Source organism: Pseudophryne corroboree, chromosome 3 (genome assembly GCF_028390025.1).
Source record: "Pseudophryne corroboree isolate aPseCor3 chromosome 3, aPseCor3.hap2, whole genome shotgun sequence".
In the NCBI taxonomy this organism is placed as follows: Eukaryota; Metazoa; Chordata; class Amphibia; order Anura; family Myobatrachidae; genus Pseudophryne; species Pseudophryne corroboree.
The window spans coordinates 195907077-196051255 of record NC_086446.1 but is presented as its reverse complement, the minus strand read 5'-3'; the positions used below and the strand labels follow the sequence as shown (position 1 = coordinate 196051255).

The following is a 144179-nucleotide window of genomic DNA, read 5'->3' as shown; positions in this document are numbered from 1 at the left end:
AATTCTAGGCCCAAAGTCACTCCCGACTGTAGGAAGTGAAGGAAACGGCCCAGCTGGACTTCCTCTGTAGAGGCATTCCTGGCCTCACACCCAGCAACATATTTTTGCCGTATACGGTGATAATGTTTAGCCGTCACGTCCTTCCTAGCCTTTATCAGCGTAAGAATAACCTCATCCGGAATCCCTTTTTTCTACTAGGATCCGGCGTCCAACCGCCATGCCCTCAAACGCAGCTGCGGTAAGTCTTGGAACATACAAGGTCCCTGCTGCAACAGATCCTGCCCTAGAGGCAGAGGTCATGGGTCCTCTGTGAGCATTTCTTGCAGCTCTGGATACCAAGTCCTTCTTGGCCAATCCGGAACAATGAGTATTGTTCTCACTCCTCTTTTCCTTATAAGAGAGGAAGAGGAGGAAACACATAAACCGTGTGGAACATCCGCGGTGTCACCAGTGCGTCTACAGCTATCGCCTGAGAGTCTCTTGACCTGGCGCAATACCTCTGTAGCTGTTTGTTGAGGCGGGATGCCATCATGTCCACCTGTGGCAGTTCCCACCGACCTACAATCTGCGCGAAGACTTCTTGATGAAGTCCCCACTCTCCCGGGTGGAGGTCGTGCCTGCTGAGGAAGTCTGCTTCCCAGTTGTCCACTCCCGGAATGAACACTGCTGACAGTGCGCTTACATGATTCTCCGCCCAGCGAAGAATTCTGGTGGCTTCTACCATCGCCACCCTGCTCCTTGTGCCGCCTTGGCGGTTTACATGAGCCACTGCGGTGATATTGTCTGATTGAATCAGAACCGGTTGGTCGCGAAGCAGGGTCTCTGCTTGACTTAGGGCGTTGTATATGGCCCTTAGTTCCAGGATATTGATGTGAAGGCAAGTCTCCTGCCTTGACCACAGCCCTTGGAAATTTCTTCCCTGTGTGACTGCCCCCCACCCTCGGAGGCTTGCATCCGTGGTCACCAGGACCCAGTCCTGAATGCCGAATCTGCGACCTTCGAGAAGGTGAGCACTCTGCAGCCACCACAGGAGAGACACCCTGGCTCTGGGGGATAGGGTGATTAACCGATGCATCCGAAGATGTGATCCGGACCACTTGTCCAGTAAGTCCCATTGGAAGGTCCTCGTATGGAACCTGCCGAAGGGAATGGCCTCATATGATGCCACCCTCCTTCCCAGGACTCGAGTGCAGTGATGCACTGACACCTGTTTTGGTTTTAAGAGATTCCTGACCAGTGTCACGAGCTCCTGAGCTCTCTCTATCGGGAGATAAACCCTTTTCTGGTCTGTGTCTAGGATCATGCCTAGGAGAGGCAGATGAGCTGTAAGAACCAACTGCGACTTTGGAATATATAGAATCCAGCCGTGTTGCCGTTACACTTCCAGAGAAAGTGATATGCTGTTCAGCAACTGCTCTCTTGATCTCGCTTTTATGAGGAGATCGTCCAAGTATGTGATAATAGTGACACCTTGCTTCCGCAGGAGCACCATCATTTCCGCCATTACCCTGGTGAATATTCTCAAGGCCGTGGAGAGACCAAACGGCAACGTCTGAAATTGGTAATGACAATCCCGTACTGCAATACTGAGGTACGCCTGATGAGGTGGATAAATGGGGACATGAAGGTATGCATCCTTTATGTCCCGAGTCACCATAAAATCTCCCCCTTTCAGGCTTGCAATAACCGCTCTTAGCGATTCCATCTTGAACTTGAACCTTTTCAGGTATATGTTCAGGGATTTTAAATTCAATATGGGTCCGACCGAACCGTCTGGTTTCGGGACTACAACATGGTCGAATAATAACCCCCTCCTTGTTGAAGGAGGGGAACCTTGACCACCACCTGTTGAAGATACAATTTGTGAATTGCAGTTAACACTGTTTCTCTCTCATGGGGGGAAGCCGGCAGGGCCGTCGGTGAGGGGGCATCTTCTCAAAGTCCAGCTTGTATCCCTGAGACACAATATCTATTGCCCAGGGATCTAACAGGGAGTGAACCCACTTGTGGCTGAACTTACGAAGGCGTGCCCCCACCGGGCCTAGCTCCGCCTGTGGAGCCCCAGCGACATGCGGTGGATTTTTGTAGAGGCCGGGGAGGACTTCTGTTCCTGGGAACTAGCTGTGTTGTGCAGCTTCTTTCCTCTGCCCCCGCCTCTGGCAAGAAAGGACGCACCTCGGCAAAATATCAGAATTACCAGCTATAGCTGTGGAGACCAGGTCCGAGAACCCTTCTCCACACAATCCTCAGCCTTCCATATGCCTCTTAAGTCGGCATCATCTGTCCATTGCATAATCTACAGGACACGTCAAGCAGAAATCGACATAGCTTTGACTCTAGGACTCAGTATACTCATGTCTCTTTGGGCATGTTTTATATATATATATATATATATATATCTATCTCTTAAGACAGCATCTTTAATATATATATATCTCTATATATACATATATATATATCTATATGCATACTAGGGTCTGAATCTCTGCTGATAAGGTACCTGTCCACGCTGCCACAGCGCTATAAACCCATGCCGACACAATCGCCGGTCTGAGTAGTGTACTAGAATGTGCACGCTATCTGCAGGATCCCTGAGAATAGCTAGTGCTACCTTCTGGATAATGTGACACCCTAGGGGAAGATTCCCATCACATCCTGGCCCTAGTGGGGAAAGGACACTGCCTGAGAATTTTTTTGTGGGAAGCTGCAGTCTCTTGTCTGGAGATTCCCGCTCTTTTTCCTCATGAGAGGAAGGAAATTTACCTCAGCTTTCTTCCCCTTAACATGTGTACCCTTGTGTCAGGGACAAATGAGTCATCAGTGATATGCAAATCATCTTTTATTACAATAATCATATATTGAATACCTTTCAGCCATTTTGGCTGTAACTTTGCATTATCGTAGTCGACACTGGAGTCAAACTCCGTGTCGATATCAGTGTTTATTATTTCGGATAGTGAGCATTGTGAGACTCTGAAGGTCTCTGTGACATAAGGACAGACATGGGTAGATTTCCTGTCTGTTCTCTAATCTTTTGTGCAATAAATTCACCTTAGCACTTACACATATCCAAACAGGTGTCGGCGTTGTCGACGGAGACACCCTCTCACACACATATTTGCTCTATCTCCTCCTTAGGGGGGCCTTTTACCTCAGACATGTCGACACACACGTACCGACACACCACACACACAGGGGATGCTCTATTTGAAGACAGTTCCCCCACAAGGCCCTTTGGAGAGACAGAGAGAGAGTATGCCAGCACACACCCCAGCGCTATATGACCCAGGAATCACACAGTAACTTAGTGTTAACCCAGTAGCTGCTGTATATATTGTTTTTACGCCAAATGTATGTGCCCCCCCTCTCTTTTTCTGCAGGGGAGAGCCTGGGGAGCTTCCTCTCAGCAGAGCTGTGGAGAGAAAATGGCGCTGGTGAGTGCTGAGGAAGAAGGCCCCGCCCCCTTAGCGGCGGGCTTCTCCCACGATTTTGTGTAAAATTAATGGCGGGGACTCATGCATATAACAGTGTCCAACTGTAAATATGCTGCTTTTGCCAGGAGGTACTTAATTGCTGCCCAGGGCGCCCCCCCCCCCCCCCCCTGTGCCCTGCACCCTACAGTGACCAGGGTGTGTGGGTTAGTGTGGGCGCAATGGCGCACAGCTGCAGTGCTGTGCGCTACCTCATATGAAGACAGGAGTCTTCTGCCGCCGATTTTGACGTCTTCTTGCTTCAACCCGCCGGCTTCTGTCTTCTGGCTCTGCGAGGGGGACGGCGGCGCGGCTCCGGGAACGGACGACCAAGGTTAGGTTCCTGTGTTCGATCCCTCTGGAGCTAATGGTGTCCAGTAGCCTAAGAAGCGCAACCTAGCCGCAGTTAGTAGGTTTGCTTCTCTCCCCTCAGTCCCACGTAGCAGAGAGTCTGTTGCCAGCAGAAGCTCTCTGAAAATAAAAAACCTAACTAAAATACTTTCTTATTAGCAAGCTCAGGAGAGCTCACTAAAATGCACCCATCTCTGTCCGGGCACAGATTCTAACTGAGGTCTGGAGGAGGGGCATAGAGGGAGGAGCCAGTGCACACCAGTAGTACTAAATCTTTCTTAGAGTGCCCAGTCTCCTGCGGAGCCCGTCTATTCCCCATGGTCCTTACGGAGTCCCCAGCATCCACTAGGACGTTAGAGAAAAATATATGGAATAAGAGGAACATATCCATTATTTTAGATTATTGAGTGTTAGATTCCACCAATTGGCGGCTTTTGCTGATGGTGTAAACAGTTTGGATCTTAATAACTTAAAGGCACAAATTCACTAGTGTTGTACACACTATCTATCGATCTATCGATCTATCTATCTATCTATCTATCTATCTATCTATCTATCTATCTATCTATCTATCTATAGTTCAGAAGCATTTTAAAAGCACCTGGTATGTAATAGACTTGCTTTGTATTCCCATTATTTATTCATTGATACACTGCAAGTGGGACACCCTAAATACGATCTTTGTACGCTTTTGGTCTATTGGAGTGAACGAATGAATACACCAGACATATGTGCTTTTATCATTTAATTCAATAAAATGTATATATTTCACTAACCCATTGGTTGGTCTTTTCAATGCATCAATTTCTCATTATCATATGAGCAGGGCCGGTTCTAGGGTGTTGGCGCTCTCCTGCAATCTATAAATTTGCGCCCCGCCATATTTCACAAAGAGAGGCAGGTTGACCCAAGCGGCATGGAGGGGGAAGGGGGAGGCACCTGTACCCACACTGATCATCAGTGACCAGCAGCAGACTGGCAGTGGGAGACCTTAACACGCCATAGAAACAGAAGTGCCTGCAGCAGCTGCTGGTCTACTGGATCTGGTAAACAGAGCAGATTTCTGGGAAGTTGCATTCAACAGGCTGCAGGGTCAGAGCTAGACATTTTGGTGCCCTGTGCCAGAAATAGAATTGGTGCCCCCCTCCCCCTCATATTTAAAACAGGGACAGTGTGTTCCGCAAGTGCGTGCAAAAATATATGGACATGGCTTCAAGGGGAAGGGGCATGGTCACAAAATAATACCAATTCATATTACACCACACAGTAGTCTCCATTATTAAAATTACGCTACATTGTAGTACCATTTATAAACATTACATTAGGTAGAGTCCCCTTTTCCACATTACGCCAGGTAGTCCCCTTTTATGCATTACTCCAGGTAGAGTCACTTTTACATATTACATATAATGCCAGGTAAAGACCCCTTTTACACATTACACCAGGTAGAGTCACCTTTTACACATTACACCAGGTAGAGTCACCTTTTACACATTACGCAAGGTAGAGACAATTTTACACATTACCCCAGGTAGAGACCCCTTTTACACATTATGGCAGGTAGAGTCCCATTTTACTCAGTACTTCAGGTAGAGTCTCTTTTACACACTACGCCAGGTAGAGACCCCTTTACACATTACGGCAGGTAGAGACTCATTTTACTCATTACTTCAGGTAGAGTCTCTTTTACGCATTACTCCAGGTAGAGTCTCTTTTACACATTACATATTATGCCAGGTAGAGACCCCTTTTACACATTACATATTACACCAGGTAGAGACCCCTTTTACACAATATGCCAGGTAGAGACCCCTTTTACTCATTATTTATTTATTTATTAACAGTTTCTTATATAGCGCAGCATATTCCGTTGCGCTTTACAATTAGAACAACAGTAATAGAACAAAACTGGGTAAAAACAGACAGACATAGAGGTAGGAAGGCCCTGCTCGCAAGCTTACAATCTATAGGGAAATAGGCATAGATACACAAGGATAGATGCTACCTATTGCATAATGGTCCACCAGATTGCTAGGTTCTTAATGGGTTGTATGATGATACCCCACAAAGTTATCCAAGTGTCAGGAGGGTGTGAGACTAAAGAAAGACAAGATATGTGATGTTATGAATATTCTACAGAGGATGTAATTGGATAGGGAAGCACTGAAGGTTATGTGGGTGGGTCTGGAATTTGATAGGCTTGTCTGAAGAGGTGAGTTTTCAGGGAACATTTAAAGGTTTGGAGACTAGAGGCGAGTCTTACTGTGCGTGGGAGGGCATTCCTCAGAGTGGGTGAAGCCCGGATAGAGTCCTGTAATTTTGAGTGTGAACAAGTAATGCGTGTGGATGAGAGACGTAGATCTTGTGCAGAGCGGAGAGGTCGGGTAGGGAGATATTTTGAGATGAGTGAAGAGATGTATGTTGGTGCAGTTAGGTTAATAGCCTTGTATGTGAGTAAAAGTATTTTATATTTAATACGGTAGAATACCGGTAACCAATGGAGGGACTGACAGAGCGGATCTGCAGACAATGAACGTCTAGTGAGGAAGATTAGCCTCGCAGCTGCATTCAAAATGGATTGTAGTGGTGAGAGCCTATGTTTGGGAAGACCGGTCAGGAGACTATTACAATAATCAATGCGGGAGATAATGAGAGCATGGATTACACCAGGTAGAGACCCCTTTTTACACATTACTCCAGGTAGAGACCCCTTTTACACATTACGCCAGGTAGAGACCCCTTTTAAACATTATGGCTGGCAGGAGTGGACCATAATGAAGGACGGGAATCTGCAGCATTGTCTGACTACTTATGTCACAAGAAGCTCGGCGCTGCAGCTACAGTACCATGCGGTGGACAGACAGACATAGGCTGTGAGGCTGCTACCAGCAGATCTGCTTCCACAGTGAATATGCACTGTGTGCCAGGCACCACTGGCACAGTGCTGGTTACAGCCCTGTGCAGGGTATCCAGGGGAAAAGGCAAGGTGTCTGGGAGAGAATGCGGGGAGTGGGGTTGACACAGTAACTGGGTGACACAGTGGCTGGGACAGAACACAGGGGGGGTAACACAGTGACTGGGATAGAATAGAGAGGGTGTGTTTGATGCACTGGGATAGAACACAGGGGTGTGTGACACAGTAATAGAACACGGGGGGTGACACAGTGACAGAACATGGGGGGAGTGTGACACAGTGACAGAACATGAGGGGGGTGAGACACAGCAACAGAACACAGAGCGGGTTGTGACACAGCGACAGAACACAGGGGGTCATTCCGAGTTGATCGCTCGCTAGCTGTTTTAAGCAGCCGTGCAAACGCTATGCCACCTCCCACTGGGAGTGTATTTTAGCTTAGTAGAAGTGCCAACAAAAGGATTGCAGAGCGGCTACAAAAAAAAATTGTGCAGTTTCAGAGTGGCTCCAGACCTACTCAGCGCTTGCGATCACTTCAGACTGTTCAGTTCCGGATTTGACGTCACAAACACGCCCTGCGTTCTCCTAGCCACGCCTGCATTTTTCCTGGCACGCCTGCGTTTTTCGGAACACTCCCTGAAAACGGTCAGTTGACACCCAAAAACGCCCACTTCATGTCAATCACTCTGTGGCGGACAATGCGAATGAAAAGCAACGCTAGATCTTGTGTAAAACTACTTTGGCTGTTGTGAAAGTACGCATATGCATGCACAGAAGTGCCGCTTTTTCACTTAATCGCTGCGCTGCGAACATTTTTATCTAGCGATCAACTCGGAATGACCCCCACAGAGCGGGGTGTGACACAGCAACAGAACACAGAAGGGGGTGTGACACAGCGACAGAACATAGGAGGGGGTGTGACACAGTGACAGAAGACAGGAGGGGGTGTAACACAGTGACAGAATAACGGAGGGGTGTGTGACACAGCGACAGAACACGGGAGGGGTGTGTGACACAGCAACAGAACACGTGGGGAGTGTGACACAGCGACAGAACACAGCAGGGTATGACACAGCGACAGAACACAGAGCGGGGTGTGACACAGCGACAGAACACAGTGTGGGGTGTGACACAGCAACAGAACATAGAGCGGGGTGTGACAGCGACAGAACACAGAGCGTGGTGTGACACAGCGACAGAACACAAAGCGGGGTGTGACACAGTGACAGAACATAGAGGGGGGTGTGACACAGCAACAGTACATAGGGTGGTGTGATACAGCGACAGAACACGGGGAGTGGTGTGACACAGCGACAGAACACAGAGCGGGGTGTGACACAGCAACAGAACATGGAGGGGGGTGTGACACAGCGACAGAACACGGGAGGGGGGTGTGACACAGCGACAGAACATAGGGGGTGTGACAAAGCGACAGAACATGGAGGGGGTGTGACACAGCGACAGAACACGGGAGGGGTGTGTGACACAGTGACAGAACATAGGGGTGTGTGACACAGCGACAGAACATAGGGGGGTGTGACACAGCGACAGAACACGGGAGGGGTGTGTGACACAGCGACAGAACATAGGGGGGGTGTGACACAGCGACAGAACATGGGGGTGTGACACAGTGACAGAACACGGGGGTGTGACACAGCGACAGAACACGGGGAGTGACACAGCGACAGAACACGGGGAGTGACACAGCGACAGAACACGGGGGGTGTGACATAGTGACAGAACACGGGGAGTGTGACACAGTGACAGAACACGGGGAGTGTGACACAGTGACAGAACACAGGAGGGTGTGACACAGTGACAGAATATGGGGAGTGGTATGACACAGCGACAGAACACAGAGCGGGGTGTGACACAGCAACAGAACATAGAGCGGGGTGTGACACAGCGACAGAACACAGAGCGTGGTGTGACACAGCGACAGAACACAAAGCGGGGTGTGACACAGCGACAGAACATAGAGGGGGGTGTGACACAGCAACAGTACATAGGGTGGTGTGACACAGCGACAGAACACGGGGAGTGGTGTGACACAGCGACAGAACACAGAGCGGGGTGTGACACAGCGACAGAACATGGAGGGGGGTGTGACACAGCGACAGAACACGGGAGGGGGGTGTGACACAGCGACAGAACATAGGGGGTGTGACAAAGCGACAGAACATGGAGGGGGGTGTGACACAGCGACAGAACACGGGAGGGGTGTGTGACACAGTGACAGAACATAGGGGTGTGTGACACAGCGACAGAACATAGGGGTGTGTGATACAGCGACAGAACACGGGAGGGGTGTGTGACACAGCGACAGAACATAGGGGGGTGTGACACAGCGACAGAACACGGGGGTGTGACACAGTGACAGAACACGGGGGTGTGACACTGCGACAGAACACGGGGAGTGACACAGCGACAGAACACGGGGGGTGTGACACAGTGACAGAACACGGGGAGTGTGACACAGTGACGGAACACGGGGAGTGTGACACAGTCACAGAACACAGGAGGGTGTGACACAGTGACAGAATATGGGGAGTGGTATGACACAGCGACAGAACACAGGGCGGGGTGTGACACAGCGACAGAACACGGAGGGGTGTGTAACACAGAGACAGAACACGGGAGGGGGTGTGACACAGCGACAGAACACGGGAGGGGGTGTGACACAGTGACAGAACATAGGGGGTGTGACACAGCGACAGAACATGGAGGGGGGGTGACACAGCGATAGAACACGGGAGGGGGGTGTGACCCAGCGACAGAACATAGGGGTGTGTGACACAGCGACAGAACACAGAGGGGGGTGTGACACAGCGACAGAACACAGGAGGGGGGAGTGACACAGTGATAGAACATAAGGGGGTGTGACACAGCGACAGTACACAGGGGTGTGACACAGCTTCAGAACATGGGGGTGTGACATAGTGACAGAACACAGGGGTGTGACACAGCAACAGAACACGGGGAGTGACACAGCGACAGAACACGGGGGGGTGACACAGTGACAGAACACAGGAGGGTGTGACACAGTGACAGAACATGGGGGGTGACACAGCAACAGAACATAGGGAGTGACACAGCGACAGAACACAGGGGGTGACACAGTGACAGAACACGGGGGGGTGACACAGTGACAGAACATGGGGGGTGACACAGTACGTGTGTGTGGGGGAGATGGGGTACAGTAAGACTTCCGGGTGTCTGCAATATTACAACATCCCGGACCCTCAGTGGGTATGCTATCCCAGGTGGGTTCCTGCAGCCACGTGCCTTTCCCCTGCCCAGTGACCTGAACTGCTGTGTTCAGAGCCGCCCAGTCAGGATGCCGGATTTCTGGCTCAGCGTTGCCTGTCTCTACCCACAGTGGCCACCACAATGCTGGTGTACTTACTGGGGTCCAGGCGAGCGCGTCTGCCCTTGTGCGCCGCCGACCGCAGCTGTGAGGACTCCAGGGTCTTCATTGCGGCAGGAAAGGGAAACAACGTGGCTGGCCACAGCGGCACTCAGAGGTGCTGCGCAACATATGGGGGCGGTGCTAGCTGGAGGGGGAGTTTGCTGAAGCCTGGCACACTCCGGAGAGGACACCACTTTACAGGTACAGTACAAATACCTGGCGCACCATAGCCACACACAGCTGCCGGCGCCGCTGCCTGTAATAGTGTGACAGGTGCAGCGGCAGCCCCAATAGTCACTGACAGCAGAGGGATGCAGAGCAGGGACAGCGCCTATCCAGCACAGCGCCTACCTGCTCTGCATCCCTTTGCTGAGCAAGTTCCGCTGGGCCTGCATATGAGTAAAATATTAGATTTCCATTATATGGAAATAATTATGACCCACAAAATATTTTTATTAGTACTTGCACATTGTTGGTATAATGAAAGAAAATGTGTCATAGGCAATGCAGGAGAAACATATACACAAAGCTATCTCCTATCCTTTTAGAACTTTATGTAAAATCCCTCATTCTCCTGGGCTGCAGTGAGATCCTTTTTATTATATTTGGTATTATTTGGGTGGTGCCAGTTAGAACATTTGCCATTATGTCCTTTAGGGTTACTGTAAGAGAACATGTTTTAAGATAAACTGCTGTGTACACGGCTTTCACTCAAAACTGTTTTTCTAGGCCGCATTTCTTTAGCATACATCTTGCTTTCTCCACTAGTGTATGGTTTGCTTGTTCATAGTGATGTGCACGGACATTTTTCGAGTTTTGTGTTTTGGTTTTGGATTCGGTTCCGCGGCCGTGTTTTGGATTCGGACGCATTTTGGCAAAACCTCCCTGAAAATTTTTTGTCGGATTCGGGTGTGTTTTGGATTCGGGTGTTTTTTTACAAAAACCCCTCAAAAACAGCTTAAATCATAGAATTTGGGGGTTATTTTGATCCCATAGTATTATTAACCTCAATAACCATAATTTCCACTCATTTCCAGTAGTGATGAGCACCGGAAATTTTTCGGGTTTTGTGTTTTGGTTTTGGGTTCGGTTCCGCGGCCGGGTTTTGGGTTCGAACGTGTTTTGGCAAAACCTCACCGAATTTTTTTTGTCGGATTCGGGTGTGTTTTGGATTCGGGTGTTTTTTTCAAAAAACCCTAAAAAACAGCTTAAATCATAGAATTTGGGGTTCATTTTGATCCCAAAGTATTATTAACCTCAATAACCATAATTTCCACTCATTTTCAGTCGATTCTGAACACCTCACACCTCACAATATTATTTTTAGTACTAAAATTTGCACCGAGGTCGCTGGTTGACTAAGCTCAGCGACCCAAGTGGCCGACACAAACACCTGGCCCATCTAGGAGTGGCACTGCAGTGTCACGCAGGATGGCCCTTCAAAAAACTACTCCCCAAACAGCACATGATGCAAAGAAAAAAAGAGGTGCAATGAGGTAGCTGTGTGGCTAAGCTAAGCGACCCAAGTGGCCGACACAAACACCTGGCCCATCCAGGAGTGGCACTGCAGTGTCACGCAGGATGGCCCTTCCAAAAAACACCCCCCAAACAGCACATGACGCAAAGAAAAAAAGAGGCGCAATGAGGTAGCTGTGTGACTAAGCTAAGCGACCCTAGTGGCCGACACAAACACCTGGCCCATCTAGGAGTGGCACTGCAGTGTCACTCAGGATGGCCCTTCCAAAAAACACCCCCCAAACAGCACATGACGCAAAGAAAAAAAGAGGCGCAATGAGGTAGCTGTGTGACTAAGCTAAGCGACCCTAGTGGCCGACACAAACACCTGGCCCATCTAGGAGTGGCACTGTAGTGTCACGCAGGGTGGCCCTTCAAAAAACTACTCCCCAAACAGCACATGACGCAAAGAAGAAAAAAAAGATGCGCAATGAGGTAGCTGTGTGACTAAGATAAGCGACCCTAGTGGCCGACACAAACACCTGGCCCATCTAGGAGTGGCACTGCAGTGTCACGCAGGATGGCCCTTCCAAAAAACACCCCCCAAACAGCACATGACGCAAAGAAAAAAAGAGGCGCAATGAGGTAGCTGTGTGACTAAGCTAAGCAACCCTAGTGGCCGACACAAACACCTGGCCCATCTAGGAGTGGCACTGCAGTGTCACGCAGGATGGCCCTTCAAAAAACTACTCCCCAAACAGCACATGACGCAAAGAAGAAAAAAAAGATGCGCAATGAGGTAGCTGTGTGACTAAGATAAGCGACCCAAGTGGCCGACACAAACATCTGGCCCATCTAGGAGTGGCACTGCAGTGTCACTCAGGATGGCCCTTCCAAAAAACACCCCCCAAACAGCACATGACGCAAAGAAAAAAAGAGGCGCAATGAGGTAGCTGTGTGACTAAGCTAAGCGACCCTAGTGGCCGACACAAACACCTGGCCCATCTAGGAGTGGCACTGCAGTGTCACGCAGGATGGCCCTTCAAAAAACTACTCCCCAAACAGCACATGACGCAAAGAAGAAAAAAAAGATGCGCAATGAGGTAGCTGTGTGACTAAGATAAGCGACCCTAGTGGCCGACACAAACACCTGGCCCATCTAGGAGTGGCACTGCAGTGTCACGCAGGATGGCCCTTCCAAAAAACACCCCCCAAACAGCACATGACGCAAAGAAAAAAAGAGGCGCAATGAGGTAGCTGTGTGACTAAGCTAAGCGACCCTAGTGGCCGACACAAACACCTGGCCCATCTAGGAGTGGCACTGCCATGTCACGCAGGATGGCCCTTCAAAAAACTACTCCCCAAACAGCACATGACGCAAAGAAGAAAAAAAAGATGCGCAATGAGGTAGCTGTGTGACTAAGATAAGCGACCCAAGTGGCCGACACAAACACCTGACCCATCTAGGAGTGGCACTGCAGTGTCACGCAGGATGGCCCTTCCAAAAACTACTCACCAAACAGCACATGACGCAAAGAAAAATGAAAGAAAAAAGAGGCGCAAGATGGAATTGCCCTTGGGCCCTCCCACCCACCCTTATGTTGTATAAACAGGACATGCACACTTTAACCAACCCATCATTTCAGTGACAGGGTCTGCCATACGACTGTGACTAAAATGACGGGTTGGTTTGGACCCCCACCAAAAAAGAAGCAATTAATCTCTCCTTGCACAAACTGGCTCTACAGAGGCAAGATGTCCACCTCATCATCATCCTCCGATATATCACCGTGTACATCCCCCTCCTCACAGATTATCAATTCGTCCCCACTGGAATCCACCATCTCAGCTCCCTGTGTACTTTGTGGAGGCAATTGCTGCTGGTGAATGTCTCCACGGAGGAATTGATTATAATTCATTTTAATGAACATCATCTTCTCCACATTTTCTGGATGTAACCTCGTACGCCGATTGCTGACAAGGTGAGCGGCGGCACTAAACACTCTTTCGGAGTACACACTTGTGGGAGGGCAACTTAGGTAGAATAAAGCCAGTTTGTGCAAGGGCCTCCAAATTGCCTCTTTTTCCTGCCAGTATAAGTACGGACTGTCTGACGTGCCTACTTGGATGCGGTCACTCATATAATCCTCCACCATTCTTTCAATGGGGAGAGAATCATATGCAGTTACAGTAGACGACATGTCCGTAATCGTTGTCAGGTCCTTCAGTCCGGACCAGATGTCAGCATCAGCAGTCGCTCCAGACTGCCCTGCATCACCGCCAGCGGGTGGGCTCGGAATTCTGAGCCTTTTCCTCGCACCCCCAGTTGCGGGAGAATGTGAAGGAGGAGATGTTGACAGGTCGCGTTCCGCTTGACTTGACAATTTTGTCACCAGCAGGTCTTTGAACCCCAGCAGACTTGTGTCTGCCGGAAAGAGAGATCCAAGGTAGGTTTTAAATCTAGGATCGAGCACGGTGGCCAAAATGTAGTGCTCTGATTTCAACAGATTGACCACCCGTGAATCCTTGTTAAGCGAATTAAGGGCTCCATCCACAAGTCCCACATGCCTAGCGGAATCGCTCTGTGTTAGCTCCTCCTTCAATGTCTCCAGCTTCTTCTGCAAAAGCCTGATGAGGGGAATGACCTGACTCAGGCTGGCAGTGTCTGAACTGACTTCACGTGTGGCAAGTTCAAAAGGTTGCAGAACCTTGCACAACGTTGAAATCATTCTCCACTGCGCTTGAGACAGGTGCATTCCACCTCCTATATCGTGCTCAGTTGTATAGGCTTGAATGGCCTTTTGCTGCTCCTCCAACCTCTGAAGCATATAGAGGGTTGAATTCCACCTCGTTACCACTTCTTGCTTCAGATGATGGCAGGGCAGGTTCAGGCGTTTTTGGTGGTGCTCCAGTCTTCTGTACGTGGTGCCTGTACGCCGAAAGTGTCCCGCAATTCTTCTGGCCACCGACAGCATCTCTTGCACGCCCCTCTCGTTTTTTAAATAATTCTGCACCACCAAATTCAAGGTATGTGCAAAACATGGGACGTGCTGGAATTTGCCCAGATTTAATGTACACACAATATTGCTGGCGTTGTCCGATGCCACAAATCCACAGGAGAGTCCAATTGGGGTAAGCCATTCCGCGATGATCTTCCTCAGTTGCCGTAAGAGGTTTTTAGCTGTGTGCGTATTCTGGAAAGCGGTGATACAAAGCGTAGCCTGCCTAGGAAAGAGTTGGCGTTTGCGAGATGCTGCTACTGGTGCCGCCGCTGCTGTTCTTGCGGCGGGAGTCCATACATCTACCCAGTGGGCTGTCACAGTCATATAGTCCTGAGCCTGCCCTGCTCCACTTGTCCACATGTCCGTGGTTAAGTGGACATTGGGTACAACTGCATTTTTTAGGACACTGGTGAGTCTTTTTCTGAGGTCTGTGTACATTTTCGGTATCGCCTGCCTAGAGAAATGGAACCTAGATGGTATTTGGTACCGGGGACACAGTACCTCCAACAAGTCTCTAGTTGGCTCTGCAGTAATGATGGATACCGGAACCACGTTTCTCACCGCCCAGGATGCCAAGGCCTCAGTTATCCGCTTTGCAGCAGGATGACTGCTGTGATATTTCATCTTCCTCGCAAAGGACTGTTGGACAGTCAATTGCTTGGTGGAAGTAGTAAAAGTGGTCTTACGACTTCCCCTCTGGGATGACCATCGACTCCCAGCAGCAACAACAGCAGCGCCAGCAGCAGTAGGCGTTACACGCAAGGATGCATCGGAGGAATCCCAGGCAGGAGAGGACTCGTCAGAATTGCCAGTGACATGGCCTGCAGGACTATTGGCATTCCTGGGGAAGGAGGAAATTGACACTGAGGGAGTTGATGGGGTGGTTTGCGTGAGCTTGGTTACAAGAGGAAGGGATTTACTGGTCAGTGGACTGCTTCCGCTGTCGCCCAAAGTTTTTGAACTTGTCACTGACTTATGATGAATGCGCTGCAGGTGACGTATAAGGGAGGATGTTCCGAGGTGGTTAACGTCCTTACCCCTACTTATTACAGCTTGACAAAGGCAACACACGGCTTGACAAATGTTGTCCGCATTTCTGTTGAAATACTTCCACACCGAAGAGCTGATTTTTTTGGTATTTTCACCAGGCATGTCAATGGCCCTATTCCTCCCACGGACAACAGGTGTCTCCCCGGGTGCCTGACTTAAACAAACCACCTCACCATCAGAATCCTCCTGGTCAATTTCCTCCCCAGCGCCAGCAACACCCATATCCTCCTCATCCTGGTGTACTTCAACACTGACATCTTCAATCTGACTATCAGGAACTGGACTGCGGGTGCTCCTTCCAGCACTTGCAGGGGGCGTGCAAATGGTGGAAGGCGCATGCTCTTCACGTCCAGTGTTGGGAAGGTCAGGCATCGCAAACGACACAATTGGACTCTCCTTGTGGATTTGTGATTTCGAAGAACGCACAGTTCTTTGCTGTGCTTTTGCCAGCTTGAGTCTTTTCATTTTTCTAGCGAGAGGCTGAGTGCTTCCATCCTCATGTGAAGCTGAACCACTAGCCATGAACATAGGCCAGGGCCTCAGCCGTTCCTTGCCACTCCGTGTGGTAAATGGCATATTGGCAAGTTTACGCTTCTCCTCCGACAATTTTATTTTAGATTTTTGAGTCCTTTTTTTACTGATATTTGGCGTTTTGGATTTTACATGCTCTGTACTATGACATTGGGCATCGGCCTTGGCAGACGACGTTGATGGCATTTCATCGTCTCGGCCATGACTAGTGGCAGCAGCTTCAGCACGAGGTGGAAGTCGATCTTGATCTTTCCCTATTTTTGGAACCTCAACATTTTTGTTCTCCATATTTTAATAGGCACAACTAAAAGGCACCTCAGGTAAACAATGGAGATGGATGGATACTAGTATACTTATGGATGGACGAGCGACTGCCGACACAAAGGTAGCTACAGCCGTGGACTACCGTACTGCGTCTGCTGCTCATATAGACTGGATGATAATGATATAAAAAATATATATATATCACTACTGCAGCCGGACAGGTATATATTATATAATGACGGACCTGCTGGACACTGTCAGCACTGCAGACTCCTAAAGTAAGCTACTAGTATCAAGAAGATAGAAAAAAAAAAACACAACAGGTAGGTGGTATACAATTATGGATGGATGAGCGACTGCCGACACAGAGGTAGCTACAGCCGTGGACTACCGTACTGCGTCTGCTGCTCATATAGACTGGATGATAATGATATAAAAAATATATATATCACTACTGCAGCCGGACAGGTATATATTATATAATGACGGACCTGCTAGACACTGTCAGCACTGCAGACTCCTAAAGTAAGCTACTAGTATCAAGAAGATAGAAAAAAAAAACACAACAGGTAGGTGGTATACAATTATGGATGGATGAGCGACTGCCGACACAGAGGTAGCTACAGCCGTGGACTACCGTACTGCGTCTGCTGCTAATATAGACTGGATGATAATGATATAAAAAATATATATATATCACTACTGCAGCCGGACAGGTATATATTATATAATGACGGACCTGCTGGACACTGTCAGCACTGCAGACTCCTAAAGTAAGCTACTAGTATCAAGAAGATAGAAAAAAAAAACACCACAGGTAGGTGGTATACAATTATGGATGGACGAGCGACTGCCGACACAGAGGTAGCTACAGCCGTGGACTACCGTACTGCGTCTGCTGCTAATATAGACTGGATGATAATGATATAAAAAATATATATATATCACTACTGCAGCCGGACAGGTATATATTATATAATGACGGACCTGCTGGACACTGTCAGCACTGCAGACTCCTAAAGTAAGCTACTAGTATCAAGAAGATAGAAAAAAAAAACACAACAGGTAGGTGGTATACAATTATGGATGGATGAGCGACTGCCGACACAGAGGTAGCTACAGCCGTGGACTACCGTACTGCGTCTGCTGCTCATATAGACTGGATGATAATGATATAAAAAATATATATATATCACTACTGCAGCCGGACAGGTATATATTATATAATGACGGACCTGCTAGACACTGTCAGCACTGCAGACTCCTAAAGTAAGCTACTAGTATCAAGAAGATAGAAAAAAAAAAACACAACAGGTAGGTGGTATACAATTATGGATGGATGAGCGACTGCCGACACAGAGGTAGCTACAGCCGTGGACTACCGTACTGCGTCTGCTGCTCATATAGACTGGATGATAATGATATAAAAAATATATATATATCACTACTGCAGCCGGACAGGTATATATTATATAATGACGGACCTGCTGGACACTGTCAGCACTGCAGACTCCTAAAGTAAGCTACTAGTATCAAGAAGATAGAAAAAAAAAACACCACAGGTAGGTGGTATACAATTATGGATGGACGAGCGACTGCCGACACAGAGGTAGCTACAGCCGTGGACTACCGTACTGCGTCTGCTGCTAATATAGACTGGATGATAATGATATAAAATATATATATATATCACTACTGCAGCCGGACAGGTATATATTATATAATGACGGACCTGCTGGACACTGTCAGCACTGCAGACTCCTAAAGTAAGCTACTAGTATCAAGAAGATAGAAAAAAAAAAACACAACAGGTAGGTGGTATACAATTATGGATGGACGAGCGACTGCCGACACAGAGGTAGCTACAGCCGTGGACTACCGTACTGCGCCTGCTGCTAATATAGACTGGATGATAATGATATAAAAAAAATATATATATCACTACTGCAGCCGGACAGGTATATATTATATAATGACGGACCTGCTGGACACTGTCAGCACTGCAGACTCCTAAAGTAAGCTACTAGTATCAAGAAGATAGAAAATAAAAAAAACACAACAGGTAGGTGGTATACAATTATGGATGGACGAGCGACTGCCGACACAGAGGTAGCTACAGCCGTGGACTACCGTACTGCGTCTGCTGCTAATATAGACTGGATGATAATGATATAAAAAATATATATATATCACTACTGCAGCCGGACAGGTATATATTATATAATGATGGACCTGCTGGAAACTGTCAGCACTGCAGACTCCTAAAGTAAGCTACTAGTATCAAGAAGATAGAAAAAAAAAACACCACAGGTAGGTGGTATACAATTATGGATGGACGAGCGACTGCCGACACAGAGGTAGCTACAGCCGTGGACTACCGTACTGCGTCTGCTGCTAATATAGACTGGATGATAATGATATAAAAAATATATATATATCACTACTGCAGCCGGACAGGTATATATTATATAATGACGAACCTGCTGGACACTGTCAGCACTGCAGACTCCTAAAGTAAGCTACTAGTATCAAGAAGATAGAAAAAAAAAAAACACCACAGGTAGGTGGTATACAATTATGGATGGACGAGCGACTGCCGACACAGAGGTAGCTACAGCCGTGGACTACCGTACTGCGTCTGCTGCTAATATAGACTGGATGATAATGATATAAAAAATATATATATATCACTACTGCAGCTGGACAGGTATATATTATATAATGACGGACCTGCTAGACACTGTCAGCAGAATGCGTTTATAGAATAAAAACACCACACGACGAGTGTTTAACTTTTTCAGGCAGACAATCACAATATACTGGTGGTCAGTGGTCACTGGTCAGTCACACTGGCAGTGGCACTCTGGCAGCAAAAGTGTGCACTGTTAATGTACTCCTGCTATAACTGCTCCCCAGTCTCCCCCACAATTAAGCTGTGTGAGCAGTGAGCACTCAGCACAGTCAGATATACATAGATGATGCAGCACACTGAGGCTGAGCACAGATATGGTATACTGTGTCACTGTGTATCGTTTTTTTTCAGGCAGAGAACGGATTATATTAAATAATAATAAAACTGCACTGGTGGTCACTGGTCAGTCACTAGTAAACTCTGCACTCTCTGAGTACTCCTAAGCTCCAGTAAATCAAGTGTCTCACTCTCACTCTCTATCTATTTCTATTCTAAACGGAGAGGACGCCAGCCACGTCCTCTCCCTATCAATCTCAATGCACGTGTGAAAATGGCGGCGACGCGCGGCTCCTTATATAGAATCCGAGTCTCGCGATAGAATCCGAGCCTCGCGAGAATCCGACAGCGGGATGATGACGTTCGGGCGCGCTCGGGTTAACCGAGCAAGGCGGGAAGATCCGAGTCTGCCTCGGACCCGTGTAAAAAGGCTGAAGTTCGGGGGGGTTCGGATTCCGAGGAACCGAACCCGCTCATCACTAATTTCCAGTCTATTCTGAACACCTCACAATATTATTTTTAGTCCTAAAATTTGCACTGAGGTCGCTGAATGACTAAGCTAAGCGACCCAAGTGGCCGACACAAACACCTGGCCCATCTAGGAGTGGCACTGCAGTGTCAGGCAGGATGGCACTTCAAAAAATAGTCCCCAAACAGCACATGATGCAAAGAAAAAAAAGAGGTGCACCAAGGTCGCTGGATGGCTAAGCTAAGCGACCTAAGTGGCCGACACAAACACCTGGCCCATCTAGGAGTGGCACTGCAGTTTTCTAGCGAGAGGATGAGTGCTGAAGCTGAACCACTAGCCATGAACATAGGCCAGGCCCTCAGCCGTTCCTTGCCACTCCGTGTAAATGGCACATTGGCAAGTTTACGCTTCTCTTCAGACGATTTTGATTTAGATTTTTGGGTCATTTTACCTAACTTTTGTTTTTTGGATTTTACATGCTCTCTACTATGACATTGGGCATCGGTCTTGGCAGACGACATTGATGGCATTTCATCGTCTCGGCCATGACTAGTGACAGCAGCTTCAGCACGAGGTGGAAGTGGATATTGATCTTTCCCTATTTTACCCTCCACATTTTTGGTCTCCATTTTTTAATGTGTGGAATTATATGCCAGTAATATATCAATAGCAATGGCTATCAATAGCAATAGCTACTATATATACTGCGCACAAAAACTTAAATGCACCACAGGTATGGATGGATAGAATACTTGACGATACAGAGGAAGGTAGAGCAGTGGCCTACTGTACCGTACTGCTATATATTATATACTGGTGGTCAGCAAAATTATGCACTGTCCTACTACTATATATATACTGCGCACAACTTAAATGCACCACAGGTATGGATGGATAGTATACTTGACGACACAGAGGTAGGTAGAGCAGTGGCCTACTGTACCGTACTGCTATATATTATATACTGGTGGTCAGCAAAATTATGCACTGTCCTACTACTATATATATACTGCGCACAAAATCTTAAATGCACCACAGGTATGGATGGATAGTATACTTGACGACACAGAGGTAGGTAGAGCAGTGGCCTACTGTACCGTACTGCTATATATTATATACTGGTGGTCAGCAAAATTATGCACTGTACTCCTACTATATACTACAATGCAGCACAGATATGGAGCGTTTTTCAGGCAGAGAATGTATAATACTGGTGGTCACTGGTCAGCAAAACTCTGCACTGTACTCCTCCTATATAATACTGGTGGTCCCCAGTCCCCACAATAAAGCACACTGAGCACAGATATTTGCAGCACACTGAGCACAGATATGGAGCGTTTTTCAGGCAGAGAACGTAGATATTTGCAGCACACTGAGCACAGATATTTGCAGCACACTGAGCACAGATATTTGCAGCACACTGAGCACAGATATTTGCAGCACACTGAGCACAGAAACTGAGTGGACGCCAGCCACGTCCTCTTACTATCATCTCCAATGCACGAGTGAAAAATGGCGGTGACACGCGGCTCCTTATATAGAATACGAATCTCGCGAGAATCCAACAGCGGGATGATGACATTCGGGCGCGAGCAATACAGGAGGATCCGAGTATGCCTCGGACCCGTGTAAAATGGGTGAAGTTCGGGGGGGTTCGGATTCCGAGGAACCGAACCCGCTCATCACTACTTGTTCACTTACAATGTTTAGCCCAGGAGTGTTGGCAATGGTTCCACTGTTCTGTTTAGGTATTCTCCACAATTAGATCTCAAGTTCCTGAATGTGAGACCGGTTTGATTCTCTACAAGTCTCTTGCATCCTGATGAAGTACATGCATGTCATTCTTGTAAAGTCATCTACTGTATGAATGTCCAGAAGTATCTGTATCCACTAACTGACTTTACTTCCATAAGAACACACACACATCTGTATGTACTATCTCAAGTGATGCTGTAGCTTTAGTTGCTGATTTGAGAAATGACTGATGGCTTTGTTTTTCTACTATACAGCTCTCACATACAGGTTTCTCTGTGTTATTCAATGTAATTAATGTGACCATCCCATTCTGTAGCTTTTGAATACTGTCTAATCCAAGGTGACTAAATCTTCTATACCAGAGTTCTAGTGACTGTCTTTTACGAAGTGTACCAGTTGGAAGGGTTCGGGCTTCCGCATCCATAAAGTGGTGAAAGAAACTTTGTGTCTATGGTTCACCTTATTTAGGTGAGTGAACCTGTGTGGGCGTTACCTTAAGAGATGAGAATTTGTTGAAGTGATTTTATTCATGGACCCCCTTTTCTCTTCCCTCTTACATGTATTGAGGACAGGAGAACACTTAAGGATTTTACCCATGAAGACAGAGGAGCTACTCCTTCACTATTATATAGTAAGAGAACTTACAGCACTTTTTTGGTCTATATACTATTTTATTTTCTGTGGCATTGTATTTAAAGACCTGGGGGCATATGTAAGGAGGTGTGGGATGCTTGGATTTTTTTTAAGTTTCAATCACTTACAAGACATGGTTTTGATTTGTAAATGATTGCCCCTTAAAAAAAAATGTCCAAGATCGTCCAGCATCCAGCACTTCCCGCAAACTTGGACACTATTACATATGCCCCTTGGTGTGTCTTAGGGTAGAACTGAGCAGCTGTGGTTGGGGCGCGCAAGTTGCAGGGTAGGGTGTTAAGCCACAGCTGATCCTAAGTATAGCAGCGGTTATGTAATGGTTATAACTTTGACTGTGACAGCCCTGTTAATGGTATTACATTTGTTTTCACATTGCATATTCCCAACTACATTTCTCAGCATGTTTCAAACTGTTTACTGGAATCCCTCAACTTCCTGAATACCAAATATTGGGCAATAAGCTCAAATATAAAGTACAAAGATCAAGTTTTGTAACATATCACATTCTCATCTTGGTGTTTCCAATACTTTACTCAGAGACTGATTTGCTCAGAGAGGAGCCATGCAGAAAATATTTGTTTTCATTTCTGCTGTTTACTTCAAGTCATATATTTATGCCTCAGGTAAGTGCTTTACTAAACATTGATAACATTTAATAAGTATGACACTAAGGATGCAAGTCATTCTTTATATATATATATATATATATATATATATATGTGGAACAATAGAGGATAGCGCCTAAGTACACCCAGTAGGACACTTAAATAGGTAAAATTATCTAAATTATTAATTGTCCTTTTTAGCAGAATACGACACACCTCATATGTGAGTGGCAGCTCTCAAACAGTATAAAAATAAAGATTAAAAAATGAAGTAAATAAGAGCGCCTAATAGTGTTAGTGTGGAAATCTATATATAAAAGATAACTTAGCTCATAAAACTTTTAGCCTGATGATTCTCAGAAGTAAAACATGTAAAAGAGATAAAAGCAACATAGTGTTTACTGTTTTCAGACGTTTTTCAAAGATACAAGCATTAGGAACTTTGCCGGTTCCAATAATTTTATGTAATAAAAACAGTAAAAACAGTAACAATTTATTAAACAACGATCCTGCCACAAACGCAGGTGGCAGGTATAGACGATTTAAAAAACAGCTCGTCTGGTCATAAATGTAGGTAGCGCACGTACAGGATTAAAAATTATAAACAGCTTATCTGTCCGCATACGGAAAAACCATAGATTAAAAGAATATTCAGGCAGATTCTCTATCTGTAATAGCAGGTATCAAACGTACAGGATTGAAATTAAAAAACAGCTTATCTGTCCGCAAGTAGGAAGTCCAAGGGGTAAGCATCAAGTCCCTGTCCCAACGCGTTTCGTCCTAGCATGAAGTCCTCAGATAAACTGTTTTTTAATTTCAATCCTGTACGTTTGATACCTGCTATTACAGATAGAGAATCTGCCTGAATATTCTTTTAATCTATGGTTTTTCCGTATGCGGACAGATAAACTGTTTATAATTTTTAATCCTGTACGTGCGCTACCTACATTTATGACCAGACGAGCTGTTTTTTAAATTGTCTATACCTGCCACCTGCGTTTGTGGCAGGATCGTTGTTTAATAAATTGTTACTGTTTTTACTGTTTTTATTACATCAAATTATTGGAACCGGCAAAGTTCCTAATGCTTGTATCTTTGAAAAACGTCTGAAAACAGTACACACTATGTTGCTTTTATCTTTCTTTTACATGTTTTACTTCTGAGAATCATCAGGCTGAAAGTTTTATGAGCTAAGTTATCTTTTATATATAGATTTCCACACTAACACTATTAGGCGCTCTTATTTACTTCATTTTTTAATATATATATATATATATATATATATATATATATATATAAAATCAACATAGATAATGTATTTTACCCATAGCAAGCAGATGTTGCATGCAATGTAATAGTAAGGGGAGGATCAAGAGGTGGGGTGACATTGGCCCTCATTCCGAGTTGTTCGCTCGCTAGCTGCTTTTAGCACCCGTGCATACGCTAAGCCGCCACCCTCTGGGAGTATATCTTAGCTTAGCAGAAGTGCGAACGAAAGAATCGCAGCACTGATAAAAAAAAAGATTGTGCAGTTTCAGAGTAGCTCGAGACTTACTCCTAGCTTGCGATCACTTCAGTCTGTTTAGTTCCTGTTTTGACGTCACAAACACGCCCTGCATTTCCCCAGCCACTCCTGCGTTTCTATCTAGCACGCCTGCATTTTTACACACACTCCCCGACAACGGTCAGTTACCACCCAGAAACACCCACTTCCTGTCAATCACTCTGCGGCCAGCAGTGCTACTAAAAAGCGTCGCTAGCGCTTGTGTAAATCTGCATCGGCTTTTGTGAAATTACTTCGCGCGTGTGCAGTGCGCACCATACGCATGCGCAGAAGTGTCGATTTTTTGCCTGATCGCTGCGCTGCGAACAACGGCAGCTAGCTATTAACTCAGAATGGGGGCCATTGTGCGGCCTCCCTCTCTCACTGGCAAATGTCTTCTGTAGACTCTGGCACTATGTCAAAGTTGCTGACAGTTTAAAATATGGGCTACCAGGGCCAGGGGTGCACCGGCCTGATGGCATGGCTGCAGTCACCCCACCAGTGCCTTGAATTGTGTGGTCCCACCCGTTGCCTGCACTGCGCTGAATGCCTCTTGCTGCAGCCCTTCGCCTACAGCTGGCCGTCTCCCACTGTCTGCGCCCCGCCTCCCATTGCCTGCACACTGCCCACCACTGAACGCACCCCCCCGACACTACTCACATGAAGCTGGCCGGTGGAAGGGAGGTAGGAGAGCCAGGAAAGTGTCTAGTTTACCTTCATTGAGAGGACCTTTCCCATAATTCACCGGGTCAACATCACAAACTATTTGGAATAGTAACCTGTGGTGAGCAAAGTGAGACATAACGCCTGAAGCATGGTGAGCCAAAGCGAGCCCACGAGGGTCCAATGCAGAATAACTAAAACAAAATAACTTACAACAAACGTAGATTGGAGAAAACAAATAGTGCAGAGCAGAGGTGTAACTAGGGTTCTCGGAGCCCAGGTCAATTTTAAGAATGGCGTCCCCTGCTAAAAAAAAGATTGACAAAGTAAAGTATATGCGCATGCCGAAGGCATAAGCATCGAGAAATGGGCATGGCCACATACCAGAAGGTGCGTGGTCACTGAAAATGGGGCGTGCCAACATGACATGCCACCTGTTTCTTGTCACACTGGGAACATTATTTTCAATTCCACATGTACCTTACCAATATGGTGGTTTTTCACAACGCGGAACCTCTGAAGAAATGTGTGAATACTGACTGAAGACGGCGTCTTCAGTCAGTATTCACTATTCATGTAGGAGATCATATCATCCAGAAGATGCCTGATTATGTAGGAATATTAACAAGGTCATTATCATACAACAGCAGTTCAACCAGACTCGTGTCCCCTGCGTCTCTCAGCCACACAATCTCCCCCCTGCATCTCAGCCACACCATCACCTGCCCCCTGCGTGTCATCTCTCAGTCACACCATCACCTGCCCCCTGCGACGCCTCTCATCACTCCATAACCTCCCGCTGCGACGTCTCTCAGCACACCATCACCTACCCTCTGTGACGTCTCTCAGCACACCATCACATACCCCCTGCGATGTCTCTCAGCACACCATCACATACCCCCTGCATTGTCTCTCAGCACACCATCACCTACACCCTGCGTTGTCTCTCAGCACACCATAACCTCCTCCTGCGTCATCTCTCTGCACGCAATCATCTCCCCGTGTCATCACTCAGCACACCATCACCTATCCCCTGCATCATCTCTCAGCACACCATCACCTCCCCCTGCATCGTCTCTCTGCACACAATCATCTCCCCCTGTGTCATCACTCAGCACACCATCACCTATGCCCTGCATCATCTCTCTGCACACCATCATCTCCCACCCAGCATCATCTCTCAGCTAAACCATTATCTCCCCCTGCGTTGTTTCCCCCATCATTCTATGGAGCCTATTCAATTGTTTTGGGCTCTACCTGGTGTGTATAAGGGGTACTACTGTGCAGGCTTGGACTGGCCCACAGGGGTACAGGGGAATCCACCGGTGGGCCCCACTGCCTTGTGGCCCACCTCCTGCTATAAGGATCAGGTTCTAGACTATGTACTTGATGGTGTATTTTCTAGAGTGCATTGCTGTTATTAATCTGTTATTTATCTGGTACATTATCATGGATGCAGCAGCTGAATCTACTGTATATATTTATGAAGGGGCCCAGACGTTGCACTCTCTAGTGCAGGCATTCCCAACCGCGGTCCTCAAGGCACACCAACAGTGCAGGTTTTAGTGATATCCAGGCTTGAACACAGGTGACTTAATTAGTACCTCAGTTATTTTGATTTAACCATCTGTGCTGAAGCCTGGATATAACTAAAATCTGCACTGTTGGTGTGCCTTGAGGACCGTGGTTGGGAATGCCTGCTCTAGTGGTTAGTCAAACCAATGAGGTGGAAGGCCACACCCCCTCTGCAGACTGGCAACACCCCTAACATGGGCCCCTAACACTGCATTCCCCCGGTGGGCCCTACATGCCCCAGTCCGACACTGCTACTGTGTGGTGTAATATTACTGAAAAACACTACTGTGCTGTGCAATGTGAATTGGTGCTATTCTATGGCCATGCCCCTTTCCCATGAAGCTATGCCCCTACATTTTCGGCCCACACTGTTCCTGTTTTTAATGGTTCCGGTATGAAAGATAGATAGTGTCTAGTTAGACAGTCAATAGATAGACACCATATGTTAGATGGACATTAGGTCGACAGGGTCAAAAGGTCGACAGGGTCAAGAGGTCGACATGGAAAAAGTCGACAAGTCAAAATGTCGACAGGTCAAAAGGTCAACAGGGTCAAAAGGTCGACAAGTCAAAAGGTCGACAAGTCAAAAGGTCGACAGGTCAAAAGGTCAACAGGGTCAAAAGGTCGACATGAAAATGGTCGACATGAAAAAAGTAGACACCATGTTTTTTGCATTTTTGTGGTTTGTGTGGATAGTTTTGTCATCTGGGACCCCCAATTGTAGAAAGGCATACCCTCGCGGGGCTCGCTTTGCTCGCCACGCTTCGGGCACGGTGGCTCGCTGCGCTCGCCACAAGGTTTATAACCAACTCTATGCCGACATGGATAGAGAAAGTATGAAATAATCCAAAAACATGTTACATTTAAAAAACAACATGTGTCTATCTTTTTTATGTCGACAATTTTCATGTCAACCTTTTGACCCCGTCGACCTTTTGACCCTGTCGACCTAATGTCTGTCTAATATATGGTGTCTATCTATTGACTGTCTAACTAGACACTGTCTATCTATCAAACAGATAGGGTTTTTAATGGGGGGGGGGTTACCAAAGGAAACATTCACCCTGGGCGCCATAAGGTCTAAAACCGGGACCTAGTTACTGCGCATGCTCCGATATTGCATGATTTCTGTAGTGCATAAGTGCAGATCTCTTGAAACATGTTGCCTACACCAGGTTATCTGTGATAGCTGTGGCACCAATGAATAAGTACCCAGTAAGTATTCTGAAAGGGGGCACCTATTATAGATATGCCCATGAACATAGTAATGTGCATAAAACATAATTGCTGTCACTTGTCTTATGCAATTAAGAAAATACAATATAATTGGATGTTTTGTGAAAAAAATATTGTGCCACTTACTTGCTAGACAGTGAGGTAATGCCACAGCCCGGGGACATGCTTTTATTGGTCCCAGTGGCCATAGCATTACTCCCCAAATAGTCAGCCCTAGCCAGGGATTACTGGGGGAGTGGGAACACTGGTACCTGTAGTTCTACTGTAACAGAAGTATTAAAATAAAGACAACACACACAGTTTGACAGTATAATTTTAATAAAACATATATGCACACTCACACTCACACATACTTGCCTACACTCTATAGCCATTCACATCCTCTTCTCCAAGTAGAATCAATGGTAGCTGTAGAAAAAAAAAAATCCATACTCACCTATTCCAGTATAGATCACATCCTCTTTGTTCCATGTAGGCCTCCCATTGTTTAAAAAAAAATGGTCAACCATTTTAGGCGGACAGAGGAGCAGCACGCGTTTCCACATGTAGCCCCTCTACGCAAATGCCGGGCTCTGGGTGACTGCTGTCACTAGGAGACCTGACAGCCAATCAGTGTGGGCCTCCATAGGCACGATTGGGTCTGTTCGACCTGGCTATCTCTCAAATTTTCCTCTATAAGCGGCAATGGTGAAAATTCTCCATTGCAGCGTATGGTGGGAATCACTACATTATTGGTTAACTACAAGGTTGATCTCTATGAAGTTCTTTTAAAGTATTAAAATAAGCATGGGAAACAAATATTTATTAAATAACACACACCTCACTCATTTACCATTTTTTTACTCACTAAGGGGTTTATTTACTATGCCTTGGATGGAGATAAAGTGGACGGAGATAAAGTCCCAGCCAGTCAGCTTTTAACTGCCATGTCACAGACTGGGTTTGAAAAATGATAGGAGCTGATTGGCTGGTACTTTATCTCCATCTACTGTATCTCCTTCCAAGGCTTAGTAAATAGACAGACCCCTTAGGGGCAGATGCACTAAGCCTTGGAGAGTGATAAAGTGGAATGAGATATACTACCAACCAATCAGCTCCTGTCATTTTTCAAACACAGCCTGTAACATGTAATTTATGTGCTGATTGGCTTGCACTTTATCTCTCTACACTTTATCACTCTCCAAGACTTAGCACATCTACCCCTTGATCTAACGAGAAAGGTACTTTTCATCCCATGTAGACATTCTGTTGGGTACTTTGCAGTAGTGCAAGTAGAAATGTTACTTAGTGGTACTCATAGTAAAAAAATCGGCGTGGTCATGTGTCATGAGGGGGCGTGGTCACACAAAGCTAGGGGAGTGGCTACATGACAATAGGGACATGGCCACATTATGACACACACCATAATGCCCCTTACACATTATGCCAAACACTGTAATGCCCATTACCCATTATGCCACACACTGTAATGCTTATTACACATTATGCCACACACTATAATGCTTATTACACATTATGCCACACACCATAATGCCATTACACATTCTGCCAGACGCCATAACACCCATTACACATTATGCCACACACCGTAATGCCCATTACACATTATGCCACACACCATAATGCCTATTACATAGTATACCACTCCGTAATGCCTATTACATATTATGCCACTGACACCATTTTACAAAAATGCCCCTTATAAATTATGCCCCAGCGTTGGGCTGGTGGTACACCATATTTCTTAATGGTACTCTGTACCTCCACATACCACCCTACTTTCAGCATTGGTACTTTGCAAAAAAAAAAAAAAAAAGAAACACTCATAAACAATGGTATTTGTCCCTTGAGTTAGTCTGCTGCTAATGAGAGGTCAGTCATGGACACTCTTCATAGGAACAGATGGGGATACACTTATTGATCAGAGTATGGCAATGGCCGTGCTGTCCTGTGTTTATTATAATATTTTACAGGTGCACTCCAATCATCATCATGTGCTGGAATCCTTGCTGGGACCAGTAGTTCATCTGTAAAAAATATTATTATAAATATTAATACTTTATTACCTTCATATTCACTGCACCATCGGTACAGAGCAGAGCTCACTGGTCATCATGGGCAGTACGGATGGTGTAATGGTTAGCATTACTGCCTCACAGCACCAAGGTCATGGGTTCAATTCCCCCCATGGCCCTAACTGTGCGGAGTTTGTATATTCTCCCCGTACTTGCGTGGGTTTCTCTGGGTACTCCAGTTTCCTCCCACAATCCAAAAATATACTGGTAGGTTAATTGACTCCCAACAAAAATTAACCCTAGTGTGAATGTGTACATGTGGTAGGGAATATAGATTGTAAGCTACACTGGGGCAGGGACTGATGTGAATGGGCAAAAATAGGTAAAGCGCTGCAGAATATGTGTGCACTATATAAATAACTGGTAATAATAATCATCATCATCATCATATAACTGGCAAATCCACTATCTAATCATACTGTGCTGCTACCTCAGAACCAATAATGCAAGCAGATTTTGGGGGATATTCAATTACCATTGAAGTTTCAGGTAATATTTCACGATGTTTCATCAATGTTTTTTCACCCGGAAAAACATCCTTCTCACCTGAAAACCTGTGTGTTTTCGGTAGAAACAGCCCCGTTTTCGGTGATTTTGCTTATTAGAGCTAATTTCATAGCCCCCCCCGGCGATACTTTTACACCTGAGCCGTGAGTGCGGGTAATTGAAAATCCCCCTTTGAGTAACACCAAACTAGAATAAACTCACAATTCAGTTCAGGTCAACAAGCAAAATATTATACTCAAGTCTACTCCTGAGAAAAAAAATTCCATTCTTAAATACAGATGGAGCCATGCTCATCTTGGCTTCATTACAGCAGGGGATTAAGGGGGTCATTGATCGCTCGCTAGCAGTTTTTAGCAGCCGTGCAAATGCTAAGCCGCCTCCCTCTGGGAGTGTATTTTAGCTTAGCAGAAGTGGGAACGAAAGGATCGCAGAGCGACTACAAAAAAAATTGTGCAGTTTCAGAGTGGCTCCAACCCTACTCCTAGCTTGTGATGACTTCAGACTGTTCAGTTCCTGTTTTGACGTCACAAATACGCCCTGCGTTCTCCCAACCACGCCTGCGTTTTTCCTGGCACACCTGCGTTTTTCGTACACTCCCTGAAAATGGTCAGTTGACTCCCAGAAACGCCCACTTCATGTCAATCACTTTGCGGCCAGCAGTGCGACTGAAAAGCTTTGCTAGACCTTGTGTAAAACCGCATCGGCCTTTGTGAAAGTACGTTGCGCATGCACATTGCGCCGCATAAGCATGTGCAGAAGTGCCGTTTTTTTGCTTCATCGCTGCGCAGCGAACATTTTCAGCTAGCGATCAACTCGGAATGACCCCCAAAGTCCAACTGCCCTGGCTCAATTAATCCTATTGAAGGCAAAGATTAAGAGGGCTCCATCTGTTACTGTTTGTTTCCAGACTTCTCTACAAATTAATTATTAGTCTTCCTGGCCTTTCAAGATTACAATGAGTGCATGTGTTGTTTAGATGCCATTGTTAAAGGGTGTGCTATTTCTCTCTGAGGGTAATGTATAATACTGAATCAAATATACTAATGAATATTTAGTTTGATTCAGTTCAATAAAAAAGTGCTTTATTAGACAAGCTAAATGTATTTTTTTTCATATTTTAGGAAGCACTAACCCTGAAGATTCCGGCATTCATGCCACAGGTATAGTAAATATAACATTGTGTGCGAATGCTGTGATGCTTCATCACATTCTCATGCACCTCATTCCTTTTAGTGTTCATGAGTAGAGAGACTTGTATCGTTTTATGTTTTATCTTTTTTAATACAATGTTAAAATACCAATGCAACACATCTCATTTTAGTGGGGTGATCTTATACTGTACTTAAAATTCATCAAAATCCACTATTCTAAATGTCCCATCATTGACAGTGTTAATACAGTATATAGAAAAATGTAACCATACAGAAATGACAAAGGGTTCTATGATCATATATGTGCATGAAGCCACACGCTGAAGTTTTTATTCTTTAAGTGTGTGTCAATTTATACCAAGGTCAATAGTATACTGAACACCATGTTTTCTTTTTATAATTCCTCTTGCCACCACAAAAATTCTCTACATACAGTAAAAGTACATTAAAGAGTACTTATTCCATTGCATGATTCTTTTTAGAATGCTCCATTACTATCAATTTAAGCCTGTGTTTTGAGTTAGAAATCTTAAAACACATTTACAATATTAAATATGCAATATTAAACACATTTACATAATTATAAGTCAGCCATTTACAATTAGAGATGAGCGCCTGAAATTTTTCGGGTTTTGTGTTTTGGTTTTGGGTTCGGTTCCGCGGCCGTGTTTTGGGTTCGAAGTTCTTCGAACGCGTTTTGGCAAAACCTCACCGAATTTTTTTTGTCGGATTCGGGTGTGTTTTGGATTCGGGTGTTTTTTTCAAAAAACACTAAAAAACAGCTTAAATCATAGAATTTGGGGGTCATTTTGATCCCAAAGTATTATTAACCTCAAAAACCATAATTTACACTCATTTTCAGTCTATTCTGAATACCTCACACCTCACAATATTATTTTTAGTCCTAAAATTTGCACCGAGGTCGCTGTGTGAGTAAGATAAGCGACCCTAGTGGCCGACACAAACACCGGGCCCATCTAGGAGTGGCACTGCAGTGTCACGCAGGATGTCCCTTCCAAAAAACCCTCCCCAAACAGCACATGACGCAAAGAAAAAAAGAGGCGCAATGAGGTAGCTGTGTGAGTAAGATTAGCGACCCTAGTGGCCGACACAAACACCGGGCCCATCTAGGAGTGGCACTGCAGTGTCACGCAGGATGTCCCTTCCAAAAAACCCTCCCCAAACAGCACATGACGCAAAGAAAAAAAGAGGCGCAATGAGGTAGCTGTGTGAGTAAGATTAGCGACCCTAGTGGCCGACACAAACACCGGGCCCATCTAGGAGTGGCACTGCAGTGTCACGCAGGATGTCCCTTCCAAAAAACCCTCCCCAAACAGCACATGACGCAAAGAAAAAAAGAGGCGCAATGAGGTAGCTGTGTGAGTAAGATTAGCGACCCTAGTGGCCGACACAAACACCGGGCCCATCTAGGAGTGGCACTGCAGTGTCACGCAGGATGTCCCTTCCAAAAAACCCTCCCCAAACAGCACATGACGCAAAGAAAAAAAGAGGCGCAATGAGGTAGCTGACTGTGTGAGTAAGATTAGCGACCCTAGTGGCCGACACAAACACCGGGCCCATTTAGGAGTGGCACTGCAGTGTCACGCAGGATGTCCCTTCCAAAAAACCCTCCCCAATCAGCACATGATGCAAAGAAAAAGAAAAGAAAAAAGAGGTGCAAGATGGAATTGTCCTTGGGCCCTCCCACCCACCCTTATGTTGTATAAACAAAACAGGACATGCACACTTTAACCAACCCATCATTTCAGTGACAGGGTCTGCCACACGACTGTGACTGATATGACGGGTTGGTTTGGACCCCCCCCAAAAAAGAAGCAATTAATCTCTCCTTGCACAAACTGGCTCTACAGAGGCAAGATGTCCACCTCATCATCACCCTCCGATATATCACCGTGTACATCCCCCTCCTCACAGATTATCAATTCGTCCCCACTGGAATCCACCATCTCAGCTCCCTGTGTACTTTGTGGAGGCAATTGCTGCTGGTCAATGTCTCCGCGGAGGAATTGATTATAATTCATTTTAATGAACATCATCTTCTCCACATTTTCTGGATGTAACCTCGTACGCCGATTGCTGACACGGTGAGCGGCGGCACTAAACACTCTTTCGGAGTACACACTTGTGGGAGGGCAACTTAGGTAGAATAAAGCCAGTTTGTGCAAGGGCCTCCAAATTGCCTCTTTTTCCTACCAGTATAAGTACGGACTGTGTGACGTACCTACTTGGATGCGGTCACTCATATAATCCTCCACCATTCTATCAATGTTGAGAGAATCATATGCAGTGACAGTAGACGACATGTCCGTAATCGTTGTCAGGTCCTTCAGTCCGGACCAGATGTCAGCATCAGCAGTCGCTCCAGACTGCCCTGCATCACCGCCAGCGGGTGGGCTCGGAATTCTGAGCCTTTTCCTCGCACCCCCAGTTGCGGGAGAATGTGAAGGAGGAGATGTTGACAGGTCGCGTTCCGCTTGACTTGACAATTTTGTCACCAGCAGGTCTTTCAACCCCAGCAGACTTGTGTCTGCCGGAAAGAGAGATCCAAGGTAGGCTTTAAATCTAGGATCGAGCACGGTGGCCAAAATGTAGTGCTCTGATTTCAACAGATTGACCACCCGTGAATCCTTGTTAAGCGAATTAAGGGCTCCATCCACAAGTCCCACATGCCTAGCGGAATCGCTCCGTGTTAGCTCCTCCTTCAATGTCTCCAGCTTCTTCTGCAAAAGCCTGATGAGGGGAATGACCTGACTCAGGCTGGCAGTGTCTGAACTGACTTCACGTGTGGCAAGTTCAAAGGGCATCAGAACCTTGCACAACGTTGAAATCATTCTCCACTGCGCTTGAGACAGGTGCATTCCACCTACTATATCGTGCTCAATTGTATAGGCTTGAATGGCCTTTTGCTGCTCCTCCAACCTCTGAAGCATATAGAGGGTTGAATTCCACCTCGTTACCACTTCTTGCTTCAGATGATGGCAGGGCAGGTTCAGTAGTTTTTGGTGGTGCTCCAGTCTTCTGTACGTGGTGCCTGTACGCCGAAAGTGTCCCGCAATTCTTCTGGCCACCGACAGCATCTCTTGCACGCCCCTGTCGTTTTTTAAAAAATTCTGCACCACCAAATTCAAGGTATGTGCAAAACATGGGACGTGCTGGAATTTGCCCATATTTAATGCACACACAATATTGCTGGCGTTGTCCGATGCCACAAATCCACAGGAGAGTCCAATTGGGGTAAGCCATTCCGCGATGATCTTCCTCAGTTGCCGTAAGAGGTTTTCAGCTGTGTGCGTATTCTGGAAAGCGGTGATACAAAGCGTAGCCTGCCTAGGAAAGAGTTGGCGTTTGCGAGATACTGCTACTGGTGCCGCCGCTGCTGTTCTTGCGGCGGGAGTCCATACATCTACCCAGTGGGCTGTCACAGTCATATAGTCCTTACCCTGCCCTGCTCCACTTGTCCACATGTCCGTGGTTAAGTGGACATTGGGTACAGCTGCATTTTTTAGGACACTGGTGACTCTTTTTCTGAGGTCTGTGTACATTTTCGGTATCGCCTGCCTAGAGAAATGGAACCTAGATGGTATTTGGTACCGGGGACACAGTACCTCCAACAAGTCTCTAGTTGGCTCTGCAGTAATGATGGATACCGGAACCACGTTTCTCACCACCCAGGATGCCAAGGCCTCAGTTATCCGCTTTGCAGTAGGATGACTGCTGTGATATTTCATCTTCCTCGCAAAGGACTGTTGGACAGTCAATTGCTTGGTGGAAGTAGTAAAAGTGGTCTTACGACTTCCCCTCTGGGATGACCATCGACTCCCAGCAGCAACAACAGCAGCGCCAGCAGCAGTAGGCGTTACACGCAAGGATGCATCGGAGGAATCCCAGGCAGGAGAGGAATCGTCAGAATTGCCAGTGACATGGCCTGCAGGACTATTGGCATTCCTGGGGAAGGAGGAAATTGACACTGAGGGAGTTGGTGGGGTGGTTTGCGTGAGCTTGGTTACAAGAGGAAGGGATTTACTGGTCAGTGGACTGCTTCCGCTGTCACCCAAAGTTTTTGAACTTGTCACTGACTTATTATGAATGCGCTGCAGGTGACGTATAAGGGAGGATGTTCCGAGGTGGTTAACGTCCTTACCCCTACTTATTACAGCTTGACAAAGGGAACACACGGCTTGACACCTGTTGTCCGCATTTCTGGTGAAATACCTCCACACCGAAGAGCTGATTTTTTTGGTATTTTCACCTGGCATGTCAACGGCCATATTCCTCCCACGGACAACAGGTGTCTCCCCGGGTGCCTGACTTAAACAAACCACCTCACCATCAGAATCCTCCTGGTCAATTTCCTCCCCAGCGCCAGCAACACCCATATCCTCCTCATCCTGGTGTACCTCAACACTGACATCTTCAATCTGACTATCAGGAACTGGACTGCGGGTGCTCCTTCCAGCACTTGCAGGGGGCGTGCAAATGGTGGAAGGTGCATGCTCTTCACGTCCAGTGTTGGGAAGGTCAGGCATCGCAACCGACACAATTGGACTCTCCTTGTGGATTTGGGATTTCGAAGAATGCACAGTTCTTTGCTGTGCTGCTTTTGCCAGCTTGAGTCTTTTCATTTTTCTAGCGAGAGGCTGAGTGCTTCCATCCTCATGTGAAGCTGAACCACTAGCCATGAACATAGGCCAGGGCCTCAGCCGTTCCTTGCCACTCCGTGTCGTAAATGGCATATTGGCAAGTTTACGCTTCTCCTCCGACAATTTTATTTTAGGTTTTGGAGTCCTTTTTTTTCTGATATTTGGTGTTTTGGATTTGACATGCTCTGTACTATGACATTGGGCATCGGCCTTGGCAGACGACGTTGCTGGCATTTCATCGTCTCGGCCATGACTAGTGGCAGCAGCTTCAGCACGAGGTGGAAGTGGATCTTGATCTTTCCCTAATTTTGGAACCTCAACATTTTTGTTCTCCATATTTTAATAGGCACAACTAAAAGGCACCTCAGGTAAACAATGGAGATGGATACTAGTATACAATTATGGACTGCCTGCCGAGTGCAGACACAGAGGTAGCCACAGCCATGAACTACCGTACTGTACTGTGTCTGCTGCTAATATAGACTGGTTGATAAAGAGATGTCTATGTAACTATGTATGTATAAAGAAGAAAGAAAAAAAAACCACGGTTAGGTGGTATACAATTATGGACGGACTGCCTGCCGAGTGCAGACACAGAGGTAGCCACAGCCGTGAACTACCGTACTGTACTGTGTCTGCTGCTAATAATATAGACTGGTTGATAAAGAGATGTCGTAGTAGTATGTATGTATAAAGAAGAAAGAAAAAAAAACCACGGTTAGGTGGTATACAATTATGGACGGACTGCCTGCCGAGTGCAGACACAGAGGTAGCCACAGCCGTGAACTACCGTACTGTACTGTGTCTGCTGCTAATATAGACTGGTTGATAAAGAGATGTCTATGTAACTATGTATGTATAAAGAAGAAAGAAAAAAAAACCATGGTTAGGTGGTATACAATTATGGACGGACTGCCTGCCGAGTGCAGACACAGAGGTAGCCACAGCCGTGAACTACCGTACTGTACTGTGTCTGCTGCTAATAATATAGACTGGTTGATAAAGAGATGTCGTAGTAGTATGTATGTATAAAGAAGAAAGAAAAAAAAACCACGGTTAGGTGGTATACAATTATGGACGGACTGCCTGCCGAGTGCAGACACAGAGGTAGCCACAGCCGTGAACTACCGTACTGTACTGTGTCTGCTGCTAATATAGACTGGTTGATAAAGAGATGTCTATGTAACTATGTATGTATAAAGAAGAAAGAAAAAAAAACCACGGTTAGGTGGTATACAATTATGGACGGACTGCCTGCCGAGTGCAGACACAGAGGTAGCCACAGCCGTGAACTACCGTACTGTACTGTGTCTGCTGCTAATATAGACTGGTTGATAAAGAGATGTCTATGTAACTATGTATGTATAAAGAAGAAAGAAAAAAAAACCACGGTTAGGTGGTATACAATTATGGACGGACTGCCTGCCGAGTGCAGACACAGAGGTAGCCACAGCCGTGAACTACCGTACTGTACTGTGTCTGCTGCTAATATAGACTGGTTGATAAAGAGATGTCTATGTAACTATGTATGTATAAAGAAGAAAGAAAAAAAAACCACGGTTAGGTGGTATACAATTATGGACGGACTGCCTGCCGAGTGCAGACACAGAGGTAGCCACAGCCGTGAACTACCGTACTGTACTGTGTCTGCTGCTAATATAGACTGGTTGATAAAGAGATGTCTATGTAACTATGTATGTATAAAGAAGAAAGAAAAAAAAACCACGGTTAGGTGGTATACAATTATGGACGGACTGCCTGCCGAGTGCAGACACAGAGGTAGCCACAGCCGTGAACTACCGTACTGTACTGTGTCTGCTGCTAATATAGACTGGTTGATAAAGAGATGTCTATGTAACTATGTATGTATAAAGAAGAAAGAAAAAAAAACCACGGTTAGGTGGTATACAATTATGGACGGACTGCCTGCCGAGTGCAGACACAGAGGTAGCCACAGCCGTGAACTACCGTACTGTACTGTGTCTGCTGCTAATATAGACTGGTTGATAAAGAGATGTCGTAGTAGTATGTATGTATAAAGAAGAAAAAAAAACCACGGTTAGGTGGTATACAATTATGGATGGACTGCCTGCCGAGTGCAGACACAGAGGTAGCCACAGCCGTGAACTACCGTACTGTGTCTGCTGCGACTGGATGATAAATGATATAAAAAATATATATATATCACTACTGCAGCCGGACAGGTATATATTATATATTATATAATGACGGACCTGCTGGACACTGTCTGTCAGCAGAATGAGTTTTATTTTTATAGAATAAAAAAAAAACAACACACAAGTGAAGTCACACGACGAGTGTTTAACTTTTTCAGGCAATCACAATATAAGTATACTACTAACTATACTGGTGGTCAGTGTGGTCAGGTCACTGGTCAGTCACACTGGCAGTGGCACTCCTGCAGCAAAAGTGTGCACTGTTTAATTTTAATATAATATTATGTACTCCTGGCTCCTGCTATAACCTATAACTGGCACTGCAGTGCTCCCCAGTCTCCCCCACAATTATAAGCTGTGTGAGCTGAGCAGTCAGACAGATATATAATATATATAGATGATGCAGCACACTGGGCTGAGCCTGAGCAGTGCACACAGATATGGTATGTGACTGAGTCACTGTGTGTATCGCTTTTTTCAGGCAGAGAACGGATATATTAAATAAACTGCACTGTCTGGTGGTCACTCACTATATAATATTATGTACTCCTGGCTCCTGCTATAACCTATAACTGGCACTGCAGTGCTCCCCAGTCTCCCCCACAATTATAAGCTGTGTGAGCTGAGCAGTCAGACAGATATATAATATATATAGATGATGCAGCACACTGGGCTGAGCCTGAGCAATGCACACAGATATGGTATGTGACTGAGTCACTGTGTGTATCGCTTTTTTCAGGCAGAGAACGGATATATTAAATAAACTGCACTGTCTGGTGGTCACTCACTAGTAAACTCTCTGCACTCTCTACACTTCTACAGTACTCCTCCTAGTCCTAAGCTCCAGTAAATCTCTCTCTCTTATAATCTAAATGGAGAGGACGCCAGCCACGTCCTCTCACTATCAATCTCAATGCACGTGTGAAAATGGCGGCGACGCGCGGCTCCTTATATAGAATCCGAGTCTCGCGAGAATCCGACAGCGTCATGATGACGTTCGGGCGCGCTCGGGTTAACCGAGCAAGGCGGGAGGATCCGAGTCTGCTCGGACCCGTGAAAAAAACCATGAAGTTCGGGCGGGTTCGGATTCAGAGAAACCGAACCCGCTCATCTCTATTTACAATCCATCCTCATAGGGTATAATAACTAGCCAATAATATGCCACCCTTCCTCCGTGCTGCTCCAACTTTCACATTTCTCTGGCAGAGCAGTGTGAAAAGTAATGATCTGTATTTATTTGCATAGTTGGATCTTCAACTAGATTGATGTACTGTATTTAAATAAATGTAACAATCCTTATAAACATCATTAGTTATTTCAACAATAAATATGTCTTTCAGACTTGGTCAAAATCAAGAATAATACTCTCATTTATGGATCTCTAGCAAAGAAAATAAAGGTAAAACATGCTTCAGTTCACACAATTTTAACTATAACTTTACAAGGCTATTAGTCTATGCCCTTTAACCATGTGAGTGAAGTGGTTGCATCACATGTGACCATACAAACTGATCTGATCTGAGTGGAGTGGTTGTATCTGATGCGACCATGTCAGAGATACTTGCCAGTGGCTTCAGGAGGGTAACCTTCCAGCAGCAGCTGGACTCAGCACACCTGGATGGCTCCTCAATTGCCACAGCATCCTTCCCCCAGCCTCATCATTCTGGCTGGGGTACAGAAAATTATACTTGTAGAAAGTCTTGCTGCAGCCTGAGTTTAGGGTGCTCAAGGAATCTATGGCTTTCCTTCTGACCCCCAACCACAGTCATTGCCAATTGGTGGCTGTAATCCTGATAAGATCACCCACCAACCTGGGCTTATTGCACTGCAGGTGTCCTACTTATTTCTGTTCTCTCCCCATCTCCCAGCCAGCAGTGATGGTTTATCCCTAGGATCGGCCAATCTCTACTGCTGGCTACTGTTCTTGCTGAACTGTGCAGTCCTGCAAAAAGTGTTATGGGTCCTACACAAACTGCGATGTGCCGCCGAGGTGTCTGACGGCCGATATGGCCAACGGGCGACCCAGTGGCACGCACGTGGGTGGGGGGGGGGGGGTGATGGGGGGAGTGAAGAAACTTCACCTGGCTCCATAGCAGTGCATGCTGATATGGATGAGATTGTCCATATTGGCTTGCATGTTTAAACGAGCCTGCACCAACAATGAACGAGTGCGGGGCAACGCATCATTCATCGTTGGTGCATACACACTGAAAGATATGGACGTTATCTCGTTCATTAATGTGTAGGGCCTATTAGGAAAGTAATCAGTCCCAATGTCATGCACAACATCAACTTTAAAGCAGCTTTCTAAGGTGCCTCTCTGTTTTCATGTAATAATAATAAGGCAGTTGTTTGTATGGCACTCAGGGATGGGTTATGTTACATCCAACATTTCATGTCTAGTTTAGGTCATTGTGTTACACATTATTTTACAGGTGGGGTGTAGTTATGGATGAGTGATGGGCTGCTTTCAAGATCATTTTTGGAGATGCTTTTCCATTACTTAACTGAAGGGCACATGTGGCCACTGAAGGATATAATGTTGCTCATTACTATTCTATAGGCAATAAAGTTGTGATGTGTCTTCTAAGTTAGAGTTCACAGCTACCAAGTTGTATTGGTAAATATGCATGCTAATAAGGCTATTGGAAACACCTTGTTTGGAAGCAGATATGTTCTTTAGGATAAAACCTGTTTTGCTGTGAATTTTTGTAACTGGAAGGCTTTCACTTTCAGGACTGTATTGATGCTGATATCTCCAACATAGACCGGTCACATATTAACACCTTAATTTCTTTGCTTCAAGAAACACTTTCCATATATAAAGAGCATCAGTCCAAAGGTAAAGTTGTTTAGGTAAAATAAACAAAATATACTTTCTAGGTATTAAGGAGTTATTTACTAAATTGGTATTTGTTGTCATTGTTTAAAGTTTATGAGAAGATCATGAATTCAACTAACTGCAAGATGCCTCTTGCACCCAAAAATGGTGGTTTGGTTTGTGTTTATTTTGACAGCGTCTACTACTGCAAACCAATGTGTAATCAGGTATACTATTTATATTCTCTTTATCTGTACAACTTAATAATATATGATTTTTGTATTCAAAACATTAATGAGCTGTAAAATAATGCATTCCCATTCTGGTAAATATTAATCATTTTCTAGTGTGTAGGAAGTTAGGAGTCAGAACAATGGGGGTCATTCCGAGTTGATCGTAGCTATGCTAAATTTAGCACAGCTACGATCATGAACTCAGACATGCGGGGGGACGCCCAGCACAGGGCTAGTCTGCCCCGCATGTCAGTGCCACCTACCCCCCGCAGAAGTGCAAAGGCATCGCACAACGGTGATGCCTTTGCACTTCAAGAGTAGCTCCCGGCCAGCGCAGCTTTAGCGTGCTGGCCGGGAGCTACTCTTCGCTCCCCGGCCCGCAGTGGCTGCATGTGACGTCACGCAGCCTCTGCGGGCCACTCCCCGCACGGTCTGGCCATGCCTGCATTGTCCGGACCGCGCCCACGAAACGGCGGCCAAACGCAGCCATTTCGCCCCCTCCCGCCCTTCGGCCGCCTCTGCCTGTCAATCAGGCAGAGGCGATCGTAGTGCAGTGACGGGCGGCCATGCACCAGTGCATGCGCATTTCTGACCCGATCGCACCGCTGCGAAAAACTGCAGAGTGCGATTGGGTCAGAATGACCCCCAATACCCATAGATAGGCAAAGAAGGCTGATCCCTCAGAAACCAAAAGTACTGTAAAGCACTGTTTAATTTTAATTACTTTGTTTTAATCATAATTACTTTTTAATGATGTATTTAACATATAGCCATATAAAACAGCAAAAAAAAAAATCTGTGGAATGCTATGTACAATACTTATAGTTATTTTTTTCCTAGGGCTATGATTTTTCCTTTATGAGGAGAAGCAGGTTATATGAGAAATGTGGGAGTGAAACTGGCTTTTCTTGGACATCTCAATATATTGGTGGATCCAGACTAGCGGAATGTATTGGTAAATGTATTTCTCTGACAATATTCACACATATTATACATCAAGCATATATTTACAATAAGTGGTCATTCAAATCAGTATGTGCTCAGTTTGAGCATATATTCTAAGTTCCTCAATAAACAAGCACACATACACTTATATGCTAGGGTTAACTTTGTTAGTATCAGTTTATCCAGGCCCCCTGGATGCAACCCACACAAACATGCAGGATCAGTATGTTTTGCTGGTGCACGGCATCCCGGCGGTTGTAATAGACACCGGGATCCCGATATTTAAGAAGCTTTAAGAAGGATAAGTAAGAGGTGTTTCCCCCCTCTCCACAACCCCCTAACCCTAACCCTCCCTACCTGCAGCCTAAACCTAACCTCCCCCCTTGTTGCCTAATTCTAACCACCCCCTGTAGGTGCCTAAACCTGACCCTCCCCCCTGCAGCCTAACCCTCCTAGGGATGTGCCTAACCCTAACCTCCCGGGATGCAGCCTACCCTAACCCTCGCCTCTGCAACCTAAACATACCCCCCCCCCCCCACAAGGCTTACCTGACTTGCGGTGCAGCCTGTCCGCGGTGGAGATCCCAGCTGTTGGTATTCCGGTGCCGGGATGGTGTACCCAATCTGGATGCCGGTATCGGCATTCAAATTAGGGTCGGTATTCCAGCATCGGTATTCTGACTGCATCGCAAACATAAGGTGTACAAACATTCTGCACACAGATAAGACCATGGTCAAATATTGTACTCATGACTTCAGTGCAGGAATACTAACTACTCTGTCACCATGTTCAGGACTGGCCCCATATATACTCCAGGTATGCATGCTTATATATAACCATTATATATACATGTATGCATGCACCAAACAGAAGAGGACTATGGTCAGCAATAAACAAGCATTATGGCGGAACAGATGCAAAAGTCCGTTTGCACCATTTTTACCGCGCACCCCACATTATGTCCATCACCATGAACAGGTTGAATCTGATGGCAGTTGACCATCCTGGCCATACTGTATATTAAATAGTCAATTCCAAAATTATTGGCGTCTTTAATGGAAATGAGCTAAAATCAATAACTTCATATCTGCTGGTTTTAATTAGAGATGTGCGACGGGCACTTTTCGTGTTTTGTGTTTTGGTTCTGGTTCCATGCTCGTGTTTTGGATCTGGATTGGTTTTGACAAAACCACCCTGTCGTGTTTTGGTATTGGATCTGGATGATTTTTGAAAAAAACATAAAAACAGCTAAAATCACAGAATTTGGGGGTAATTTTGAAGCTACGGTATTATTAACCTCAATAACATTAATTTCCACTCATTTACAGTCTATTCTGAATACCTCACACCTCACAATATTGTTTTTAGGCCAAAAGGTTGAACCGAGGTGGCTGGATGACTAAGCTAAGGGACACAAGTGTGTGGCAAAAACACCTGGTCCATCTAGGAGTGGCACTGCAGTGGCAGACAGGACGGCAGATTTAAAAAATAGGTCCCAAACAGCACATGATGCAAAGAAGAAAAAGAGATGCAATTAGGTAACTGGATGGCTAAGCTAAGTGACTAAGCTAAGTGACACAAGAGTGCAGCACAAACACCTGGCCCATCTAGGAGTGGCACTGCAATGGCAGACAAGATGGAACTTAAGAAAACTAGGCCCCAAACAGCACATCATGCAAAGAAGAAAAAGAGGTGCAATGAAGTAGCTGTATGACTAAGCTTAGCGACACAAGTGTGCGGAACAAACAACATGGGACATGCTGGAATTTGCCCAGATGTAATACACGCACAATATTGGTGGCACAGGAGAGCATACCCCTAAACCACACACGGCAAAGTCTGTAAAATTAATTTGGATAATAAAAACCCTTTTATTTGGAGCTATTATAATAATGGAGGTCATTTCGAGTTGTTCGCTCGCAAGGCGATTTTAGCAGAGTTGCTCACGCTAAGCCGCCGCCTACTGGGAGTGAATCTTAGCATCTTAAAATTGCGAACGAAGTATTCGCAATATTGCGATTACACACCTCGTAGCAGTTTCTGAGTAGCTTCAGACTTACTCGGCATCTGCGATCAGTTCAGTGCTTGTCGTTCCTGGTTTGACGTCACAAACACTCCCAGCGTTCGCCCAGACACTCCTCCGTTTCTCCGGCCACTCCTGCGTTTTTTCCGGAAACGGTAGCGTTTTTTCCCACACGCCCATAAAACGGCCTGTTTCCGCCCAGTAACACCCATTTCCTGTCAATCACATTACGATCGCCAGACCGATGAAAAAGCCGTGAGTAAAATTACTAAGTGCATAGCAAATTTACTTGGCGCAGTCGCAGTGCGGACATTGCGCATGCGCATTAAGCGGAAAATCGCTGCGATGCGAAGATTTTTACCGAGCGAACAACTCGGAATGAGGGCCCATATGCAGCACAGGCGAGTGTACCCCTACACCACACAGGGCAAACCCTGTAAAAATTATTTGGATAATAATATAAGTAATGTATATAAGCCTTTTATTTGGAGTAAATAATGGGGGTAATTCAGAGTTGATCGCAGCAGCAAATTTGTTAGCATTTGGGCAAAACCATGTGCACTGCAGGGGGGGCAGATATAACATTTGCAGAGAGAGTTGGATTTGGGTGGGGTATGTTCAAACTGAAATCTAAATTGCAGTGTAATAATAAAGCATCCAGTATTTACCCTGCACAGAAACAAAATAACCCACCCAAATCTAACTCTGTGCAAATGTTATATCTGCCCCACCTGCAATACACATGGTTTTGCCCAACTGCTAACAAATTTGTTGCTGCGATCAACTCTGAAATACTCCCAATATACAGCACAGGACACCACCACTGGACTTATGGCAGCACAAGACACCACCACTGGACTGATGCAGCACAAGACAGCACCACTGGCCTGGACTTATATGGCAGTACCCATGGACTTATACGGCAGTACACCTGGAGCTGTACGGCGGTGTCAGACAGAATGGCACTTTAAAAAACTAGTCCCCAAACAGCACATGATGCAAAGAAGAAAAAGAGGTGCAAGATGGAATTGTCCTTGGGCCATCCCACCCACCCTTATGTTGTATAAACAGGACATGCACACTTTAACAAACCAATCATTGCAGTGACAGGGTTTGCCACACGTCTATGGCTGAAATGACTGGTTTGTTTGGGCCCCCACCAAAAAAGAAGCAATCAATCTCTCCTTGCACAAACTGGCTCTATAGAGGCAAGATGTCGACCTCGTCCTCATCCTCCGATTCCTCACTCCTTTCAGAGTGTACATCCTCCTCCTCACAGAGTATTAATTAGTCCCCACTGGAATCCACCATTACAGGTCCCTGTGTACTTTCTGGAGGCAATCGCTGGTAAAGGTCTTCCCGGAGGAATTTATAATTAATTTTGATGAACATCATCTTCTTCACATTTAGTGGAAGTAACCTCCTACGCCAATCGCTGACAAGGTGACTGGCTGCACTAAACACTCTTTCGGAGTACACACTGGAGGGGGGGCAACTTAGTTAAAATAAAGTCAGTTTGTGCAAGGGCATCCAAATTGTCTCTTTTTCCTGCCAGTATACATATGGACCATCTGACATGCCTACAGTGATGCTGTCACCCATATAATCCTCCAACATTCGTTCAATGGTGACAGAATCATATGCAGTGACAGTAGACGACATGTCAGTAATCATTGGCAGGTCCTTCAGGCCGGTCCAGATGTCAGCACTCGCTCCTGACTGCCCTGCATCACCGCCAGCGGGTGGGCTAGGAAATCTTATCCTTTTTCTCGCAGCCCCAGTTGCGGGAGAAAATGAAGGAGGAGCTGTTGACGGGTCACAAGCCGCTTGACTTAACAGTTTTCTCACCAGCAGGTCTTTGAACCTCTGCACACTTGTGTCTGCCGGAAAGAGAGATACAATGTAGGCTTTAAACCTAGGATCGAGCACGGTGGCCAAAATGTAGTGCTCTGATTTCAACAGATTGATCAACCTTGAATCCTGGCAAAGCAAATGAAGGGCTCCATCCACAAGTCCCACATACTTTGCGGAATCGCTCTGTCTTAGCTCCTCCTTCAATTTTTCCAGCTGCTTCTGCAAAAGCATGATGAGGGGAATGACCTGACTCAAGCTGGCAGTTTCTGAACTGACTTCACATGTGGCAAGTTCTAAGGGTTGGAGAACCTTGCACAAGACGGAAATCATTCTCCACTGCGCTTGAGTCAGGTGCATTCCCCCTCCTTTGCCTATATCTTAGGTGGATGTATAGGCTTGAATGGCCCTTTGCTGCTCCTCCATCCTCTGAAGCATATATAGTGTTGAATTCCACCTCGTTACCACATCTTGCTTCAGGTGATGGCAGGGCAGGTTCAGGAGTGTTTGCTGGCGCTCCAGTCTTCGGCACGCGGTGGCTGAATTTCGAAAGTGGGCCACAATTTTTCGGTCCACTGACAGCATCTCCTGCACGCCCCTTTCCAAAAATTATGCATGACCAAATTAATTGTATGTGCAAAATATGGGACGTGCTGGAATTTGCCCAGATGTAATGCACGCACAATATTGGTGGCGTTGTCCGATATCACAAACCCCCAGGAGAGTCTAATTGGGGTAAGCCATTGTGCAATGATGTCCCTCAGTTTCCGTAAGAGGTTGTCAGCGGTGTGCCTCTTACGGAAAGCGGTGATACATAGCGTAGCCTGCCTAGGAACGAGTTGGCTTTGCGAGATGCTGCTACTGGTGCCGCTGCTGTTGTTGCTGCAGGATGCAATACATCTACCCAGTGGGCTGTCACAGTCATACAGTCCTTAGTCTGCCCTGTTCCACTTGTCCACATGTCCGTGGTTAAGTGGACAGTGGGTACAACCGCATTTTTTAGGACACTGAGGACACTTTTTCTGACGTCTCTGTACATTCTCGGTGTCGCCTGCCTAGTGAAGTGGAACCAAGATGGGATTTGGTACCGGGGACACATTACCTCAAATAGTTCTCTAAGTCCCACTGAACTAATGGCAGATACCGGACGCACGTCTAACACCAACATAGCTGTCAAGGCCTGAGTTATCCGCTTTGCAACAATATGACTGCTGTCATATTTCATCTTCCTCACAAAGGACTGTTGGACAGTCAATTGATTACTGGAAGTAGTACAAGTGCTTCCGACTTCACCTCTGGGATGACGATTGACTCCCAGCAGCAGCAACAGCAGCGGCAGAACAGCAGCAGGATCCTCCGGAGGAATTCCAGTTAGGAGAGGACTCCTCAGTCTTGCCAGTGACATGGCCTGCAGGACTATTGATGTTTCTGACTGAGGAGGAAGGTGACATTGAGGGAGTTGGTGGTGTGGCTTTCAGGAGCTTGGGTACAAGAGGAAGAAGGGATTTAGGTGTCGGTGGACTGCTTATGCTCTTACCCAAAGTTTCACAACTTGACACTGACTTCTGATGAATGTGCAGCAGGTGACGTATAAGGGAGGATGTTCCTAGGTGGTTAACGTCCTTACCCCTACTTATTACAGATTGACTGAGGCAACACATGGCTTGACACCTGTTGTCCGGATTTGTGGAGAAATAATTCCACACCGAAGAGGTGGCTTTTTTGGTATTTTGCCCAGACATCACAATGGGCTTATTCATCCCACGGACAACAGGTGTCTCCCCCGGTGCCTGATTTAAACAAACCACATCACCATCAGAATCCTCCTCGTCAACTTCCTCCTCAGCGCCAGCAACACCCATATCCTCATCCTGCTGTACTTCAACAGCGACATCTTCAATTTGAATATCAGAAACTGGACTGTGGGTGTCCTTCCAGCACTTGCAGGGGGAGTGCAAATGGTGGAATGAGCCACCTCTTCCCGTCCAGTGTTGGGAAGGTCAGGCATCGCAACCGCTGACACACTTGGACTCTCCTTGGGGATTTGTGATTCCATCTTAGAACGCACTTTGCTGTGCTTTTTCCAGCTTAACTCTTATAATTTTTCTAGCGGGAGGATGAGGGCTTCCATCGTCATGTGAAGCTAAACCAATAGTCATGAACATAGGCCAGGGCCTTAGCCATTCCTTACCACTCCGTGTCGTAAATGGCATATTGGCAGGTTTACTTTTCTCCTCAGACCATTTAAATTTATTTTTTTGGGTCATTTTTACTGAACTTTTGCTTTTTGGATTTGACATGCCCTCTACTATGACATTGGGCATCGGCATTGGCAGATGATGTTGATGGCATTTTGTCATCTATGTAATGACTAGTGGCAGCAGCTTCAGCACTAGGAGGAAGTGGTTCTTGATCTTTCCCTATTTTATCCTCCAAATTTTTGTTCTCCTTTATTTTTCTGGAGTTATATAACAATATGAGGCACAGGAGAGTGTACCCCTACACCACACAGGGCAAACCCTGTAAAAATTATATTTGGATTAAATGTTAATAACCCCTTTATTTGGAGTAAATAATATACAGCACAGGACACTACCACTGGTCTGATGCAGGACAACACAGCGACACTGTAAGGGACTTATTATACAGCAGCACTGGACAAATGGCATGTAGAAGACACCACCACTGTGACTGGTCACTGGACTGACTGATGCACAGGACACTACCACTGGTCTGATGAAGGACAACACAGCGACACTGTAAGGGACTTATACAGCAGCACTGGACATACGGCAGCAGAGGACACCACCACTGTGACTAGTGATGAGCGGGTTCGGTTCCTCGGAAACCGAACCCCCCCCCGAACTTCACCCATTTTACACGGGTCCGAGGCATACTCGGATTCTCCCGTATGGCTCGGTTAATCCGAGCGCGCCCGAACGTCATCATCCCGCTGTCGGATTCTCGCGAGATTCGGATTCTATATAAGCAGCCGCGCGTCGCCGCCATTTTCACTCGTGCATTGGAAATGTTAGGGAGAGGACGTGGCTGGTGTCCTCTCAGTTTATTGTTGATGCAAATAGTTGTGCTTGCTTATTGCTTAATTGTGGGGACTGGGGAGCAGCTGTATAATATAGGAGGAGTACAGTGCAGAGTTTTGCTGATCAGTGACCACCAGTTTTATCCGTTCTCTGCCTGAAAAAAACGCTCCTTATCTGTGCTCAGTGTGCTGCATACAGTATATCTGTGCTCACACTGCTTAGTTGTGGGGACTGGGGAGCAGCTGTATTATATAGGAGGAGTACAGTGCAGAGTTTTGCTGACAGTGACCACCAGTATACGTTGTCTGCCTGAAAAACACTCCATATCTGTGCTCAGTGTGCTGCATATATCTGTGCTCACACTGCTTTATTGTGGGGACTGGGGACCACCAGTATATTATATAGGAGGAGTACAGTGCAGAGTTTTGCTGACCAGTGACCACCAGTATACGTTGTCTGCCTGAAAAACACTCCATATCTGTGCTGCATTGTAGTATATAGTAGAAGTACAGTGCATAATTTTGCTGACGACCAGTATATAATATATAGGAGTACGATACAGAAGGCCACTGCTGTACCTACCTCTGTGTCGTCAAGTATACTATCCATCCATACCTGTGGTGCATTTAAGTTTTGCACAGTTTGCTGACCACCAGTATATAATATATAGCATTACGGTACAGTAGGCCACTGCTGTACCTACCTCTGTGTCGTCAAGTATACTATCCATCCATACCTGTGGTGCATTTAAGTTTTGCACAGTTTGCTGACCACCAGTATATAATATATAGCATTACGGTACAGTAGGCCACTGCTGTACCTACCTCTGTGTCGTCAAGTATACTATCCATCCATACCTGTGGTGCATTTAAGTTTTGCACAGTTTGCTGATCACCAGTATATAATATATAGCATTACGGTACAGTAGGCCACTGCTGTACCTACCTCTGTGTCGTCAAGTATACTATCCATCCATACCTGTGGTGCATTTCAGTTGTGCGCAGTATATATAGTAGTAGGCCATTGCTATTGATACTGGCATATAATTCCACACATTAAAAAATGGAGAACAAAAATGTGGAGGTTAAAATAGGGAAAGATCGGACTTCCGGTTCCGGTCTCATGCTGTGAAGTCGCATCGCAGCAGAGCTCCGCTAACCCCCGGCAGAAAATATCGTTATCTCGACTGTTTTACAGTCTCCCTTGTACAACTAACCCTCACAGCCCTCAGCGGTAACGGTGATTTAAGCCCCGCCGGAGGAAGACGGCTACAGTGAGCCGCTGTCCTACACCCAGAGACCTATGTCTATCTGCACGCCACGGTAGCGGCCTGCCCGGAGCTATCAGCGGTAACGGTGATTTAAGTTCCGCCGGAGGAAGACGGCCGCATCGAGCCGCTGCCCTGCACCCAGAGATCTACATCTGTCAGCTCGTCACAGTAGCGGTCTGCCCGGAGCTATCAGCGGGAGGCGGCGATTCCGTGGAGCCGTGCCCTCACAGACGAGTGACCCCGTCCGCCAGCACGTCTCACCAGCAGAGTTCTCGATCCTGCTAGCGGGTGTGAGAGCCGGATATCATCTCCCCAGCACAGCCGCTCTCATTCTCAGTGCTTCAGAGCACACTGTTGTGGCTGCAGGGACATAGCACGTAACGGCCAGTGTGAATAGCAGTCTGGCAGCTGATTATCACCCTCAGTGGTGTTACTTACATAAGGTACAGTGCTTCTGACATATTTTACACAGCCCTCCCGCTGAGTTGTTCTACACATCTGATATCTAATAGAGGCCTCTCTCTACGTGTCTTCAAGCACCATTCAGCATACCTATAACACTCCCTGCATTGATCACAGAAAAAATTCAAAACCACACGTATCTCCTTCTCGTCATTACCTATAGCTACTAATGGACCGATTCCTGTCCCCCAACTCTTCAGTTAAAGTCCCTGCTTCTTCCCTCCCTGTTAGACAAGAAAAAAGGAGGGCCAATACAATTATGGCACCAGGCATCACTACTCCTCCTTCGTCTCCAGCTCCCAAAAAGCTGATAGCGTCACAATCCCTTTCTTGCACACCGTTAACTGATCGGTCTCCTGACTCGCCAATAACATACGCAGATCTGACGGAAGCCATAACAAAAGCTATGTCACCATTATTATCCAAAGCAGTGTCGGATATTTCACTTCAATTACAACATCTCTCACATAAAGTCTCCGTTAATGAGAACAGGATCGGAGGTCTTTGTCATGATATGTCAGATGTGCAAGGCAGCATTAAACGTCTTGAAAAGGAAAATTATCAGCTTTGGATGAAGCTAGATGACGCAGAAAATAGGTCCAGAAGAAATAATATTAGGCTGGTTGGTTTACCAGAAACTGTCAAGGGAGATGACCTCGTTCGGTTTGTACGATCTACTTTACCCACTTTACTTGGTATCACAGAATCTTGTAAAGACTTAGTAATTGAACGTGTACACCGTGTGGGTCCACCTCCTCGTTCTCCTACCGGCCGTCCACGGGTCACCTTGTTTAGATGCCTTAATTATCTTCACAAAGTTGCTTTCTGGACAGCATCTAGAAAACTTCGATCCCTTCAATGGGAAAACAACAGATTGCTTATATTTCAAGATTTTTCTGCTGAGCTGATGAGAGCTCGAAAGGCCTTCAACCCAATCTGCACAAAATTAGTATCCATTAGACGCAGATTCTCCATGCTTTACCCGGCTAAACTTCGGATTTATGATGGAGACAAGCATCTAGATTTTACCAGTCCGGAAGATGCAGCTGCGTACCTTCGTGAAGAGTCCACAGAAGATCACGCCGACATCACAGATGTCATCACTACCGTGGACACCTAATTTTTTAGTTATACTCTTGAAGTTATGGTTTTGTTCTTTGTTTTGCTCTATTTGATAATGGGAGTATAAGTATGACTTCACTCTCTGATCTCCCCTGTTTAAACAGGGTACTTGTGATGGAATCCCTCAAGTTCTATTTAGTTAAATATGATACCTAGAATGCGTCGTTACCTTTGCGGGCATTCTCATTGTGCTAACTAGAGATGAGCGCCTGAAATTTTTCGGGTTTTGTGTTTTGGTTTTGGGTTCGGTTCCGCGGCCGTGTTTTGGGTTCGAACGCGTTTTGGCAAAACCTCACCGAATTTTTTTTGTCGGATTCGGGTGTGTTTTGGATTCGGGTGTTTTTTTCAAAAAACACTAAAAAACAGCTTAAATCATAGAATTTGGGGGTCATTTTGATCCCAAAGTATTATTAACCTCAAAAACCATAATTTACACTCATTTTCAGTCTATTCTGAATACCTCACACCTCACAATATTATTTTTAGTCCTAAAATTTGCACCGAGGTCGCTGTGTGAGTAAGATAAGCGACCCTAGTGGCCGACACAAACACCGGGCCCATCTAGGAGTGGCACTGCAGTGTCACGCAGGATGTCCCTTCCAAAAAACCCTCCCCACACAGCACATGACGCAAAGAAAAAAAGAGGCGCAATGAGGTAGCTGTGTGAGTAAGATTAGCGACCCTAGTGGCCGACACAAACACCGGGCCCATCTAGGAGTGGCACTGCAGTGTCACGCAGGATGGCCCTTCCAAAAAACCCTCCCCAAACAGCACATGACGCAAAGAAAAAAAGAGGCGCAATGAGGTAGCTGTGTGAGTAAGATTAGCGACCCTAGTGGCCGACACAAACACCGGGCCCATCTAGGAGTGGCACTGCAGTGTCACGCAGGATGTCCCTTCCAAAAAACCCTCCCCAAACAGCACATGACGCAAAGAAAAAAAGAGGCGCAATGAGGTAGCTGTGTGAGTAAGATTAGCGACCCTAGTGGCCGACACAAACACCGGGCCCATCTAGGAGTGGCACTGCAGTGTCACGCAGGATGTCCCTTCCAAAAAACCCTCCCCAAACAGCACATGACGCAAAGAAAAAAAGAGGCGCAATGAGGTAGCTGACTGTGTGAGTAAGATTAGCGACCCTAGTGGCCGACACAAACACCGGGCCCATTTAGGAGTGGCACTCCAGTGTCACGCAGGATGTCCCTTCCAAAAAACCCTCCCCAATCAGCACATGATGCAAAGAAAAAGAAAAGAAAAAAGAGGTGCAAGATGGAATTGTCCTTGGGCCCTCCCACCCACCCTTATGTTGTATAAACAAAACAGGACATGCACACTTTAACCAACCCATCATTTCAGTGACAGGGTCTGCCACACGACTGTGACTGATATGACGGGTTGGTTTGGACCCCCCCCAAAAAAGAAGCAATTAATCTCTCCTTGCACAAACTGGCTCTACAGAGGCAAGATGTCCACCTCATCATCACCCTCCGATATATCACCATGTACATCCCCCTCCTCACAGATTATCAATTCGTCCCCACTGGAATCCACCATCTCAGCTCCCTGTGTACTTTGTGGAGGCAATTGCTGCTGGTCAATGTCTCCGCGGAGGAATTGATTATAATTCATTTTAATGAACATCATCTTCTCCACATTTTCTGGATGTAACCTCGTACGCCGATTGCTGACAAGGTGAGCGGCGGCACTAAACACTCTTTCGGAGTACACACTTGTGGGAGGGCAACTTAGGTAGAATAAAGCCAGTTTGTGCAAGGGCCTCCAAATTGCCTCTTTTTCCTGCCAGTATAAGTACGGACTGTGTGACGTGCCTACTTGGATGCGGTCACTCATATAATCCTCCACCATTCTATCAATGTTGAGAGAATCATATGCAGTGACAGTAGACGACATGTCCGTAATCGTTGTCAGGTCCTTCAGTCCGGACCAGATGTCAGCATCAGCAGTCGCTCCAGACTGCCCTGCATCACCGCCAGCGGGTGGGCTCGGAATTCTGAGCCTTTTCCTCGCACCCCCAGTTGCGGGAGAATGTGAAGGAGGAGATGTTGACAGGTCGCGTTCCGCTTGACTTGACAATTTTGTCACCAGCAGGTCTTTCAACCCCAGCAGACTTGTGTCTGCCGGAAAGAGAGATCCAAGGTAGGCTTTAAATCTAGGATCGAGCACGGTGGCCAAAATGTAGTGCTCTGATTTCAACAGATTGACCACCCGTGAATCCTTGTTAAGCGAATTAAGGGCTCCATCCACAAGTCCCACATGCCTAGCGGAATCGCTCCGTGTTAGCTCCTCCTTCAATGTCTCCAGCTTCTTCTGCAAAAGCCTGATGAGGGGAATGACCTGACTCAGGCTGGCAGTGTCTGAACTGACTTCACGTGTGGCAAGTTCAAAGGGCATCAGAACCTTGCACAACGTTGAAATCATTCTCCACTGCGCTTGAGACAGGTGCATTCCACCTACTATATCGTGCTCAATTGTATAGGCTTGAATGGCCTTTTGCTGCTCCTCCAACCTCTGAAGCATATAGAGGGTTGAATTCCACCTCGTTACCACTTCTTGCTTCAGATGATGGCAGGGCAGGTTCAGTAGTTTTTGGTGGTGCTCCAGTCTTCTGTACGTGGTGCCTGTACGCCGAAAGTGTCCCGCAATTCTTCTGGCCACCGACAGCTTCTCTTGCACGCCCCTGTCGTTTTTTAAAAAATTCTGCACCACCAAATTCATATATGTGCAAAACATGGGACGTGCTGGAATTTGCCCATATTTAATGCACACACAATATTGCTGGCGTTGTCCGATGCCACAAATCCACAGGAGAGTCCAATTGGGGTAAGCCATTCCGCGATGATCTTCCTCAGTTGCCGTAAGAGGTTTTCAGCTGTGTGCGTATTCTGGAAAGCGGTGATACAAAGCGTAGCCTGCCTAGGAAAGAGTTGGCGTTTGCGAGATGCTGCTACTGGTGCCGCCGCTGCTGTTCTTGCGGCGGGAGTCCATACATCTACCCAGTGGGCTGTCACAGTCATATAGTCCTGACCCTGCCCTGCTCCACTTGTCCACATGTCCGTGGTTAAGTGGACATTGGGTACAGCTGCATTTTTTAGGACACTGGTGACTCTTTTTCTGAGGTCTGTGTACATTTTCGGTATCGCCTGCCTAGAGAAATGGAACCTAGATGGTATTTGGTACCGGGGACACAGTACCTCCAACAAGTCTCTAGTTGGCTCTGCAGTAATGATGGATACCGGAACCACGTTTCTCACCACCCAGGATGCCAAGGCCTCAGTTATCCGCTTTGCAGTAGGATGACTGCTGTGATATTTCATCTTCCTCGCAAAGGACTGTTGGACAGTCAATTGCTTGGTGGAAGTAGTAAAAGTGGTCTTACGACTTCCCCTCTGGGATGACCATCGACTCCCAGCAGCAACAACAGCAGCGCCAGCAGCAGTAGGCGTTACACGCAAGGATGCATCGGAGGAATCCCAGGCAGGAGAGGAATCGTCAGAATTGCCAGTGACATGGCCTGCAGGACTATTGGCATTCCTGGGGAAGGAGGAAATTGACACTGAGGGAGTTGGTGGGGTGGTTTGCGTGAGCTTGGTTACAAGAGGAAGGGATTTACTGGTCAGTGGACTGCTTCCGCTGTCACCCAAAGTTTTTGAACTTGTCACTGACTTATTATGAATGCGCTGCAGGTGACGTATAAGGGAGGATGTTCCGAGGTGGTTAACGTCCTTACCCCTACTTATTACAGCTTGACAAAGGGAACACACGGCTTGACACCTGTTGTCCGCATTTCTGGTGAAATACCTCCACACCGAAGAGCTGATTTTTTTGGTATTTTCACCTGGCATGTCAACGGCCATATTCCTCCCACGGACAACAGGTGTCTCCCCGGGTGCCTGACTTAAACAAACCACCTCACCATCAGAATCCTCCTGGTCAATTTCCTCCCCAGCGCCAGCAACACCCATATCCTCCTCATCCTGGTGTACTTCAACACTGACATCTTCAATCTGACTATCAGGAACTGGACTGCGGGTGCTCCTTCCAGCACTTGCAGGGGGCGTGCAAATGGTGGAAGGCGCATGCTCTTCACGTCCAGTGTTGGGAAGGTCAGGCATCGCAACCGACACAATTGGACTCTCCTTGTGGATTTGGGATTTCGAAGAATGCACAGTTCTTTGCTGTGCTGCTTTTGCCAGCTTGAGTCTTTTCATTTTTCTAGCGAGAGGCTGAGTGCTTCCATCCTCATGTGAAGCTGAACCACTAGCCATGAACATAGGCCAGGGCCTCAGCCGTTCCTTGCCACTCCGTGTCGTAAATGGCATATTGGCAAGTTTACGCTTCTCCGACAATTTTATTTTAGGTTTTGGAGTCCTTTTTTTTCTGATATTTGGTGTTTTGGATTTGACATGCTCTGTACTATGACATTGGGCATCGGCCTTGGCAGACGACGTTGCTGGCATTTCATCGTCTCGGCCATGACTAGTGGCAGCAGCTTCAGCACGAGGTGGAAGTGGATCTTGATCTTTCCCTAATTTTGGAACCTCAACATTTTTGTTCTCCATATTTTAATAGGCACAACTAAAAGGCACCTCAGGTAAACAATGGAGATGGATACTAGTATACAATTATGGACTGCCTGCCGAGTGCAGACACAGAGGTAGCCACAGCCGTGAACTACCGTACTGTACTGTGTCTGCTGCTAATATAGACTGGTTGATAAAGAGATGTCTATGTAACTATGTATGTATAAAGAAGAAAGAAAAAAAAACCACGGTTAGGTGGTATACAATTATGGACGGACTGCCTGCCGAGTGCAGACACAGAGGTAGCCACAGCCGTGAACTACCGTACTGTACTGTGTCTGCTGCTAATAATATAGACTGGTTGATAAAGAGATGTCGTAGTAGTATGTATGTATAAAGAAGAAAGAAAAAAAAACCACGGTTAGGTGGTATACAATTATGGACGGACTGCCTGCCGAGTGCAGACACAGAGGTAGCCACAGCCGTGAACTACCGTACTGTACTGTGTCTGCTGCTAATATAGACTGGTTGATAAAGAGATGTCTATGTAACTATGTATGTATAAAGAAGAAAGAAAAAAAAACCACGGTTAGGTGGTATACAATTATGGACGGACTGCCTGCCGAGTGCAGACACAGAGGTAGCCACAGCCGTGAACTACCGTACTGTACTGTGTCTGCTGCTAATATAGACTGGTTGATAAAGAGATGTCTATGTAACTATGTATGTATAAAGAAGAAAGAAAAAAAAACCACGGTTAGGTGGTATACAATTATGGACGGACTGCCTGCCGAGTGCAGACACAGAGGTAGCCACAGCCGTGAACTACCGTACTGTACTGTGTCTGCTGCTAATATAGACTGGTTGATAAATAGATGTCTATGTAACTATGTATGTATAAAGAAGAAAGAAAAAAAAACCACGGTTAGGTGGTATACAATTATGGACGGACTGCCTGCCGAGTGCAGACACAGAGGTAGCCACAGCCGTGAACTACCGTACTGTACTGTGTCTGCTGCTAATATAGACTGGTTGATAAAGAGATGTCTATGTAACTATGTATGTATAAAGAAGAAAGAAAAAAAAACCACGGTTAGGTGGTATACAATTATGGACGGACTGCCTGCCGAGTGCAGACACAGAGGTAGCCACAGCCGTGAACTACCGTACTGTACTGTGTCTGCTGCTAATATAGACTGGTTGATAAAGAGATGTCGTAGTAGTATGTATGTATAAAGAAGAAAAAAAAACCACGGTTAGGTGGTATACAATTATGGACGGACTGCCTGCCGAGTGCAGACACAGAGGTAGCCACAGCCGTGAACTACCGTACTGTGTCTGCTGCGACTGGATGATAAATGATATAAAAAATATATATATATCACTACTGCAGCCGGACAGGTATATATTATATATTATATAATGACGGACCTGCTGGACACTGTCTGTCAGCAGAATGAGTTTTATTTTTATAGAATAAAAAAAACAACAACACACAAGTGAAGTCACACGACGAGTGTTTAACTTTTTCAGGCAATCACAATATAAGTATACTACTAACTATACTGGTGGTCAGTGTGGTCAGGTCACTGGTCAGTCACACTGGCAGTGGCACTCCTGCAGCAAAAGTGTGCACTGTTTAATTTTAATATAATATTATGTACTCCTGGCTCCTGCTATAACCTATAACTGGCACTGCAGTGCTCCCCAGTCTCCCCCACAATTATAAGCTGTGTGAGCTGAGCAGTCAGACAGATATATAATATATATAGATGATGCAGCACACTGGGCTGAGCCTGAGCAGTGCACACAGATATGGTATGTGACTGAGTCACTGTGTGTATCGCTTTTTTCAGGCAGAGAACGGATATATTAAATAAACTGCACTGTCTGGTGGTCACTCACTATATAATATTATGTACTCCTGGCTCCTGCTATAACCTATAACTGGCACTGCAGTGCTCCTCAGTCTCCCCCACAATTATAAGCTGTGTGAGCTGAGCAGTCAGACAGATATATAATATATATAGATGATGCAGCACACTGGGCTGAGCCTGAGCAGTGCACACAGATATGGTATGTGACTGAGTCACTGTGTGTATCGCTTTTTTCAGGCAGAGAACGGATATATTAAATAAACTGCACTGTCTGGTGGTCACTCACTAGTAAACTCTCTGCACTCTCTACACTTCTACAGTACTCCTCCTAGTCCTAAACTCCAGTAAATCTCTCTCTCTTATAATCTAAATGGAGAGGACGCCAGCCACGTCCTCTCACTATCAATCTCAATGCACGTGTGAAAATGGCGGCGACGCGCGGCTCCTTATATAGAATCCGAGTCTCGCGAGAATCCGACAGCGTCATGATGACGTTCGGGCGCGCTCGGGTTAACCGAGCAAGGCGGGAGGATCCGAGTCTGCTCGGACCCGTGAAAAAAACCATGAAGTTCGGGCGGGTTCGGATTCAGAGAAACCGAACCCGCTCATCTCTAGTGCTAACACTCATTTGTCCTTTTAACAAATATATTAACCTAGAGGTATATATCTTTCTATGCTGTATTTTACATACCGTCCTACGATTTTCTCTTTATAACGTATTGGCCTACCTCCATTATATTATTATGTTTAATTACCCAGATACCACTGTCGGGGAGTTATCTGGAGTACTGCACCGGATCAGAATATATGCAGAGTCTAATCTTGGTTTTCTTACTTTATTTACTGTTCGGAAGTTTGTTTTATTGTCAAACATTTATCACAATTCATTATGTTTCCTTGTATTGTTCCTATGCCCCTCCCCCTCCTATCCCCATTTCCACTTTTCTGATTCTGATCTTTAATGAAACTACCAACGACATACTATTTCTAATTTATACCCTTTTCTGGTTTTTGAATGGATGACCTTAAAATTGGTACGCTAAATGTTGGTGGTATTAACTCCCCGGCTAAACGCCGTAAAATACTTTTGTATTTATCCAAAATAAATATTAATATTGCTTTTCTACAGGAAACTCACTTGACACAACAGGAGTCTTTGAAATTGCAGATGTCACATTGGTCCCTCATAGCGGCAGCCCCGTACAACTCCAAATCTAGAGGAGTTGTTCTCATAGCAAAACGTAACCTAAACATACAAGTTCTTTCTTCTGATATAGACCCTAACGGTCGTTTTCTAATTGTCAAATTATCCATTAACTCACGTGTCTTCATCTTTTGCAATATATATGCCCCAAATATATACAACAAAGCCTTTTTTCAGACGCTCCTAGTTAAATGAACTCCTTACGCTAATGATAATCTTCTGGTCTGTGGTGATTTCAACTTAATCTCCTCTACCTACTTAGACCGCTCTAATACTTTCAAGACACCCCAACACCTTCCTAAACTCGGGATACCTCTTTTCTCCGAAAACTTACAACTAATTGATATATGGCGTGCACTTCATCCTATTGAAAGATAATTTTCTTGCCACTCCTCCGCTCATGATACATTCTCTAGAATAGACTATATGCTTACTTCACAACATCTATTCCCAACAGTAACAGAATCGGCCATTGAACCCATTTTTATTTCTGACCACACCTTGATTTGGTTTTCTTTCATATTACAACCTAAACACACATCGACTCCTCAATGGAGATTTCCATCTCATTTATCTAATTCTGCGAAGTTTTGTGACTTCTTACAAGGGGCTTGGGATTCCTTTTATTTCACAAATAAACTACACTCCGAAACAGACCCTCCCTTATTTTGGCAAACAGCTAAATCAGTACTCCGAGGGGACATTATCTCATACTCCACCGCTCTAAAAAAAAAGTATGCTCAATCTTACTTAGTGATGCAACATTCCCTTTCTGAAGCTTACCAAACTTTCAAAACCCACCCCTCACCACTCACGAAATCTGCGTATTCCACAATAAAACTCCAATTTAATGAGTTTCTCTCTGCAATGGGAGATAAATATAAATTCAAAGTTGACTTTCGTTTTCATAAATTTGGAAATAAAATAGGTAAACTCCTTACTAATATTTTGAAAGGTACTTCTCCCATGATGGTACATCCCTTGAAACTCCCTGATGGCTCCCTAACTACTGATCCTCAATGTATAGCTAAAATCATGAAGTCATTCTACGAATCTCTTTATTCTGACTATACACCTCCCCATAATGAGTCTCTCCAACATTGGTCTTTCCCCCATCTTCCTCAAATACCTTCTAACTTTTTGGATTCTCTCACCGAACCTATTACATTAGAGGAGGTTTGCTTCACAGTTAACCACTTAAAACCCAATAAAGCCCCTGGACCAGACGGTTTTTCTAGCGAATTTTACAAGTTGTTAATAGACAAAATTGATAATCACCTTCTAGCATTGTACAACTCCATTATTCAGTCTGGGACCCTCCCCCTATATTTTAACAGCGCTATAATAAAGGTTCTCCTAAAACCTGGTCGTGATTCCTCTCTTCCAAGTTCTTATCGCCCAATTTCGCTTTTAAATTTAGATTACAAAATCCTTACAAAAATTATAGCTGATCGTCTTAAATTTTCCCTCCCTCACATAATCCACCCAGACCAATCTGGTTTTATTTCGGGCCATCACTCTGTAACTAATGTACGCAAAGTGATTTCTGTGATTCAACACTTAAAACCGCTTCCCTCACCTGCTCATAATATCATACTAGCTTTAGACGCAGAAAAAGCTTTTGATCTCTTGACTTGGTCCCATCTTTTTAGATCTATGCAGCTTTTTGGTTACTCTTTATCTTTTATTTCAATTATTCAAACTTTATACACCTCACCTGTTTCTCAGCTTTACTGCAATGGCCAATTATCAACTCCTTTTACTGTTTCTCGAGGTACATGTCAAGGTTGTCCCCTCTCTCCTTTACTTTTTGCTATAGCTATCGAACCTTTGGCAATCTCTATCAGGAACTCCCCTAATATTCAAGGTATTTCAATTGGTGATGTCACATTAAAAATTGCCCTTTACGCAGATGACTTATTACTGTTTTTGACCAACCCTTCTACCTCCCTATCCTCGCTATTCTCCTTAATATCCAATTTTGGCGCCCAAGCAGGATTTAAGATAAATACCTCTAAATCAAAAATTATAACAATTAGCGATTAAGATACCACCACACTGCTTCCCTCTGACTCTTTATCTTTTCCCTCACTCAAAACGGATATTAAATATTTAGGTTTACGTATTCCCTCTGATCTTTCCTCTCTATATAGACTCAATTATACTCCAACTCTCTCGAAAATATTTTCACTTTATGATTCGTGGATTAACCTCCCATTATCTGTCCTAGGTAGAATAGCAATTGTTAAAAGCGTCATCTTCCCGAAAATTTTCTATTACAAATGTTGCCGATTGGTCTTTCTATCTCGGATCTGAAACGCTTTGATCTACTTACCTCAAAGTTTTTATGGCAAAATAAGCGCCCTAGAATTGCTTTTCATAAACTACAAACTCATAGATCTCACGGAGGCATGTCCCTTCCAAATCTAAAACTTTATACTCTAGCCACTCATTTTAGATACATTTCCGACTGGTTACTCTCTAAATCCTCTTACACTTCTTACACTTTAGATACAGCACTCTTTAGTCCATACTCTCCTAGTGCCCTTCTTCATTCCAAGAAATCTGACATTCCCACCCATATTCTACATCATATTTTATTTCAAGACACTTACTCAGCTTGGCTGACTATTAATAAAAAACTGGCGAGAAAACCATCTTCTTCTCCATACAACACACTTTGGGGAAACCTTTCATTTTCTCCTTCACTTTACAACCCAATTTTCCTCACATGGAAAGACAAAGGTCTATCTCTCACCTCACAGGTCTTTGATCCTGGAGGCAATATACTCACTTTTTCCACCCTTCAACAACAATACTCTTTACACACTTCTAATTTCTTCATGTTTTTACAAGCGCGACATTATGTTCTTTCTTTAGATTCTAGTACTAGGAATTTACATTCTACTGATTCTATCAATTCCCTTCTACGCCTCCTTAACAGTATCCCCTATTGTACCAAACTTCTTTATTCTATGCTTTTGCCTACCTCTACTACAAAACCTTGGCAATCACTAGCGGTAACATGGCATAATGATATCCCTGACATTGATTCCACCCTGGTACTCACTAAACACTGTCATAACACTCTTAAATATTTGAATTGAAATCCTCATATCTTCAAGAAGTGCATTGGAAAACCATACACAGAGCTTACATTTCCCCAGCACAAAGAAAACATATGTCATCAAACACATCTGATGCATGTTTAAAATGTCGCTTTTCTCACGCTACTTTTTTCCATTGTTTTTGGCAATGTGGTAAGATACGGCGTTTCTGGAACAAGGTAACTGTTTATTTAAACTCTTTATTTTCCACACAAGTACTTCCTGATCCATTAGCTTGCCTTTGCGCAAACTTCAAAAATTGGCTCCCCAATCAGAACCTTTCCCCCCATATACCGTTGTTGGTGACCATTGTGACACTCGCAAAGAAGATTATTCTTATACATTGGATATCTCCCTCTTCCCCAACCTTACAAGAACTTAAACTAAAGCTACTTCAACACCTCTACTTTGATAGAAATAATACTTTCCCTGATATTGGTAAACATGTTGAAAAGTTTTATGATAAATGGTCTCCTTTTATACAATCCCTAGATTTGCCTACTCAGGATCGTATTATGAAAGTATATGAAAATACAGAATGGCACTTATTACGCACTCTCAGAATGTCTTAATACCACCAGCACTTTCATTCTGACTCACTTGATAAGTTTTTCTGTGCCTTTCTATACTACGAAGGATGCCCTTCTCTTATTTAAGATCAGACATCTCCCTTTCCCTTCCAACCCTCCCCCCGTCTCTCTTCTGTCCCTATTGTTTTCATTATTGCTGTCATTATCATTATAGAAAATTTATTATGCTTGAATCCTCAGCTGTAACCTAACATGCAATTTCTTTGCTGTTGTTTACTATTGGCTTATGTTATGGGTTATTGTCTACAACAACATAAGGATCGCTTCTATACATTTGGATTCTTTCGTGCTGATTTTATGACGATACTGTTTTTGTATTGTATATATCTTTTTCTTTAAACAATAAAAATTGTATTGAAAAAAAATAAAAATAGGGAAAGATCAAGATCCACTTCCACCTCGTGCTGAAGCTGCTGCCACTAGTCATGGCCGAGATGATGAAATGCCATCAACGTCGTCTGCCAAGGCCGATGCCCAATGTCATAGTAGAGAGCATGTAAAATCCAAAAAACAAAAGTTCAGTAAAATGACCCAAAAATCAAAATTGAAAGCGTCTGATGAGAAGCGTAAACTTGCCAATATGCCATTTACGACACGGAGTGGCAAGGAACGGCTGAGGCCCTGGCCTATGTTCATGGCTAGTGGTTCAGATTCACATGAGGATGGAAGCACTCATCCTCTCGCTAGAAAAATGAAAAGACTTAAGCTGGCAAAAGCACAGCAAAGAACTGTGCGTTCTTCTAAATCACAAATCCCCAAGGAGAGTCCAATTGTGTCGGTTGCGATGCCTGACCTTCCCAACACTGGACGGGAAGAGCTTGCGCCTTCCACCATTTGCACGCCCCCTGCAAGTGCTGGAAGGAGCACCCGCAGTCCAGTTCCTGATAGTCGAATTGAAGATGTCACTGTTGAAGTACACCAGGATGAGGATATGGGTGTTGCTGGCGCTGGGGAGGAAATTGACAAGGAGGATTCTGATGGTGAGGTGGTTTGTTTAAGTCAGGCACCCGGGGAGACACCTGTTGTCCGTGGGACGAATATGGCCATTGACATGCCTGGTCAAAATACAAAAAAAAATCAGCTCTTCGGTGTGGAATTATTTCAACACAAATGCGGACAACAGGTGTCAAGCCGTGTGTTGCCTTTGTCAAGCTGTAATAAGTAGGGGTAAGGACGTTAACCACCTCGGAACATCCTCCCTTATATGTCACCTGCAGCGCATTCATCATAAGTCAGTGACAAGTTCAAAAACTTTGGATGACAGCGGAAGCAGTCCACTGACCACTAAATCCCTTCCTCTTGTAAATAAGCTCCTGCAAACCACACCACCAACTCCCTCAGTGTCAATTTCCACCTTACACAGGAAAGCCAATAGTATTGCAGGCCATGTCACTGGCAAGTCTGAGGAGTCCTCTCCTGCCTGGGATTCCTCCGATGCATCCTTGAGTGTAACGCCTACTGCAGCTGGCGCTGCTGTTGTTGCTGCTGGGAGTCGATCGTCATCCCAGAGGGGAAGTCGGAAGACCACTTGTACTACTTCCAGTAAGCAATTGACTGTCCAACTGTCCTTTGCGAGGAAGATTAAATATCACAGCAGTCATCCTGCTGCAAAGCGGATAACTCAGGTCTTGTCAGCCTGGGTGGTGAGAAACGTGGTTCCAGTATCCACCGTTAATTCAGAGGCAATTAGAGACTTGATTGAGGTACTGTGTCCCCGGTACCAAATACCATCTAGGTTCCATTTCTCTAGGCAGGCGATACCGAAAATGTACACAGACGTCAGAAAAAGAGTCACCAGTGTCCTAAAAAATGCAGTTGTACCCAATGTCCATTTAACCACGGACATGTGGACAAGTGGAGCAGGGCAGACTCAGGACTATATGACTGTGACAGCCCACTGGGTAGATGTATTGCCTCTCGCAGCAAGAACAGCAGCGGCGGTACCAGTAGCAGCATCTCACAAACGCCAACTCGCTCCTAGGCAGGCTACGCTTTGTATCACCGCTTTCCATAAGAGGCACACAGCTGACAACCTCTTACGGAAACTGAGGAACATCATCGCAGAATGACTTACCCCAATTGGACTCTCCTTGGGATTTGTGACATCGGACAACGCTAGCAATATTGTGCGTGCATTACATCTGTGCAAATTCCAGCACATCCCATGTTTTGCACATACATTGAATTTGGTGGAGCAGAATTATTTAAAAAACGACAGGGGCGTGCAAGAGATGCTGTCGGTGGCCCGAAGAATTGCGGGCCACTTTCGGCATTCAGCCACCGCGTGCCGAAGACTGGAGCACTACCAAACAGTCCTGAACCTGCCCTGCCATCATCTGAAGCAAGAGGTGGTAACGAGGTGGAATTCAACCCTCTATATGCTACAGAGGATGGAGGTGCAGCAAAAGGCCATTCAAGCCTATACATCTACCCACGATATAGGCAAAGGAGGGGGAATGTACCTGACTCAAGCGCAGTGGAGAATGATTTCAACGTTGTGCAAGGTTCTGCAACCCTTTGAACTTGCCACACGTGAAGTCAGTTCAGACACTGCCAGCCTGAGTCAGGTCATTCCCCTCATCAGGCTTTTGCAGAAGAAGCTGGATACATTGAAGGAGGAGCTAAAACAGAGCGATTCCGCTAGGCATGTGGGACTTGTGGATGGAGCCCTTAATTCGCTTAACCAGGATTCACGGGTGGACAATCTGTTGAAATCAGAGCACTACATTTTGGCCACCGTGCTCGATCCTAGATTTAAAACATACGTTGTATCTCTCTTTCCGGCAGACACAAGTCTGCAGAGGTTCAAAGACCTGCTGTTGAGAAAATTGTCAAGTCAAGCGGAACGTGACCCGTCAACAGCTCCTCCTTCACATTGTCCCGCAACTGGGGGTGCGAGGAAAAGGCTAAGAATTTCGAGCCCTCCCGCTGGCAGTGATGCAGGGCAGTCTGGAGCGAGTGCTGACATCTGGTCCGGACTGAAGGACCTGGCAACGATTACTGACATGTCGTCTACTGTCACATATGATTCTGTCACCATTGAAAGAATGGTGGAGGATTATATGAGTGATCGCATCCGAGTAGGCACGTCAGACAGTCCGTACGTATACTGGCAGGAAAAAGAGGCAATTTGGATGCCCTTGCACAAACTGTCTGTATTTTACCTAAGTTGCCCACCCTCCAGTGTGTACTCCGAAAGAGTGTTTAGTGCAGCCGCTCACCTTGTCAGCAATCGGCGTACGAGGTTACTTCCAGAAAATGTGGAGAAGATGATGTTCATCAAAATGAATTATAATCAATTCCTCCGTGGAGACATTCACCAGCAATTGCCTCAAGAAAGTACACAGGGACCTGAGATGGTGGATTCCAGTGGGGACGAATTTATAATCTGTGAGGAGGGGGATGTACACAGTAAAAGGGGTGAGGAATCCGAGGATGACGATGAGGTGGACATCTTGCCTCTGTAGAGCCAGTTTGTGCAAGGAGAGATTGATTGCTTCTTTTTTGGTGGGGGCCCAAACCAACCAGTCATTTCAGTCACAGTCGTGTGGCAGACCCTGTTGCTGAAATGATGGGTTCGTTAAAGTGTGCATGTCCTGTTTATACAACATAAGGGTGGGTGGGAGGGCCCAAGGACAATTCCATCTTGCACCTCTTTTTTCTTTCATTTTTCTTTGCATCATGTGCTGTTTGGGGACAATTTATTTAAAGTGCCATCCTGCCTGACACTGCAGTGCCACTCCTAGATGGGCCAGGTGTTTGTGTCGGCCACTTGTGTCGCTTAGCTTAGCCATCCAGCGACCTTGGTGCACTTTTTTTTTCTTTGCATCATGTGCTGTTTGGGGACAATTTCTTTGAAGTGCCATCCTGCCTGACACTGCAGTGCCACTCCTAGATGGGCCAGGTGTCTGTGTCGGCCACTTGTGTCGCTTAGCTTAGTCACACAGCGACCTTGGTGTGCCTCTTTTTTTCTTTGCATCATGTGCTGTTTGGGGACTATTTTTTTGAAGTGCCATCTTGCCTGACACTGCAGTACCACTCCTAGATGGGCCAGGTGTTTGTGTCGGCCACTTGTGTCGCTTAGCTTAGCCATCCAGCGACCTTGGTGCACCTCATTTTTTCTTTGCATCATGTGCTGTTTGGGGACTATTTTTTTGAAGTGCCATTCTGTCTGACACTGCAGTGCCACTCCTAGATGGGCCAGGTGTTTGTTTTGGCCACTTGTGTCGCTTAGCTTAGCCATCCAGCGACCTCGGTGCAAATTTTAGGACTAAAAAATAATATTGTGAAGTGTGAGGTGTTCAGAATCGACTGAAAATGAGTGGAAATTATGGTTATTGAGGTTAATAATACTATGGGATCAAAATGACCCCCAAATTCTATGATTTAAGCTGTTTTTGAGGGTTTTTTGTAAAAAAACACCCGAATCCAAAACACACCCAAATTCGACAAAAATTTTTCAGGGAGGTTTTGCCAAAACGCGTCCGAATCCAAAACACGGCCGCGGACCCGAATACAAAACCAAAACCCAAAACCCTAAAAATTTCCGGTGCACATCACTAACTGTGACTGGTCACTGGACTGACTGATGCAGCTAAGACACTATACTGGACTGAGCTGCACAAGACAGCACTAGAATCGCCTCCCCACTTTCCCGCCCACACAGACACTGAGGACAGAGACACGTCCTCTCACTACACTCTCCATGACTGGAGTGAATATGGCGGTGACGCGTGGCTCCTTATATGGTATCCAAACCCCGCAAGAATCCGACAGTGGGATGATGACATTTTTTGCCTCATATCAGGCGGGAAAATCCGAGCCGGACTCGGATCCAGGCTTGAGACGTGAAGTTCGGTAGTGTTCGGTTCTCTGAGAACCAAACCCGCTCATCTCTAGTTTTAATATTTTACTTTGACCTCTTCTATTATAGCATGCTATTTGAATTATAACACAAAAGACACAAATGGAACACGAATAAACTCTTAACAGACTTTTATTAGTTATTGTGCATTCGCATTATGTATCATACACACAGTATGGTCAAATATTCCACAGCTTCAGATTGATATTTGCTCATTGACAGATTTTGAGAACTGAGACATATTGCTTAGAACACTGGATGCAATTCAATTGTTTTTTGTTCTTTGATCAAAAGTGACGGGAGATAGTGGGGATGCTTTCAAATGTTTTTTTTTTTCTCAAACATCGCACCCAAATAGGCCAGGTTTAGCTATATAATGCAGCTGAACCAGTCTAGACTAATGGATGTGATGCAAAAAGTGTTGTGTGGCCTCCCAAACAGTCGACTCTTCGCATCTTTCAACTTGCCATCAGCAGGCTATGAGCTGAAATGTGTGCGCCCGCAGCTATTTGTTCCTGATCAGACAACAATTGAATTGCTCAATGGGGTGCCCGTGAATTAGCACAGCTGACAAACAATTGATTTCCCCCCATCGACTACATTATGGGCATATTCTTAGTCGGATACAAGATCAAATGCAGACAGTTCCTGCAAATATGTGCTCCTTCTAAAGTGAAAGCAGACTGTGCATATGCACAAGAAGGAAGTTAAATGTGTGGATGAATTGTTAAAAGACAATCCAAATTCTGCACTGAAAAGACCCTTGCAGCTGCTGGTTCCCCATACAGGAGTACAGTTCTCCCTATACGCACTATAAATAGACAAAAGCAGGACCCAGTGCTAAGTTCTTACAGCTATCAGCTAGAATGCTCTTCAAATAAAGTAGGAGAGATTCCCTGAGAACTACTCAACTTTAATAAAGTATTATTACACTGTTGGACGATGGTTTTAAGAACTTTGCGTTGGTTCCTACTTTTGTCTATTTCTACCGAATGTGTGAATTAATTGATCCATCCACCCACCAATAGAGCTATTCTGTGAAATGGGCATTTCTGGGCAGCAACTGAGCGACAATCATGTGACAGAAATGATCTGTCCAGGGGCAGAACTACCATTGGTTCAGCAGGGGCATTACACCGGGGCCCCTGAGGACTAAGGGACCCACTGCTGCCCACACCAGCAATGAGTTATCCCCTGGCCCCCCTGCAGACCATTTTGACCAGTGTCAGATGAATGGCCCAGTGCAGAGAGCAGGGTGGGCTACACTGCCTGAGGAACCTGTTTGTTATCTTAGTGAGGCAGAGCTGACCTTGTGTGTGCCAAACTGATAGAGGAGTCCTGCCACTTATCAGCACTGATGACCCCAGCCACATACTGTCTCTAATTAATAGACAGCTGTACATTATTTCTGATTCACTGCTGTCTGTGAATTAAATGCAGCTCATATCCTTTGTAACTGGTGCTATCAGAGTCTTCCTGACTGAATTCCAAACTGAGTTAAGCATAAGGTACCTTCCCCCTGTTCTCTGCATCACTCAGGACATTGTGCTTGTACCCCTGTCACCCACTGTCTCTCCCAGTTACCCTCCTCATCACCTTCTGCCCCCTTCCTGCCTTCCACTGTCACCCGTTGTCCAATTTGAGTGGAGGAGGAGGACCCAAAATATATTTTTGCACCTGGGCCCACCACCCACAAGCTCCGCCACTGCATCTGTCTCATGCAAGTATCATAGGAGTCTCATGGGTGTATAGACAGACTTCAGTGCTCATTCGCAGAATGCAGATGGGATACCTGAGTCAGATAGATCTCTTGCACCCAGGCTATAGTGGGTAAAAGTGCAGCTGTGGCTGCAGATGGAAAAACAGTGAGCCCCCAGCAATTTACAAGAAGATGAACAGATTTTAATCATAGATGGGTGCAGTGGCGGATCCAGGGGGGGGGGGAACCCAGGCACGTGCCCCCCCTGTCATTTAGGATCATTCACTATAGCTGCCCCCGGCCCCCTGCCACACCACAGTTCGGATAGAGATCCGACCTGTGGTGCTGCGCTCCCCGGCTCCCATCCCCACTACCGCTCAGGGAGCCGGCTAGCCCGGTCCCCCTGTGTGCGGCACACTCGGGCAGCAGCGGGTCCGTCCTCTAACTCCAACTCCGGGATTCGCCGGCGGGATCTTGACCGCATCCCCTGCTGATGCACTCCTTCAATTTCCATGTGTCCACACCCAACTCTCCTCCATTATTTTCCTCCTCCCATGCTTGTACAGTATTAGAGGCACCCAGAAGCTTCACTAGTGTGCTTCTTACCCCCTCCCATAGTTGTCCTCTAATCCACCTGTGCCGCTGATCTACCTACCTACCTATGTGTGCCACTGAACTGCTCCCCATATGTGCCTCGGCACCCACCTGTCCATGTGTGCCACTAACTGTCTCCCTGTCACGATCCGGGTATCTGGACGCCATTACCTGCCTTTCAGATGTCTCCTGAGGCTCGCTCAGCGTTTCAAGGCCGGATCTCATCTGTGTCCACATACTGCACATTCCTCCTGTCACGCTGAGATGCTGTCACAGCGGCGCCATGTTTGAATCCTGCATGGCGTCCCCCGTTCTCCGCGGCCTCCGCCGCCGCTCCTGTGTTATAGGTGCACGTTGTCAGTGTGGTGTTCCATGCCTGCCGCAGCCTCTGTTGTCATCCACGAGTCTCAGCATACATTTGTCAGTCTGGCGTCTCCTGTCCTCTGTGGCCGGCGCCGCCATTACAGTTATGTTTCCACATGGTTTCCCAAGCCAGTTTTCCCTCCAAGTTCTAACATGGGCGCAGCCATGTTGGATCTAATCACATGTCTCAGTTCCTCCAATCCACTGCCTCTGGAAATCTGCATAATTGCCCAGCCAATGCCTGCATTGCTGCAGATATAAGTATCCTGTGCCTGGGCCAGGAAATGGTCAGTGCTTTGTTTGTCATACCTTGTTCCAGTCTCTCTCCTGTGGTTGTTTTTCCAGGTTCCAGCTCCTGTCTCCAGCATCCACTAAGAGACCCGCACCTGCCTACCATCCTGCGGTGCAGCCTGACTCTGCAGTCCTCCGTGGCTGATCCAGCTTCCAGCTTCCAGCTATTAACCCATCTGCTTCCAGCAGCCTGCTTCCAGCAGTTTCCAGTATCCTTAAAGTGCCGGTGTTGTTCCAGCGGATTCCTACTTATCAGCAGTATACACTACCACCGGTAACCTTTCTTTAACTCCTCTGTTTCCACGCTCCCTAGCATCTTACAGTTTCCACTCCGTGCATCATTACCTGGCTGGTTCCATTCAGCATTCACTCAGTGACTTTATCACCTGGCTGATCCCACTCAGCATCCACTCCGTGTCTTACCACCTGGCTGGTTCTATCCAGCAAACACAACAGCTGATTCAAGTTACCAACTTCATCTATTCCATCTACTGGCATGTTCCTTGGTTATCTGCACTACTACAGCCAGGCCTGGTAAGGTTTTTCCATCAAGGACTTAGTCACACAGCGACCTTGGTGCGCCTCTTTTTTTCTTTGCATCATGTGCTGTTTGGGGACTATTTTTTTGAAGTGCCATCTTGCCTGACACTGCAGTACCACTCCTAGATGGGCCAGGTGTTTGTGTCGGCCACTTGTGTCGCTTAGCTTAGCCATCCAGCGACCTTGGTGCACCTCATTTTTTCTTTGCATCATGTGCTGTTTGGGGACTATTTTTTTGAAGTGCCATTCTGTCTGACACTGCAGTGCCACTCCTAGATGGGCCAGGTGTTTGTTTTGGCCACTTGTGTCGCTTAGCTTAGCCATCCAGCGACCTCGGTGCAAATTTTAGGACTAAAAAATAATATTGTGAAGTGTGAGGTGTTCAGAATCGACTGAAAATGAGTGGAAATTATGGTTATTGAGGTTAATAATACTATGGGATCAAAATGACCCCCAAATTCTATGATTTAAGCTGTTTTTGAGGGTTTTTTGTAAAAAAAACACCCGAATCCAAAACACACCCAAATTCGACAAAAATTTTTCAGGGAGGTTTTGCCAAAACGCGTCCGAATCCAAAACACGGCCGCGGACCCGAATCCAAAACCAAAACACAAAACCCTAAAAATTTCCGGTGCACATCACTAACTGTGACTGGTCACTGGACTGACTGATGCAGCTAAGACACTATACTGGACTGAGCTGCACAAGACAGCACTAGAATCGCCACCCCACTTTCCCGCCCACACAGACACTGAGGACAGAGACACGTCCTCTCACTACACTCTCCATGACTGGAGTGAATATGGCGGTGACGCGTGGCTCCTTATATGGTATCCAAACCCCGCAAGAATCCGACAGTGGGATGATGACATTTTTTGCCTCATATCAGGCGGGAAAATCCGAGCCGGACTCGGATCCAGGCTTGAGACGTGAAGTTCGGTAGTGTTCGGTTCTCTGAGAACCAAACCCGCTCATCTCTAGTTTTAATATTTTACTTTGACCTCTTCTATTATAGCATGCTATTTGAATTATAACACAAAAGACACAAATGGAACACGAATAAACTCTTAACAGACTTTTATTAGTTATTGTGCATTCGCATTATGTATCATACACACAGTATGGTCAAATATTCCACAGCTTCAGATTGATATTTGCTCATTGACAGATTTTGAGAACTGAGACATATTGCTTAGAACACTGGATGCAATTCAATTGTTTTTTGTTCTTTGATCTAAAGTGACGGGAGATAGTGGGGATGCTTTCAAATGTTTTTTTTTTTCTCAAACATCGCACCCAAATAGGCCAGGTTTAGCTATATAATGCAGCTGAACCAGTCTAGACTAATGGATGTGATGCAAAAAGTGTTGTGTGGCCTCCCAAACAGTCGACTCTTCGCATCTTTCAACTTGCCATCAGCAGGCTATGAGCTGAAATGTGTGCGCCCGCGGCTATTTGTTCCTGATCAGACAACAATTGAATTGCTCAATGGGGTGCCCGTGAATTAGCACAGCTGACAAACAATTGATTTCCCCCCATCGACTACATTATGGGCATATTCTTAGTCGGATACAAGATCAAATGCAGACAGTTCCTGCAAATATGTGCTCCTTCTAAAGTGATAGCAGACTGTGCATATGCACAAGAAGGAAGTTAAATGTGTGGATGAATTGTTAAAAGACAATCCAAATTCTGCACTGAAAAGACCCTTGCAGCTGCTGGTTCCCCATACAGGAGTACAGTTCTCCCTATACGCACTATAAATAGACAAAAGCAGGACCCAGTGCTAAGTTCTTACAGCTATCAGCTAGAATGCTCTTCAAATAAAGTAGGAGAGATTCCCTGAGAACTACTCAACTTTAATAAAGTATTATTACACTGTTGGACGATGGTTTTAAGAACTTTGCGTTGGTTCCTACTTTTGTCTATTTCTACTGAATGTGTGAATTAATTGATCCATCCACCCACCAATAGAGCTATTCTGTGAAATGGGCATTTCTGGGCAGCAACTGAGCGACAATCATGTGACAGAAATGATCTGTCCAGGGGCAGAACTACCATTGGTTCAGCAGGGGCATTACACCGGGGCCTCTGAGGACTAAGGGACCCACTGCTGCCCACACCAGCAATGAGTTATCCCCTGGCCCCCCTGCAGACCATTTTGACCAGTGTCAGATGAATGGCCCAGTGCAGAGAGCAGGGTGGGCTACACTGCCTGAGGAACCTGTTTGTTATCTTAGTGAGGCAGAGCTGACCTTGTGTGTGCCAAACTGATAGAGGAGTCCTGCCACTTATCAGCACTGATGACCCCAGCCACATACTGTCTCTAATTAATAGACAGCTGTACATTATTTCTGATTCACTGCTGTCTGTGAATTAAATGCAGCTCATATCCTTTGTAACTGGTGCTATCAGAGTCTTCCTGACTGAATTCCAAACGGAGTTAAGCATAAGGTACCTTCCCCCTGTTCTCTGCATCACTCAGGACATTGTGCTTGTACCCCTGTCACCCACTGTCTCTCCCAGTTACCCTCCTCATCACCTTCTGCCCCCTTCCTGCCTTCCACTGTCACCCGTTGTCCAATTTGAGTGGAGGAGGAGGACCCAAAATATATTTTTGCACCTGGGCCCACCACCCACAAGCTCCGCCACTGCATCTGTCTCATGCAAGTATCATAGGAGTCTCATGGGTGTATAGACAGACTTCAGTGCTCATTCGCAGAATGCAGATGGGATACCTGAGTCAGATAGATCTCTTGCACCCAGGCTATAGTGGGTAAAAGTGCAGCTGTGGCTGCAGATGGAAAAACAGTGAGCCCCCAGCAATTTACAAGAAGATGAACAGATTTTAATCATAGATGGGTGCAGTGGCGGATCCAGGGGGGGGGGGGGGAACCCAGGCACGTGCCCCCCCTGTCATTTAGGATCATTCACTATAGCTGCCCCCGGCCCCCTGCCACACCACAGATCGGATAGAGATCCGACCTGTGGTGCTGCGCTCCCTGGCTCCCATCCCCACTACCGCTCAGGGAGCCGGCTAGCCCGGTCCCCCTGTGTGCGGCACACTCGGGCAGCAGCGGGTCCGTCCTCTAACTCCAACTCCGGGATTCGCCGGCGGGATCTTGACCGCATCCCCTGCTGATGCACTCCTTCAATTTCCATGTGTCCACACCCAACTCTCCTCCATTATTTTCCTCCTCCCATGCTTGTACAGTATTAGAGGCACCCAGAAGCTTCACTAGTGTGCTTCTTACCCCCTCCCATAGTTGTCCTCTAATCCACCTGTGCCGCTGACCTACCTACCTACCTATGTGTGCCACTGAACTGCTCCCCATATGTGCCTCGGCACCCACCTGTCCATGTGTGCCACTAACTGTCTCCCTGTCACGATCCGGGTATCTGGACGCCATTACCTGCCTTTCAGATGTCTCCTGAGGCTCGCTCAGCGTTTCAAGGCCGGATCTCATCTGTGTCCACATACTGCACATTCCTCCTGTCACGCTGAGATGCTGTCACAGCGGCGCCATGTTTGAATCCTGCATGGCGTCCCCCGTTCTCCGCGGCCTCCGCCGCCGCTCCTGTGTTATAGGTGCAGGTTGTCAGTGTGGTGTTCCATGCCTGCCGCAGCCTCTGTTGTCATCCACGAGTCTCAGCATACATTTGTCAGTCTGGCGTCTCCTGTCCTCTGTGGCCGGCGCCGCCATTACAGTTATGTTTCCACATGGTTTCCCAAGCCAGTTATCCCTCCAAGTTCTAACATGGGCGCAGCCATGTTGGATCTAATCACATGTCTCAGTTCCTCCAATCCACTGCCTCTGGAAATCTGCATAATTGCCCAGCCAATGCCTGCATTGCTGCAGATATAAGTATCCTGTGCCTGGGCCAGGAAATGGTCAGTGCTTTGTTTGTCATACCTTGTTCCAGTCTCTCTCCTGTGGTTGTTTTTCCAGGTTCCAGCTCCTGTCTCCAGCATCCACTAAGAGACTCGCACCTGCCTACCATCCTGCGGTGCAGCCTGACTCTGCAGTCCTCCGTGGCTGATCCAGCTTCCAGCTTCCAGCTATTAACCCATCTGCTTCCAGCAGCCTGCTTCCAGCAGTTTCCAGTATCCTTAAAGTGCCGGTGTTGTTCCAGCGGATTCCTACTTATCAGCAGTATACACTACCACCGGTAACCTTTCTTTAACTCCTCTGTTTCCACGCTCCCTAGCATCTTACAGTTTCCACTCCGTGCATCATTACCTGGCTGGTTCCATTCAGCATTCACTCAGTGACTTTATCACCTGGCTGATCCCACTCAGCATCCACTCCGTGTCTTACCACCTGGCTGGTTCTATCCAGCAAACACAACAGCTGATTCAAGTTACCAACTTCATCTATTCCATCTACTGGCATGTTCCTTGGTTATCTGCACTACTACAGCCAGGCCTGGTAAGGTTTTTCCATCAAGGACTTAGTCACACAGCGACCTTGGTGCGCCTCTTTTTTTCTTTGCATCATGTGCTGTTTGGGGACTATTTTTTTGAAGTGCCATCTTGCCTGACACTGCAGTACCACTCCTAGATGGGCCAGGTGTTTGTGTCGGCCACTTGTGTCGCTTAGCTTAGCCATCCAGCGACCTTGGTGCACCTCATTTTTTCTTTGCATCATGTGCTGTTTGGGGACTATTTTTTTGAAGTGCCATTCTGTCTGACACTGCAGTGCCACTCCTAGATGGGCCAGGTGTTTGTTTTGGCCACTTGTGTCGCTTAGCTTAGCCATCCAGCGACCTCGGTGCAAATTTTAGGACTAAAAAATAATATTGTGAAGTGTGAGGTGTTCAGAATCGACTGAAAATGAGTGGAAATTATGGTTATTGAGGTTAATAATACTATGGGATCAAAATGACCCCCAAATTCTATGATTTAAGCTGTTTTTGAGGGTTTTTTGTAAAAAAAACACCCGAATCCAAAACACACCCAAATTCGACAAAAATTTTTCAGGGAGGTTTTGCCAAAACGCGTCCGAATCCAAAACACGGCCGCGGACCCGAATCCAAAACCAAAACACAAAACCCTAAAAATTTCCGGTGCACATCACTAACTGTGACTGGTCACTGGACTGACTGATGCAGCTAAGACACTATACTGGACTGAGCTGCACAAGACAGCACTAGAATCGCCACCCCACTTTCCCGCCCACACAGACACTGAGGACAGAGACACGTCCTCTCACTACACTCTCCATGACTGGAGTGAATATGGCGGTGACGCGTGGCTCCTTATATGGTATCCAAACCCCGCAAGAATCCGACAGTGGGATGATGACATTTTTTGCCTCATATCAGGCGGGAAAATCCGAGCCGGACTCGGATCCAGGCTTGAGACGTGAAGTTCGGTAGTGTTCGGTTCTCTGAGAACCAAACCCGCTCATCTCTAGTTTTAATATTTTACTTTGACCTCTTCTATTATAGCATGCTATTTGAATTATAACACAAAAGACACAAATGGAACACGAATAAACTCTTAACAGACTTTTATTAGTTATTGTGCATTCGCATTATGTATCATACACACAGTATGGTCAAATATTCCACAGCTTCAGATTGATATTTGCTCATTGACAGATTTTGAGAACTGAGACATATTGCTTAGAACACTGGATGCAATTCAATTGTTTTTTGTTCTTTGATCAAAAGTGACGGGAGATAGTGGGGATGCTTTCAAATGTTTTTTTTTTCTCAAACATCGCACCCAAATAGGCCAGGTTTAGCTATATAATGCAGCTGAACCAGTCTAGACTAATGGATGTGATGCAAAAAGTGTTGTGTGGCCTCCCAAACAGTCGACTCTTCGCATCTTTCAACTTGCCATCAGCAGGCTATGAGCTGAAATGTGTGCGCCCGCGGCTATTTGTTCCTGATCAGACAACAATTGAATTGCTCAATCGGGTGCCCGTGAATTAGCACAGCTGACAAACAATTGATTTCCCCCCATCGACTACATTATGGGCATATTCTTAGTCGGATACAAGATCAAATGCAGACAGTTCCTGCAAATATGTGCTCCTTCTAAAGTGATAGCAGACTGTGCATATGCACAAGAAGGAAGTTAAATGTGTGGATGAATTGTTAAAAGACAATCCAAATTCTGCACTGAAAAGACCCTTGCAGCTGCTGGTTCCCCATACAGGAGTACAGTTCTCCCTATACGCACTATAAATAGACAAAAGCAGGACCCAGTGCTAAGTTCTTACAGCTATCAGCTAGAATGCTCTTCAAATAAAGTAGGAGAGATTCCCTGAGAACTACTCAACTTTAATAAAGTATTATTACACTGTTGGACGATGGTTTTAAGAACTTTGCGTTGGTTCCTACTTTTGTCTATTTCTACTGAATGTGTGAATTAATTGATCCATCCACCCACCAATAGAGCTATTCTGTGAAATGGGCATTTCTGGGCAGCAACTGAGCGACAATCATGTGATCTGTCCAGGGGCAGAACTACCATTGGTTCAGCAGGGGCATTACACCGGGGCCCCTGAGGACTAAGGGACCCACTGCTGCCCACACCAGCAATGAGTTATCCCCTGGCCCCCCTGCAGACCATTTTGACCAGTGTCAGATGAATGGCCCAGTGCAGAGAGCAGGGTGGGCTACACTGCCTGAGGAACCTGTTTGTTATCTTAGTGAGGCAGAGCTGACCTTGTGTGTGCCAAACTGATAGAGGAGTCCTGCCACTTATCAGCACTGATGACCCCAGCCACATACTGTCTCTAATTAATAGACAGCTGTACATTATTTCTGATTCACTGCTGTCTGTGAATTAAATGCAGCTCATATCCTTTGTAACTGGTGCTATCAGAGTCTTCCTGACTGAATTCCAAACTGAGTTAAGCATAAGGTACCTTCCCCCTGTTCTCTGCATCACTCAGGACATTGTGCTTGTACCCCTGTCACCCACTGTCTCTCCCAGTTACCCTCCTCATCACCTTCTGCCCCCTTCCTGCCTTCCACTGTCACCAGTTGTCCAATTTGAGTGGAGGAGGAGGACCCAAAATATATTTTTGCACCTGGGCCCACCACCCACAAGCTCCGCCACTGCATCTGTCTCATGCAAGTATCATAGGAGTCTCATGGGTGTATAGACAGACTTCAGTGCTCATTCGCAGAATGCAGATGGGATACCTGAGTCAGATAGATCTCTTGCACCCAGGCTATAGTGGGTAAAAGTGCAGCTGTGGCTGCAGATGGAAAAACAGTGAGCCCCCAGCAATTTACAAGAAGATGAACAGATTTTAATCATAGATGGGTGCAGTGGCGGATCCAGGGGGGGGGGGGGAACCCAGGCACGTGCCCCCCCTGTCATTTAGGATCATTCACTATAGCTGCCCCCGGCCCCCTGCCACACCACAGATCGGATAGAGATCCGACCTGTGGTGCTGCGCTCCCCGGCTCCCATCCCCACTACCGCTCAGGGAGCCGGCTAGCCCGGTCCCCCTGTGTGCGGCACACTCGGGCAGCAGCGGGTCCGTCCTCTAACTCCAACTCCGGGATTCGCCGGCGGGATCTTGACCGCATCCCCTGCTGATGCACTCCTTCAATTTCCATGTGTCCACACCCAACTCTCCTCCATTATTTTCCTCCTCCCATGCTTGTACAGTATTAGAGGCACCCAGAAGCTTCACTAGTGTGCTTCTTACCCCCTCCCATAGTTGTCCTCTAATCCACCTGTGCCGCTGACCTACCTACCTACATATGTGTGCCACTGAACTGCTCCCCATATGTGCCTCGGCACCCACCTGTCCATGTGTGCCACTAACTGTCTCCCTGTCACGATCCGGGTATCTGGACGCCATTACCTGCCTTTCAGATGTCTCCTGAGGCTCGCTCAGCGTTTCAAGGCCGGATCTCATCTGTGTCCACATACTGCACATTCCTCCTGTCACGCTGAGATGCTGTCACAGCGGCGCCATGTTTGAATCCTGCATGGCGTCCCCCGTTCTCCGCGGCCTCCGCCGCCGCTCCTGTGTTATAGGTGCAGGTTGTCAGTGTGGTGTTCCATGCCTGCCGCAGCCTCTGTTGTCATCCACGAGTCTCAGCATACATTTGTCAGTCTGGCGTCTCCTGTCCTCTGTGGCCGGCGCCGCCATTACAGTTATGTTTCCACATGGTTTCCCAAGCCAGTTTTCCCTCCAAGTTCTAACATGGGCGCAGCCATGTTGGATCTAATCACATGTCTCAGTTCCTCCAATCCACTGCCTCTGGAAATCTGCATAATTGCCCAGCCAATGCCTGCATTGCTGCAGATATAAGTATCCTGTGCCTGGGCCAGGAAATGGTCAGTGCTTTGTTTGTCATACCTTGTTCCAGTCTCTCTCCTGTGGTTGTTTTTCCAGGTTCCAGCTCCTGTCTCCAGCATCCACTAAGAGACCCGCACCTGCCTACCATCCTGCGGTGCAGCCTGACTCTGCAGTCCTCCGTGGCTGATCCAGCTTCCAGCTTCCAGCTATTAACCCATCTGCTTCCAGCAGCCTGCTTCCAGCAGTTTCCAGTATCCTTAAAGTGCCGGTGTTGTTCCAGCGGATTCCTACTTATCAGCAGTATACACTACCACCGGTAACCTTTCTTTAACTCCTCTGTTTCCACGCTCCCTAGCATCTTACAGTTTCCACTCCGTGCATCATTACCTGGCTGGTTCCATTCAGCATTCACTCAGTGACTTTATCACCTGGCTGATCCCACTCAGCATCCACTCCGTGTCTTACCACCTGGCTGGTTCTATCCAGCAAACACAACAGCTGATTCAAGTTACCAACTTCATCTATTCCATCTACTGGCATGTTCCTTGGTTATCTGCACTACTACAGCCAGGCCTGGTAAGGTTTTTCCATCAAGGACTTAGTCACACAGCGACCTTGGTGCGCCTCTTTTTTTCTTTGCATCATGTGCTGTTTGGGGACTATTTTTTTGAAGTGCCATCTTGCCTGACACTGCAGTACCACTCCTAGATGGGCCAGGTGTTTGTGTCGGCCACTTGTGTCGCTTAGCTTAGCCATCCAGCGACCTTGGTGCACCTCATTTTTTCTTTGCATCATGTGCTGTTTGGGGACTATTTTTTTGAAGTGCCATTCTGTCTGACACTGCAGTGCCACTCCTAGATGGGCCAGGTGTTTGTTTTGGCCACTTGTGTCGCTTAGCTTAGCCATCCAGCGACCTCGGTGCAAATTTTAGGACTAAAAAATAATATTGTGAAGTGTGAGGTGTTCAGAATCGACTGAAAATGAGTGGAAATTATGGTTATTGAGGTTAATAATACTATGGGATCAAAATGACCCCCAAATTCTATGATTTAAGCTGTTTTTGAGGGTTTTTTGTAAAAAAAACACCCGAATCCAAAACACACCCAAATTCGACAAAAATTTTTCAGGGAGGTTTTGCCAAAACGCGTCCGAATCCAAAACACGGCCGCGGACCCGAATCCAAAACCAAAACACAAAACCCTAAAAATTTCCGGTGCACATCACTAACTGTGACTGGTCACTGGACTGACTGATGCAGCTAAGACACTATACTGGACTGAGCTGCACAAGACAGCACTAGAATCGCCACCCCACTTTCCCGCCCACACAGACACTGAGGACAGAGACACGTCCTCTCACTACACTCTCCATGACTGGAGTGAATATGGCGGTGACGCGTGGCTCCTTATATGGTATCCAAACCCCGCAAGAATCCGACAGTGGGATGATGACATTTTTTGCCTCATATCAGGCGGGAAAATCCGAGCCGGACTCGGATCCAGGCTTGAGACGTGAAGTTCGGTAGTGTTCGGTTCTCTGAGAACCAAACCCGCTCATCTCTAGTTTTAATATTTTACTTTGACCTCTTCTATTATAGCATGCTATTTGAATTATAACACAAAAGACACAAATGGAACACGAATAAACTCTTAACAGACTTTTATTAGTTATTGTGCATTCGCATTATGTATCATACACACAGTATGGTCAAATATTCCACAGCTTCAGATTGATATTTGCTCATTGACAGATTTTGAGAACTGAGACATATTGCTTAGAACACTGGATGCAATTCAATTGTTTTTTGTTCTTTGATCAAAAGTGACGGGAGATAGTGGGGATGCTTTCAAATGTTTTTTTTTTCTCAAACATCGCACCCAAATAGGCCAGGTTTAGCTATATAATGCAGCTGAACCAGTCTAGACTAATGGATGTGATGCAAAAAGTGTTGTGTGGCCTCCCAAACAGTCGACTCTTCGCATCTTTCAACTTGCCATCAGCAGGCTATGAGCTGAAATGTGTGCGCCCGCGGCTATTTGTTCCTGATCAGACAACAATTGAATTGCTCAATGGGGTGCCCGTGAATTAGCACAGCTGACAAACAATTGATTTCCCCCCATCGACTACATTATGGGCATATTCTTAGTCGGATACAAGATCAAATGCAGACAGTTCCTGCAAATATGTGCTCCTTCTAAAGTGATAGCAGACTGTGCATATGCACAAGAAGGAAGTTAAATGTGTGGATGAATTGTTAAAAGACAATCCAAATTCTGCACTGAAAAGACCCTTGCAGCTGCTGGTTCCCCATACAGGAGTACAGTTCTCCATATACGCACTATAAATAGACAAAAGCAGGACCCAGTGCTAAGTTCTTACAGCTATCAGCTAGAATGCTCTTCAAATAAAGTAGGAGAGATTCCCTGAGAACTACTCAACTTTAATAAAGTATTATTACACTGTTGGACGATGGTTTTAAGAACTTTGCGTTGGTTCCTACTTTTGTCTATTTCTACTGAATGTGTGAATTAATTGATCCATCCACCCACCAATAGAGCTATTCTGTGAAATGGGCATTTCTGGGCAGCAACTGAGCGACAATCATGTGACAGAAATGATCTGTCCAGGGGCAGAACTACCATTGGTTCAGCAGGGGCATTACACCGGGGCCCCTGAGGACTAAGGGACCCACTGCTGCCCACACCAGCAATGAGTTATCCCCTGGCCCCCCTGCAGACCATTTTGACCAGTGTCAGATGAATGGCCCAGTGCAGAGAGCAGGGTGGGCTACACTGCCTGAGGAACCTGTTTGTTATCTTAGTGAGGCAGAGCTGACCTTGTGTGTGCCAAACTGATAGAGGAGTCCTGCCACTTATCAGCACTGATGACCCCAGCCACATACTGTCTCTAATTAATAGACAGCTGTACATTACTTCTGATTCACTGCTGTCTGTGAATTAAATGCAGCTCATATCCTTTGTAACTGGTGCTATCAGAGTCTTCCTGACTGAATTCCAAACTGAGTTAAGCATAAGGTACCTTCCCCCTGTTCTCTGCATCACTCAGGACATTGTGCTTGTACCCCTGTCACCCACTGTCTCTCCCAGTTACCCTCCTCATCACCTTCTGCCCCCTTCCTGCCTTCCACTGTCACCCGTTGTCCAATTTGAGTGGAGGAGGAGGACCCAAAATATATTTTTGCACCTGGGCCCACCACCCACAAGCTCCGCCACTGCATCTGTCTCATGCAAGTATCATAGGAGTCTCATGGGTGTATAGACAGACTTCAGTGCTCATTCGCAGAATGCAGATGGGATACCTGAGTCAGATAGATCTCTTGCACCTAGGCTATAGTGGGTAAAAGTGCAGCTGTGGCTGCAGATGGAAAAACAGTGAGCCCCCAGCAATTTACAAGAAGATGAACAGATTTTAATCATAGATGGGTGCAGTGGCGGATCCAGGGGGGGGGGGGGAACCCAGGCACGTGCCCCCCCTGTCATTTAGGATCATTCACTATAGCTGCCCCCGGCCCCCTGCCACACCACAGATCGGATAGAGATCCGACCTGTGGTGCTGCGCTCCCCGGCTCCCATCCCCACTACCGCTCAGGGAGCCGGCTAGCCCGGTCCCCCTGTGTGCGGCACACTCGGGCAGCAGCGGGTCCGTCCTCCAACTCCAACTCCGGGATTCGCCGGCGGGATCTTGACCGCATCCCCTGCTGATGCACTCCTTCAATTTCCATGTGTCCACACCCAACTCTCCTCCATTATTTTCCTCCTCCCATGCTTGTACAGTATTAGAGGCACCCAGAAGCTTCACTAGTGTGCTTCTTACCCCCTCCCATAGTTGTCCTCTAATCCACCTGTGCCGCTGACCTACCTACCTACCTATGTGTGCCACTGAACTGCTCCCCATATGTGCCTCGGCACCCACCTGTCCATGTGTGCCACTAACTGTCTCCCTGTCACGATCCGGGTATCTGGACGCCATTACCTGCCTTTCAGATGTCTCCTGAGGCTCGCTCAGCTTTTCAAGGCCGGATCTCATCTGTGTCCACATACTGCACATTCCTCCTGTCACGCTGAGATGCTGTCATAGCGGCGCCATGTTTGAATCCTGCATGGCGTCCCCCGTTCTCCGCGGCCTCCGCCGCCGCTCCTGTGTTATAGGTGCAGGTTGTCAGTGTGGTGTTCCATGCCTGCCGCAGCCTCTGTTGTCATCCACGAGTCTCAGCATACATTTGTCAGTCTGGCATCTCCTGTCCTCTGTGGCCGGCGCCGCCATTACAGTTATGTTTCCACATGGTTTCCCAAGCCAGTTTTCCCTCCAAGTTCTAACATGGGCGCAGCCATGTTGGATCTAATCACATGTCTCAGTTCCTCCAATCCACTGCCTCTGGAAATCTGCATAATTGCCCAGCCAATGCCTGCATTGCTGCAGATATAAGTATCCTGTGCCTGGGCCAGGAAATGGTCAGTGCTTTGTTTGTCATACCTTGTTCCAGTCTCTCTCCTGTGGTTGTTTTTCCAGGTTCCAGCTCCTGTCTCCAGCATCCACTAAGAGACCCGCACCTGCCTACCATCCTGCGGTGCAGCCTGACTCTGCAGTCCTCCGTGGCTGATCCAGCTTCCAGCTTCCAGCTATTAACCCATCTGCTTCCAGCAGCCTGCTTCCAGCAGTTTCCAGTATCCTTAAAGTGCCGGTGTTGTTCCAGCGGATTCCTACTTATCAGCAGTATACACTACCACCGGTAACCTTTCTTTAACTCCTCTGTTTCCACGCTCCCTAGCATCTTACAGTTTCCACTCCGTGCATCATTACCTGGCTGGTTCCATTCAGCATTCACTCAGTGACTTTATCACCTGGCTGATCCCACTCAGCATCCACTCCGTGTCTTACCACCTGGCTGGTTCTATCCAGCAAACACAACAGCTGATTCAAGTTACCAACTTCATCTATTCCATCTACTGGCATGTTCCTTGGTTATCTGCACTACTACAGCCAGGCCTGGTAAGGTTTTTCCATCAAGGACTTTAACAGCTGTTCTTAACCTACCAGTGCTCTGTTACACCTTCCATGGTCAAAGTGTTCCAGAAATATTATTTATTGCCACTGTCATCATTTGCTATCTGTTGTTACACGGAGTTTGTCAATAAACTTTTAATTTACTTTTACCTGTTTGTCATGGTCACACCTTCGGGTTTCCTTTTAACACTTACATGTCCAGGGGTCTGATTAAACCTCCCCGGTTTAAGTTCTTCTCAGCCCCTACAACTGAGGCTTCCTCCTGTCAGCTAAAACCCTCAGTTGTGACAGTAAGCACTGACCATATGAATCCAGCCGGAGACCAGGATCAAGCGGCTAGGCCGATGCAAGAACTGGCAGCCCGACTTGAACATCAGGAGGCTGCACAAGGCCATATTATCTGCTGTCTCCAGGATCTCTCTATGCGGCTGGATGGGATTCAAACGACCCTCCGTGAACCTGACACGTCCGGTGCATCCACCACAGTGACACCAGCTGTAACCCAACCCACCTTGCCCATTTCCATTCCACGTCTTCATCTTCCAACGCCAGCAAAATTTGACGGATCTTCAAGGTTCTGCAGGGGATTTCTCAACCAATGCGAAATCCATTTTGAGCTTCAACCTGGCAATTTCCCCAGTGACCGTACTAAAATTGCCTATATCATCTCCCTTCTCAGCGGCTCAGCCCTTGACTGGGCATCACCGTTATGGGAGAAGTCTGATCCCCTGCTGTCCTCCTATACTGACTTTGTGGCAACATTCAGGCGCATCTTCGACGAGCCAGGCCGGGTAACCTCTGCTTCATCTGAGATTCTCCGTTTACGCCAGGGAACACGTACTGTGGGACAGTATCTAATACAGTTCCAAATCCTGGCATCCGAACTGGCATGGAACGACGAGGCCCTGTATGCTGCATTCTGGCATGGCTTATCTGAGCGCATCAAGGATGAGTTAGCTACCAGAGACTTGCCCTCTAAGTTGGATGAGCTAATTTCATCATGCACGAAGGTTGATCTACGGTTCAGCGAAAGAGCAATTGAGCGGGGAAGGTCATCCACTCCAAAATCTTCTGCTTCTCCTCCTCGTCAACCGTCTCCGTCCGAAGATGAGCCCATGCAAATTGGTCGTTCCCGTCTATCCCCTGCTGAGCGCCGAAGACATCTTTCCGAGTTCCTCTGTCTCTACTGTGCAGCTCCGTCTCACGCAATCAATGCCTGTCCCAAACGTCCGGGACTTCAAGTCCTAGCTCGCCAAGGAGAGGGCCGGCTAGGAGTAATGCTCTCCTCTCCATCTCCTTGTGATTGTAATCTCCCAGTCTCGCTTCAAATTGCTCAACGTTACAGGAACGTCATTGCCCTCCTTGATTCCGAAGCAGCTGGGAATTTCATAACCGAAGCTTATGTTAAACGGTGGTCCCTACCCACCGAGAAACTTTCCTCGTCCATCTCCTTGACTGCCGTGGATGGCAGCAAGATATTTGACGCAGTTATTTCTCTAAGGACTCTACCAGTTCGTCTGAGAGTGGGAGTTCTTCATGCACAATTTATTTCCTTCCTAGTGATTCCAAGAGCCACACATCCAGTGGTTTTGGGCCTTCCATGGCTCCACCTCCACAATCCATCGATTGACTGGACGACTACGCAGATACTAGCATGGGGTCCCTCCTGTGCTGAGACCTGTTTGTTCAAAGTGCTTCCTGTTTGTTCTTCTTTCCCCAGGTCGTCTGATGTTCCACCTCCTCCATATCAAGACTACACGGACGTGTTCAGTAAAGCTTCTGCTGATATCCTTCCTCCTCATAGAGAATGGGACTGCCCAATTGATCTCATTCCAGGGAAGGTTCCACCTCGAGGCTGAACTTATCCGTTGTCTCTGCCTGAGACGCACTCCATGGAGGAGTACATCAAAGAGAACCTGGCGAAGGGTTTTATCCGACCTTCTTCTTCTCCAGCTGGCGCGGGCTTCTCCTTCGTTAAGAAGAAAGACGGTGGTCTGCGGCCGTGCATCGACTACAGAGGTCTGAATGACATTACCGTCAAGAACCGGTATCCTTTACCCTTGATTACAGAGCTCTTCGATAGAGTCAGCGGAGCAACCATCTTTACAAAGTTGGATTTGAGGGGTGCCTACAATCTCATCCGGATCCGTGAGGGTGACGAGTGGAAGACCGCCTTTAACACCCGTGATGGACATTATGAGTACCTCGTCATGCCCTTCGGATTGAGCAATGCTCCATCTGTCTTCCAGCATTTCGTCAATGAGATCTTCAGAGACATCTTATATCGCCATGTCGTGGTATATTTACTTAGATGATATCCTCATCTTTGCCAATAATCTAGAGGAACATCGTTTTTGGGTAAAGGAGGTTCTGTCCCGTCTCCGTGTCAATCATCTCTATTGCAAATTGGAGAAATGTGTTTTTGAAGTTAAATCCATTCCGTTTCTAGGTTACATTGTGTCCGGTTCCGGACTAGAGATGGATCCTGAGAAACTACAAGCAATCCAGAATTGGCCGATACCCTTAACCCTCAAAGGGGTCCAGAGGTTCTTAGGGTTCGCCAATTATTACAGAAAGTTTATACGAGACTTTTCCACCATTGTGGCGCCTATCACTGCATTAACCAAGAAGGGTGCTAACCCGTCCAAGTGGTCTGAAGAAGCTACGCAAGCTTTTCATCTCCTAAAGCAACGTTTCATCTCTGCACCAGTTCTGAAACAGCCCAACATCGACTCTCCTTTCATCTTAGAGGTGGATGCCTCCTCCGTTGGAGTAGGAGCGGTGTTATCCCAGAGGGCTAAAGATGGCCATCTACATCCTTGCAGTTTCTTCTCCCGGAAGTTCTCCCCAGCTGAGCGCAACTATGCCATTGGCGACCAGGAGTTGCTAGCCATCAAGCTCGCTCTAGAGGAGTGGAGATATCTGTTGGAGGGAGCTTCTCATTCAATTACTATACTTACCGACCACAAGAATCTTTTATATCTGAAAAGCGCACAATGTCTTAACCCTCGTCAGGCCAGATGGGCACTTTTCTTTTCCAGGTTTGACTTTAAACTCCAGTTCTGTCCGGGCTCTCAGAATCGCAAGGCCGATGCCCTTTCCCGCTCTTGGGAGCAAGAAAACGAGTCAGAGTCTTCAAACAAGCATCCTATTATTAATCCGTTGGCATTCTCCATGGTAGGGATGGACTCTATGCCCCCACCAGGGAAAAGTTTTGTGAAGCCGGTGTTGAGGAAGAAGCTCATGCATTGGGCCCATGCTTCCCGTTTTGCCGGACATACAGGCATTCAGAAAACCCTCGAGTTTATCTCTAGGTCCTACTGGTGGCCAACTCTGAAGAAGGATGTCAAGGAGTTTATTGCCTCTTGCCCAAAGTGTGCCCAACACAAAGTCCCCCGCCAGTCGCCTGCGGGGCAACTGGTTCCATTATCTGTTCCCAGTCGACTGTGGACCCATTTGTCGATGGACTTTGTTACAGAACTGCCTATATGCAACAAGTTTAATACCATCTGGGTGGTAGTTGACCGGTTCACCAAGATGGCACATTTCATACCCCTCACCGGTCTTCCGTCAGCTTCCAAGTTGGCTCAAGTGTTTATCCAAGAGATCTTCCGACTTCACGGTCTTCCTGAAGAGATCATCTCCGATCGTGGAGTACAATTTGTAGCCAAATTTTGGCGAAGTTTGTGTCAAGCCCTCCAAGTCAAGTTAAAGTTTTCTACAGCTTACCATCCTCAGACCAATGGTCAAACCGAGAGGGTGAATCAGGACTTGGAGGCCTTCCTCCGCATTTATGTGTCTTCCTCCCAAGATGACTGGGTTCAACTCCTTCCTTGGGCCGAGTTTAGCCACAACAATCAATACCATTTCTCATCCTCCTCAACACCATTCTTCATCAACTATGGATTTCACCCTAAGGTTCCAGAATTCCAACCGCTTCCAGCAACTTCTGTTCCAGCAGTGGATGTCACCTTGCGTCAGTTTTCAAACAACTGGAAGAATGTCCGCGCAGCCCTGCTTAGAGCCTCATTTAGGTACAAGAAGTTTTCCGATAGGAAGCGTAGAGCGGTTCCTGCTCTCAAGGTGGGTGATCGAGTATGGTTGTCCACGAAGAATTTGAGGTTGAGAGTTCCCAGCATGAAATTTGCTCCTCGTTACATCGGTCCTTTTAAAATTGAACAAGTCATCAATCCTGTTGCTTACAGACTCCAGTTACCTCCCTTCTTGAAAATACCCAGGACATTCCATGTTTCCCTGTTGAAACCGCTGATCCTGAATCGGTTTCATTCTGCACTTCCTCCAACTCCTAAAGTTCAGACTCAACGGGGAATCTAGTATGAGGAGGTCAAGATTCTGGACTCACGTTTCCGTTACGGTCAGTTGCAGTATCTTATTGACTGGAAGGGCGATGGACCAATGCGTCTGATGTCCATGCTCCTGCCTTGGTCCGGAATTTCCACTCGAAGTTTCATCTAAAGCCTAAGAAGCGTCCTGGAGCCACTCCTAAAGGGGGGGGGTGCTGTCACGATCCGGGTATCTGGACGCCATTACCTGCCTTTCAGATGTCTCCTGAGGCTCGCTCAGCATTCCAAGGCCGGATCTCATCTGTGTCCACATACTGCACATTCCTCCTGTCACGCTGAGATGCTGTCACAGCGGCGCCATGTTTGAATCCTGCATGGCGTCCCCCGTTCTCCGCGGCCTCCGCCGCCGCTCCTGTGTTATAGGTGCAGGTTGTCAGTGTGGTGTTCCATGCCTGCCGCGGCCTCCGTTGTCATCCACGAGTCTCAGCATACATTTGTCAGTCTGGCGTCTCCTGTCCTCTGTGGCCGGCGCCGCCATTACAGTTATGTTTCCACATGGTTTCCCAAGCCAGTTTTCCCTCCAAGTTCTAACATGGGCGCAGCCATGTTGGATCTAATCACATGTCTCAGTTCCTCCAATCCACTGCCTCTGGAAATCTGCATAATTGCCCAGCCAATGCCTGCATTGGTGCAGGTATAAGTATCCTGTGCTTGGGCCAGGAAATGGTCAGTGCTTTGTTTGTCATACCTTGTTCCAGTCTCTCTCCTGTGGTTGTTTTTCCAGGTTCCAGCTCCTGTCTCCAGCATCCACTAAGAGACCCGCACCTGCCTACCATCCTGCGGTGCAGCCTGACTCTGCAGTCCTCCGTGGCTGATCCAGCTTCCAGCTTCCAGCTATTAACCCATCTGCTTCCAGCAGCCTGCTTCCAGCAGTTTCCAGTATCCTTAAAGTGCCGGTGTTGTTCCAGTGGATTCCTACTTATCAGCAGTATCCACTACCACCGGTAACCTTCCTTTAACTCCTCTGTTTCCATGCTCCCTAGCATCTTACAGTTTCCACTCCGTGTATCATTACCTGGCTGGTTCCATCCAGCATTCACTCAGTGACTTTATCACCTGGCTGATCCCACTCAGCATCCACTCCGTGTCTTACCACCTGGCTGGTTCTATCCAGCAAACACAACAGCTGATTCAAGTTACCAACTTCATCTATTCCATCTACTGGCATGTTCCTTGGTTATCTGCACTACTACAGCCAGGACTGGTAAGGTTTTTCCATCAAGGACTTTAACAGCTGTTCTTAACCTACCAGTGCTCTGTTACACCTTCCATGGTCAAAGTGTTCCAGGAATATTATTTATTGCCACTGTCATCATTTGCTGTCTGTTGTTACACGGAGTTTGTCAATAAAACTTTTAATTTACTTTTACCTGTTTGTCATGGTCACACCTTCGGGTTTCCTTTTAACACTTACATGTCCAGGGGTCTGATTAAACCTCCCTGGTTTAACTTCTTCTCAGCCCCTACAACTGAGGCTTCCTCCTGTCAGCTAAAACCCTCAGTTGTGACACTCCCCTATGTGCTTATCTGAACTAGGGAGGCCAATCCCGGGATCGGGATGAGCGGGATCCCGGGATTTGAGGCCAAAAATGCCGGCATTTGAATCCCGGGATTGGAGGCTCCAATCCCGGGATTCACGGGATTAAGGTGCGCATGCGCATTACTGTTTTTTTGGCCGGGCAGCGCCGCTGAGCTCTAGCGGTTGGCTCAGCCTCAGATGCTGCCCGACCCCGGCTGCCTTGCTGTGCGCAGCGTGACGTCAGCAAGGTCACGCTGCGCAGCCCCAGCCGTGCCCGCCGCGTCTGCCTTCAGCACGCCTGCCCGTCAGTGAGTCCTCCCGCCTTCAATACAAAGCTGGTGAACAGTGAATGGTGTGTGGTGAACGGCTCTGCTGCAGTGCTGTCACTGTGCCGCTGCTGCCTGCCTGCCTCTCAACCTTGGGGACCCTTTTATTTACTGTAGTATGTTCTTTTTTATCTGATTTTAAATGGGGCTGTAGATTATAGTACAGTTCAATCCCGGGATCCCGGGAATCCCGGGATTGAAAAAACAGTCCGGGATTGGCCTCCCTAATCTGAACCCACCTCCCCTTGTGCTCGCAGACACCTCATCCCATGTGTGCTTCAGCGTCACCTAACCCGGTGTGCTTCTGACCACCCTATGTGCCTTTGAGCCACCCACCCCATCTATTTCTGTGTAATCACCGCCATCCCCAATTCATTTCCCTTTTTTTAATACTACGCCGCAGCACCAGCCGTGAGCCCGGACTACCAGCTGCAGCAGATCCCAGCGTGCAGCTCCCACTGCTTCCTCCTCTCTGCCCTGCTGCCAGAACTACCCACTCGATCCCCGTCCTCCTCACGCATGTCAGACAGAGCCCCACAGCACTCTCTCCCACATCGGCACAACTAGTGAAGGCCCCCTCCCCTGCTCCAGTCTCTGCTGACACTTTCAACTAGGTATATATCTGATATAAAAGTGCCCCATTGCCACATCTGGCATGCCACGTGTCACTAACCCCTGACAATGAGCATGAAACCTATGGCAACGAGCATGAAACCACTGGCAATGAGCATGGAACCAAGGGCATGAAACCCTTGGGAACGAACATGAGACCCCTGGCAACGAGCATGAAACCCTTGGTAATGAGCATGAGACCCCTGGCAACGAGCAGGTAATTTAAAAATAATTAGAGGCCTTACAGTAAGCATAATTTGTAAGAGACATTATTGTGTGTGGAGCATAAAGTGGTGTCAGGGGTATACTGTATGTGGCATAATGTGTAATGGGCATTACAGCGTATGTGTTATGCACACCAGTGCCTGCAGGAAAGTACTGGTGTCAGAACTGTTATGCACTCCAGTGCCTGCAGGAATGTACTGGTGTTTGAACTGTTATGCAAAACAAATGGACTCACAGACAGACTGGGGAATATGACATAACGTACACAGAAGGTGATAGGGTAACAAAATACACACAAAGTGAACAGAGAAGCCCAGAGGCTAAGGAACTGGGTATCTCCCTTGTATTAGAAATGCTCAGATGGGAAAAGCAAGATAGTGTTTTAATACGTAGAGAACCCGAAATGCTGTTGCTAAGGGCAACAGCAAAACCCTAAAAGGTTACCAACGGGTGTGGCAGTAAACTCCTTGGTCAGAGATGGAATGATAGACACAAGGAGAGTCTCCACAATCCTAATTCTCACTTGCAGTGCACAGGTTCAGCTTACTGCCACTAAACTGACCCCTGACACCTAGCACAGTGAGACAGGATTAGACAGGCAAGTCTTAGAATACAGCCGCAAACTTACAGTCTTACTGCTAGGTCTGGATTGGCAGAGTGTAATACCAAATCCCCAGGCCTATTTGCAGTAAGCAACAAACAAATACAAAGCTACACAGTAATGGCTAACTTTCAGGAACTGACTAACCAACAAAGATTCAGCAGCATCTGCTTACCCTGAGAAGAGGCCTTATAAAGCAGGTGCTGTCCACGCCCCACTCAGACCTCACAGACTGTGAGCACAAAAACCAGCACCGGATCCCCTGCCGTGCACAGAGCCTATAACCACTGCACAGCAAAAGACCCGAACCGGAGTATCAGCTGCGCTCAGGTTACTCCGCTAGCACTTGTCTCCCGGTTGCCATGACGACGTGGCAGCACAGGGCAGGAGACCCTAACAGTACCCCCCCTCTGACGAGGGGTCAAAGAACCCCTACCACCGGGTTTATCGGGGAACTGCGCATAGAAAGAGCGTATCAGTCTGGGGGCATGAAGATCACAACTGCGCACCCACGACCGCTCCTCCGGGCCATACCCCTTCCAGTGCACCAAAAATGACAGCCGACCCCGAACCACCTTGGAGTCAAGAATCCTTTCAACAACAAACTCCCTCTGGCCACGTATCAGAAGAGGGGAAGGTCTTCCACTGGAAGAAGGATTACTAATCGCCCGTTTTAAAAGGGAACAATGAAATGTTTTATTGATACCCAAAGAACGGGGCAGATCTAACTGAAATGCCACCGGATTGATAACCCTGGTGATCTTATAAGGGCCGATGAACCGGGGGCCTAACTTATGAGATGGCTGTCTCAACTTCAAATTCTTGGTAGACAACCAGACGAAGTCTCCTAATTTGAAGCTGCAGGGTCTTTTCCGCTTATCAAAAACCCTTTTGGTCACTAATGACACAGACACAAGGGCTTTCTTCACTTTCCGCCAAATACCTCTAAGGACCGAAACCACAGAGGAACCACCAGGCGTGGAGTCCAGGGGGTCAAAAGAATTGGCCTTAGGATGATGCCCATACACACAAAGGAAGGGAGAGATCCCTGTAGCAGAGTGAGCCGCGTTGTTATAGGCAAACTCCGCCATGGACAGATGAGCAACCCAGTCAGTCTGACACTTGGAGACATAACACCTGAGGAACTGCTCCAAGGACTGGTTCACCCTTTCAGTCTGCCCATTAGACTGCGGATGGTAGCCTGACGACAAGCTGACAGAATTCTGGAGATCGGAACAAAATGCCCTCCAGAATTTGGCCACAAACTGGTATCCGCGGTCAGAGACCACATCAAGTGGCAACCCGTGGAGACGCACAACATGCAGCATAAATAATTCAGACAGGCGTCTGGCCGATGGCAGCCCAACCAGTGGAACAAAGTGCGCCATCTTCGAAAACCTGTCAACGACAACCCAGATGGCTGTCATCCCCGAGCATTTGGGTAAGTCCACCACAAAATCCATTGAAATGTGGGTCTATGGCTTAGATGGGATAGAGAGTGGATGTAATGGGCCAACAGGAACCCCTCTAGGAGTCTTATTTTGGGCACAGATGTCACATGCCCGAACCCACTGATCCACATCCTAAGCCAACGAGGGCCACCACACCGCCCTAGATAGCAACTCCCGAGTTCTGGCAATACCCAGGTGACCTGCCGACTTCTTGGCATGGAATTCCAGGAACACTCGCTGTCTTAACCTAGGAGGCACAAACAAAAGACCTACCGGAAGGTCTGGAGGAGCCTGCTCCTGTGCTCTAAGGACTAATGATAAGAGGTCCTGGGTAATGCCCACTTTAATACATGATGGGGAAACAATGGGCAACGGCTCCTCGGTGGTCTCCTGGATTGGAGCAAAACTCAGCGAGAGCGCATCAGCCTTGATGTTTTTTGACCCAGGGCGATATGTTATCAAAAAATTAAAGCGAGCAAAAAACAAAGCCCATCGTGCCTGCCTGGCATTGAGACGCTTCGCTGACTCTAAATATGCCAGATTCTTATGGTCAGTGAGAATTGAGACCACAAACTTAGCCCCCTCAAGCCAGTGTCTCCACTCCTCGAGTGCATCCTTAATAGCCAACAATTCCCGGTTACCCACGTCATAATTCATCTCGGCAGGCGAAAATTTACGGGAAAAGTAAGCACAGGGATGAAGGCGATTATCAGACACTCCCATCTGAGAAAGCACTGCCCCAATACCCATCTCAGAGGCATCCACCTCCACCACAAAAGGACGCTCTGGATCTGGGTGTCGCAGCACCCTGGCCGAAACAAATGCCCTTTTGAGACGGGCAAAAGCCGCTTTAGCCTCACAAGACCAGTGAGCAACATCCGCCCCTTTCTTAGTGAGTGCCACCAAGGGCGCCACTATAGACGAAAATCCAGCGATAAATCGTCTATAAAAATTCGCAAAGCCCAGGAAACGCTGAAGCGCCTTCAAACTAGTGGGCTGCACCCAATCCAGGACTGCCTGTACCTTGGAACCCTCCATTTGGAAACCTTCTGGGGAGATAATATATCCTAGAAATGCGATTTGCTGAACTTCAAATTCGCACTTCTCCAGCTTCGCCCCAAGCCGGTGGTCTCTGAGTTTCTGGAGGACTAAGCGTACATGCTTCCGATGTTCCTCCAGGGAATGGGAGAAGATTAGGATGTCATCTAAGTATACAACTAAGAATCTATCCAAATATTCCCTGAGCACATCATTCATGAAATCCTGGAAGACTGCCGGGGCATTACAGAGCCCAAAAGGCATCACCAAATATTCATAATGCCCTGAGTGGGTATTAAAGGCAGTCTTCCATTCATCCCCCTCTCTTATTCGGATTAGATTGTACGCACCGCGTAGGTCAATCTTAGAAAAAATGGTGGCAGTACGAAGCTGGTCAAACAAGACCGAAATGAGAGGCAGTGGGTATGAGTTTTTAATCGTGATACGGTTCAATTCCCTGAAGTCGATGCAGGGTCGCAACGAACCGTCCTTTTTACCCACTAAGAAGAACCCCGACCCAACTGGAGACTGTGAAGGTCTGATAAATCCCTTAGCCAAGTTCTCCTGAATGTACTCTGCCATAGCCTGAGTCTCAGGACGTGACAGGGAGTACAACCTGCTCTTGGGAAGCTTAGCATTTGGCAACAAATCAATGGCACAGTCATAGGGGCGATGGGGAGGTAGTACCTCTGCAACTTTTTTGGAGAACACGTCCGCAAAATCTGCATAACACCCTGGCAATCCTGGCAAACTTAGCTGCGAGAGCCTGACTGGAAGGCTCAAGCAACTCCTGAAACAATCAGTACCCCAACTAAGAATCTCCCCAGAGACCCAGTCAAATTGAGGATTGTGGGCCCTTAACCAGGGTAACCCCAACACCAATGGAGCAAAAGTACATACAGTCACATAAAAGGACAATTTTTCAGAGTGTGTGGCTCCAATAAACAAAGAAATCTGGCTAGTGCAAGAGGTAATTTTACCTTGGGATAATGGTTCCCCGTTTAACCCACAAATCTCAATTTCCTATGCCAAGGGTACTAAGGGAACAGAGTGTTTCAGGGCGAATTGGCGGTCCATAAAAACCCCGTCGGCCCCACTGTCCACAAAGGCCTCAGTCTTGACAGTTTGACCGAGGATCTTCAAGGTCACCGAAATGATAAAAGTCTTCTAGGGAAATTCTGACTTCTGGCCTGACAGGATATTTCCCATCACCCTCAGGCCCTGAAGTTTTCCGGCTTTTCTGGGCATGATACTACCACATGACCTTTATTCCCACAGTACAAACACAACCTCTGCTGTCTCCTCCGCGTCTTCTCACGCGAGGAGAGGCGGGTAGCCCCAATCTGCATAGGCTCCTCGGAAAATTCCTCAGAGTCTGAGGTTCCCTTGGGAAGGAAGGAAATCTCGGTCTCCCTTTCAAGCCTACGCTCTCTCAGCCGTCTATCCACCCGGATGGATAACTGCATGAGCTGATCCAAGCTATCAGGCAAGGGATATTGTACCAGTTGGTCCTTTATCTGGTTAGAAAGACCTCTTCGGTACTGGTGTCTCAGGGCTGGGTCATTCCACTGGGTATCATGGGCCAACCTCCGAAACTCCGTACAGTAAACCTCAACTGGCCTTCGCCCTTGCTTAAGGATCGAAATCTGAGCCTCGGCTGAGGCCGTCTTGTCAGGGTCATCATACAACATGCCTAGTGCCGTAAAAAAAGCATCAACACTTTTAAGCGACGGACAGTCAGGCTGCAACCCATATGCCCAGACCTGTGGGTCTCCTTGTAGCAAGGAAATCACTATGCCCACCCGCTGAATCTCCGACCCAGAAGACTGAGGCCTAAGCCGGAAGTATAGCTTGCAGCTCTCCTTGAAACAAAAGAACTGCGAGCGATCTCCAGAAAAACGATCCGGGAGATTTACTTTCGGCTCCTTAACCCCTGCAGGTGCTGCTGCTGCGGGAGCTCCGCCAGCAGCCTGGGAGGTGTGCATTTTAATGGACAAATCATTAAATTGTCGAGTCAGGACCTGCACCTGATCGACCACCTGTTGCAACGTATTTTGAGGGGTATGCTCCATATTCCCACAAAATTTCAACAGGAGTATTAGGCTGCTGAATATGTTATGCACACCAGTGCCTGCAGGAAAGTACTGGTGTCAGAACTGTTATGCACTCCAGTGCCTGCAGGAATGTACTGGTGTTTGAACTGTTATGCAAAACAAATGGACTCACAGACAGACTGGGGAATATGACATAACGTACACAGAAGGTGATAGGGTAACAAAATACACACAAAGTGAACAGAGAAGCCCAGAGGCTAAGGAACTGGGTATCTCCCTTGTATTAGAAATGCTCAGATGGGAAAAGCAAGATGTTGTGTTTTAATACGTAGAGAACCCGAAATGCTGTTGCTAAGGGCAACAGCAAAACCCTAAAAGGTTACCAACGGGTGTGGCAGTAAACTCCTTGGTCAGAGATGGAATGATAGACACAAGGAGAGTCTCCACAATCCTAATTCTCACTTGCAGTGCACAGGTTCAGCTTACTGCCACTAAACTGACCCCTGACACCTAGCACAGTGAGACAGGATTAGACAGGCAAGTCTTAGAATACAGCCGCAAACTTGCTAAGTTCACAGAGTAGTAACAGAACCCCAGCAAGCTAAACGACTGACTCCAGTCTTACTGCTAGGTCTGGATTGGCAGAGTGTAATACCAAATCCCCAGGCCTATTTGCAGTAAGCAACAAACAAATACAAAGCTACACAGTACTGGCTAACTTTCAGGAACTGACTAACCAACAAAGATTCAGCAGCATCTGCTTACCCTGAGAAGAGGCCTTATAAAGCAGGTGCTGTCCACGCCCCACTCAGACCTCACAGACTGTGAGCACAAAAACCAGCACCGGATCCCCTGCCGTGCACAGAGCCTATAACCACTGCACAGCAAAAGACCCGAACCGGAGTATCAGCTGCGCTCAGGTTACTCCGCTAGCACTTGTCTCCCGATTGCCATGACGACGTGGCAGCACAGGACAGGAGACCCTAACAGTATGGCATAATGTGTGGCATAGTGTGGAATGGGCATTACGGTGTGTAGAATAATGTGGAAAGGCCATTACTATAAGGAACAAACATGACAAATAATGCAAAGTGCATGAATCAGTTTTTTCCCCCTGTGTTTTTAGATTTCCTGTGTTGTATAGGGGGCTCTACCTGGCATAATGTGTACAAGGTGTACTACTGTGTGGTGTAATGTGACTGACAAACACTACTGTGCGGTGTAATGTGACTGACAAACCCTACTGTGCGGTGTAATGTGAATTGGTACTATTCTGTGGCCATGCCCCTTCCCCATGAAGCCACGCCCCTATTTTTGGCAGCACACCTTCGGCGCGCACTAACCCTTTCCTTTTTCCATACCCCCACTTCAGACATTCCACTTCGACCACTGTATATATATATATACCTTCTCTTTACTAAGAGCCCCACAGTCTTAAGTGCCCCGGGCCCCCCATGGTCTTAATCCAGCTCTGCCGGCACAGTGACAGGGAGAAGCCCTCGCCTCTAGCGGCTCCAGCGTTCCCTGTCATGCAGGCCGGGCAGCTTAAACTCACCCGACTCCTCCTGCTATTAGGGACGTGAAACTACACCTTACTCCATGCCCCGGCATTTGCTCTCCCTGCTGGAGACCCCGGTTGACCAGGGAACCAGAATAGGCATCTTCACCTCCGGCTCCCCTGTTCCGGCCTCTGTCAGTGTGAGTGGTGTCCCCGGCAACCAGTAGTGCAGAGGAATGAGAAGGCGTGAGGGAGGATGAGAGGGCATCCACAAAGCTGCAGTGGATCTTTGGTAATATGGGGAGAAATGTCACAGGGGGAGGGGGGGGTCTTCTGTGCTTGGGGAAGATGCTCTATCTGGGGGTAGGGGGGTCTTCTGTCCTTTGAGGTTTATAATGGTGTTGGAGAAGCTGTGATGTGATGAAGTGCATTGAAGTGGGGGAGTGCTGTGAGGTAGGCATTGAAGGGCGAGTAGGGGTGCTCTGCCCAGTCCTGGTTACAGACTCTCTCACCCTGTCAACCACAACATCTGCCCCACAGACACTCACCCCATCCCCCACCACACCTGTCCCTGTCCCCCACCACACCTGTCATTGCACACTCACCCTGTCACCCACCAGACCTATACTCTATGCCCCCAGCGTGATGAAACAAGGTTGTGGCTGGTGAGTACGGAATTCCCTGTGAGGCCACACCCACCATCCCAGGATTTCGCACAAAGACCAAACCCCCCCCCCCCCGCCTTTCCCTATCGTGGTGCCCCCCCTGTCATTTTGTTCTGGATCCGCCCCTGGATGGGTGTATACTCTCATTAGCATAAGGCTATGGAAAATTGGCCCCAGATGCCTCCTGCTCAGTGTCAAGCCCTGAGTCTCTTTAGCTGTGCTGAACTCATGAAAAGTTATCCCTTCAGGGGGAGCGCTAATGCAACACCAGAGTATTCCCTTGTCTGACAGAGTCATGCACTATGCCTATGCCTTCTTGTGCTATAGGACCTTTAGCATTTTCCTGTTTACAGTAGTGGACTTCTAATATACAGAATAATATACATAACATACAAGAACCATGTTCCATGTTTGTCATAAAACACATTTTTCAGCTCTATAGATCACATGTTGACAAATCAATTACTTGCTTTTGGATTTTTTTTATTCCAGCTTCAAGCATTGAAGTAAGCGGGGTATCATCAGCCTATTTCAGGACTGATAAGTGTCAAAACGTTGTCCGTAAAATGAAAAAAGAACAGATGGAGAGCAAAGAACAGAAATATATAGATGAGTTCATAAAAGAACTGGAAAAAGATGAAGTAAACAAAGATCACAAGAATGAATTCGATTTTGTTGTGTGTGGAGATTGATAAAATGTCAAAAGTAAAAAAAAAGTATGAAGCCAAACAATATAATTGCAGGTCTAATTACCAATAAGGATCAGCAATGCTGTAATATAAAATGATAATAAAATGATTGTGTTCAACAAACACCATAAACACTTCTCTACCATCTAACTACTTTATACGACATGTACTGTATGGAAGTTTTCTAAATCTGCATCTTTAGCAGTGATACATAAAACTCTATGTAAAGTTGAAAGATAATCATGAATATTAGATGCCACTGACTACCAGTGGCAATAGAGCATATAATGATGGTAGCTTACTTGTAATAATTAATAATACTAGTTATTCCTGTGCTGTAAGCCCTTAAAGAATTTCTCCAAATTAAGTTAAACATTATCTACTAAACAAATACTACTTGCGGGAAGCATATAGTAAAATACCACTATTTAAACAAACATTGATCCTGGCGCCTATATTCACTGCTGCATGCACCCAACTGTCTGAAAAGAATGTGCAGTGTTATTAACCTTGAACTGCATTTCCTGCGCATTTATTATTCTTCCAATAGCCCATAGGGAACTCAGATGCTCAGAAGATGTGGTTTTTAGCCTTCATTTCATTGATACCGGACACTATCCTGCACTTTGGAAACTATTATTTCAAATGTAGAGAGCACAGTAGAGAAGGGTCAAATGAGTTTGGCATGTGTGACCTGCTGATGGGGGTCAAATGGGTTTGGCATGTGTGACCTGCTGATGGGATGCCGGTGGTTACAATACCTATGCTGACATCCTGATCTTTAAAATCCTGACAGGGGTGAGGTAAGTATGCTATCCCCTCTCCCAAAACCAATAACCATCCCTTCCCAGAGCCTAACCCTAACCTTCCGGCTTAGTGCCTAACACTAACCCCTCCCCCCCCCCTGCTGGTGCCCAAACCAAACTGCTCCTCTCCGCAGCCTAACCCTAACCCTCCCTAATTAGTTCCTAAACCTTACATCCCCTTGGTGGTGCCTAACCACCCTCTCTGCAGCCTAACCACCCTCCCTCCACAGCCAAGCTCTTAATCCCCGCGGTGACAGCTAAACCTTACTTTGACCCCCCACCCCAGCCCCAACTACAACCCAATAACCTACCTGCTATACTTACAGTCAGGATGCTGGCTGCCAGGATTGCAGCACTGATCTTCTGACCCTGTTGGGATTCCAACTACAGGGATCCCGACAGCTGGTATCTTAACCGCATACTGGTCAAATGCAGGAGAAAAAATCTACTAGTAAGGTAACATAAATAAAACCCCAAAGGATTGTAGATTGGTAAAGTAATGTATATATTCAAGTATGTGTGTGGGCAGAATTTTTCTAACAAATGAAAGTAATTTGAACCGTAAGACCTTATTAACTAGTTTTATTATTACAATGCACATTCAAAGGACATTTACGCTTTCAAAAAAGTATATTAGTTTATAACCACAACATAGTGCTAGCAAGTATTTAATTTAGAAGACAAAGCATTGCCTTGTCTCTTTGTGGGAATATTTATTTGGATCTGGTGACTAATACTTTACAAAATCTTAAGATTGTTTGTGTCACTTTTCTGTGACTAAAGAGTGAGCTGGACCAAGAAAAGTCAAATGCCACCTGATTAATATCCAATTGACTCTCTGGCCAAAATTTTAAATCCCTTTCATTTTAGGGAAAATCACGCACATTCATATCTGCAGGTTTTAATATTTTGGTTTGGCCATTGAAAAGTGCACCAACCTTGGATGGCCATCTATCTAATTTTGCTGTGGGGCCTGAAAAATTCATGTTTTGCCATGGAAAAGATTATAGCAGAAGAAAAGATAAGTGAAATTTAAGCTTTAATAAATAAAAATACATAACAGTAAATTGGAAATCACTAGCAAGACAAAAAGAAATAGCACAATGAGACAACAATACTAAGATACACTAGATTGTTTTCTGTTTAGTCAGAAAGCTAGATGTCTAGTGATATATTGTACAGAGCTTTGTTGTCATAACTGTTGAGTAGAAGAAGATGATGATAGGTGTGCATCAAGACAAGGAAAGGAAACCAGGTTAAGGTAAGAAAAAGAATCAAGCCATATATAGATGCAGAGCATCTACAGATACAGTAGTGTCAGGCAACAGCAAACAGCCTCTCAAAGCCTGCCTTGACCTGAAGAAGCAGATAATACTTTTAAGACAATTTATTTCTGGACTGTAGCTGGGAAAAAAACAATGGTGATATCTGCATCACCTAATCAGACAATGATTGATAACCACACATATAAAAACAGGTCAGGAAAGCATAGAACAGTTTATTTTTTTACAAAAAGGAGCCCATAGAGTCATGCAAATACAAACTTGTTGAACAGGAATTTACCCTCAGAATAGCCTGAATTCTTTGACATGAATTGAGATTGGTGCTTAAAATATTCCTTAGCAATTAGTGATGAGCGGGTTCGGTTCCTCGAGATCCGAACTCCCCCGAACTTCACCCATTTTACACAGTTCCGAGGCAGCCTCAGATCCTCCCGCCTTGCTCGGTTGACCCGAGGGCGCCCGAACGTCATCATCCTGCTGTTGGATTCTCGCGAGATTCGTATTCTATATAAGGAGCCGCGCGTCGCCGCCATTTTCACTCATGCATTGGAGGTGATAGCGAGAGGATGTGCAGCGTTCTCTCAATTTCTGTGTTCAGTGTGCTGCAAATATCTGTTCAGTGTGCTGCAAATATCTGTGCTCAGTGTGCTTGCAAATATCTGTGCTCAGTGTGCTGAAAATATCTACGTTCTCTGCCTGAAAAACGCTCCATATCTGTGCTGTATTGTAGTATATAGTAGGAGGACAGTGCAGAATGTTGCTGTGACCACCAGTATATATATATAGCAGTACGGTACAGTAGTCCACTGCTCTACATACCTCTGTGTCGTCAAGTATACTATGCATCCATACCTGTGCTGCATTTTAGTTGTGCACAGTATATAGTAGGAGGGGACAGTGCAGAATGTTGCTGTGACCACCAGTATATATATAGCAGTACGGTACAGTAGTCCACTGCTCTACCTACCTCTGTGTCATCGAGTATACTATGCATCCATACCTGTGCTGCATTTTAGTTGTGCGCAGTATATAGTAGGAGGGAACAGTGCAGAATGTTGCTGTGACCACCAGTATATATATAGCAGTATTGTACAGTAGTCCACTGCTCTACCTACCTCTGTGTCATCAAGTATACTATGCATCCATACCTGTGCTGCATTTTAGTTGTGCGCAGTATATAGTAGGAGGGGACAGTGCAGAATGTTGCTGTGACCACCAGTATATATATAGCAGTACGGTACAGTAGTCCACTGCTCTACCTACCTCTGTGTCGTTAAGTATACTATGCATCCATACCTGTGCTGCATTTTAGTCATGCGCAGTATATAGTAGGAGGGTACAGTGCAGAATGTTGCTGTGACCACCAGTATATATATAGCAGTACGGTACAGTAGTCCACTGCTCTACCTACCTCTGTGTCGTTAAGTATACTACAAAAGTTCAGTAAAATGACCCAAAAAGCAAAATTAAAAGCGTCCGATGAGAAGCGTAAACTTGCCAATATGCATTTACGACACGGAGTGACAAGGAACGGCTGAGGCCCTGGCCTATGTTCATGGCTAGTGGTTCAGATTCACATGAGGATGGAAGCAGTCATCCTCTCACTAGAAAACTGCAGTGCCACTCCTAGATGGGCCAGGTGTTTGTGTCGGCCACTTGGGTCGCTTAGCTTAGTCACACAGCTACCTCATTGCACCTCTTTTTTTTTGCATCATGTGCTGTTTGGGGACTATTTTTTAAATCTGCCATCCTGTCTGACACTGCAGTGCCACTCCTAGATGGGCCAGGAGTTTGTGTCGGCCACTTGGGTCGCTTAGCTTAGTCACACAGCTACCTCATTGCACCTCTTTTTTTCTTTGCATCATGTGCTGTTTGGGGACTATTTTTTTTAATCTGCCATCCTGTCTGACACTGCAGTGCCACTCCTAGATGGGCCAGGTGTTTGTGTCGGCCACTTGGGTCGCTTAGCTTAGTCACACAGCTGCCTCATTGCACCTCTTTTTTTCTTTGCATCATGTGCTGTTTGGGGACTATTTTTTAAATCTGCCATCCTGTCTGACACTGCAGTGCCACTCCTAGATGGGCCAGGTGTTTGTGTCGGCCACTTGGGTCGCTTAGCTTAGTCACACAGCTACCTCATTGCACCTCTTTTTTTCTTTGCATCATGTGCTGTTTGTGGACTATTTTTTAAATCTGCCATCCTGTCTGACACTGCAGTGCCACTCCTAGATGGGCCAGGTGTTTATGTCGGCCACTTGGGTAGCTTAGCTTAGTCACACAGCTACCCCATTGCACCTCTTTTTTTCTTTGCATCATGTGCTGTTTGGGGACTATTTTTTAAATCTGCCATCCTGTCTGACACTGCAGAGCCACTCCTAGATGGGCCAGGTGTTTGTGTCGGCCACTTGGGTCGCTTAGCTTAGCCACACAGCTACCTCATTGCACCTCTTTTTTTCTTTGCAACATGTGCTGCTTGGGGACTATTTTTTTTAAGTACCATCCTGTCTGACACTGCAGTGCCACTCCTAGATGGGCCAGGTGTTTGTGTTGGCTACTTGGGTCGCTTAGCTTAGCCATCCAGCGACCTCGTGCAAATTTTAGGACTAAAAATAATATTGTGAGGTGTGAGGTGTTCAGAATAGACTGGAAATGAGTGGAAATTATGGTTATTGAGGTTAATAATACTATGGGATCAAAATTACCCCCAAATTCTATGATTTAAGCTGTTTTTGAGGTGTTTTTGTAAAAAAACACCCGAATCCAAAACACACCCGAATCCGACAAAAAAATTTCATGGAGGTTTTGCCAAAACGCGTCCTGATCCAAAACACGGCCGCGGAACCGAATCCAAAACCAAAACACAAAACCCGAAAAATTTCTGGTGCACATAACTATTAGAAATTCTTCTTACCCATGTTTAATTTATAACATTTCACAGTTGCCGCATATTCTTGCTGCAAAACCTATATTCCTCCACATTCAAAGGTGCTCTATGGGACTAAGATTGGGTGGTTGTGGAAGCGACTGGAGTACTGTATCTTGTACTCATTGTTATGTTACATAGTAACATAGTATCTAAGGTTGAAAAAAGACAATTGTCCATCGAGTTCAACCTATATTCATAAAATCAGTTTGAGATTACATGTTTTTGGACATAGCATGCTATCCTGTAGGCAGTATTCATTAGAAGATTGGTAGACTGTGGCCATAAAGGTGTCAAATGGTCATCAACAATACTCAAGTAGTAAATAATGCCTAATGTTATTATGTGGCCTTATGTGTGTCAAATATTTCTCACATAATTACATCACCACTGCCACCAGCATCAGCCTTGACCCCTGATACAAGGCAGGATGGATACATGTTGTTTCTGACCCTACCATTTGCATGTAGCAGCAGATATTGATTTTTGTCAGATCAGGCAATATTTTTCCAATCTTCCTAGCGGACAGGAGTAGAACCCAGTGTTGTCTTCTTCTGTATTCAGAGCTGCTCTTTTGAATAACACTGTTGTAATGCATAATAAATTTCAGTTTTGATTAGTGAGTATGACTTGTACATACCCATGTTATCAGCTCACTCACTAATTAAATTATAAAGTAAATAATAAAAAGTATTATCCACAACCTCTTCAATGAGTGGGTACACATTTTGCATGGCTCTAGAAGTGTATTGTGTTGGAGCAATATTACTCTACCATGAGAAAATCCATTGATTGCTGATAATGGTTTGAAAATGCTGCATCAGAAATGCTGCTCTGAAATCTCATAATTCAGTGGTTCCAAAGCATGGTGTTCAAGGCACTCCAATAGTCAAAGTTTTAAGTATATTCATACTTGGCCACAGGTGATTTAGTACCTCAGTCAATTTGATTTAACCATCTGTGCCAAGCCATGTATATACTTAAAACCTGGACCGTTGAAGGACTGCATTATGAACCTCTGTCATAAGCCATAGATAAAAATAATTTTTAATCAGACTTCCATGCAAACATGACTGTTTCCTTGTAAAATTACAGCAGTTTGAGAAGTGTTTATCATTGGCTTCTGCCAATTATTTTTCAACAGTCATATATCTATTAAAGTCACTGTTGTGCTATTATGTATGTTTTATTTACAAAATATTGGGCAGCAACGATGTCCAACATATTAAATACGATTGGGATGTTAATTGCTCAATTAACTCAGGAACCACAACAGTATGGTTTCACCTGCTTTCAATATCCTTTCAGCCTCTTCCTTAATTTATTTTAGTCATTACCTTTGTGTGTTTTATCCTTCTTTGCAATGTGTTCTGATGTTGCTATTTTCAATCTAATTGTTTTATCTCCCATTGTTATACTATCGTCACATGTAAATGTGAAAAAGTTCAGTTGTCTTGGTTACACAGTTCCATCTAACGATATTACTGGCAAGTGTTTCCTCCTCCATAAGATGGCAATACCCGGAGGCAGCAGGACCAAGAAAAACATTACAATGGCTGTAAGCAAGATGATAAATGCAATAAGCCATGGTTCCAAAATGGTAGACATCATTTTCTCTTGCAGTAGAAGAACCTATATAAAAGAAAAAACAGTGTCACTATTATGCAGAAGAATGCAAATTAGATTACTCATTAGCAGGGGATTTATCTCTGAAAGGCGTGTATACTGGAACTCTGAAAGGGTGAAAGCTAAGTTAAGAAATTAGTTTCCAGCAGTCATTACATTGGGTCTGATACAGAATTGAATGTCGGTTGTCCATATATGCTCCCAATCTGCTTGCATGGAAATAAATGCAAATATTTGCCTGTATGCAGCTTTGTACATACTGTATCTGCATATCCACACTTATTGTCCCTCATCATCAGAATATATTAAGTGCAATATTTATGCTTCTATCCAACTCTGCATAGGCTTCAATTATGTCATCACACCCTCACTGAACATTGCCTCTATGAGAATGCAATTCTACAGCCCAGTTATGCCTCGTCAGTGGCTAGTAGCGATGTGATTAAAATGTATATGACTCTGCATCGCTCATTTTTGACGTACACTTGGTTCCGGAGCATAATGGGTGTATTTTCTACTCCACATAAGCCACTGTTTAAAAATAAACCAATGCCATAGTTATATATAGGGATGTGCTAACTCACAAACTTGGTACAGCAGTATGTGCAGCAGGGTTCCCCTCTGGTAAATCCTTGATCTGCTCCTTTGGACATACCACCTACACAGCCTTATATCAAATCCTTAGAATTGGAAGAGCCAGAACACCCATGGCTTTCAAAGCTGAGAAGAGAAGAATTTATAAATAATTTTGAAAAACATAACCAGGAATATGCAGTATTTCAGGGCATATTCAATCAGTATGTATTGGATTATTATAATTCTGATTATTATTTAATAATATCTCTACAGTATCTGACATAGACAAAGGGAGATTTTGCTACATATGTACATTACCAGTCAAAAGTTTGGACACACGTTCTCATTCAATGGTTTTTGTTTATTTTAATTATTTTCATCATTGTAGATTGATACTGAACACATCAAAACTATAATGTAGCCCCCTTTTGCTTTGATGACAGCTTTGCACACTCTTGGCATTCTCTCAATCAGCTTCATGAGATAGTCTCATGGAATGGTTTTCCAACAGCCTTGAAGGAGTTCCCATAGGTGCTGAGCACTTGTTGGCTGCTTTTCCTTTACTTTGCGGTCCAACTCATCCCAAACCATCTCTATTGGGTTTAGGTCGGTGATTGTAGAGGCCAGGTCATTTGACGCAGTACTCCATCACTTTCCTTCTTGGTCAAGTAGCCCTTGCATAGCCTGGAGATGTGCTTCGGGTCATTGTCTTGCTGAAAAACAAATGTTGGTCACAGTAAGCGCAAACCAGATGGGATGGCATGGCGCTGCAGAATGCTGTGGTAGCCATGCTGGTTAAGTGTGCCTTGAATTTTTAATAAATCATCAACAGTGTCACCAGCAAAGCACCCTCACACCATCACACTTCCTCCTCCATTCTTCACAGTAGGAACCACACATGCAGAAACCATCTGCTCACCTTCTTTGGGTCTCACAAAGACACCAAAAATCTAAAATTTGAACTCATCAGACCAAAGTTCAGATTTCCACTGGTCTAATGTCCATTCCTTGTGTTTCTTGGCCCAAACAATTCTCTTCTTCTTGATCATCCTCAGTAGTGGCTTCTTCGCAGCAATTCGACCACGAAGGCCTGATTCACGCAGTCTACTTTGAACAGTTGATGTTGAGATTTGTCTGCTACTGTACTGAACTCTGTGAAGAATTTATGTGGGCTCTAATCTGAGGTGCTGTTAAGTAGTGGTTTCTGAGGCTGGTAACTCTAATGAACTTATCCTCTGCAACAGAGGTTACTCTTGGTATTCCTTACCTGGAGCGGTCCTCATGAGAGCCAGTTTCATCATAGCATTTCATGGTTTTTGCAACTGCACTTAAGGATACTTTCAAAGTTCTTAAAATTTTCTGTATCGACTGACCTTCATGTCTTAAAGCAGGGGTGGGGAACCTCAGGCCCAAGGGCCGTATAAGGACCTGAAAGCCACTTGATCCGGCCCGGCCATGCTCACCCAAATGAGAGGAGATGCTGAGCGCCTGCTGAGATTTTACCAACAGTGGGCGCCCGGCTCAGCAGCAGCCGGAGGCAGGAGCTCACTCTGAGCTCCAGCTTCTGGCTCAGGCAGTGTACATGTGTGGCTGTGTGGCGCTATGGGAGAGACGTCATGACATCTCTCCCATAGTTCCGAGGAGAGGAAGGGCAGCGGTCTGGAAGCAGGAGCAGGGCTGGTGAGCATTGTGTTTTTTTTTTCCTTTTAATGTGTGTGTGTAAGCGGCGCATATTTAATGGGGCATAACTACAGGAGGCATATCTAAAGGGGCATAACTACAGGGGGCATATTTAATGGGACAAACCAACTGACAGTGAGCATATCTAATAGGCCAAACCAACTGACAGTGGGCATATCTAATGGGGCATAATTAACAACTGACTGGGGGCAAATCTAATCAGGCATAACAAGAGACTGGGGGCAGGCTAATTTTTAAGTTGATAATTTTTGTATGGCCCCCCGAAAGGATTTTTAAAAATATCCAAATGGCCCTTGGTAGAAAAAAGGTTCCCATCCTTGTCTTAAAGTGATGGACTGTCATTTCAATTTGCATGAGTGGTTCATGCCATAATATGGATTACAACAGTAGTCAAATAGGGTTGTCCACTGTGTACTAACTCTACCTCTGCACAACATACTGTAACTGATGGTCTCAAACACATTAAGAAGGCAAGTAATTCCACAGATTGACTCTTGACAAGGCACACCTGTTAATTCAAAACCATTCCAGGAGACTACCTCATGAAGCTGATTGAGCCTCCCATCAGAGGTGGTAGAGGTTAAGACAGTAGAGCAATTTAAACATGCATGGGATAGACATAAGGATATTCTTACAAAGAAATAAAGATCAAACAAGGTTGGAGATAAAAATAATGTAAAAAAAAAAAAAAAGGGGCAGACTAGATGGGCCAAGTGGTTCTTATCTGCCGTGAAATTCTATGTTTCTATGTCAAATTCTATGATTTGTTTAACACTTTTTTGTTTACAACATAATTCCATATGTGCTCTTTCATAGTTTTGATGTCTTCAGTATTAATCTACAATGTAGATAATAATTAAAATAAATAAAAACCATTGAATGAGAAGGCGTGTCCAAAATTTTTGACTGGTACTGTATTTTAGCCAAACAGTAGTCAATAGAGAGTAGCTATTAATAATGTAATTTCATTAGATATGGAAAACACCAAGTATTTACAGTGCGGCCACAATCACCCCACCAGCACAGCACCATCTGTGCCCACCCGCTGCCCACTTCCGCCCACAAAGGGTCCTGGGAACTGCAGTTTAAAGTTGGCACCAGCAGCCAGGCAATCCCAGTTCGTGGACCAGCTGCCAATCAAAAAATGGAGGGGCTTTTTCAAATCTGTTATAAGCCAATCATGGCTCATGGATCACCAGCCAATGAGAAGCCGCCAGTTCGATCCGCAAACTGCACTACAGATAGAACCCGATGCTGCCAGCTCCGTCATCATTCCACGGCCAGTGCAGACAGAACGGTGGGGGGGGGTCAGAGAGGGGAATTGCAGGAGCAGGGGGTGAGATGGAGTAGTGAGAAGCACAGGGGATGAAATGGGGGAGTGAGAGGAGCATGGAGTGAGAAGCGCAGGTCGTGAGATGGGTGAGTGAGAGCAGCAGGGAGTGAGATGTGGGAGTGAGAAGCGCAGGGGGTGAGATGGAGTGCACGTGGCCCCTTAACGAGGAAGTTACGGCCATAGGAGCTACATGCTGTAGTCTCCTTAGCCACACAAGGACCACCGGTACAGTGAGCTGGACGCACACTCTAACCACCACTGAAGCGAAGGAGGAGGTGAATTGGCCCCCAACTGACCAAGAAGGATGAATATTGTGGCTACCCAAATTTCACTGCAGGACAGCAAATGGAGGACAGCACACATAGGAAGAAATGTTCAAAGAGTTTAGGACTATGGAGGTAATTCCAAGTTGATTGCAGCAGGAAAATTTTTAGCAGTTGGGCAAAACCATGTGCACTGCAGGGGAGGCAGATATAACATGTGCAGAGAGAGTTAGATTTGGGTGGGTTATTTTGTTTCTGTGCAGGGTAAATACTGGCTGCTTTATTTTTACACTGCAATTTAGATTGCAGATTGAACTGATCACACCCAAATCTATCTCTCTCTGCACATGTTATATCTGTCTCTCCTGCAGTGCACATGGTTTTGCCCAACTGCTAATAAAGTTCCTGCTGCGATCAACTCAGAATTACCCCCTATGAAACGAATCCTGTATAATTATTGGAATTCCATGTACAGTAAACATGGGTTTTCATTTTAAGGAAAGATGTAACTGCGTAGTTTAGTTCATCAAGTGTATTAGGGTTATCTAGGTACTGTGTCTGCAAATAATTTGGGAAGATTTATTCACCTCACATAGTGTATTAGTTGCTGCTGTGTATGATTCACTATACAATTGTTTATACTAATATTGAAACAAAGTGGCCAATGTATTATTCAAAAACAGCTTGTTACCTTGGTCAAATGATATTTCTTGTTTTACATGATATTTTAAGTAGGATTCTTGGGGGAAAAATCAATTATGTACAATTATGGTAGTCTGATTTCTGTTCACGCTTCCATTGACTGCGAGTAGAATTCAGCTAGTGTGACATACTGTACACTAATATGAGGCTAATTGAATTAGGCCTTTAGTGTTCTTATATGTATCTGCTTCATAATGCTAGCTGTATTTTTTTGTGACTGTGAAAGAGTTTTATCAAACCATGTAAAGATAACAAGGAAAATGTAATCACGATCAAGGATACACGTGTGAAAATACCCTTTATACTCCTTTCATACATGCAGCTAAATCCGGGTGTGGTTTGTTGGGTCGACAGTAACTAGGTCGACAGTCATTAGGTCGACCACTATTGGTCAACAGTGACTAGGACGACACTTAAAATAGGTCGATGAGGTCATTAGGTTGACATAGAAAAGGTCCATAGGTGTGCGCACGGGGGGTGCCTTGTGCGTGCAGGCACCCCCTAATGTCTGGCACCCCCCACACACCACACCTGCAGCACACTTATCGCTGCTCATTCCTGTGCCTGCAACAGCGCCGGCATTACAATGAGTCACACTGATTCCTGTTATGCCGCTGCCAGCGCTGCTCTGCCTGCTCCCAGAGTCTTCAGTAATGCGGCTGCAGCAGTGTTCGGGTGCCGGCCTGGAGGGGGAGGAGGAGACGCGCTCTCTGCTCCTCGCCCCAAAGTCAATAAAGCTGCCTGTGTTTGACTCCCCTGCTGGAGTGGTTGATTTCTCAGCTCGTTCCCTTTCATACTTCCCGACGTCCCTGGCTCCAAAACGTCCATTGAAGCGAAGCAAAGGGGCTGACCATCTCGATGTGCAGCAGCACTTGATTGTCCATGCCACAGAGGTCAGGTAGGAGAAACACAATCCTAGATTTGTTCAAGTGGCAAGTGCTGCTCAGCATCTCTTTGTCTCTCCATTGGCCCGCTCTCTCTCTCAGTCTTTTTATCTCCCCCTCAGTTCCCTCTCTATATTACCCCCTCTCTCCCTCCCTCCGCCCTCTCTCTCTTGCGCACTATTTCTCCCACTTTCTCCCTCGGCCCCCCTCTATCTCTCACCACCTCTCTGTCTCTCTATCCCCCCTTCCATCTCCCACTTTCCTGTCTCTCTTTCTCTGCCACCCCTCTCTCTGTCTCTTCATCTCCTGCCCTCTCTCCATCTCTTCACTGTCTCTCTCTTTTTCCATCTGCGGACCTTTTTCTGACTACCCCCTCTCTTCCTCTCCTACCCTCTTCTCCATCTCTTCACTCTGTCTCTCTCTTTTTGTCTCTCCGCTCTTTCTCTGTCTACCCCCTCTCTGCCTCTACACCCCTCTCTCTCCGTCTCATGTCTCTCTCTCTGTTCCTCTTCACCCCTCTCTCTCTCTCTCTCTTGCCTATTCCCTAATATAATTCCTCTTCTATGCCTCTCTCTCTGCCCCCGTCTGTCTTTCTCTCTATCTCTGCCTCTCTCTCTCTGTCTTCCCACCTGCTCTCTCTCACCATCTCCACCCCCCTCTCTCTCTCCCTCCGTCTCTCTCTCTGTTCCTCTACACCTTTCTTCCTTCCTCTTCACCACTCTCTCTCCTTCCCTCTGCCTCTCCTCTCTCTGTCTACCCCCTCTCTCTTCATCTCCCCCTCTCTCTCTCCATCACCCCCTCTCTGTGTCTATCTCTCTCTCCGTCTCTGCTTCTCTCTGTCTCTCCCCCTCTCTCTCCTTCTCCACTGCTCTCTCCCTTCATCTTGAGTGTGTCTCTCTCCCTGTTCCACTGCATCTCTCTTTCTTCACCACCCTTTCTCTCCCCACATATCTCCCTCCCTCCCCCACTCTCTCTCCTATTTCCTAATATAATTTCTCTTCTATCCCTTTCTCTCTGTCCCCCCATCTGCCCCTCTCTCTCAGTCTTCCCTTCTCTCTCTCCATCTCCACCTCTCTCTCTGTCTCCGCCCCCTCTCTCTTCCTCTGCGTCTCTCTGTTCCCCTGCACCTTTCTTCCTTCCTCTTCACCACACTCTCTCTCCTTCCCTCCATCTCCCTCAGTCTCTCGCTGTCTAACCCCCCTCTCTCTCTCCGTCTACCCTCTGACTCTCTCTCTGTCTACCCCCTCTCTGTCTCTCTCTCTACGTCTGTTTCTCTCTCTCTGACCACCCTCTCTCTCCGTCTCCACTCCTCTCTTCCTCCATCTCCTGTCTCTCTCTCTCTGTTCTACTGCACCTCTCTTCCTTACTCTTCATCCCCTCTCTCCCACTAACTCCCTCTCCTCTTCCTTAACATAATTCCTCTTTTAATAAATTCTTCCACTACAGTATCATTGTCTTTCCTCAGCTCTCATGTTAAAGCCACTTCATTCTGCCTATCTCCCCTACTGATACTTTCCCTTCATGTCCCTGTGAACCCTTTCAACTCAATTTCCCCCTTTACTCCCTCCTCCAGAGACCTCTCATATCCTCTGCCTCAACTCTTCAACTTCTCCCAGTTACCCTCTCCCTGTCACCCTCTCCATCCTCCAATGCCTGTCCTTGGCACCCATTGCTTCTCCCTCTCACCCTTTTCCAGTCACTGATTGTCTCTCCATTATACCAAATCTCCATCTCCTTATCTCCTCATCCGCATCATCCTCTGCCTCCTCCCCTTCAGCCTGTACCTCTCCCTGATACCCACTGTCTTGTGGCATATTGTGAAAGTGGGGTGGAGGAGGTGGGCCCAAAGCATAGTTTTGCACCTGGGTCCACCATTCACAAGTTCCGCCATTGACTCTATACCAGTAGTTACCAAACTTTTTTTAAATCACGGCACTCTGGAGTATCAGAATGTTTCTCACAGCACCCCAAGAGCAAAAGTTTCTTATTGAGAAGTTTTGAAAAAAATATTAAGTACTGTAAATTGTGTTTACATGTCATGCTTAGGTTCAATTATGACTGTCTTCTGTTTATCCACATAATTTATTATGGGACGCTACAAGTAATGGTTTTGCCTATTACATTGTTCTTAAATTATTTAGATTATTCAGTGAGGTCCCAGGCTTACAGCTTTTGGGTTTAATAATCATCTGCAAGCCCTCACTGTACACTCTATGTAATCAAAGTCCCTGTATTAGTTACTTTGCATTGAGTGCCAATATACAGTGTTAGACACACCCAATAGGTGGTGTTAGTCACACCCATAGGCAGTTCTAGACATGCCCCTCCAATTGTGCACCCCTTAATAATATGTGCTGCATATGCCTATGAAAAGACCAACATGGAAAAAAGGTCGACATGAGTTTTTAAAAAAAAATTAGTGTTGTTTCTTCGAAAAGTGACCGGGAACCCCACTTAGTGCACTGTGTTCGCTACCATGCTTCAGGCATGGTGCCTCGCTCAGCTACTGCTTCACTCGGCTCAGGTTACTATTCCCATCGTAGTCCATGTGTATAGTAAAGTATGAAAAGGTTCAGAAGATGAATTTAAAAAAAAAACTTATGTTGACCTTTTCATGTGTCGCCCTTTGCCATGTCTACCTAGTGACCATGTCGACCCAATGAATATGTCGATATGCATTTGTGGTTGACCTAATGAGTGTCGACCTAAGTGTTGTTGACCTAAAGACTGCTAAATCCAGTTTTTTTTCACGTGTATGCACATCAACCAGGGATTGCTGCATGTTTGAATGCAAACTACCCAGGGCTAAGTACCGGGTCCCTAACTCTGCTCTTTACTAGGGTCGGAGCAGAGTCCCGGGAATTTCCCGGCTTACTAGACCGGGCAAACTCCCAGCAGCATGTCTGATGTATTCTGATCATGTCATTATCATATCATTTTTAAAGATGATAAAGATAATTGGTCAGATGTAATGACGCACAAGTTCGGTGACCATGCAGGATGCCGGCTGAACTCAGATTTTATTTTTAAAGGGTCAATCACTTACAAGACATGGTTTTGCCCCTTTTACACCTTTACATTGAAGCTGATAGCTTTTTCCTGGAAATTGTTGGTGTAGTGGACTTGTGTGGCTGGCATTTTAAATGAAAAAAAAAAAAGAAAACACATGACGGAAGAGGTGTGGCTTTATTAATGAAAGTGGCACAGACAGTTGTGTGAGAATGGTGGGGGGATGGGTACTAATTACTGGGGCTTAGACTTGTTGAAGGAGCTTGGCAGGGACCTGGGCTAGCTGTCCTGGGGGAAGAATACCTCCCTCCTTAGTGTGCACCATCTCTGCATGGCAGAGCAGATAGCAGTTTTCATTCTTGTTTTGGAGAAGGCATGTCGGAAGTGGCATCCCTTCATTTGGCCACACCTACCCATCAACATGGCACATCATTGTTATTAAATATAATACATATCACATGACGGTGAGTGCCATTGTAATAACATTACACTTACCAAACTGTAAAGCTTTAATAAAAGGTTTAATCATATATAAACTACACAATGTGTCATTTTGCAGAGTAATTTCTGTAAATATCTAAAAAAAAAACCCAACTAGTTTTTAGATGGTATTACACTTCTATGTATCAGGTGGGTGCGCTTTATGTAATACGGTAGTAAACCATAATGTCCTGGGTATGAATATGTATAAATAAATTTTTAAAAGATTAATATATATATATATAAAAAATATATAGATGAAGTAACTTTCCTTAACGGTATGACGTCTCTGTGTGGTTCTTTGTCCTTTTCACAGCATATGCACAATCAATGGTCCATATGAAAACATAATTAATTACAAAACAGTGTAATTCCAAAAAGTAACAATTTAAATCATCAAAGGTAAAAACATAGCATTTGGCTATAATAAAATTGGTATACTGGCACAATGTGGAGGAAACAATAGCCAGATGTAGGCATTGCACAACTTCAATATAATGATTATGACAAAGAACCACACAGAGATGTCATATCGTTAAGGAAAGTTACTTTAGCTATATATTTTTTCTATATATTCATCTTTTTTTTTTATATATACATATTCGTACCCTGGACATTGGGGTTTACTTCCGCATTACATGAAGCGCACCTACCTGATCCATATCCATTATATGTTTAGTCCACATGGGTTATTGGGGTATTACCAGGATCAGGAGGGAGCTGCTATTGTGCCTATATCTTGTACATCAGCGCCAAGAAATCTTCCCAATCACTGTTACACCTACAGTATATGTACACAGTGGAATATTTAAACTAGAGGACATGGAGGGAAATATCTTGAGATTATTTAATAATTTAATAAACTCATCCCACAAAATGGATTTAAAGTTATCAAAAAATAATTTTCCAAAGATCGAAAAGACAATTAAATTTTACTGATGTTTCAGGGCTGGATAATGATGGTATTATTTCCAAGTTATTAATGATCTTCTAAATAGACTATGATCTTTCTATTGGTGTTGTGTTTAACAGGAATACATACTGTATGATATCCCGGCAGATGGGATACCGGCTGTCAGTCTACAGACGGCGGCATCCCGCCTGCCGGAATCCCGGTAATGAGTCCCCTCATGGGCTCGCTGCAATTGCCACGCTTCAGCCCCGTGGCTCACTGCGCTCACCACAGGTTATATTCCCACTTAGTTGGTGGCGTGGACCAACCAACAGAGTGGGAATGCCAGGGGGTGGTCGGGATTCCGAGCATCAGTATTTTACCGGCTGTTGGTCTCCTGAACGCCGGGATCCCGAAAGCCGGTATTAACTGCATCCTATTTAACATGAGCATACCATTGTAGTATACTGTAATGTGATGAATGAACCCCTTAATTTACAGAACACTAGTCTATTGAAATCTTATCAGTATAAGAAACTAAGGGACATTGCATACTACACTGTACAACCTACCATATTCTGAATGTTTGATTTCTATGAACTTATCATTATGGGAGTCATTCCGAGTTGATCGCACGTAGCAACTTTTTGCTGCTCGTGCAATCAACTAGACACCACCTATGGGGGAGTGTATTATAGCATAGCAGGGCTGTGATCACTTGTGCAGCCCTGCTATGCTAAAAAAGTTTCCTGCAAAACAAGACCAGGGTGAGACTTACTTACCCTGTGCGACGGATCCAGCGACGAAGGTCCCAGAATTTTCATCAGACATCCGCCCTCCAAATGCCTGGACACGCCTGCGTTCACCTCACCACGAATGGGAAAACAGTCAGTTGACGCCCCGGAACGCCTCCCGCATGTCAGTCTTCTTGTGATCGCCACTGCGATCACTTTTTCCGCTGGCGGCGTCGCTGCCTGGCGACACTCATCGCCGGGCAACGATGCGCGTGCACAATGCGTCCACGGCGCACGCACAGTTCTGACCCGTTCGCACCGCTGCGACAAACTGCAATATGCGAATGGGTCGGAATGACCCTCTATGTCCTTGTAATAAGATGCATTAACACACTGTAGGGAATATAAATGTCAAGTTCCTGGCACAATAACTCTACTACACAGTATGAATGTTGCTGGCAGCTTACCAGGGCATTGTAACTGGAAATTAGTATTTACAATGCCTGCTATGTTTGAATGTCAACTGTGAAATGATGATGCATAAAGCACCTGTGTGTCGCTGACCTTTTTGAACACCTGCTCTTACTCCATTTAGGGAATCTGGAACATGACTAACCTGACAGGTTGGAAAACCAGTACAATAAATGTTTGTATTGTAGATAATTTCTTTATTGACAGTTGACACAAACGCTAAATTAAAACAAGTTCAAATAGGTTTAAAAAACAACTGAACTCTTTATTCAACTGGTTTAGCAATTTTATAAAAATATAATTTGCTTGTCTATGAACTACTAAGTTTGTATTGTACCTGAAAACTGTTCCTATTTTGATGATGCACTCCCAATTCTAATAGACTCTCCTGAGAGCATGCACATTTGTCCTGATTAACAGCAATGTCAGGAGGTAGGTACAGTATGTGCCACGCGCCTCTGCCACTGTTGCTGCAATGCAGCTGTGTGGAGAAGGGGAGTTGAGTGTAATTTGACACTTCAAAAGTGGTAGCCACACCCAGAAGTAATTGGCATGCCCACATCATGATGCACCTTGCCCTAATTTTGATATGTTCAGCCCCCATTTCTGACACTGGCTGTTCTGATTGTTACATTTAGAATGCTGGGATGTATGCAGTGGCGTCACAAGCCGGGTGCGGGGAGTGCGTCCCACACCCGGGTGTGACGCCTAGAAGGGGTGACACCAATCTGTGGGCTCCTCCGCAGTGACAGGAGGTGCTGCAGTGTGAAATTCTGCTGCAGCACCCGGGTTCCTGTCATAGAAGAGGAGCCGACAGTACTGCAAACAGTCTCCGGGGGCAACCCGGTAAAACCCTGCATCTCCAGAGATGCTGGGCACCCCCCGGAGTGACGACCCACGAGGTCACGACCCCTTTCTTTTGCAGCCACGCCCCCTTTTGACGCAACCGTGCCTCCGGCGCGCTGGCATATTAAGGGTGCGCACCGGGTGTCGCTACACCCGGTGACGCCTCTGGATGTATGCATTGGAATATGACATTTTAGAGTGAGATGTGCTAAGTCTTGGAGATGATAGGGAGAGGACGTGGCTGGCGTCCTCTCCATTTATTGTTGAAGTTGATTGGTTTATTGCTTAATTGTTGCTTAAGTGACCACCAGTTTTTATCCGTTCTCTGCCTGAAAAAAACGCTCCATACCATATCTGTGCTCAGTGTGCTGCATAATATATCTGTGCTGAGTGCTCACACTGCTTAATTGTGGGGACTGGGGAGCAGCTATAGCAGGAGTACAGTGCAGAGTTTTGCTGACAGTGACCACCAGTATACGTTGTCTGCCTGAAAAACACTCCATATCTGTGCTCAGTGTGCTGCTTTATTGTGGGGACTGGGGACCACCAGTATAATTAATATTATATAGGAGGAGTACAGTGCAGAGTGTACTGCTGTACCTACCTCTGTGTCGTCATCCATTAAGTATACTATCCATCTACATTCTATACCTGTGGTGCATTTTAGTTTTGCAGTTTGCTGACACAGTGACAACCAGTATACTATAGCAGTACGGAAGGCCACTGCTGTACCTACCTCTGTGTCGTCATCCATTAAGTATACTATCCATCTACATTCTATACCTGTGGTGCATTTTAGTTTTGCAGTTTGCTGACACAGTGTCCACCAGTATACTATATATAGCAGTACGGTAGGCCACTGCTGTACCTACCTCTGTGTCGTCATCCATTAAGTATACTATCCATCTACATTCTATACCTGTGGTGCATTTTAGTTTTGCAGTTTGCTGACAGTGTCCACCAGTATACTATATATAGCAGTACGGCAGGCCACTGCTGTACCTACCTCTGTGTCGTCATCCATTAAGTATACTATCCATCTACATTCTATACCTGTGGTGCATTTTAGTTTTGCAGTTTGCTGACAGTGTCCACCAGTATACTATATATAGCAGTACGGTAGGCCACTGCTGTACCTACCTCTGTGTCGTCATACATTAAGTATACTATCCATCTACATTCTATACCTGTGGTGCATTTTAGTTTTGCAGTTTGCTGACACAGTGTCCACCAGTATACTATATATAGCAGTATGGTAGGTCACTGCTGTACCTACCTCTGTGTCGTCATCCATTAAGTATACTATCCATCTACATTCTATACCTGTGGTGCATTTTAGTTTTGCAGTTTGCTGACACAGTGTCCACCAGTATACTATATATAGCAGTACGGTAGGCCACTGCTGCACCTACCTCTGTGTCGTCATCCATTAAGTATACTATCCATCTACATTCTATACCTGTGGTGCATTTTAGTTGTGCAGTTTGCTGACACAGTGTACACCAGTATACTATATATAGCAGTACGGTAGGCCACTGCTGTACCTAACTCTGTGTCGTCATCCATTAAGTATACTATCCATCTACATTCTATACATGTGGTGCATTTTAGTTTTGCAGTTTGCTGACACAGTGTCCACCAGTATACTATGTATAGCAGTACGGTAGGCCACTGCTGTACCTACCTCTGTGTCGTCATCCATTAAGTATACTATCCATCTACATTCTATACCTGTGGTGCATTTCAGTTGTGCACAGTAAATATAGTAGTAGGCCATTGCTATTGATACTGGCATATAATTCCACACATTAAAAAATGGAGAACAAAAATGTGGAGGTTAAAATAGGGAAAGATCAAGATCCACTTCCACCTCATGCTGAAGCTGCTGCCACTAGTCATGGACGAGACGATGAAATGCCATCAACGTCGTCTGCCAAGGCCGATGCCCAATGTCATAGTAGAGAGCATGTAAAATCCAAAACACAAAAGTTCAGTAAAATTACCCAAAAATCAAAATTAAAAGCGTCTGAGGAGAAACGTAAACTTGCCAATATGCCATTTACGACACGGAGTGGCAAGGAACGGCTGAGGCCCTGGCCTATGTTCATGGCTAGTGGTTCAGCTTCACATGAGGATGGAAGCACTCATCCTCTCGCTAGAAAAAAGAAAAGACTTAAGCTGGCAAAAGCACAGCAAAGAACTGTGCGTTCTTCTAAATCACAAATCCCCAAGGAGAGTCCAATTGTGTCGGTTGCGATGCCTGACCTTCCCAACACTGGACGGGAAGAGCTTGTGCCTTCCACCATTTGAACGCCCCCTGCAAGTGCTGGAAGGAGCACCCACAGTCCAGTTCCTGATAGTCAAATTGAAGATGTCACTGTTGAAGTACACCAGGATGAGGATATGGGTGTTGCTGGCGCTGGGGAAGAAATTGACAAGGAGGATTCTGATGGTGAGGTGGTTTGTTTAAGTCAGGCACCCGGGGAGACACCTGTTGTCCGTGGGAGGAATATGGCCATTGACATGCCTGGTCAAAATACAAAAAAAATCAGCTCTTCGGTGTGGAATTATTTCAACACAAATGCGGACAACAGGTGTCAAGCCGTGTGTTGCCTTTGTCAAGCTGTAATAAGCAGGGGTAAGGACGTTAACCACCTCGGAACATCCTCCCTTATACGTCACCTGCAGCGCATTCATCATAAGTCAGTGACAAGTTCAAAAACTTTGGGTGACAGCGGAAGCAGTCCACTGACCACTAAATCCCTTCTTCTTGTAACCAAGCTCCTGCAAACCACACCACCAACTCCCTCAGTGTCAATTTCCTCCTTACCCAGGAAAGCCAATAGTCCTGCAGGCCATGTCACTGTCAAGTCTGACGAGTCCTCTCCTGCCTGGGATTCCTCCGATGCATCCTTGAGTGTAACGCCTACTGATGCTGGCGCTGCTGTTGTTGCTGCTGGGAGTCGATCGTCATCCAAGAGGGGAAGTCGGAAGACCACTTGTACTACTTCCAGTAAGCAATTGACTGTCCAACAGTCCTTTGCGAGGAAGATGAAATATCACAGCAGTCATCCTGCTGCAAAGCAAATAACTCAGGCCTTGGCAGCCTGGGTGGTGAGAAACGTGGTTCCGGTATCCATCGTTAATTCAGAGGCAACTATAGACTTGATTGAGGTACTGTGTCCCCGGTACCAAATACCATCTAGGTTCCATTTCTCTAGGCAGGCGATACCGAAAATGTACACAGACCTCAGAAAAAGAGTCACCAGTGTCCTAAAAAATGCAGTTGCACCCAATGTCCACTTAACCATGGACATGTGGACAGGTGGAGCAGGGCAGACTCAGGACTATATGACTGTGACAGCCCACTGGGTAGATGTATTGCCTCCCGCAGCAAGAACAGCAGCGGCGGCACCAGTAGCAGCATCTCGCAAACGCCAAGTCGCTCCTAGGCAGGCTACGCTTTGTATCACCGCTTTCCAGAAGATGCACACAGCTGACAACCTCTTACGGGAACTGAGGAAGATCATCGCAGAATGGCTTACCCCAATTGGACTCTCCTGGGGATTTGTGACATCGGACAACGGCAGCAATATCGTGCGTGCATTACATCTGGGCAAATTCCAGCACGTCCCATGTTTTGCACATACATTGAATTTGGTGGTGCAGAATTATTTAAAAAACGACAGGGGCGTGCAAGAGATGCTGTCGGTGGCCCGAAGAATTGCGGGCCATTTTCGGCATTCAGGCACCGCGTACAGAAGACTGGAGCACCACCAAACATTCCTGAACCTGCCCTGCCATCATCTGATGCAAGAGGTGGTAACGAGGTGGAATTCAACCCTCTATATGCTTCAGAGGATGGAGGAGCAGCAAAAGGCCATTCAAGCCTATACATCTGCCCACGATATAGGCAAAGGAGGGGGAATGCACCTGACTCAAGCGCAGTGGAGAATGATTTCAACGTTGTGCAAGGTTCTCCAACCCTTTGAACTTGCCACACGTGAAGTCAGTTCAGACACTGCCAGCCTGAGTCAGGTCATTCCCCTCATCAGGCTTTTGCAGAAGAAGCTGGAGACATTGAAGAAGGAGCTAAAACAGAGCGATTCTGCTAGGCATGTGGGACTTGTGGATGGAGCCCTTAATTCGCTTAACCAGGATTCACGGGTGGTCAATATGTTGAAATCAGAGCACTACATTTTGGCCACCGTGCTCGATCCTTGATTTAAAACCTACGTTGTATCTCTCTTTCCGGCAGACACAAGTCTGCAGAGGTTCAAAGACCTGCTGGTGAGAAAATTATCAAGTCAAGCGGAACGTGACCCGTCAACATCTCCTCCTTCACATTCTCCCGCAACTGGGGGTGCGAGGAAAAGGCTAAGAATTCCTAGCCCACCCGCTGGCGGTGATGCAGGGCAGTCTGGAGCGAGTGCTGACATCTGGTCCGGACTGAAGGACCTGCCAATGATTAATGACATGTCGTCTACTGTCACTGCATATGATTCTCTCACCATGGAAAGAATGGTGTAGGATTATATGAGTGACCGCATCCAAGTAGGCACGTCAGACAGTCCGTATGTATACTGGCAGGAAAAAGAGGCAATTTGGAGGCCCTTGCACAAACTGGCTTTATTCTACCTAAGTTGCCCTCCCTCCAGTGTGTACTCCGAAAGAGTGTTTAGTGCAGCCGCTCACCTTGTCAGCAATCGGCGTACGAGGTTACTTCCAGAAAATGTGGAGAAGATGATGTTCATCAAAATTAATTATAATCAATTCCTCCGTGGAGACATTCACCAGCAGCAATTGCCTCCAGAAAGTACACGGGGACCTGAGATGGTGGATTCCAGTGGAGACGAATTAAAAATCTGTGAGGAGGGGATGTACACAGTGAAAGGGGTGAGGAATCGGAGGATGATGATGAAGTGGACATCTTGCCTCTGTAGAGCCAGTTTGTGCAAGGAGAGATTGATTGCTTCTTTTTTGGTGGGGGCACAAACCAACCAGTCATTTCAGTCACAGTCATGTGGCAGACCCTGTCGCTGAAATGATGGGTTCATTAAAGTGTGCATGTCCTGTTTATACAACATAAGGGTGGGTGGGAGGGCCCAAGGACAATTCCATCTTGCACCTCTTTTTTCTTTCATTTTTCTTTGCATCATGTGCTGTTTGGGGACAATTTTTTGGAAGTGCCATCCTGCCTGACACTGCAGTGCCACTCCTAGATGGGCCAGGTGTTTGTGTCAGCCACTTGGGTCGCTTAGCTTAGTCACACAGCTACCTCATTGCGCCTCTTTTTTTCTTTGCATCATGTGCTGTTTGGGGACTATTTTTTTGAAGTGCCATCCTGCCTGACACTGCAGTGCCACTCCTAGATGGGCCAGATGTTTGTGTCGGCCACTTGTGTCGCTTAGCTTAGTCAAACAGCCACCTTGGTGCGCCTCTTTTTTTCTTTGCATCATGTGCTGTTTGGGGACAAGAACTTAACATTATAGTAACTGAAAAACTAAAACAGAGCACAGGTAACAATTGGCACCACAATTCTCAGTACACAATACAGCGGAGATGTAAGAAAGCAAAGGAGTCATTTGTGTACTACTATGGGCGTGCAGCAGTTGGAAGAGGCTGAATGGATATAAGTGAGAAGAGATGTGGGTATAGATAGTTGCTGAATAGGAGAGAGCTAAAATTGATGTGCTATGAGAACAGGAGGGAAGAGGGCCCTGCTCCAAAGAGTTAACAAAACTAGTGGGAGACAGACATGTGACATGAGGCATGAGGCATGAGCAAGTGGAAGATGGAGTGGCACTGCAGTGTCAGACAGCATGGCACTTCAAAAAAATTGTCCCCAAACAGCACATGATGCAAAGAAAAAAAGAGGCGCACCAAGGTCGCTGTGTGACTAAGCTAAGCGACACAAGTGGCCGACACAAACACCTGGCGCATCTAGGAGTGGCACTGCAATGTCAGACAGGATGGCACTTCAAAAAAATTGTCCCCAAACAGCACATGATGCAAAGAAAAATGAAAGAAAAAAGAGGTGCAAGATGGAATTGTCCTTGGGCCCTCCCACCCACCCTTATGTTGTATAAACAGGACATGCACACTTTAACAAACCCATCATTTCAGCGACAGGGTCTGCCACACGACTGTGACTGAAATGACTGGTTGGTTTGGGCCCCCACCAAAAAAGAAGCAATCAATCTCTCCTTGCACAAACTGGCTCTACAGAGGCAAGATGTCCTCCTCATCATCATCCTCCGATTCCTCACCCCTTTCACTGTGTACATCCCCCTCCTCACAGATTTTTAATTCGTCCTCACTGGAATCCACCATCTCAGATCCCTGTGTACTTTCTGGAGGCAATTGCTGGTGAATGTCTCCACGGAGGAATTGATTATAATTCATTTTGATGAACATCATCTTCTCCACATTTTCTGGAAGTAACCTCGTACGCCAATTGCTGACAAGGTGAGCGGCTGCACTAAACACTCTTTCGGAGTACACACTGGAGGGAGGGCAACTTAGGTAGAATAAAGCCAGTTTGTGCAAAGGCCTCCAAATTGCCTCTTTTTCCTGCCAGTATACGTACGGACTGTCTGACGTGCCTACTTAGATGCGGTCACTCATATAATCCTCCACCATTCTTTCAATGGTGAGAGAATCATATGCAGTGACAGTCGACGACATGTCAGTAATCGTTGGCAGGTCCTTCAGTCCGGACCAGATGTCAGCACTCGCTCCAGACTGCCCTGCATCACCGCCAGCGGGTGGGCTCGGAATTCTTAGCCTTTTCCTCGCAACCCCAGTTGCTGGAGAATGTGGAGGAGATGTTGACGGGTCACGTTCCGCTTGACTTGACAATTTTCTCACCAGCAGGTCTTTGAACCTCTGCAGACTTGTGTCTGCCGGAAAGAGAGATACAACATAGGTTTTAAATCTAGGATCGAACACGGTGGCCAAAATGTAGTGCTCTGATTTCAACAGATTGACCACCCGTGAATCCTGGTTAAGCGAATTGAGGGCTCCATCCACAAGTCCCACATGCCTAGCAGAATCGCTCTGTTTTAGCTCCTTCTTCAATGTCTCCAGCTTCTTCTGCAAAAGCCTGATGAGGGGAATGACCTGACTCAGGCTGGCAGTGTCTGAACTGACTTCTCGTGCGGCAAGTTCAAAGGGTTGCAGAACCTTCCACAACGTTGAAATCATTCTCCACTGCGCTTGAGTCAGGTGCATTCCCCCTCCTTTGCCTATATTGTGGGCAGATGTATAGGCTTGAATGGCCTTTTGCTGCTCCTCCATCCTCTGAAGCATATAGATGGTTGAATTCCACCTCGTTACCACCTCTTTCTTCAGATGATGGCAGGGCAGGTTCAGGATTGTTTGGTGGTGCTCAAGTCTTCTGTACGCGGTGGCTGAATGCCGAAAGTGGCCCGCAATTCTTCGGGACACCGACAGCATCTCTTGCACGCCCCTGTCGTTTTTTAAATAATTCTGCACCACCAAATTCAATGTATGTGCAAAACATGGGACGTGCTGGAATTTGCCCAGATGTAATGCACGCACAATATTGCTGGCGTTGTCCGATGTCACAAATCCCCAGGAGAGTCCAATTGGGGTAAGCCATTCTGCGATGATCTTCCTCAGTTTCCGTAAGAGGTTGTCAGCTGTGTGCGTCTTCTGGAAAGCGGTGATACAAAGCGTAGCCTGCCTAGGAACGACTTGGCGTTTGCGAGATGCTGCTACTGGTGCCGCCGCTGCTGTTCTTGCTGCGGGAGGCAATACATCTACCCAGTGGGCTGTCACAGTCATATAGTCCTGAGTCTGCCCTGCTCCACTTGTCCACATGTCCGTGGTTAAGTGGACATTGGGTATAACTGCATTTTTTAGGACACTGGCAGACTCTTTTTCTGAGGTCTGTGTACATTTTCGGTATCGCCTGCCTAGAGAAATGGAACCTAGATGGTATTTGGTACCGGGGACACAGTACCTTAATCAAGTCTCTAGTTGCCTTGAATTAACGGTGGATACCGGAACCACGTTTCTCACCGCCCAGGCTGCCAAGGCCTGAGTTATCTGCTTTGCAGCAGGATGACTGCTGTGATATTTCATCTTCCTCGCAAAGGACTGTGGGACAGTCAATTTCTTATTGGAAGTAGTACAAGTGGTCTTCCGACTTCCCCTCTAGGATGACGATCGACTCCGAGCAGCAACAGCAGCAGCGCCAGCAGCAGTAGGCATTACACTCAAGGATGCATCGGAGGAATCCCAGGCAGGAGAGGACTCGTCAGACTTGCCAGTGACATGGCCTGCAGGACTATTGGCTTTCCTGGGTAAGGAGGAAATTGACACTGAGGGAGTTGGTGGTGTGGTTTGCAGGAGCTTGGTTACAAGAAGAAGGGATTTAGTGGTCAGTGGACTGCTTCCGCTGTCATCCAAAGTTTTTGAACTTGTCACTGACTTATGAGGAATGCGCTGCAGGTGACGTATAAGGGAGGATGTTCCGAGGTGGTTAACGTCCTTACTCCTACTTATTACAGCTTGACAAAGGCAACACACGGCTTGACACCTGTTGTCCACATTTGTGTTGAAATAATTCCACACCGAAGAGCTGATTTTTTTTGTATTTTGACCAGGCATGTCAATGGCCATATTCGTCCCATGGACAACAGGTGTCTCCCCGGGTGCCTGACTTAAACAAACCACCTCACCATCAGAATCCTCCTTGTCAATTTCCTCCCCAGCGCCAGCAACACCCATATCCTCATCCTGGTGTACTTTAACAGTGACATCTTCAATTTGACTATCAGGAACTGGACTGCGGGTGCTCCTTCGAGCACTTGCAGGGGGCGTGCAAATGGTGGAAGGCGCAAGCTCTTCCCGTCTAGTGTTGGGAAGGTCAGGCATCGCAACCGACACAATTGGACTCTCCTTGGGGATTTGTGATTTAGAAGAACGCACAGTTCTTTGCTGTGCTTTTGCCAGCTTAAGTCTTTTCATTTTTCTTGCGAGAGGATGAGTGCTCCCATCCTCATGTGAATCTGAACCACTAGCCATGAACATAGGCCAGGGCCTCAGCCGTTCCTTGCCACTCCGTGTCGTAAATGGCATATTGGCAAGTTTACGCTTCTCATCAGATACTTTCAATTTTGATTTTTGGGTCATTTTACTGAACTTTTGTTTTTTTGGATTTTACATGCTCTCTACTATGACATTGGGCATCGGCCTTGGCAGACGACGTTGATGGCATTTCATCGTCTCGGCCATGACTAGTGGCAGCAGCTTCAGCACGAGGTGGAAGTTGATCTTGATCCTTCCCTATTTTAACCTCCACATTTTTGTTCTCCATTTTTTAACGTGTGGAATTATATGCCAGTATCAATAGCAATGGCCTACTACTATTTATACTGCGCACAACTAAAATCCACACAGGTATAGAATGTAGATGGATAGTATACTTAATGACGACACAGAGGTAGGTACAGCAGTGGCCTTCCGTACCGTACTGCTATATATACTGGTGGTCACTGTGTCAGCAAACTGCAAAACTAAAATGCACCACAGGTATAGAATGTAGATGGATAGTATACTTAATGATGACACAGAGGTAGGTATAGCAGTGGCCTTCCGTACCGTACTGCTATATATACTGGTGGTCACTGTGTCAGCAAACTGCAAAACTAAAATGCACCACAGGTATAGAATGTAGATGGATAGTATACTTAATGACGACACAGAGGTAGGTACAGCAGTGGCCTTCCATACCGTACTGCTATATATACTGGTGGTCACTGTGTCAGCAAACTGCAAAACTAAAATGCACCACAGGTATAGAATGTAGATGGATAGTATACTTAATGACGATACAGAGGTAGGTACAGCAGTGGCCTTCCGTACCGTACTGCTATATATACTGGTGGTCACTGTGTCAGCAAACTGCAAAACTAAAATGCACCACAGGTATAGAATGTAGATGGATAGTATACTTAATGACGACACAGAGGTAGGTACAGCAGTGGCCTTCCGTACCGTACTGCTATATATACTGGTGGTCACTGTGTCAGCAAACTGCACAACTGAAATGCACCACAGGTATAGAATCTAGATGGATAGTATACTTGACGACACAGAGGTAGGTACAGCAGTGGCCTACTGTACCGTAATGCTATAAATTATATAATGGTGGTCACTGGTCAGCAAAACTCTGCACTGTACTCCTCCTATATAATATTATACTGGTGGTCCCCAGTCCCCACAATAAAGCAGCACACTGAGCACAGATATGGAGTGTTTTTCAGGCAGACAACGTATACTGGTGGTCACTGTCAGCAAAACTCTCCACTGTACTCCTCCTATATTATACAGCTGCTCAACAGTCCTCCCCACAATTAAGCAATAAAGCACAATCAAGTTCAACAATAACGGAGAGGACGACAGCCACGTCCTCTCCCTAACATTTCCAATGCACGAGTGAAAATGGCGGTGACGCGCGGCTGCTTATATAGAATCCGAATCTCGCGAGAATCCGACAGCGGGATGATGACGTTCGGGCGCGCTCGGGTTAACCGAGCCATACGGGAGAATCCGAGTATTGCTCGGACCCGTGTAAAAAGGGTGAAGTTCGGGGGGGTTCGGTTTCCGAGAATCCGAACCCGCTCATCACTAGTAGTAAGTAATACCCCTTTCACACAGCCCAAAATTTCCCGGGTTAAAACACATGAACGCGCATCAACCCGGGAAATTTCTCAGTGTGAAAGGGTACAGGGACAAAATCCCGGGATTTCTGTCCCTGCATTTCAACCCTGCAATCAACCAGGGTTGGTCCCGGGTTCTTCCCTGGAACCTGGACAGTGTGAATGGTGCAGGGACATGTCCCGCCTTCCCGGGTTGCCTCTGCTGATGCTGATTGGCTATTCAGGGTACTTCCTGGTCTTGTGTTTTTTCTGAGACGCCCATTTTCAGAAAATGCAGGGCCATCCCGGGTTCAGTATGAAAGGTGCAGACCCGGGATGTCTCGGCTCCAAACGCTGGTAAAAAAGGTGCCAACCCGGGAATGTCCCTGCATGAGCCCATGGCAGAATTCCCGGGTTTTGCCCCTGCATTTCTGGTGTGAAAGGGGTAAGTGAGGTAGAGATGGACAATGCATGGGAAAGCGGCCTCAAGACTAGGTTATGCAGCAGAAGGTTATGCTTTGAAGAACAGGTGGGTTTTCAGTGCCCATTTGAAGCTTTGGAAGGTCGGGGAGAGAATAATAGAGCAAGGGAGCTTCTTCCACTGAAGAGGGGCAATACGGGCAAAATCTTGAATTTGCGCTTGGGATGTAGTTACCAGAGTAGAGGAGAGGCGACATGTGAGCCTGGGGGCTGAGTGGGGGGTCCCAGGCACAGCCACATTTTCGCTCCTAGGTGGTGAAGTGAACAGGTGAGAGTGTAAAGGGAGATAAGGACAGAAATGTAAATGGGAGAGGAATGGGTAGGTGCTTTATTAGTGAGTGTGAGAAGCCTGAATTGGATTCTAAAGGGGAGCCAATGTAAGAGAGGGGAGTCAGACGTAATATAGTATGTTTGAAGAGGAAAATGAGTCGGGCATCAGCACTATGGATAGATTGGAGTGGAGAGAGGCCATTGAGAGAGAGGCCAGATAGGAGGAGATTACAGTAGTCCAATATGTAGATGACAAGTGAATGGATAAGGGTCTAAAGGGGTCATTCCAAGTTGATCGCTCGCTGCCATTTTCGCAGCGCAGCGAACAGGTTACTACTGCACATGCACCGCAATGCGCAGGTGCATCGTACGGCAACAAAGCGGATCGTTGCTGAGAGATGGATTTAACGAAGAATCCATTCGTACAGCCGATCGCAAGGAGATTGATAGGAATAGGATGTTTTTGGGTGTCAACTGACCGTTTTCTGGGAGTGGTGTGGCGAACGCAGGCGTGTCCAGGCGTTTGGTGGGCAGATGTCTGACGTCAATTCCAGGACCTGCAACGCTGGGTTCGTCGCACAGGGTAAGTAACTCTTACCCTGGTCTTGTTCTACACAAACCTTTTTTTGCATAGCAGGGCTGCACAAGCGATTGCAGCCTTGCTATGCAAAAATACACTCCCCCATAGGCGGCGTCTAGTTGATCGCACTGGCTGCAAAAAGTTGCAGCGTGCAAACAACTCAGAATGACCCCCCAAGTAGCAACCAGGGTGAGAAAGGGACTGATCTTGGAAATATTTTTGAGATGGAAATGGCAGGATTGCAAGAGGTACTGAATGTGTGGTTTGAAGGAGAGGGAGGACACAAGGATTACTCCAAGAGAGTGCACATGGCGGCTAGAGGATATAGTTGTGCCATCAACAGATAATGAAATTGTAGGAGGTTATGTGAGAGGGTGGGAAGATGAGCTGCTCAGTCTTAGATATGTTAAGTTTAAGATAGCACTGGGACATCCAAGAAGAGATATCAGAAAGACAGTTGGAGATATGAATATCATCAGCATGGAAATGATAATGAGCTCACCTAAAGAGCATGAATAGAGAGAGAAACTTAAAGATCTATGAGGGTGATTCAGTGCTGATTGTAGATCTGCTAAATTTAGCATATCTACAATCCGTTTCTAGTTTTTGACCTGTCGACCTATTACATGTCGACCTAACGCTCATGTCGACCTAATGGCAATGTCGACCTTCAGTGGTGAACCTAATGAGTGTCAACCTAAGTCGGGTCGACCCAACGACCCATACCCGTAACTCGAGTATAACTGTTGGTTTAGGAGATTATTGAAAAGATTAAACTTGCAAGTTGTATGCCAAGGAAAATGTGCATCACTCTAGAACAGGGGTGGGGAACCTTTTTTCTACCAAGGGCCAGTTGGATATTTATAAAAATCCTTCGGGGGCCATACAAAAATTATCAACTTAAAAATTAGCCTGCCCCCAGTAGACATGACCCCTAGTAGCGACGCTTACACACACACACATTAAAAGAAAGAAAAAACATAATACTCAGCAGCCCTGCTCCTGCTTCCAGACCGTTGCCCTCTGCCTGGCTGCCCGCTCCTCAGAACTATGGGAGAGATGTCATGATATCTCTTCCATAGCACTGCACAGGCACACACGCACACTGCCAGAGCTGGAAGCCGGAGCTCAGGAGTGAGCTCCTGCCTCTGGCTGCTGCTGAGAGGAAGAAGCCCGGGCGCCCGGCATCTTCCTTGGTTAGGTGAGCCTGGGAGGGCCGAATCAAGTGGCTTTGCAGGTTCCCCACCCCTGCTCTAGAACATTATAACTCAAATTCCACTCCCTTCAGATCCAGGCTTTTAAATGTGTAGCATTTTTATTTTAAACCCTTTCAAATTTGCTCAGTGTACAGCAGGCTTTTTCAACCAGTGTGCCGTGGCACACTAGTGTGCCGCGACCAGTTGCAAGGTGTGCCGCAGAGCCAGAGCAGCTTCCTGCACCTTCAGAGTAAACTGTTGACCCGGGCTTTTCTTAGAGGATCAGTCGTGCTCCGGCCATGACCTATGCCTTGAAAACGATGTGATATCACCCGCCTGCATACACATCTTCCAGTTCCCGCCTGCATTCACAGCTTTCCTTGCCCACCCACATCCACACCTGCCTGACCGCCCGCTGCTCAGTATTCGCAGAACTCCACTATGAACAGCCTCCACCACTGAGGGACAGGGAGGAGGACAGCTGATAATATTTGTTATTTTATTTCTCCTGTGGGGAATAATAGGATTTCAATAGGATTTTTGTGGGGAGAATAAGGATTTATGGGGGAAACAATGTGAACAATTCATGTGGGGAGCAATGTGATTGATTTATGTGAGGAGCAGTAGGATTTATGTAGGGAGCAACATGATTTATGTGGGGAGCAATGTGATTGTTTTTTCTGTGTAGGCCAATGTATGTGTGGATTTTCTTTTCTTTTTTTTTTTACTGTGAGGGCCAATGTGTGTGTTTTGTTTTTTTCTGTGGGGAACTGTTGGTGTGCCTTGGCAATTTTAAAATATTGTTCGGTGTGCTGCGAGTAAAAAAAGGTTGAAAATCACTGGTGTACAGTATAAAAAAAAATTAAATTATTATTCAAAGAGTACAACACATTTACTGTACCTCCTTCATTTACATCTCTAGAAATAACGTTTGCATGATTTGCACTTTCTGTGTACTGTAGGCTGCATTTTGGGCTAAGGTAGTGTTGTAACTTGATAAAGGCTTAAGCTTGTACCCATATGAAACATAAGTATCATTTATAATGGAGTACTTTCTCTTTTTTTATATCTAAATATCAAAGGTCACATGCCTTGAGTAATACAGTGGCTTAATATGTGTTGGAACATGACTAAAAGTATTATATACAGTAACTAGCATAGCATGTCTGGTCCTTACTGTGAAACCTCTGGTTTTGTACAGTGCATTTCCTTTAAGCAGGAAACTTCAAAAAATGAAAAGATGTGATGTCGCCCATAGCAACCACTCAGATTCTGGGGGTAATTCCAAGTTGATCGCAGCAGGAATTCTGTTAGCAATTGGGCAAAACCATGTGCACTGCAGGGGAGGCAAATATAACATGTGCAGAGAGAGTTAGATTTGGGTGTGGTGTGTTCAATCTGCAATCTAATTTGCAGTGTAAAAATAAAGCAGCCAGTATTTACCCTGCACAGAAATAAAATAACCCACCCAAATCTAACTCTCTCTGCAAATGTTATATCTGCCACACCTGCAGTGCACATGGTTTTGCCCAACTGCTAAAAAATTTCCTGCTGCGATCAACTTGGAATTATCCCCTCTGCCTTTTATTTCTCTATTGCACCATAGAAATTGATAGACAGAATTTGATTGGTTGGTATGGGCAGCATCACCTCTTTTCATTTTTAGAAGCTTTAGTAAATTTACCCACAGCAATTAATGCACACCTATATAATGTGCTGCCTCCAGATTTGTTTGGGATTAACCAAACAGAAGCAAAGTATTTTCTATCAATCTTATTTCTTTTTTATGGAAACTGATTAGCAAGTACATTATGACAGAATTGGTTGCACATTTATAAGGAGTAAAGCTGCCCATACACTTATGCGACTTCTCAGAGGGGAGAAGTCGCATATGATTACCCTTGAACTGCCTGGCATCTTCCCAGTGCCAGGAACGCATAGGATACATGGTATGCAGCCCATTGGCATACTATGTATCCTATGCGACCCAAGCCAAGGCTGTCGCTATGATATATCTATAGTGCAGTACTTCCGATCTAGGGGCTCCGATCCACACATCGGATCAGATTGGAGGTAAAGCACATGTGATTTGCCAGTTTTCATCCGATTTATCGGCCCAAAACGTCGGAATCGGATGAAATCGGGCAAAATTGCACTAGTGTATGGGCACCTTTTGGCAAAGTCAAATTAAATTGTAAGAAACAGAATGAACCTAAGCAGCAGTGAAACTAACAGGGGAAGGTCACAGGGGAGAGAAAAGGAACTAGCAAGAAAGCCACCATCACGGGTGGGATTTTATTTTATTGTCAAAATGGGGATTGAGGCGTGAGGGCTGATGGCAGCATTTAGCTTAACCCTTTCCCACGGCCATGTGTTGCAGCAAGAGGCTACTTGGACCCTGTCTCCTTTCTGATGACTCCTACTCCATATGTCATTGTCAGAACTTGCTCCCTGAGCACTAATGCTGTGTGGCTGCAACAAGAAGAAAATCAGGCGAGTTCCCTAATGGGGCTTAAAGATTGTAAAAGGGTTAATTATATTAATTTTATTGAATGAGATTGTTACATTATGTAGAAAACTTGAAATAGTTATTGTTTTTTGAGGAGGGATATTTAATTAATGCTAGCATAATACAGTAAGGCAATCAAGAATCACTGATATATAGCAGTCAGTGATGCTCTCTGTATTATATGATAGTCATTGATGCAGACCACCTAACATAACCCTCTCCAGGAGGGACAGAATACTTTGTTTCTGGACTTCCCTCTTAATGTATGATTGCCATACCCTGTGGTGTGCTAGTTGCTTGATAAGAAAGGCGTTTCACCACAGGTGATGGCAATCATAAATTAAGAGGGAAGTTCAGAAACAGAGCATTCTGTCCCACCTGGGGAGGGTCATGTTGGGAGATATACTGATGTGCTCTGTATTATGTGGCTGCCACTGTTGCTCTGTGTCACATGGTGATTACTGATGTTCTCTGTAATGTACTGCAGTCACTAATGTTCTCTGTATTATGTGACTGTGATGTTCTCTACATTATATGGTGGTCTCCAGGGATGCCATCAGGGAAGAACTGACGGGACTGGAGTCTTGGGTCCGGACAGAGAGGGGGGCCTGCCGAACTCACGCTGCTTGCCATCCAGGGGTAATCCAAAAGTTCACCGGGCCAATAGCATCGCTCCTAGGATTTGGAACGCAAGCTGGAAGCAATGGCTAGTGGGCACTTCTGGATGCCGTTAGCTGGAAGCACAGCAGGGGCTAACAGCATTTATCACTTGCACACCCCCTTCCCCCAAGACATACTCTGGGAGCCCTGCAGCTAGGGGACATAGGGGCTGCCTATTTTGTAAGTCATAATAATAATAATAATAATAATAATAATAATTTTATTTATAAAGCACTCTTTCCTTAACAGGACTCAAGGTGCTTTACAGACATCAAAAACATCAAATGCACATAATACAGAATATTTAAGTAATACAGCAATAGACAAGCCGCACAGACATAAAAAAGAAAATCTAGAACACAGATCATAATACAGGACTGGTATAGGCATTTTGGGCAATAACTTCCATGGGTTGTTTATTCCACCCTCACAAGGTACCAGGGGGCAGATGTATTAAGCCTGGAGAAGTGATAAAGCAGTGATAAGTACAAGGTGTTAACACACCAGCCAATCAGCTCCAATATGTAAATTTACAGTTAGGAGCTGATTAGCTGGTGCGTTATCACCTTGCACTTATCACTGCTTTATTACTTCTCTAGGCTTAATACATCTGCCCCCAGGTGAGGCATCCATCTTGGGCGCACTGCTTAGGATTACCCTGTAATGAATAGTCTACCGCTAGAGGAGATGACACAAAATGGGGTGGTAGCAGTGTCCTAAAGCTCACAGTAGGGGTCCAACAAAACAATCAGGTTAATGTATTTTCCATCCCATCCGCAAGCGCATCAGATGGGGAGCCATGCTGGGGACACTATGAAGGTTACTCTGTGGGAGGCGAGCCAAACAAGGGCCCAATGCATGTATGGGAAAATGAACACTTGTCTAGTAGTATGATATACCCTATATGGAACTATCCATGTGAAGTATATCCTGCCCGCAGAGGAACCATCTGAGGCAAGCATCTGGTATGCACTGCATAGGTTGCTGCTGGCAGGCTGTGGCAATCAGTCCTGGGCCCCACAATTTCTGATGGCAGCACTAGTGGTCACTGTCATGTTCTCCGCTTTATATAGCAGTCACTGTGATTATATTGTGTTATATGGTAGTCACTGTGTTCTCTGCATTATATGGTGGACAATGCAATACAATACAATGCTCTGTGACAGTTGAGCTAGAATAGTCATGCATATATATTTTTTTGATACAGTAGAGACTGTATGTTCCATGTAAAAGTGAAGAGACCTCTAAACCACAGGGTAAATGTAGTCGAAGCTGCCACATTATTGTAGCAGGACTAAAAATAGTTGGCAAAAAAACCTAGCTTCACCCCTGACCTAAAGGTGCATACACAGTAGACGCTGGGCATTTTTGCCCAGCGACGATGTGAACATCGCTGGCAGGAAAAATGCTCAGTGCATACACTGTAAGCAATTTTTACCTGGCCCAACGAGTTCGTGGTGGGTGAACCACTTTCCACAGTAGGAGTTTGTGAAAAGTGGTTCACTCGTCTGTTCAAACAGCCCGACGGATGGTGGCAGCTGGCGATGAAGCGGGAGTGCGCATCAGCTCTCACCGCTCATCACCCGGCAATACACAGTGGCCGAGTTTGAGCTCAAAACGCTAAAAGTGAGCCACTTTGAGCTCAAAATCGGCTAGTGTGTATGAGCCGTAGAATGTGCTCTGGACTTTTAAATGCACATGGCAGCTAGGAATGGCATATTAGATATCTCTCATGGCCACCTGTACAGGTGTGCCAGTCAGAACTCAGAACCTTTCAAATGACTGGCTGTGTTTGCAGCAGGGTGATCTGACTTTGTTGATATATGGGTGATTTACTTTAATATCAATCACAGGAAATCGTTTTGTAAATTTTACTCCTGGCAGTTGACATATTTACAGATGCACCAGGAAATAGTCCATTTTATACACAAATAATCCCCCTCCTGGAAATAGTAGAGAGCGAATGAGAGATTGATTGAAAGAGTGAGAGACTTTAATAATCTCAGTTAAGGTCTGCAATGGGTACCTGCTATTCGATATATTTTATGTTTTAAAAGCACATTTGCATTTTACAAACCTTTATATCAGCCTATATAAATAATAGAAACAGAACATTAGTTTGCATTGGCAGCACTGCCAGCACAGACGTGTACAGTGGAAGTGAAAGAGGGTGGGAATGTTTAAATACTTAGGGGGGTATTTATCAAAGCATAGATAGAAAAAAAGGGAGAGAGAAAAAACACTAATCAATCAGTTTCTAACTCATCTTATAGACTGTGTTTAAAAATGGCAATTAGGATTGGTTAGTGATTTACCTTTCTCCACTTTCCTCTCCATGTAGCTGTTGTCACCTCATCCCTTTAATTCTGGACACTTTAATTACACAGGTTCTGTGGCTGATTAAAACTAGGTGAAATGGAGTCTTGAAGTCACCCAGCCACAGAACCTGTATAATTAATGTGTCCAGAATTAAAGGGATGAGGTGGCAACCCTATCTCCATGCTTTGATAAATACCCCTCGTTAGAAGGTGGCAGACTCCTGGGACTGAAAATTATTTTACAATGCAAAGTAATTATACAAAACTGAAAAAAGAATACAAATCACAACATAAGTAACTATACACTGGATTCCCAGCATGTACATGTACTGTATAAGCAACTTGGAAAAAGGCCCAATACCCCAGTATTCTGTAACTCCTATCGTCTTTTGTTTTCAGTGTTTTACGGTTTTTCTTTATATGTTTGATGAAAACTAAAACTCAATAAATATTATTTAAAAAGAAAAATCAATGTGCTACTTCTCTAATCTTCCTTAACGCATATATATGGAAAGTCCAGAATCAATTAAATAGTTACACAGAACAACCAGCCTATTGGGTATTGACATAATAGAATGTGTCAGTATAATTCCAGGACAGAACATTATGTTTAAAATAGGGACCCAATAAGTTTTGCGCACCAGAAGTTATTAGGAATAGAGAAACTGCACCACACTTGGCAAGTGTTCAAAGCATATGCTTTAGAATACAGCCTTGGGATCTGTTACGTTCATACACAGCTTCTTAAGTCGTGTTTCACAATGCTTTGCTTTTCATTTCTCAACAAACACTGGAGTGCTAACTTTATAATTATTAAGTCAATAGCTGCATATTGTCACACTGAACTTCTTCTGAAATAATCAACACGTCAATAAAATCTGAATAACTAAAGCATGAGTAATCCTAGTAGCAATAGGTGTACATCAATCCAATATTTTTCACTTTCAAAATATTACATTTTATTTAATAAACTTTAAATTTTTAAAACTTTAAGTTTACCAAAGTGAGATTAAAGATCATATTACATTTGTTTTGCCATAATATACCTTTAATCCTGGACACCTACAGTCTGATCTATAAAGGTTCTGTGGCTGTCTAAATTGAAGCCTGCATTTCAACTGGTGTTAACAGAAACTGAGTAGATAATAGATGTTCAGATTAAAGGGATACAATACAGTATATTAATTGTCAAGCCTTGGAGAGTGATAAATCGCACGTTGAAAAATTACCAGCCAACCAGCTCCTGTCATTTTTCAAACACAGTCTGTGACATGGAAGTTAGGAGCTGGTTGGTTTGTACTTTATCACCGTGCTATTTATCACTCTCCAAGGCTTGATAAATGGGGGCCTAAATCTGTATTCACTTTTGCTTCCAACATTGTTAACCATGTAACTGTTGAATACACGTCCTACTGTATTTTCAAAACATTTTATCAGTAATGACAGGGGTTCTCAACTTCAGTCCTCAAGTACCACAAACAAGTTTTGTTGCTGTCTTGATTCTTTAGTCTTGCACAGGTGAGTTAATCTATTTTGCTAGGTCAGTAATTAGCCCACCTGCTTCTACAAACAGATATCCTGACAACATGTTCTGTTGGGGTACTTCAGGGTTGAGGCTGAAAACCAATAATGACATCAGATTTCACTGAATTATAAGCAGTGATAACAGAATTCACCATTATATGGAGATTATATACAGGGGTTTTATATATTGACATAATTTGTGTATTAAATTGGAATAAAACACATCTAAAATTAAATAAAAAATGCTTATATTGTATTTGGCATAGACTTGGAAGAAGTTAATGTGGCAAATAATCAGGGTGATCCTTGAGTCAAATGAAAAGAACTTCAACATATTTCTATAGATCACAGTCAGACCATACTTGCCTACCTGACCCTCCCCATGAGGGAGAAAATGCTCTGTTCCTGGACTTTTCTGGTAATGTATGATTGCCATCACCTGTGGTGAGCTAGTCAATTGATAAGAAAGGTGTTTCACCACAGGTGATGGCAATCATACATTACCAGGAAAGTCCAGGAAAAGAGCATTTTCTCCCTCATGGAGAGGGTCAGGTAGGCAAGTATGAGTCAGACCCTATCATTTAACACAGGGCTCAATCCAGAATTATAAGAGAAAACATTGTAATAATTTATAAGTGCAAATATTATTCATTAGCACATAACACATGTTTAGGTTCTATCTTCCAATGGTTCATAAAATAGATATAATATATAACATATATTTTTGTGACTTTAAATAAAGCTACTTACTGTTTCATCCAGAAAGTAATTGAGAGAGAAGAATAACTCACTACAGGTGATCAGGAGAAACCTCTCTTTTGAACAAGTTCTACAGTGTAACAGACTTGGAATGAGGAGATGTGCACATATATTATGTAAACATTACACAGTACACAGCTGATTCTTGCAGGCTTTTGTGACACAGGGTGTATACTTAAAGGATTCATTAATCATGCATCCTTGTTTTCATAGTATCTTCCACAATACAGTGGATCATTGGAGAAAGGAAAGGAAGCATACAGTATCAATAAATTACATAATAACAGGACAATTACTTTTAGAGGAAATACTACAATACCTTCACACAGACAGAAAGTTGGCTGTACATCAGGATTACATGCATGTCCTAGAACACATTCAAAGAAATGGAGAGTGTTCATTTTCAAAGAAAATCTGCACAACACTTTATTCAGTTTTCTACAATATGCATGTATAGATGCTTTAATTTGTAGGGACATTGATGGTTTTGTGGTTAATAATTTTAGTAACTGACTTAGAGCCTGAATAAGTGTATTGTCAGTACTTTGGTAATGTTACACATAGTGTAAACTCATTGCTAGGTATATGGTAGGTGGGTTTCTAACTGAACTATATTACAGCTATTATCTATACTGTATTTCTCTAAGGTGATAATAAATATCATCACCTAGGTGCACACAATAGAGATGAGCGCCTGAAATTTTTCGGGTTTTGTGTTTTGGTTTTGGGTTCGGTTCCGCGGCCGTGTTTTGGGTTCGACCGCGTTTTGGCAAAACCTCACCGAATTTTTTTTGTCGGATTCGGGTGTGTTTTGGATTCGGGTGTTTTTTTCAAAAAACCCTAAAAAACAGCTTAAATCATAGAATTTGGGGGTCATTTTGATCCCATATTATTATTAACCTCAAAAACCATAATTTCCACTCATTTTCAGTCTATTCTGAATACCTCACACCTCACAATATTATTTTTAGTCCTAAAATTTGCACCGAGGTCGCTGGATGACTAAGCTAAGCGACCCTAGTGGCCGACACAAACACCTGGCCCATCTAGGAGTGGCACTGCAGTGTCACGCAGGATGTCCCTTCCAAAAAACCCTCCCCAAACAGCACATGACGCAAAGAAAAAAAGAGGCGCAATGAGGTTGCTGACTGTGTGAGTAAGATAAGCGACCCTAGTGGCCGACACAAACACCGGGCCCATTTAGGAGTGGCACTGCAGTGTCACGCAGGATGTCCCTTCCAAAAAACCCTCCCCAATCAGCACATGATGCAAAGAAAAAAAGAGGCGCAATGAGGTAGCTGTGTGAGTAAGATTAGCGACCCTAGTGGCCGACACAAACACCGGGCCCATTTAGGAGTGGCACTGCAGTGTCACGTAGGATGTCCCTTCCAAAAAACCCTCCCCAATCAGCACATGACGCAAAGAAAAAAAGAGGCGCAATGAGGTAGCTGTGTGAGTAAGATTAGCGACCCTAGTGGCCGACACAAACACCGGGCCCATTTAGGAGTGGCACTGCAGTGTCACGCAGGATGTCCCTTCCAAAAAACCCTCCCCAATCAGCACATGACGCAAAGAAAAAAAGAGGCGCAATGAGGTAGCTGTGTGAGTAAGATTAGCGACCCTAGTGGCCGACACAAACACCGGGCCCATTTAGGAGTGGCACTGCAGTGTCACGCAGGATGTCCCTTCCAAAAAACCCTCCCCAATCAGCACATGACGCAAAGAAAAAAAGAGGCGCAATGAGGTAGCTGTGTGAGTAAGATTAGCGACCCTAGTGGCCGACACAAACACCGGGCCCATTTAGGAGTGGCACTGCAGTGTCACGCAGGATGTCCCTTCCAAAAAACCCTCCCCAATCAGCACATGACGCAAAGAAAAAAAGAGGCGCAATGAGGTAGCTGTGTGAGTAAGATTAGCGACCCTAGTGGCCGACACAAACACCGGGCCCATTTAGGAGTGGCACTGCAGTGTCACGCAAGATGTCCCTTCCAAAAAACCCTCCCCAATCAGCACATATAGACATATAGCTAATATAGACTGGTTGATAAAGAGATGTCGTAGTATGTATGTATAAAGAAGAAAGAAAAAAAAACCACGGTTAGGTGGTATACAATTATGGACGGACTGCCGAGTGCCGACACAGAGGTAGCCACAGCCGTGAACTACCGTACTGTACTGTCTGCTGCTAATATAGACTGGTTGATAAAGAGATGTCTTAGTATGTATGTATAAAGAAGAAAGAAAAAAAAAACACGGTTAGGTGGTATACAATTATGGACGGACTGCCGAGTGCCGACACAGAGGTAGCTACAGCCGTGAACTACCGTACTGTACTGTGTCTGCTGCTAATATAGACTGGTTGATAAAGAGATGTCGTAGTATGTATGTATAAAGAAGAAAGAAAAAAAAACCACGGTTAGGTGGTATACAATTATGGACGGACTGCCGAGTGCCGACACAGAGGTAGCCACAGCCGTGAACTACCGTACTGTACTGTGTCTGCTGCTAATATAGACTGGTTGATAAAGAGATGTCGTAGTATGTATGTATAAAGAAGAAAGAAAAAAAAACCACGGTTAGGTGGTATACAATTATGGACGGACTGCCGAGTGCCGACACAGAGGTAGCCACAGCCGTGAACTACCGTACTGTACTGTGTCTGCTGCTAATATAGACTGGTTGATAAAGAGATGTCGTAGTATGTACGTATAAAGAAGAAAGAAAAAAAAACCACGGTTAGGTGGTATACAATTATGGACGGACTGCCGAGTGCCGACACTGAGGTAGCCACAGCCGTGAACTACCGTACTGTACTGTGTCTGCTGCTAATATAGACTGGTTGATAAAGAGATGTCGTAGTATGTATGTATGTATAAAGAAGAAAGAAAAAAAAACCACGGTTAGGTGGTATACAATTATGGACGGACTGCCGAGTGCCGACACAGAGGTAGCTACAGCCGTGAACTACCGTACTGTGTCTGCTGCGACTGGATGATAAATAATGATATAAAAAATATATATATATCACTACTGCAGCCGGACAGGTATATATATTATATAATGACGGACCTGCTGGACACTGTCTGTCAGCAGAATGAGTTTTTTATAGAATAAAAAAAAAAAACACCACACAAGTGAAGTCACACGACGAGTGTTTAACTTTTTCAGGCAATCACAATATAGTATACTACTAACTATACTGGTGGTCAGTGTGGTCAGGTCACTGGTCAGTCACACTGGCAGTGGCACTCCTGCAGCAAAAGTGTGCACTGTTTAATTAATTTTAATATAATATGTACTCCTGGCTCCTGCTATAACCTATAACTGGCACTGCAGTGCTCCCCAGTCTCCCCCACAATTATAAGCTGTGTGAGCTGAGCACAGTCAGATATATAATATATACATAGATGATGCAGCACACTGGGCTGAGCAGTGCACACAGATATGGTATGTGACTGTCTAGTACTCCTGGCTCCTGCTATAACCTATAACTGGCACTGCAGTGCTCCCCAGTCTCCCCCACAATTATAAGCTGTGTGAGCTGAGCACAGTCAGATATATAATATATACATAGATGATGCAGCACACTGGGCTGAGCAGTGCACACAGATATGGTATGTGACTGAGTCACTGTGTGTATCGTTTTTTTCAGGCAGAGAACGGATATATTAAATAAAACTGCACTGTCTGGTGGTCACTGTGGTCAGTCACTAGTAAACTCTGCACTCTCTTCTACAGTACTCCTAAGCTCCAGTAAATCAGGTCAATCTCTCTCTCTCTCTCCTAATCTAAATCACTGTACTCCCTAACAGCTGCTCCCCGTCCCCAATCCTCCCCACAATTATAACTAAGTCACTCAGTCTTTACTCTTTTCTACTATAACGGAGAGGACGCCAGCCACGTCCTCTCCCTATCAATCTCAATGCACGTGTGAAAATGGCGGCGACGCGCGGCTCCTTATATAGAATCCGAGTCTCGCGAGAATCCGACAGCGTCATGATGACGTTCGGGCGCGCTCGGGTTAACCGAGCAAGGCGGGAAGATCCGAGTCGCTCGGACCCGTGAAAAAAAACATGAAGTTCGTGCGGGTTCGGATTCAGAGAAACCGAACCCGCTCATCTCTAGCACACAAGCATGTGTTAAATAACCATTGCTGAAATTGTCCTTGAAAAAAAAATGATATATCTGAGGTATTATCCTCCCCAGTTAGGAACATTTCACCACTTTCCCCTCAGTAAGGTACACATAGTCCCTCTGGTATAATCAAAGTCCTTTCCCCAAGAATCCACTTACAATTTACCGCTTCCCTACCTCGCCAGAGGTAGCGGTATATTGAGGAGCCGTGTGGCACGGAGTGTGAGGGCAGGCATAGGAATGAAGGATAAATAAATCAGCGGTGCAAGTGGGCGGGTACGGCG

At 45.8% G+C, this 144179-nt stretch overlaps 1 protein-coding gene and 1 long non-coding RNA gene across 2 annotated transcripts; one reads left to right on the top strand and one right to left on the bottom strand.

Moving 5' to 3' along the window:
• Positions 1-22800: 22800 nt before the first annotated feature.
• Positions 22801-100398, top strand: LOC135057589 (uncharacterized). The gene is made up of 7 exons (XM_063963424.1): positions 22801-22915; positions 31618-31656; positions 39826-39884; positions 41222-41327; positions 41418-41533; positions 42380-42494; positions 100070-100398. Exons 1-7 carry the CDS (start codon positions 22855-22857, stop codon positions 100267-100269), a joined length of 696 nt encoding a protein of 231 aa, XP_063819494.1. The 5' UTR covers positions 22801-22854; the 3' UTR covers positions 100270-100398.
• Positions 100399-106307: 5909 nt separating this feature from the next.
• Positions 106308-138588, bottom strand: LOC135055105 (uncharacterized). The gene is made up of 3 exons (XR_010243651.1): positions 138525-138588; positions 107489-107624; positions 106308-106910 (listed from the first exon to the last, which is right to left on the bottom strand). It is a non-coding gene; the product is annotated as an uncharacterized LOC135055105 (long non-coding RNA).
• Between the last annotated feature and the right edge of the window lie 5591 nt (positions 138589-144179).

Bases quoted from the DNA above. Each gene is read 5' to 3' on its own strand.
- LOC135057589 (XM_063963424.1), top strand. From the start codon at position 22,855: ATGCAGAAAATATTTGTTTTCATTTCTGCTGTTTACTTCAAGTCATAT. The intron at 41,328-41,417 runs GTAAAGTTGTTT...CATTGTTTAAAG, and splicing joins TAAAGAGCATCAGTCCAAAG to TTTATGAGAAGATCATGAAT. The intron at 42,495-100,069 runs GTAAATGTATTT...TTTTTATTCCAG, and splicing joins CAGACTAGCGGAATGTATTG to CTTCAAGCATTGAAGTAAGC.